This window comes from Scyliorhinus canicula, chromosome 4 (genome assembly GCF_902713615.1).
Source record: "Scyliorhinus canicula chromosome 4, sScyCan1.1, whole genome shotgun sequence".
Lineage (NCBI taxonomy): Eukaryota > Metazoa > Chordata > Chondrichthyes > Carcharhiniformes > Scyliorhinidae > Scyliorhinus > Scyliorhinus canicula.
In genome coordinates this window covers 196663750-196807928 of record NC_052149.1, presented here as the reverse complement: position 1 = coordinate 196807928, position 144179 = coordinate 196663750, and positions in this window count along the sequence as shown.

Below are 144179 nucleotides of genomic sequence, written 5' to 3'. Positions count from 1 at the left end.
GGACATTCTGAATTCTACCTCTATGTACCCAAACAGCCGCCAGAGTGTGGCGACTAGCGGCTTTTCACAGTAACTTCATTGGAGTGTTAATGTACGCCTACTTGTGACAATAAAGATTTTTATTAAAAGTCTATTGTCACAGATCAAGCCCCGAGAAACAACAAATGTTTCTGTTCTGGTGTTGCCGGTTGAGAGATAATTAAATGTTAGCTGAATATTGTGTCCGCATGCAAGGCATAAATAAACTAGTCATTTACTGAATAAGAAACTATTGACATATTGTACACAGGCCCCAGCCGGGACTTCTCTGCTCACCTCCCATTCAGGCCGAGCTTTCACACTGAGTGTGCATGGCTCAGCGGATGGGGCCCCTCAGTGGGAAGCTTGTACTCAATGAGACTCACAGGGAATCTAATTGGTCTGACCCCGTAGGTCTCGTGCGAGATGTAACAACAAATATTTCCTTGCTCTTCTTCCTATAATGCAACGGGGATCGTTATGCCCACTCGAAGAAGAAGACAGTGCCTCAGGCCAAAATGCAATTGGTGTGGTAACTTTCATGAACTCCTCCGCTCATCTCAGACATGTTTGGAACCCAGCATGAAATGTTCTGTACTTTGTGCATTGTCTGAATGTGCAGGATGAGATTCTTTTTTGCAGATGTGAATATATGCAATACCGAAAGGGGGAAGTTATTAGTCAGCTGCCTATTTCTCACCTAGAACATAGACCATCAGCGTTAAAATTTGCGGTTTAGAAGGGGGCGTATCTCACCTACCCATTGAGGCCCAAGGCTTGATGAAGCCTACAAAAGGGTAACTAGCCTGAAACTGATGGGGGTCTGCATCAGTGTGCAAGTTCAGCCCAATGCCAGTTGTCGGGATCTAATGGTAACTTTAACATTCAAAGTGGTGGCAAGGGAGTGAGTACTCTCTCTTCACTTACCTCCAGGCTGTCGAGTGTCGATGGGGTTTGGATTGGGCTGGAGGTGGTCAGGTTGGAGATCTTTCTGAGTGTGAAGGATGGTAGCACAGTGGTTAGCACAGTTGCTTCACAGCTCCGGGGTACCAGGTTCGATTCCCGGCTTGGGTCACTGTCTGTGCGGAGTCTGCACGTTCTCCCCGTATCTGCGTGGGTTTCCTCCAGGTGCTCCAGTTTCCTCCCACAGTCCAATGATGTGCAGGTTAGGTGGATTGGCCATGCTAGATTGCCCTTAGTGTCCAAAAAGGCTAAATGGAATTTCTGTTCAACATTACATCCAATGTACAAAAGAGCACCGCCTCAGCCTAGGTTCTGGGTTTAGGTAAGGCTGGAGTTCATAGTGAGAGAAATTCAAAGCTTGGCCACCCGCCCAACATATGGACAAGCAGTCGTTGAAAATCAAGGCAAAACCTCAGCCATCCCAGACATCCAAGTCCTGCCTGATACGATAGTGAGGTAGAAGACAGCATTGATCTAGCATTTGGTTCATTCTGATTTAATAATTTCAAAGGTATACTACAGCTGAATCATCATGTGAATGCAAATATGGATATGCGTGACCATATATCTATCTATTTATCTATTTATATATATATATACACGTACATACATGAATATGAAAGTGCAGAATACCTACAAAGATATCCCATTCAAAGTTTGCAATGTTAATGTGACAGTACCGCTAAGTTCAGTCTTAGAGCAACACAAAATCTGAGGTGATGCTAAGCATTGGCCATTGAGACATAGCAAAGAATACCACTCCATCATTGAAGATTGATAGTGTGTTGTCCAGAACATCATGTTCATAGATTAGTCCAGATCCCACAATGTGACTGAAGATGTATTGAACACAAACACAAACTAAGGCAGCCAAAAGGTACCAGCATTGGGTCATTAACTAATTTTCGCATTAACACAATTCAGCAGGAATGCAATTAATTTATTTCACCAGTCTCTTAGGAGGTCTATTTTGAAGATGGTCTTGGTGAAAAGAGGCTAAATGAGGCTCTTAGATTAATCTCACACTAAAGTAAAGTATATTAACAGTGTAAAGGTTCTCGGAGGTGATTTACAGCAGCTTGCCTCAGGAAATCCACAACAATTTCAACTGCTGGTTCTGAGAGCTGACACAAAATCCATGAATATAAATCACTTTGGAGGGCGAGTTTTTTTTTTAATTAAAGGATCTAAGAGTTTCATTTTTTTCAAATGATATACCTGCAGTGTCGGCTGGCCTCTTTTTGCGATGAATGTGATTTTCACCTCAAATTTTCATGTGCCATGAAACAGTCCCAGAATTACATGTAAAAATGAGTGAAGTCTAAAGGTTATGACAATTCATCTCCAGTGACACTTTAAAGAGAATTTTCCCTTTAATTCTCAGGCTAACCCCATCAAGCCGATGGCCTTGACATCGATCGTAATGAAGTGCTTCGCGAGGTTAGTCATGAGGCACATCAACTCCATACTTCCAGGATGCCTAGATTCACTGCAATTTGCATACCGCCACAACTGATCCACAACAGACGACATCTCCCTAGCCCTACACTCATCCCTGGAGCATTTCGGAGATAGAGAATCTAGTGGAGTGGCGGAACGACAACAATCTCTCCCTCAATGTCAGCAAAACTAAAGAGCTGGTCATTGACTTCAGGGAGCAAAGTATCGTACACATCCCCTGTCTGCATCAATGGTGGTGAGGTGGAGATGGTTGACAGCTTCAAATTCTTATGAGTACACATCACCAACAATCTATCCTGGTCCACCCACTTCAACGCTGCGACGAAGAAAGCACAAAAGCGCCTATACCTCTTCAGAAAACTAAGGAAATTCGGCATGTCCACATTGACACTTACCATCTTTTACAGATGCACCACAGAAAGCATCCTAATTGGCTGCATCACAGGTTGGTATGGCAACTGCTCGGCCCAAGACCGTAAGAAAGTAGAGAGTCGTCAGCACAGCCCCGTCCATCACACAAACCCATCCCCCATGCATTGATTCTATCTACACCTTCCGCTGCCTTGGGAAAGCTGGCAGCATAATCAAAGACCCTTCCCACCCAGCTTATTCACTCTTCCAACTTCGTCCATTGGGCAGGCGATACAGAAGTCTGAGAACACGCACGAACAGATTGAAAAACAGCTTCTTCCCCGCTGTTACCAGGCTCCTGACTGACTCTCTTATGGACTGATCTGGGGTGGGATTCTGCTGTAATCGGCAGGGCGGGCAACTCCGGCGGGAAGGAGTAGTGGAGGATCCTCTGCACCTTCAGGGGCTAGGCCGGCCCCGGAGTGATTTGCGCCCTGCCGGCCGGCGGGGAAGGAGCTTCGTCTCTGCACCGGCCATGGCAGACCACTATAGCTGCCGGTGCGGAAGAATAGAATGCCCCCACGGCACAGACTCGCCCGCAGATGGGTGGGCCCCGATTGCGGGCCAGGCCACCGTGGGGGCAACTTTCGGGGCAGATCCCCCCGCGCCCCGCCGAGGACCCCGGAGGCCGCCCGCGCCGCCAGGTCCCACCGGTAAGGACCTACTCTAATTTACGCCGGCGGGACCGGCAGAAAAACAGGTGGCCATTCGGCCCATCACGAGCCGGAGAATCGCCAGGGGGACCGCTGCCGGCGCCAGAGAATTCGGCAGCCGGCGGGGGCGGGATTCACGCCACCCCCCCCGGCAATTCTCCGACCCGGCGGGGAGTCAGAGAATCCCGCCCCAATCTCTCCACACACCTTCTCTACCGAGTAGTAAAGGGTGGAATGGAGAGAATTCAAGATTCCTCCTTGCTATACTATTTGCAATACTACCACTGGATGATAGCCGCAGCCGAAAGAGTGAGGGTATGCGTAAGGGAGCCGATCAAGGAATGGGTGAAGGTGCAGGAATCCCCCTGTACAGGAACGACCCTCCGAGCCCTAGCCACGACAGCGCTCCCAACCCTCCTGTCAACGTCCAGCCCAATGGTCGTAGCTACAGTAAAAACCTGGAACCAGATGAGACAGCACTTCGGCTTAACTGAGGTGTCCACCATGGCCTCCATCTGCGGTAACCACAAATTCCCACCAGCCGTGCTAGACACCACTTTTAAGAAGTGGAGCCAAGATGGGGGGACGCCAGTGATCAGGGACTTCTACACGGGGGATAGACTCGCAACCCTCGACGAGCTGATGGGGAGACTGGTGCTACCGAACAGATAGGAGCTCCAACATTTACAAATCAAAAACTTTCTCCGCAAGGAGATGACAAGGTATAGTTGGGCCCCGGGAGACACATTGCTGGAGGAACTGCTGGACACGGACAGTCTGGAGAAGGGAACTGTCCGGAAATGTACGGATGATTTTTAGAAAGGGCGAAAACACCACTAGACAGAGCAAGACGGAAATGGGAAGACAAATTAGGGATGGAAGTAGGGTGGGGACTTTGGAGCGAAGCACTATGTTGGGCCAACTCCACCTCCTCCTGTACAAGGCCTCATGCTGTTTAAAGTGGTGCACAGAGCACACCTGACCAGAACCCAAATGAATAGGTTCTTCCCGGAGGTGAAGGACAAGTATAAACGATGCCAGAGAGGCCAACCACACCCACATGGCACCCCAGACTTGGCAGGTTCTGGACAGCCTTCTTCGAGGCAATGTCCAAGGTTGTGGGGGTGAGGGTGGAGCCGTGCCCGAGAGTGGCAGTCTTTGGGGTATCAGATCAGCCAGAACTACATATTGGGAAGAGGGCCGATGCCCTGGCTTTTACTTCCTTATTCGCACGCCGGAGAATCCTGCTCGGCTGGTGATTAGCAGCATGATTAGCAGCATCCCCCATGGACTGGCTGGCAGACCGGACGTAATTTCTCCATCTGGAGAAGATCAAATATACCATCCTAGGGTCAGCCGAGAGCTTCCACAAAACGTGGGAGCTATTCATTAGCATGTTCCAAGATAGGCTGATGAAAGAAAAACATGTAAATTGTCTATAATAACTGTCTCAATCACCTGCTGTACAGTGTACAGATGTAAAATTCAATAAAAATGTTTTAGAAAAAAAAATACAAATTAAAACCCGACATGGATTATGTGTAACTGAAGGGTTGTCCTCAGTCACAGTGAGGACCTGAAAAACCCTAACTATCCACCCATCAACCACTCGAAATCCACTCAGCCTTCTTATAAAAAAGATAAGGGGTGATAAAAACCAAACCACAATCAGAAGGATTATAAGACATTATAACAAAAAAGGAGTAAAACTCTGCACAGATCACATTTCACAGAATCAAGTCAATATGATTTTGCTGGAACAGGATAATCGACAACACCTGCCCACATGCTCACATTTTGCACTCCCTTGCAGGGGAAAGGACAAGATCATTAAATAGTCAACAACATAATCACAAGGGAGTAAGGTCCAGGTTTGTAGAAGAATTACAGGGTAAATTACAAGACAAAGCCAACATCTAGATTGCACGAGAAGGTAAAGGGAAAGCACGTTCTCCCTGTGCCTGCGTGGGTTTCCTCCGGGTGCTCCGGTTTCCTCCCACAAGTCCCGAAGACGTATGACAATTGGGGGATTTTCACAGTAACTTCATTGCAGTGTTAATGTAAGCCTACTTGTGACGCTAATAAAGATTATTACTATTATTAAAAGCCAGGGAATGGGACTATTTGGATGGATCTATCAAAGACACAGAACAAGCATAATGGGATGCAGTGTCAGTATTCGGCCTTTAGTGTGTATTATTCAATGATGCTAATCCTGCAAATCTTCTGACATGCATAAGCAGTCAGGTTGCCTCCCTGTTACTTGGCTTTCAATATTTGTTGATGCGAATCTCATGTAACAATGCATATTTATATAGCAGCTTTATTGTAGCACCTTCCATATTTCTTCCATATTTTCCTTGTGGTGGACAGTATTTTCAATTACAGTGGGCGTGATTTAGTGATCCCGTTGTGCCCAGCACAAATTTAGGAGCAATGGGTGAATCACGCACCGGGTGGTCACCCGAATCACTCCACCCAGTGTGATCTGCATCTCGCCCTTGCTGGGTAACATCCAGATCTGAATATTTAAATGAACCCTACAGGTCATTCAAATACCCCGAGACCGGATTCATCCCGTGCCCAGGACTCACAGGCTGCGCATGAGAAACCTCACCAGGGCGCCATTTAGTTCTGTGCATGCAAACATAGACCTGTCATATTGGCGCCTGGTGGGTCTCCCAGAGCACTGGAGACCCCAGGTGGTCAGGGACAGAGCAGAGTGGTGCCCTGTCACTCCACAGGCATCTGGGCACCTTGGCACTACCAGCCTGGGACCCTGGCAGTACCACCTGGGCACCCTGGCAGTGTCACCCTGGTATGTGGGTGAGATTGCCAGGGTTCCGGGACACTGACATGGATTCAGGATGGCAGTGACAGGGTGCCTAGGTGCCAGGTTGGCACTGCCAAGGGTCAGGCCTGTGGGAGCCTGCCAAGTAGAGCGGGGTTGAAGGGAGGTCCCTGGGGGCCTGCTCAAAGTTGTGAGGCAAGGGTTGTGGTCAAAAGAGTGGGAAGGGGCTGAAAGTTGCGGGGGCGGGGGCGGGGAAGAATGGTGCTGTTGGACAGAATGACGCCCCAATCTGCAAGGAGCCTTTCCTGCTGAAGCTCGCCAGTAGGAAGTCCCTCTAAGCGTGGCCTCGGTGGAGAGAATCTCTTCGAGGCCAAAGAAAACGGCAAAGTGCCGTTGTATAGCGAGATATTTCTTGCCGCTGAAGCAGCTGAGAAACACCCTGCTAAACGCACCAATCAGCGGTCTTCAACTTCAGTTCGCTGAATCGTTCCCAGTATTTCTTTTGTGTCTTTGTCTGGTATTGGCAATTTTTATTTGAAGTAGACAATCCAAGAAACGCTCTGCGCTACGTTTTTTCATTTTACGTAACTTAGTAGTTGCAAAAGGTCTATTTTCCTCAGGCCACACAAAAACATTTCCATAAAATCTAAACTAATTCAGCAAACCTGTTAGCAGTTCAACGTGGATGAAAATCATTACTGCAGCTATTCCTGTTCAGAGGCTCAGGGCTGGGTCGATTCACTGGGCTTGCAACCACCGTCTGAAAGCTTGTGTTAAGTGACCACGAGACATTGAAAACAGTTGCAAATGTCCTTTCTTGAAGAATGGTATCTGTCACTGAAAACTGTGGCCACTGTGGGATAGTCCTGACTGTGTGCTTTCACTGCTACATTTGAAGTAAACAAGATTTTCTTTGAATTACAAAATCACAAAAGGGGCAAGTTTTCCCTGGCTATTTGAGAATGTGGTATTTATGTGGGAATTGCTAACTTGTTCTCAAGGTCTTAAACATGTCCCTTGATGTGGACTGTAAGTGAACTGATGGAAATAGCTATTTTTGTGCATTACGGAGTAATTGAAGTGCTCCTCCCAATTTCTTTTCAGCAGAAACCTCCTTCTGTGATTGCTGGTCAGGATTTGCATGAAAACAGATGAAAGAAGGGACATAAACTGAGTTGAAACAGATTAAGCCGGAGCATGAAAATGGTGAAACTGAAATAAACGGACATCAACATGGCTGCAGAAGAGTCCTTGAGAAAATGCTCAACATGTTGCAAAGATTCACTGAGAACGTCTGGAGTTTGTCATTATTGATGTCAAACCACCCTCAACCGTTGGCATATCAAACTGACAATTCCCCTCCAAAGCTTCTTCTCCATTGTCCAGTTCGGTAAGTCTGCCCTTGCTTGTTTCTTCTCTTGCCTTTCCAACTATAGCCAATTTATCTTGATCATTTGCTTAATTTTACCATCCCAAAGCAGGAGTCCTCCAAGGATCCACCCTTGACAGACATCTCTCTCTTAGCAACTTGCTGCTCCTTGAAAACATCATGCTCAGGAATGAAGGTCAGCTGCCACATGTGCACTAATTGCATTTAGTTCCATTACTTCTTTCAACCCCTACTCTGCCTTAGTACCCTTACAGTGAGAAGGCCAAAAGCATTCCCTCTCCCCCAGGAAGGGCCGCAGATATCTGGCATCTGTCATGAACCGAGCCTGGGATGAGATGTCAGGGGCAGTGAGTGCAAGCAACATAACCAGGAGGACAGGCATACAGTGCAGGAAGAAGATGAATTACCTCCTTCAAGCTGCTCGGTGAGAAACCATCTGTGCCCCTTTGGCATCACTCCAGTCACTAACACCTGGGAATACCTCCAATAAGTCTTATATCTCCACAGCCTTGTCCTTCCCAAGACCTGACCCCCAAGTCCTTTCTATTGCAGCATCCCCACCAGATGAGGTCAGACCATCTGAGCTCCATTACCCCTTCGGTCCAACCCCTCAGAACACCAGTCCCATTGGCTAGATCCCTTGCCCACATATTCCACAAGCTATAAATGCCCCCAAACCTGGCCTACTGGTGCCTCCTTTCTGTGTCCCCAAAGATAAATCAGGCCACAACTGGAGGGAGCATCATAACTCATCGGAGAGGCAAAGGAGCGAGCAGTCGCTGACAAAGGGAGTTTGGCATGAACCGAAGAAGTAAGTCAGAAGCAGTTTAATCCTGATCTGTTATCGCCCACAGCCTTATCCTTCCCAAGCGCTGACCCCCATGTCCTTAATATTGCAGGATCTCCATCAGATGAGGCCGGACTGTCTGGGCTCCATGTCCCCTATCTAACTCCTCAGAACACCCTGGATTATATACCTCCGGAGGACACCAAATTCACGCCTCTTTGTTCACCTGGACCACCCAACAGAGTAGAGGCAATCACCTTGGTGGGACATGTTAGCGAACAGGCCCCTGGGTCAGTCTCTGATCACCACACATCTGCTGCAGCACATCAGGTGGAGGCAGGAACTCCCGAAGGAGTAGCCGGTCAGGAGGATCCAGGGAACAGCTGCCTCCAAGACAGACTTTGGAAAAGGTGATCCTAACACTGGTGCAGATGCAAATTCATACTGATTGATTGATTTGATTTATTGTCACACGTACCGAAGTACAGTGAAAAGTATTTTTCTGCGGCCAAGGGAACGTACACAGTACATATATAGTAGGCTAAAAAGAATAATCAACAGAGTTACATTGACAAATGGTACATCGACAAACAGTGATTGGTTACAGTGCAGAACAAGGGTCAAACAAAGCAAACACATGAGCAAGAGCAGCATAGGGCATCGTGAATCGTTCTTACAGGGAACAGATCAGTCCGAGGGAGAGTCGCTGAGGAGTCTTATCGCTGCAGGGAAGAAGCTGTTCCTATGTCTGGATGTGCGAGTATTCAGACTTCTGTACCTTCTACCTGATGGAAGTCTCTGGAAGAAGGCAATGCCTGGGTGGGAGGGGTCTCTGATAATGCTGTCTGCCTTCCTGAGGCAGTGTGAGGTGTAGACAGAATCAATGTGGGGATGGCAAGCTTGTGTGATGCGTTGGGCTGAGTTCACCACACTCTGCAGTTTCTTGCGATCTTGGGCTGAGCAGTTGCCATACCAGGCTGTGATGCAACCGGATAGGATGCTCTCTATCGCACATCTGTAGACGTTTGTGAGAGTCGATGCAGACATGCTAAATTTCTTTAGCTTCTGTAGGAAGTAGAGACGTAGTTGGGCTTTCTTGACTGTTGCATCAATGTGAGTGGACCTGGATAGATTAATGGTGATGGTGACCCCCAGGAACTTAAAGCTATCGGCCATCTCCACTTCAGAACCATTGATGCAGACGGGAGGTAGGTGGGGGGGGGGGGGGGGGGGGGGTCGTGCTACGTTTCCTGAAGTTGATGATCAGTTCCTTGGTCTTTCCGACAAAGCCAGAATTTACAGCAACATTACAGCTCCTGCAAGTGCAACTGGAGGAGTCCAATCACCTGGGGGAGGCATGGTGGCCCTGTGATTATAGCACTGCTGCCTCACACTCCAGAGACCTGGGTTCAATTGTGGCCCTGGGTGACTATCTGTGGAGTTTGCACTTTCTCCCTGTGTCTGCATGGGTTTCCTCCCACAATCCAAAGATGTGCAGGTTAGGTGGATTGGCCATGCTAAAAGGTGTAATAATAATCACTTATTGTCACAAGTAGGCTTCAATGAAGTTACTGTGAAAAGCTCCTATTTGCCACATTCCGGCACCTATTCGGGGAGGCCGGTACGGGAATTGAACTCGCGCTGCTGGCATTGTTCTGCACTACAATCCAGCTGTTTAGCCCACTGTGCTAAACCAGCCCCTTAGTATCCAACGAGGTTCTATGCAGTTACTGGGTTATGGGGACAGGGTGGAGGTTGGGCTTTAGTAGGTTCGGTGCAGACTCGATGGGCCGAATGGCTTCCTTCTGCACTGTAAATTCTATGATTCTATGATTCAGGCACTGGAGATGTTGCCCACAATGCGTGGCACCCAGGCCAAAACTGCAAGTGTGGGGTCCATGATGGAAAGCCTGGGTCAAGGAGTCAGAGCCATGTGTGAGGATGTCAAAGGTTTGGGTCACACTGTGATGTCCATGGCTAAGGGGCAGGACAGGAGGGCCTAGCCACAGGCAGACATTACCCAGGCGCAGGTGGACATTGCTGGTGCACTCCACTGCTTGGCACAGTTACAAAAGGCCGTGGCTGGGGACATTGTAAGCATGGTTTGACACTGAGGCACAATATCCAGAAACAAATGGACATGCCTGGCCTGATAATAATAATCTTTATTATTGTCACAAGTAGGCATCCATTACCACTGCAATTAAGTTACTGTGACAATCCCCTCGTCGCCACACTCCGGCACCTGTTCGGGTACACTGAGGGAGAATTTAGAATGTCCAATTCACCTAACAAACATGTCTTTCGGGACTTGTGGGAGGAAATCTGAGCAGCCGGAGGAAATCCAAGCAGACACAAGGAGAACATGCAGTCCCTGGTGCTCTGAAGCAACAGTGCTAACCACTGTGCCACCATGTCACCCATTAAGTCAGAGGGCCAGGTAAGAAAGGAGGTCCGTGGCCCTGAGGTACATGGCCCAGTCACTGAGGGACATGTCTCACTCACACAGCACCATAGTTGAGGGTATTGGCACCATGGTTCAGGTGATGGCAGGCCTTCAGGACTGGCAGGGCCAGATGACGTTGATACCTCTGGAGCTCACTCCAGCTGCCCCTCCATCCCATGGAATAGTCCAGGTGTGAGCGAATATGCCTAGGGAGGTAGAAGGGTTGGGGCCTCCCACCAGGGAGACGCTGGAAGTCTCCAAACCTTTTGAATCCCCCCCCTCCTGACACTGGTGCATCTCCTGGTAAGCGGGCCAAACAGACTGCCACGTCATCACCTGTGACACCTTAAAGTAGGCCGGTCTCCTCCAGGACCAGGTCCTCCAAAGGATGCCCTCCAAGGGTATCACAGGCCAGAGGTCGCAGAAATCAGCTCACCATCTCCAGTCCAGGACCCAAAAACCTGTTCCATCTACCACCGGTCCCTCCTCGCAGCTCCCACAAAGGAATGTTGCCCATAAGGAGGAGCCACCATCGCACAACTTTGGATCGTCCGGGCAGTCAGTGGTATGTTATCAATAAGACTTGAGTCAGACTTTTTCAGATCAGGAGCACCAGAGCTCAGCTCACAGTGAGACATCATCATCCTCCATCCCGCTGAGGAGACCCTTGGGAAGCGGGGGGAGAGCACTGGTCATGGAAGGGAGGGGGGAAAGTTTTAAGGGCAGGGGATTGGGGGGGGAGGGAGAGAGATTAGATGGAACTGGCGGGGTTATATGGTGATATGAAGGGGTAGGGGAAAGGGTAAGGGATGAGGGGGAAAGCCATGGGACAGAAAGGCTTGGGGACAATGGGAGTGATGGTGATGTAGCTGTTGGACTGTTGGCCACCTCGGCATTCAATCGTGACCGGATGAGATTATCCCCGGTTCAACAGTCCTGTATGGTCCTGGCCACGGCCTGTCAAGCCAGAGGTGCTTCATGTGCTCCTCCTGGATACCCTCAAGGCCCTCCTCATCCTACTCCTTATCTTCCTTGTTCCTCCTTATCTTCCCCCAGCATGTCATCCCACTGCATCCCTCTGGGGACTGTATTGCTGTGCCCCACCAGAGCAGTCCAGGCAGCCAAAGTGCATCTTCAACAGGTTGCTGAGTGGGTGTAGGAGCTGCTGCACAGATGTCATCAGCCATGGCCTAAGCAGGTAGGCTTGTCACCCACTAGTGAACCTCTCAGCCAAGGAAGCGCCTTGAAGGTGCTGGGAACTTCAGAGAACTTCAGATATATGCATCTTGCATGCTGTCTGGATAGCCTGCACACATGTGCATGATGTTTAGCTGGTGATTACACACCAACTGCTCGGTTTTAGGAAGTGGAACCTCTTGAGTTTGACCAAAGGTGCTCAGACGGTGACATGGGTGCCATTGATCACCTCCAGGACCTGAGGCATGCCAGTGATGTAAGCGAATTCTACAGCGTGGGCATCCTTGTGATTCTGGTCCAGGTTAAAGTTCATCTGGTCTGAGGCCCGGGCACAGAGGGCATATTTGACATTGTGGAAGCACCTGTGTGAGGATGATTGGGAAATCCCGCACAGGTCCATGCTCAAACCCTGAAACCCTGGAAGGAACCAGGGGCATACAAGTTGAGGGCAGCCGTTAACTTAATGGCCACCGGGAGCAGGTGGCCTCCTCCCACCACTCATCGTGCCAAGTTCTCCACCACCTGGCACAGGTCCCACATGGTCTCCTTGTTCAGGCCAAGTCATCATTGGTACATGTTGTCTGACAGTTTCTCGAAGGCCCACCACCGACGATAGACACAAACACTATAGATGCACCCTCCTCGCCCTTATGAACGACCGGCACTTGAGCCTCAATGATTGACCCTTGCTGCTCTGGGCCAGGGTCCTGTCATGCAGGGCCTCACCTGGCCCGGCCCTAGTGTTCTTGCAATCATGCATCTGCGGCAGAGCAGCCAGTAATCAAGCTGGCTGTGATCCGAATTCCATATCCATGAGGGGGGTGCTGTCGGGTGGGGGGGGGGGGGGGGGGGGGGGCTAGGACCAGAGAGACAGACACTCAGCAAGGTCATGGTTAACAAAACATACAATTTTACTGAACAAAAACTAAAGAACATGCAAGCCATGTTATCTTAAAAAGTCTATTACATTAAAGATGTTGGGCTGGATTCTCCGCCACGTCACGTTTCTGCCTCAGCCCACCGGTGGTATTCTCCATTACGCCGGCTTGTCAATCAGGTTTCCCATTGTAGGGCAGCCTCACGATGTTGGGAAACCCCCGGGCTGCCGGCAAATGGAGAATCTCGCCGGACGAGAATTTTGACCATTAAATGCACATTGAGCAGTTACTTATGTAACAGTGTCGAACAGCTTCGACACTGGCTGCCGTATTCTCCGGCGCTGGTTTTCAAACGGGGGCGGGGATCACACCACGCCGTTCAGGGGCCTTTAGCAGCGGCCTCCCGGGCAATTCTCCGGGCCCTGATGGGCCAAGCGGGCGTCGGTTTCTGCGCGTGCGCTACCTTGCGCTGGCCCTTCGGCGCCGGTTGGTGCGGCGCCAACCCCTCCGCCACCTAGCCCCCGGAAGTGCGGAGGATTCGCACTGATGGGCCCGCGATCGAGGCCCACCAATCGGCGGGCCGGCCTCTACCACCCCCCCCCCCGGTTGCTGCTGAGATTGACCACCCTCTAACCCTCCGCCAGAAAATCGAGAAAGGGCTGCCACAGCCGAAAGAACCCTTGTACCGACCCCCTCAGGGCAAACTTAACCTTCTCCAGCCTGATGAACCCGGCCATGTTGTTAATCCAGGCCTCCGGGCTCGGGGGCTTCGCGTCCCCCCACTGTAAGAGAATCCTACGCCGGGCTACTAGAGATGCAAAGGCCAGGATACCGGCCTCTCTCGCCTCCTGCACTCCCGGCTCCGATGCTTCCCCAAAGATCACGAGCCCCCAGCCCGGCTCCACTCTGGACCCGACCACCTTGGAAAAAGTCCCCGCCACCCCCTTCCAAAACTCCTCCAACGCCGGACATGCCCAGAACATGTTGGTGTGGTTCGCCGGGCCTCCCGAACACCTCCCACACCTGTCCTCTCCCCCAAAGAACCGGCACATCCTGGCCCCCGTCATGTGCGCCCTATGCAGCACCTTCAGCTGAATTAAGCTGAGCCGTGCAAGAAGAGGACGGGTTCACCTTCCCCAGGGCATCCGGCCACGTCCCAATCTTCGATCTCTTCCCCTAGCTCCTCCTCCCACTTCGCTTTCAGCTCTTCCACCGAGGCCTCCTCCTCTTCCTGCATCATCTGATAGATTGCCGAGATCCTACCCTCACCGACCCACGTCCCCGAGAGTACCCTATCCTGCACCCCCCCTAGGCGGCAGCAGCGGGAACTCTGCCACCTGCCGCTTAACAAACGCTCTTATCTGCATATATCTGAAAGCATTCCCAGGGGGGAGGCCCCACTTCCCCTCCAACTCCTCTAAAGTCGCAAACTTCCCATCGAGGAAAAGGTCCCCCATCTGCCTGATGCCTGCCCTATGCCAACTCAAAAACCCACCATCTATTCTCCCTGGTGCAAACTGGTGATTGCTCCATATCGGGGCCCACACTGAGGCCTTCATTTCCCCCCTATGCCACCTCCACTGCCCCCAAATTTTGAGGGACACCACCACTACGTGGAATACCTTGCCGGGGGGAGTGGGAGCGGGGCTGTCACCAGTGCCTCCAAACTCGTACCCACACAGGACGCCACCTCCAACCTCTTCCATGCGGCACCCTCCCCCTCCATCACCCACCTGCGAATCATTGCCACATTCACAGCCCAGTAATACCCACACAGGTTGGGCAATGCCAAGCCGCCTACCTCCCTTCTTCCTTCAGGAATACCCTCCTCACTCTCGGGGTCTTCCGTGCCCACACGAACCCCAGAGTACTCTTGTTAAACCCTCTTAAAAAAAGCCTTCGGAATCAATATGGGGAGGCACTGGAAAAGAAACAAAAACCTCGGGAGCACCGTCATCTTAACTGACTGGGCCCTCCCGCCAAAGAGAGTGGCAGTGCGACCCACCTCCTGAACTCCTCCTCCATCTGTTCCACCAGCTTCGAAAAGTTTAGCCTATGCAGGGCCCCCCAGCTCCTAGCTATCTGGACCCCAAGATACCTAAAGCTCCTCTCTGCCCTCTTCAACGGGAGCTCTCCTATCTCCCTCTCCTGGTCTCCCAGGTGCAGCACAAACAGCTCACTCTTCCCCACTTTGAGCTTATAGGCCGAAAAATCCCCAAACTCCCCAAATATCGTCAACACCTCTGGCATCCCCCCCCCCCCCGGATCCGCGATGTACAACAGTAAATCATCTGCGTACAGCGACAACCAGTGCTCCTCACACCATCCCCCGCACAATCCCCCTCCAGTTCTTCGAATCCCTCAGCGCCATGGCCAAGGGCTCAATTGCTAACGCGAAGAGCAGGGGAGACAAGGGAAAGCCCCCCGGGAAAGCAGAAAGTCCTCTGACCTCCTCCCATTCATCGCTACCGGGGAGCTGTACAGCAACCGCACCCAGCTGATGAATCCCTCACCAAACCCAAACCATCTCAGCACTTCCCACAGGTAGCTCCACTCCACCCTGTCAAAAGCTTTCTCCGCATCCATGATGCTACTATTTTCGCCTCCCCAGCCGCCGACGCCATCATCATAACATTGAGAAGCCGCCGTACATTGACATTCAGCTGCCTCCCCTTCACAAACCCCGTTTAGTCCTCATGGATAACCATCGGAACCACATCTTCCACCCTTCTGGACAGTACCTTAACCAACAACTTTGCATCCACGTTGAGGAGCGAAATTGGCCTGTAAGACCCACACTGGAGGGGGTCCTTATCCTGCTTCAGGATCAGTGAGATTATTGCTCTCGACATCGTCGGGGGCAAAGCCCCCCCTTCCCTCACCTCATTCAGGGTCCCTACAAGCAGCGGGCCCAGCAGATCTGAAAACTTCTTATAAAACTCCACCGGGAACCTGTCAGGTCCCGGTGCTTTCCCTGTCTGCATGCTTCCCAGCGCCTCCATCAGCTCCTCCAACTCGATTGGGGCCCCCAGACCCTCCTCCCGCTCATCCTCTACTGTTGGGAACTCCAGCCTTTCCAGAAAGCAGTCCATCCCGCCCACTTCCCGAGGGGGCACCACCCCCCCCCTCCCCCCTCACTTCCGGTGGCGGCAATGCGGAGCTAAGCCGCACATTCGGCAGCTCCCGCTAAAAACGGACTTTGGGGCTCTTTTCAGGGCCCCCAACGGAGCTCTGTCGGCAAATCCCGAAGTGGGAAGAGGTCAGGAGTCGACCCCAACGGTCCTATGGTCCGGACCAGGAGTGGGATAAGGAGAAAAATGGAGAAAGCACCTCTGAAAAAGCGGGGGAAGGAAGACAAAATGGCAGCCGGCGGAGGCCTTGAGGAGCTGAGGCAGTGGGCTCAGGAGCAGCAGGCAACTCTGCTGCGCTGCTTCCAGGAGCTGAAGTTGGAGCTGCTGGAGTTGCTGAAGGTAACCAACAGGGAGCTGATGGAGACCCAGATAGCCCAGGGTGCTGCGATCCGGGAGCTGCAGCAGCAGGCCTCCGAAAGCGAGGATGAGGCCGTGTCCGTCGCGGGGAAGGTGGAGATGCACGAGGCGCTCCATAAAAGAGGGCAGGAGCGGTTTGAGGAGCTGGACAACCGGTCGAGGAGGAAGAATTTGCGGATCCTGGGCCTCACGGAGGGGCTGGAGGGGTCGCACCTGGCTGCCTATGTGGCGGTTATGTTAAACTCGCTGATGGGGGCTGGGTCCTTCCAGGGGCCCCTAGAGTTAGAGGGGGCCCACAGAATTCTGGCTAGGAGGCCCAAGCCGAACGAGCGGTGTTGGTGCGGTTTCATCGGTTAGTGGATCGTGAGTGTGTGCTCCGGTGGGCCAAGAAGGAGCGGAGCAGCAAGTGGGAGAACACGGAGGTGCGGATCTTCCAGGACTGGAGTGCGGAGGTGGCGAGGCGGAGGGCCGGGTTTAACCGGACGAAGGCAGTGCTCCATAGACGGAGTGTGAAGTTTGGCATGTTGTAGCCGGCGCGTCTGTGGGTCACCTATAAGGATCGGCACCATTATTTTGAGTCCCCGGAGGAGGCGTGGGTCTTTGTGCAGGCCGAGAAATTGGACTCAAACTGAGAGTCTAAGATGGGGGATGCTGTATAATACTGTATTTGTATTTGCTTGGTTTAATGCAAGATGTGGGTTGGCCTTAGGGTGGGTGGGGTGATGTCGATTTGTCTTTTCTATATGGGTTTTTCTGCAGGGGTCTGGTGGACGGGTTCGGGCAGGGGGGTAAACGGGGAGTTCGGGGAGCTGGTGGGGGGAACTGACAATGGGTGTAGCCCTGGAGGAGGCGGGGCCAGGCAGGGCGAAAGCGCGGGCTTTCTGCAGGTTTCCCGCGCTGGGAGATGGTGGGGGCGGGGTCGGGGCTGAGAAGCGCGGGCCGTTGCTGGCTGTTTTCTTTTCCCGCGCAAGAGCGGGGGGGGGGAGGAGGAGGACCCATTGACGGGCACGATGGAGGAGGGGTAGTCCCACGTGGGGAGGAGTCGGAGGTAGGGTGGGAGTCGCCGGGGTCAGCAGAAGTTAGCTGGCTCATGGGAGTGCCACGGAGGGAGGGGCGCGGCTAGGAGGGGTCCTAGCCTGGTGGGGGGGGGTACCGGGTTGCTGCTGTAATGGTCAGGAAGGAGCTGGAGGACTCAGGGGGTGCTGGAGGGGGGGGAGTTGCCGCCGTGGGAAACTGGCAGAGCGGGGGACGCTGGCCGGGGGTGGGCAAGAGATGGGGTATGGCTAATCGGCAGGGGAAGGGGGGCAGGGAGCCCTCGGATCCGGCTGATAACCTGGAATGTGAGGGGGCTGAATGGGCCGGTCAAACGGGCCCGGGTATTTGCGCACCTGAAGGGGCTGAAGGCGGATGTGGCCATGCTCCAGGAGACACACCTGAGAGTGGTGGACCAGGTTCGGCTGAGGAAGGGATGGGTGGGCCAAGTATTTCACTCAGGGCTGGATGAGAAGAGTAAGGGGGTGGCGATCCTGGTGGGGAAGAAGGTGTCATTTGAGGCGTTAAATGTGATGGCACAGTGGCGGGAGATATGTGATGGTGAGTGGTAAGCTGCAGGGGAGCGGGTGGTTTTGGTGAATGTTTACGCCCCAAATTGGGACGATGCGGGGTTTATGCGGCGTATGTTGGGCCGCATTCCGGACCTGGACACTCACAGGTTGGGGGCCTGATCATGGGGGGGGACTTCAACACAGTACTGGATCCCCATTGGATCGATCCAAGTCCCGGACGGGTAGGAGGCCGGCGGCGGCTAAGGTGCTGAGGGGATTTATGGACCAGATGGGGGGGGTGGATCACTGGAGGTTTGTGAGGCCAAGGGCCAGGGAATACTCGTTTTTCTCCCACGTACATAAGGCCTACTCGAGGATTGATTTTTTTTGTCCTGAGCAGGGGGTTGGTTTCGAGGTTGGAGATTGTGGAATACTCCGCCATTGCCGTTTCAGATCATGCCCCGCACTGGGTGGACCTCGGGCTGGGGGAAGAGAGGGACTAACGTCCGCTCTGGCGCTTGGAGGTGGGGCTGCTGGCAGATGAGGAGGTGGCCGAGAGGGTTCAGGGGTGTATCGAGAGGTACGTTGAGGCCAATGACAATGGGGAGGTCCGAGTGGGGACGGTCTGGGAGGCATTGAAGGCGGTGATGAGGGGGGAATTGATCTCCATCCGAACCCATAGGGAGAGGGGGGAGCAGAGGGAGAGGGAGAGACTGATAGGGGAGATGGTGCGGGTGGATAGGAGATATGCGGAGGCTCCAGAGGAGGGATTGCTGGGGGAGAGGCGTAGCCTTCAGGCCAGATTCGACTATTGACTACCAGAAAAGCGGAAGCTCAGTGGAGGAAAGCACAGGGGGCGGTGTATGAGTATGGGGAGAAGGCGAGCAGGATGCTGGGACACCAGCTCCAAAAGCGGGACGCGGCCAGGGAGATTGGGGGAGTGACGGATAAAGCTGGGAAGGTGGTGCGGAGGGGGGTAGATGTTAATGGGGTCTTCAGAGACTCCTATGGGGAACTGTCCCGGTCAGAACCCCTGGTGGAGGGGGGTGGAATGGGGCGCTTCTTGGACAAGCTGCAATTCCCGAGGGTGGAGGACGAGCAGGTGGAGGGACTGGGGGCGCCGATCGAGCTGGAGGAGGTGGTCAAAGGGATAGGGAGCATGCAGTCGGGGAAGGTGCCGGGGCCGGACGGGTTTCCGGCGGAATTTTATAAAAGGTATTTGGACCTGTTGGGCCCCCTGTTGGCCCGGACCTTTAACGAGGCAAGGGAGGGGGGGGGGGGGGGGGCTTTGCCCCCAACTATGTCACGGGCGCTGATTTCCTTGATCCTGAAGCGGGACAAGGACCCTCTGCAGTGCGGGTCATATTGGCCAATTTCGCTGCTAAACGCCGATGCTAAGCTGCTGGCAAAGATCCTGGCCACTAGAATAGAGGATTGTGTGCCCGAGGTCATTCATGAGGACCAGACGGGGTTTGTGAAGGGAAGGCAGTTGAATGCGAACGTGCGAAGGCTCCTCAATGTCATTATGATGCCGGCCATGGAAGGGGAGGCGGAGATAGTGGTGGCATTGGATGCGGAGAAGGCCTTTGATAGGGTTGAGTGGGAGTATTTGTGGGAGGTGCTGGAGAGGTTTGGGTTTGGGGAGGGGTTTATCCGGTGGGGCTGCTCTACGAGGCCTCGATGGCGAGTGTAGCCACAAATAGGAGGTCGGAGTACTTTCAGCTGTACCGGGGGACGAGACAGGGGTGCCTCCTGTCCCCCTTGCTCTTCGCGTTGGCGATTGAGCCCATGGCCATGGCATTGAGGGAGTCAGGAAACTGGATGGGCCTGGTGCGGGGTGGGGAGGAGCATCGAGTGTCGCTGTATGCGGACGACCTGTTGCTGTATGTGGCGGACCCGGTGGGGGGGGGATGCCGGAGGTGATGAGGATTCTTAGTGAATTCGGGGGTTTCTCTGGGTATAAGTTGAACCTGGGCAAGAGTGAGTTGTTTGTGGTGCATCCGGGGGATCAAGAGGAGGGGATTGGTAGGCTCCCACTGAAGCAGGCAGGGAAGAGCTTCAGGTACCTAGGGGTCCAGGTGGCTGGGAGTTGGGGGGCCCTGCACAAGCTCAACCTCACAAGGTTGGTGGAGCAGATGGAGGAGGAGTTTAAGAGGTGGGATATGTTACCGCTGTCACTGGCGGGGAGGGTGCAGTCCGTTAAGATGACGGTGCTCCAGAGGTTTTTGTTCCTGTTCCAGTGCCTCCCCATCCTTATCCCGAAGGCCTTTTTTAGGAGGGTCAACAGGAGTATTACTGGATTTGTGTGGGCGCATGGGACTCCGAGGGTGAGAAGGGTATTCCTGGAATGGGGCAGGGATAGTGGGGGCCTGGCGTTGCCCAACCTCTGTGGGTACTATTGGGCGGCCAACGCAGCGATGGTACGTAAGTGGGTAATGGACGAGGAAGGGGCAGCATGGAAGAGGATGGAGGTGGCGTCCTGTGTGGGCACGAGCCTGGAGGCGCTGGTAACGGCGCCGTTGCCGCTCCCTCCAACGAGGTATACCACGAGCCCGGTGGTGGCGGCTACCCTCAAAATTTGGGGGCAATAGAGACGACATATGGGGAGAAATGGGGGGCTCGATAGAGGCCCCGATACGGGGGAACCATCGGTTTGTCCCAGGGAGCATTGATGGTGGATTTCTGGGCTGGCACAGGGCAGGGGTTAGGAGGTTGAGGGACCTGTTTGTGGAGGGGAGGTTCCCGAGCTTGGGGGAGTTAGAGGGGAAGTTTGGGCTCCCCCCGGGAACATGTTTAGGTACATGCAGGTGAGGGCGTTTGCCAGGCAGCAGGTGGAGGGTTTCCCCTTGCTGCCCCCACGAGGGGTGCGGGATCGGTTGCTCTTGGGGGTGTGGGTTGGAGGAGGGAGGATTTTGGACATATACCTGGTAATGCAGGAGGTAGACGAGGCCTCGGTGGAGGAACTGAAGGGTAAATGGGAAGAGGAGCTGGGTGAGGAGATTGAGGAGGGGACCTGGGAGGATGCCCTGGAGAGAGTGAATTCCTCCTCTTCCTTTGCGAGGCTTAGCCTCATACAGTTCAAGGTGCTGCATAGGGCCCACATGACTGGGACGAGGATGAGTAGGTTTTTCGGGGGTGAGGACAGGTGTGCTAGGTACTCGGGGAGCCCAGCGAACCACGCCCATATGTTTTGGAAGGGGGTAGCAAGGACGGTGTCGAGGGTGGTGGGATCCAGGGTCAAGCCAGGCTGGGGACTCGCAATGTTTGGGGTTGCAGTGGAGCCGGGAGTGCAGGCGGCGAAAGAGGCCGATGTTCTGGCCTTTGCGTTGTTAGTAGCCCGGCGGAGGATCTTGCTCCAATGGAAGGATGCGAGGTCCCCAAGCGTGGAGGCCTGGATCAATGATATGGCGGGGTTCATTAAATTGGAGAAGGTGAAATTTGCCCTGGGGGATCAGTACAAGGGGTGGCAGCCTTTCCTGGACTTCCTGGCGGAACGGTAGAGAAATAGGCCGGCAGCAGCAGCAACACGGGGGGGAGGGGGTGGGGGAGGGAGGGAGGGAGGGAGAACTGTGTACATGGGTTTGTGGGATGTGGCGGGTGTTATCTCTTTCCCTTTTGTTGTTTGGGTGTTCTTTTGTTTTGTTTTTTTCTTATGTTTGTAGTTGCTTTTGAAGTTGGGTGGGTACTGTTCTTGGTATGCTGCCGCGGTTGTTTTGTTAATAGAGTTGAGATGTTTATATTTTGTAAAAATTTCAATAAAAATTATTTTTTTTAAAAAGAGGGGGCACCGCCCGGTACAGCCCCTCGTAAAAGGATCTGAACACCCCATTAATGTCCCTGCCATCCAGCACCAAGTTCCCTCCTGCATCTGTGACTCCCCCTATCTCTCTCTCTGCCTCCCACTTCCGGAGCTGGTGGGCCAGCATCGACTTGCCTTCTCCCCATACTCATATACCGCCCCCTGCGCCCTCCTCCACTGTGCCTCCGCCTTCCGGGTGGTCAGTATATCAAACTCCGCTTGGAGACTGCGACGCTTCCTCAAAAGCCCCTCCTCCGGGACATCCGGATACCTCCTGTCCACCCTTACCATTTCTTCCACCAACCTCTCCCTCTCAACCCTCTCCCCTCTCTCCCTGTGCGCCCGAATGGATATCAGCTCCCCTCTAACCACTGCCTTCAGCGCTTCTCAAACCACCCCAACTTGCACCTCCCCATTATCGTTGGCTTCCAGGTACCCCTGCGGACCCGCCCACATACTTCCTCCTCTGCCAGAAGCCCAACATCTAACCTCCAGAGCGGGTGCTGATCCTTCCCCTCCCCCAGCTCCAGGTCCAACGAATGCAGAACATGGTCAGATATGGCTATCGCTGAATACTCTACCCCCACCACTCTTGGGATTAGCGCCCTGCTGAGAACAAAAAAGTCGATCCGGGAATAAGCCTTGTGGACATGGGAGAAAAAGGAGAACTCCCTACCCCTTGGCTTCAAAAACCTCCAAGGGTCTACCCCTCCCATCTGATCCATGAACCCCCTCAGCATCGAGGCCGCCGCCGGCCTCTCACCTGTCCTAGACTTCGAACGGTCCAGAGCCGGGTCCAACACAGTGTTAAAGTCCCCTCCCAAAATCAAACCCCCCGTCTCCAGGTCCGGTATCCGGCTCAACATTCGCCGCATGAAACCCGCATCGTCCCAGTTGGGGGCGTACCCATTGACCAGAACCACCCGCTCCCCCTGAAGTCTACCACTCACCATTACGAATATACCTGCACTGTCTGCTACCACATTCGATGCAACAAATGACAAGCTCTTGCCAACTAAGATCGCCACCCCTCGATTCTTCGCATCAAGCCCCGAGTGAAACACCTGCCCCACCCAGCCTCTTCTCAACCTCACCTGATCCGCCACCTTAAGGTGCGTCTCCTGGAGCATAGCCACGTCTGCACCCAGCCCCTTCAGGTGTGCCAAAACCCGGGACCGCTTCACTGGTCCATTCAGCCCCCTCAGGTTCCATGTGACCAGCCGAATTGGGGGGGTCTTCCCCCTCCCTCTGCGCCGGTCAGCCATAGCTCTCCCTCGGCTCAACACGTGCCCGGAGAATCGCCCAGGCCTGTTCCCCACGGTGGCAGACCTCCCCCCCAGCCTCCCCCTTCACCAGCCGTTCCCCTAGGGCCCCTGCAGCAGCAACCCGGTACCCGCCCCCTACTCCCCCTACCATTGTACTTCCGTAAGTCAGCCGACTCCTGCTGACCCCGGCTGCTCCCGCCACCCCGACGATCCCCCCCCGCCCCGACGCAACATAACCACCATTCCCCCCTCCCAGTAGCAGCCCCGCCCCCTGCTCCTCCAGCGCGGGAAGAAAGCCCGCGCTTCCATCCCAAACCCCGCCCTATGTATATCATTCCCCAGTCCTCAGTTCGAGTCCAGCTTCTCTGCCTGGACAAATCCCAGGCCTCCTCCGGAGAATCAAAGTAGAGCTGGTAGCCCTTGTAAGCGACCCGAAGGCGAGCTGGCTGCAGCAGGCCAAACTTCAACCCCTTCCTGTGAAGCACTCCCTTCGCCCGATTGAAACCAGCCCTTCTCTTCGTCACCTCCGCGCTCCAGTCCTAATAGTTCCTGATCTCTGCATTCTCCCACTTGCTGCTCCTTTCCTTCTTCGCCCATCTCAGCGCACACTCATGGTCAACGAAGCGGTGAAAACGGACCAGCACCGCCCTAGGCGGCTCGTTCGGCCTGGGCTTCCTCAACTGCACTTGATGGGCCCCCTCCAGCTCCAAGGGTCCTTGGAACGACCCCGCGCCCATTAACGAGTTCAGCATCACAACCACGTAGTGCCCCAAATCCGAACCTTCCAGCCCCTCCGGGAGGCCCAGAATCCGCAGGTTCGTCCGACGGGAATGGTTCTCCATCTCCTCCATCCTTGCCAGCCATTTCATGTGAAGCGCCTCGTGCGACTCCACCTTCACTGCCAGGCCCAGGAGTTCGTCCTCGCTCTCCGAGGCCTTTTGCTGTACCTCTCGGATCTCCGCACCCTGAGCCGTCTGAGTCGCCATGAGCTTGTCCAGCGAGGCCTTAAACGGTTCCAGGATCTCAGCCTTCAGCTCTCTGAAGCAGCGATAGAGCAGCTCCTGCTGCTCCTGCACCACTGTTGCCACGCTGCCGGTTCCCCGCCCTCCGCCATCTTGTTTGTCCTGCCTCCCACCTTTCTCTGCTCCAAAGCCGATTTTTTGACCGCTCCGCTCCTGGTCCAGTCCATTCACTGGCAGATAAGCACAGTGGATGTGTTCCCACCCGGGGGAAAGTTCAACCAGCACCGCTGCGGGCCCTTAAAAGAGCCCGAAAGACCAAAAATAGCGGGAGCTACCGAACGTGCGGCTTAGCTCCGCATCACCACAACCGGAAGTCCTCTTAATTGCATCCTTAAGGTTCCCTCAATGTCATCAATGCAAAAAATATTTATAGATCAAACTGAAAATGCCCCATTTTTAGCAGGGCATACCTAAAAAGCTTAAGTAAAGACAAAATGGAATGCCCTCCTGTCCCTATGGTGTCCACAAGTCAGGAAGGTCAGCAATATACTGGAAGATACTGGTGCTCCTTCTCCAGAGCCATAGTCGATCTAATGCCTGAAGTTACTATATGAATCTGTGTTCTCTGTGATCAATTAGCTTCCCTTACAATAAAGCCAGAAGCTATCCCTGATGACATTCTGAAATCTGTGAATGTTTAAACATAAGCTGAAGGTCGGATATCAAAGCTTATTCATTAGAAACGGATGGAAACCATAATCTAGCTCTGCTTACTGAGAAAAAAGGGGGGCATGGCAGCACAGTGGTTGGCACTGTTGCTTCACAGCACCAAGGGCCTTTGTGCGATTCCCGGCTTGGGTCACTGTGCGGAGTCTGCACGTTATCCCCGTATCTGCATCAGTTTCTTTCCGGTACTCTAGTTTCCTCCCACAAAGTCTCGAAAGACGTGCTTGTTAGGTGAATTTGACATTCTAAATTCTCCCTCTCTGTACCTGAACAGGCATCGGAATGTGGCGACTAGGGGATCATCACAGTAACTTCACGGCAGTGTTAATGTAAGCCTACTTTTGACACTCAAAAAAGATTAGCATTAAAAAAAACTGAAGCTCAAAATCATGTTGGGTGTCAAACCCACCTAAGCTATGGTTGAAACACTTTGGGTGGTTCGAAATTTGAAGCAAAGCCACATCTGCCTGCAGCTTTTATTGCTTTAATTCCCCCTGTGACATTTAATTTTTCTTTCCAAGCCTGGAGAATGGTTCGGCTAGAAAAAGAAAGTATTTTTTTAGGAAAGCAGATAATACTAAGATTCAGCTCGTAAACACACCAATTTATTGCCTGGGTGATTACACTATGAATATAACTACATGAATAAGTTTAGCATTTTGTTCACTCATTTATATAAAATGTGATAAATTGTCTTCTATGAAAAATTATTTGCCAGAGATAATTGTGGTCAGAATTAAAACGACACGGTGAATTTGACAACATTAGAATGTTGTAGATGATTTCAATTAAAGGCAACATGTGCTCTTGAATTTCCTGGATGTAGAACATAGACCATACAGTGCAGAAGGAGGCCATTCGTCCCATTGAGTCTGCACCGACCCACTTAAGCCCTCACTTCCACCCTATCCCCGTAACCCAATAACCCCTCCTAACATTTTTGGTCACTAAGAGCAATTTATCATGGCCAATCCACCTAACCTTCACGTCTTTGGACTGTGGGAGGAAACCGGAGCACTCGGAGGAAACCCACGCAGACACGGGGAGAGCGTGCAGACTCCGCACAGACAGTGACCCAGCGGGGAATCGAACCTGGGACACTGGCGCAATGAAGTCACAGTGCTATCCATTTGTGCTACCGTGCTGCCCATGACTGAATAGTTTCCATATATATATATATTCTGTGTGGCCTACTGTGCTGTACGTGTGTGCATATTTGCTTTAACGCTGGAAGTTCTCATCCTACGTTAAAAAGGGATAATTTCAGTTCAGGCTGGCAGAGTAGCAGATACAGCCTCGGATTCTGTTTCTGACAGTGAAACTATAAGCAGTTGCCATTAATACGCCACTGAAACTGACAGAAAGTCCACCACAGTTCAGCACAGAAATTCAGAATTGCTGTTTGTGATTCAACTTGAATCGATACCTATTGCAGTACCAACCTACCTCCCTGGCCCCTGAATTGAATAACTTATTTTGTTACCTTCAAATTCACATCAAAAGAGATGACAATCAGTGCTATAAAGTTCCTGAATTAGTGTCTGTTGGAATACTTGCCTTCAGCACTGCTGATGGACACGAGGAGACCTCCTTGACTTTAACACTGCTCTTAGGAAAGGGGAAGTCCACGCTACTAAATATTTATAGGCAGCTTTCTTTGAGGCCAGCAGCAAGCACTGTTGCATTCGACGCTGACCACAAACACAGTCAATTGTGAGAGGAAGTTTTAAAGTTCCACTTACCATTGGTCACTTTGAAGTTGTTCTGCTTGTAATTTTAAGTAAGAAGTCTTACAACACCAGGTTAAGTAACCAGATGAGTAACCTAGTGTTGCAAGATATTTTACTGCGCCCACCCCAGTCCAACGCTGGCATCTCCACATTATAATTTTAAGGAACTCTGGCACCAAATACCGTCACCCTGACTGAGTTCCCTTGAACTCTCATTATAGAAGGGAAAGAAAAATCTTTTACCTCTGTGCGTTGTCCGCTCTTAGATAATCCACTATCACTCATGAGAGGACTTGGTCGGAAATACAGCTGAATTCTGTCAGGTGACTGCCCACAGCACAAAACAAGGATGTGGAGATGCCGGCGTTGGACTAGGGTGAGCACAGTAAGAAGTCTTACAACACCAGGTTAAAGTCCAACAGGTTTGTTTTAAACACTAGCTTTCGGACCACTGCTCCTTGGAAGGAGTAGTGCTCCGAAAGCTAGTGTTTGAAACAAACCTGTTGGACTTTAACCTGGTGTTGTATAAATAAAGGATTGTCAAGATGCGAACTAGTCTCTGACTTGCCACTCAGAAATATTCCATTTCATAATTAGGGGCTACCTATGTTTGTGGTCATTTATGTAAAACCATGCTAAGAAAATGTTACGAAGGCAATTTGAAATCCCACAGATGGCATCCTACAAAAAACCTGCAGTTTCAATCCTTTGAAGAGTTTACTGCAGTGAATGAAAGACATCAAATTACAGTGTGACTGTGCATAAGGTCGATATTGTGCTTTATCTCTAATGACATTCATTGCTCAGGAGAGAATAGGTACCCTTAATAACCAGATGTGTCTGCCATTTCAATTCTGAACGGTCCATGAAGAAAGAGATGAGGAGAGAAGCATAATTCAGACAAGCATCTTTCTAAAATATTCCTGAGCCATTACCATTTCACTGAATATGCTGCGAGGAATAGAAGTGAAAATATTTTAGCTCGTTGGAGGAATTGAATGCAGCTAACAAATTAATGCAGCACTTTTTTCTGAATAGACCTCAAACATCTGTTATTGATTTGAACTTGTTCATCTCTTTGTTTTGATGAATATTTCTTCTGCAGCTTGCAACATATATTTGATATTTTGAAAGCTATTTGTGGGCTATATTTTCTCTGATGTGCTGAAATGCTATCCCTTAGGAGAACTAACTTATTACTTTCAAAAACATACTGGGACACTCTCGCTTTTTTCGGTATGTATTATATCAAATTAAGTGTCTCTCAATGTTTAGTGCTGGAGCTATCTAGCGTAAAGTATTTTTTTTTAAATGACTTGAACAGTGACTAAGAACGGATCAGACTGGAGGTGGCTGATTGACGAGGATGATTTTCTCTCTGTGTAGGATAATTTTTACCAACTTGACAGAGTCCGGATCAAGCGTGAAATGGGCAAGCTGCAAATATACTAGGTGAACGCCGTCACGTTTCACGACGGCGCGAACAGGGCCCAGGCACAACCTATCCTGGCCTACACAGGGAGCCAGCATGGCGCTGGAGCAGTTCACACCGCTCCAGTGTCCTTACGCGACGCCAAATGGGCACCGCACCAACCCGGGCATGCGCAGATGGGGCAGCTCAATCATGCGCAGGTGCGTTGGGCCGTGCCATTTTGTGCGTGCCCGAGGAACTTCTTACGCGCGCCAGCCCCTCACCAACACGGCGCCGGTGTTCTGGGGCCGGCTGCGGAAGGAGGTAGGCCCGGGGGGGGGAGAGGCCGGCCCGCCCATTGGTGGGCCCCGATCACGGGCCAGACCCCATTGGAGCCCCCCCCCCCCCCCCCCCCGGTGATGGGGGGTGCTAGGAGAATCGCATGCGGGTGTTGGGGAGGCGTGGCACGATTCGCGCGGCACCCCAGCGATTCTCCCATCCGGCGTGGAGGGGGAGAATCCCGCCCATTGAACCTCACAGCTATGTTTGCGGCTGTGTGGCCTTGGAGAGGGTGAACACGGAGTCCACATTTCAGGCCTCCGTGACTTCTGGGCTCCACTCACCTTTCTTCAATTTATTAGTTTTTGGTTTATGTTAAAAGGATAGAACGAACCTCAGCTGCTTTGGGTAGGGGGGTCAATTCACATTGCACAACCAGTGGCTGGAAAGTTATACTCAATTAGGGAGGGGGGCTAACGGGTGCTAATGGAGGGTGGATGGGAAACAATTGAAACATGTAACATTGAGTGGGGTGGTAGAAGTTACCATGCCCATTGTCTATCTACCTCCGTGAGAATTATACAGCTGCAGGGAAGGTGGTAGGTGTCCTGGCCATCCTTGGACCAATTAAGGCCCTTCGGTGACCAATTAATAGCTGATTAAGATTTAGATTTATTGTCACGTGTCACAGTGAAAAGTATTATTCTGCATATAGACCAGGCAGATCGCTCCATACATGAAAAACATAGGACATACGATAGCTACACAATGTAAATACATAGGCACAGACATCGGGTGAAGCATGCAGAATGTAGTGCCACTCTCCACAGAGCGGAGAATCGGCGCCATTGTGGTTGGCACGGCACCAGTCGGGGGCCACTCTACGGCCCACCCCACATTCTCCCCCCCCCCCCCCGCTGCCGCTGCCGCTGCCGCCGCCGCCGCCACCGATTCTCGGCCTGGGATCGTCGTGAAAAACCCGAGTCCCACCAGCGCCGTTCACACCTGCTCTCAGTTGGCGGGCCCCCGGGTGGAAGGGTCTGGAGGCTGCCTATCGGGGGATAAGGGGGTCTGACCTGGGGGGGGGGCCATGATCAGGGCCCACCGATCGGCGGGCCGGCCTCTCTAGCTGGGGGCCTCCTTTCTTCCACACCGGCCACTGTAGTCCTGCTCCATGTTGCGTCGGGACCAGCACGTTGAAGGGAGCCACTGAGCATGCTTGCGTTGGCACCGGTGCCACTGCACATGTGCGCGTTGGCGTGGGTACGACTGCGAATGCGCGGATCCCACGGCGCTCAGTTCATGACAGGATCAGCAGCTGGAGCGGCGTGACCCGCTACACTGTCGTTCTGGCCCCCTGTCGGGGCCAGAATTGCTGATCCTGAGGCCGTGTTGACGCTGTCGAGAAATGTGACGGCGTTTCCGACGCCGTCAAGACTTAGCCTCAGGATCACAGAATCCTGTCCCTGATAACAGCAGGGAAGAAGGTATTTTTATATAAATTTAGAGTACCCAATTATTTTCTTTTTCCAATTTAGGGGCAATTTAGCGTGGCCAATCCACCTAACCTGCACATCTTTGGGTTGTGGGGGTGAAACCCACTCAGACATGGGGAGAATGTGCAAACTCCACATGGACAGTGACCCAGGGCCGGGATTCGAACCCAGGTCCTCAGCGCCGCAGTCCCAGTGCTAACCACTGCGCCACATGCCACCCAGGAAGAAGCCGTTTTTGTATCTGTTAGTGCGTGTTCTCAGATTTTTCTATCTTGTGTCTAATGGAAGAGATAGAGATAGATAGAGAAATACAGCACAGAACAGGCCCTTCGGCCCACGATGTTGCGCCGAACTTTTGTCCTAGGTTAATCATAGAATTTTGGACAATTTTTCATGGCCAATCCACCCAACCTGCACATCTTTGGACTGTGGGAGGAAACCGGAGTACCCGGAGGAAACCCACGCAGTCACGGGGAGGATGTGCAGACTCCACACAGACAGTGACCCAAGTCACCCAAGAGGTTGGATGAGAGAATAAACCGGGTGGGAGATGTCTTTTATTATGCTGCCTGCTTTCCCGAGGCAGCGGGAGGTGAAAACAGTCAATGGATGGGAAGCTGGTTTGCATGATGGACTGGGTTGTGTTCATGACTCACTGTAGTTTCTTACAGTTTTGGGCTGAGCAGTTACCATACCAAGCTGTGATGCAACCAGATAGGATGCTTTCTATGGATCATCTGTAAAAAATTTTAAGGGTCAAAGTGGACATGCCAAATTTCCTTAGTTTCCTGAGGAAGTGTAGGAGCAGTTGTGCTTTCTTGGTCGTAGCGTCAACATGGGTACACCAGGCAGAATGTTGGTGATGTGCACACCTAGGAATTTGAAGCTGTCATCCCCCTCCACCTCGGCACCATTGATGCATTCAGGGGTGTGTAAGGGGCCCTTCCCACCAATGCTGCTATTTTGCCAGGGATAGAGGATGCACTCTCCACTTGCATGCTTCTGGTCTACCCTCCCCCACCCATCCACACGCCTCTGGCTGAAGAGCTGCTGACCCTCTGATTAGCCAGCTTCGCTATAGCTGAAGCCATACCCTCAGACAAATTGTTGCCTGACGACCATAAAATCTGGTCATGGCTTCCAGATCTAGTGGAGGTGGGCTCACCCCCAATTTTCCATTGGTGGGTGGGGGGACCACCATCTCCATATTAAATACCAGTCAATGAGTTTACCACAATTAGTATCTAAGCCAATTTATGTGCTAAACGTCCAAGTCTTGGTACAGTGAAAACACTTGAAGTAGTTTACTTCTCTCGTCCCCTTAGGCCCACTGCAGCTCTCTTACATTTTGCCATTCCTAGCCTGCTGGCCACATTGTTTTCTCCCTACAGCTATTTGGATGCCATTGCTCACTTTACTGCTGCAGACTTGCTCTTCATGAATCCATCTGAAATCAATCTTTTCTAACCTCCCAGAATGAGGAAATTTGAACCACTCAGCTGAACCTTTCCCGTGCACAAGTGCTCGAAGGCACCAAAAGAAACCATGGAGTTTTGTTGAAGGAACTTGCTGCTGCTCCCATCCCCAACCCCGCCCTCTTACCTTTTAGCAGGGGGCTGGTGGGGGAGGTATGGTGGAAGTTGAGGACCATGATGTACCATAAAATCCTCATGTGACAGCATGAAGCATTGGCTGCACATTTTACATCTATCTTGTCTTTATTTCCATCAAAATTATTGAGGGAACTACTGTTAAAGAACAAGCATGGACACAACGGGACAAATAGGCCTTCTTCTGTTCTATAAACTGCTGTAGTTCTACTGTTAACTATGAAAATTCGCTTTTCTGGAGTATGTTAAGCCTGGCGCAGAATTAATAGGTGCTGTTATCTGGTTTGTAAGACTCCATTCAGATCATGTCATCTCTTGTGGTTAAAAAATGCCTGATCCAGTTGAATTCCTTGAGCGAACTAGAATTCCAGTTTAAATTCAGTTTCAAAATGAGAGTGCAGCAGATAATGGATAAATGATTAATGTTGCTGAAGCGTGAGATTTTCATGCTTAGGACAGCTATTGTAGGTCAGTGCTTTTTTCAAACATTCTTCCGGTGACCCATGTTTACAAAATGGCCGACTCTGGTGAACCACACCACGTTCACAAGAAATTCACCATGGTTATAAAAATTTCACATCCGTTGTTGGTTCTTCTGTATTATTAAATGTAAAAATTGAAAATAAAAATATATTTTTTAATTTTTGTTGTTGATTGGAGATCTAAATAACTTGAATGAAAATCTCTGAACATAAACATTTTCCCCTGGATGGGGTGGATGGAGTTCCCAAACCCACACCTGTCTCCCCCCAGAGCCGAGTTCAGGAGGGGCAAATAGGAATCAGCTTTGTAACAATGGACCAATTGAAACGTGGGGAGTTCCCCACAGGATACACAGGAATTACCTGCGAAATACTGAGCAGAATTCTCACAGCCCGCGGCCGGGCCCGGGAATTCCCGTGCCCAGTGCAAATGGCGGCATGCCACCCCGACGCCAGCACGCGTGGAGAATCGGTGCCATTGGCGCCGGCGTGGTTGGCGTGGCGCTGGTCGGGGCCGTTCTACGCAGCCGTCCCCCTGATTCGCAGCCCAGGATGGGCCGAGCGGCCGTCGTAAAAACGCCGAGTCCCGCCGGCGCCGTCCACACCTGCTCTCAGCCGGCGGGACCTCGGCGTTGAAGGATCCGGGGGCGCCCTGTGGGGGGAAGGATGGGGGTCCGATCCCGGGGCAGGCCTCTCATGTGGCCTGGCCTGCGATCGGGGCCCACCGATTGGCGGGCTGGCCTCTCTAGCTGGGGGCCTCGTTTCTTCCATTCCAGCCCCTGTAGTACTGCGCCATGGAGCGTTGTGGCTGGCGCGTTGACGGAAGCCACTGCTCGTGCGCGCATTAGCGCCGGTGCCACTGCGCATGTGCGGATACTGCGGCACCCATTTGACGCTCGGATCAGCAGCTGGAGCAGCGTGAACCGCTCCAGTGCTTGCTGGCCCCCTAGAGGGGCCAGAGCTGCTGATCCCGAGGCTGTGCTGACGCCGTCGAGAAAGCGATGGCGTTTACGACGGCGTCAACACTTAGCCTCAGGATCATAGAATCCCACCCCCTGTATATGGGAGTCCTCCAGCTACAAGTTACTGACTGGGGTACTTGTGGAAACATAGTCCAGAAAGCAGTGATTTGGTTTTGGGTGGGAGATGCAGGCCTGGGAGGGGAAAAATGCGCAAAACACTACTGGAAACTAACTGTGCAGAAGGCAAATCTTCAGGGAAAGAAACTTATAGAGAATTGATTTTTCTTTTAAACGCTTCAGTTTACGTTGCAGGTGCTGACTACCTGGCCGGTCAGCTGCCTCAGAAACTGGACTCGCTGCTGGAGGCTGTGTCAGTGACGCTGATTGCAACAGTGAACCAGGGAAGCAAGAAAGTCCATGGCACCAACTTTTACATAAGCCTCATGTGGTCATGCACTGTACTGCAGCAAGAACTTACTTTGGGGATCATTTTCAGCCATTCATTGTACACCATCCTGTGACCCCCCACTTTGAAAAATGCTGATGTAGGACGCTGTCAGGAAAAAGGAGGCTTGATTTTCTTCACATTCTATGTTTTTTTTCATGACTCTGCTAGCTGTGAATCCTGATGTCTCAATGAAACAATTGAGAACACAGCAGTAAAAAATTAACAATACTGAACATTCTGAAGTTATAAATTCTATATGAGAGTGGAATTTCCAGTCCACTGAGGGAGAGTGGAACTTCCTGCTCCGAGTCTGTAATAGCCCACCCTCAGCATGTCATTGCTGTGGGATCGGCCTTTTAAAAATCAGTCCACTCATTCATTCACTCGGGACCGATTTTCCATCCTGAGGGGTGGGGTAAGGGGGGAGATGGACGAGCAGCCTGCCCCTCTCCCTACGCTCCTCAACTCCCACGTAAAATCCAGCAATAGGTTTTCCTCAGTGTAGACAGTTCTCCTAATTACTTCACTAATAAAACTTGACTGGAATAGGCTCAAAGTTACTCAATGGCATTTAATTTAATAGGCAACAGGCCATTCTTCATTAACTGTTTTAATTATTTGCTCCCTGCACTTTAGAGTTTCCAGACAGCAGGATAAAATTGTAAACATGCTCTATTGGAAATCCTCATCACGCACAATACAAAGAACAAAGAAAAGTACAGCACAGGAACAGGCCCTTCGGCCCTCCAAGCCCGTGCCGACTATGCTGCCCGACTAAACTACAATCTTCTACACTTCCTGGGTCTGTATCCCTCTATTCCCATCCTATTCATATATTTGTCAAGATGCCCCTTAAATGTCACTATCGTCCCTGCTTCCACCACCTCCTCCGGCAGCCAGTTCCAGGCACCCACTAACCTCTGTGTAAAAAACTTGCCTCGTACATCTACTCTAAACCTTGCCCCTCGCACCTTAAACCTATGCCCCCTAGTAATTGACCCCTCTACCCTGGGGAAAAGCTCTGACTATCCACTCTGTCTATGCCCTCATAATTTTGTAGACCTCTATCAGGTCGCCCCTCAACCTCCGTTGTTCCAGTGAGAACAAACCGAGTTTATTCAACCGCTCCTCACAGCTCATACCCTCCATACCAGGCAACATCCTGGTAAATCTTTTCTGCACCCTGTCTAAAGCCTCCACATCCTTCTGGTAGTGTGGCGACCAGAATTGAACACTATACTCCAAGCGTGGCCTAACTAAGGTTCTATACAGCTGCAACATGACTTGCCAATTCTTATACTCAATGCCCCGGCCAATGAAGGCAAGCATGCCGTATGCTTTCTTAACTAACTTCTCCACCTGTGTTGCCCCTTTCAGTGACCTGTGGACCTGTACACCTAGATCTCTCTGACTTTCAATACACTTGAGTGTTCTACCATTCACTGTATATTCCCTACCTGCATTAGACCTTCCAAAATGCATTACCTCACATTTGTCCGGAATAAACTCCATCTGCCATCTCTCCGCCCAAATCTCCAAATGATCTAAATCCTGCTATATTCTCTGACAGTCCTCATCACTATCTGCAATTCCACCAACCTTTGTGTCGTCTGCAAACTTACTAATCAGACCAGTTACATTTTCCTCCAAATCATTTATATATACTACAAACAGCAAAGGTCCCAGCACTGATCCCTGCGGAACACCACTAGTCATAGCCCTCCAATTAGAAAAGCACCTTTCCATTGCTACTCTCTACCTTTTATGACCTAGCCAGTTCTGTATCCACCTTGCCAGCTCACCCTTGATCCCGTGTGACTTCACCTTTTGTACCAGTCTACCATGAGGGACCTTGTCAAAGGCCTTACTGAAGTCCATATATACAACATTCACTGCCCTACCTGCATCAATCATCTTTGTGACCTTTTCGAAAAACTTTATCAAGTTAGTGAGACACGACCTCCCCTTCACAAAACCGTGCTGCCTCTCACTAATACATCCTTTTGCTTCCAAATGGGAGTAGATCCTCTCTCGAAGAATTCTCTCCAGTAATTTCCCTACCACTGACGTAAGGCTCACCGGCCTGTAGTTCCCTGGTTATCCTTGCTACCCTTCTTAAACAAGGAACAACATTGGCTATTCTCCAGTCCTCCGAGACATCACCTGAAGACAGTGAGGATCCAAAGATTTTTGTTCAGGCCTCAGCAATTTCCTCTCTAGCCTCCTTCAGTATTCTGGGGTAGATCCCATCAGGCCCTGGGGACTTATCTACCTTAATTTTTTCAAGATGCCCAATACCTCGTCTTTTTGGATCGGAATGTGACCCAAGCTATCTACATACCCTTCTCCAGACTCAACATCCACCAATTCCTTCTCTTTGGTGAATACTGATGCAAAGTATTCATTTAGTACCTCGCCCATTTCCTCTGGCTCCACACATAGATTCCCTTGCCTATCCTTCAGTGGGCCAACCCTTTCCCTGGCTACCCTCTTACTTTTTATGTACGTGTAAAAAGCCTTGAGATTTTCCTTAACCCTATTTGCCAATTACTTTTTGTGACCCCTTTTAGCCCTCCTGACTCCTTGCTTAAGTTTCTTCCTACTTTCCTTATATTCTACACAGGCTTCGTCTATTCCCAGCCTTCTAGCCCTAACAAATGTCTCCTTTTTCTTTTTGACGAGGCCTACAATATCTCTCGTTATCCAATACTTTGATGAGTATGGGAATAAGAGTCTTCCATGTTGGAGTGAAGTACAAGCCATACCATTTAATGAATTCAAAATATAAATGAGCAAGCTGATTACAGGAGCGGACAGCCAGATACCTGCCATGCCTGAGGCTTAGCTCTTGCCATGTAAGAGAATAGGGCTATATTTTATCATTAAAGTAGTTTATCGGTCTTTTTTTTGAGTAGCTAAAAGTTGGATGATGAGTGTTCCTGCCCACACTCTCTTCAAATTAAATTAATTTCCTCCAGGCAGTGACAGATAATTATTGGTTAAACGATCATGTTTTGGAAAATGGTGTACCAGGCGGATCCAGATAAACTGATATCTGAAATTATATTTAAATTCAAATTCCTAGGGGTGCACATCACCAAAAATCTGTCCTGGTCCACTCACGTCGACGCTATCACCAAGAAAGCACAACAGCACCTATACTTCCTCAGGAAACTAAGGAAATTCGGCATGTCCACATTAACCCTTACCAACTTTTACAGATGCACTATAAAAAGCATCCTATTGGGCTGCATCACAGCCTGGTATGGCAACTGCTCGGCCCAGGACCGCAAGGAACTTCAGAGAGTCGTGAATACCGCCTAGTCCATCACACGAACCTGCCTCCCATCCATGGACTCCATCTACACCTCCCGCTGCCGGGGGAAAGCGGGCAGCATAATCAAGGATCCCTCCCACCCGGCTTACTCACTTTTCCAACTTCTTCCATCGGGCAGGAGATATAGAAGTCTGAGAACACGCACGAACAGACTCAAAAACAGCTTCTTCCCCACTGTCACCAGACTCCTAAATGACCCTCTTATTGACTGACCTCATTAACACTACACCCTGTATGCTTCAATCAATGCCAATGCTTATGTAGTTACATTGTATATCTTGTGTTGCCCTATTATGTATTCTCATGTATTTTCTTGAATTTTGTTTAATTCCCTTTTCTTCCATGTACTGAATGATCTGTTGAGCTGCTTGCAGAAAAATACTTTTCACTGTACCTCGGTACACGTGACAATAAACAAATCTAATCCAATCCAATCCAATCAGACTCTTGGGCAAATTGAATTTCTGTTATTCTAACACTTTAGAAATTACTGTATTGTTGCTGTTTATGAATGATAACTGTCTTCAGCGGGAGCTCCATTGATGAATTAATGAGCTCTACAAATGGAGTGATGCATCATTATTGCAACTTATCCCCATAAATCTTGATTGTGTATGCCCCCTCTCACCCCCGCAAACACTTGTGGAATATCTTTCGTGTGAAGAAATGTACATAGATATTTGGAGTAATAAAACAATATTTAGTGACAACAGTGAAAAACAATGAAAAATAAGGGGCTGGATTCTCCCGTACCCGGCGGGGCGTGGGGGGGCCCGGCGGGACAGAGTGGCGTGAACCACTCCAGCGTCGGGCCGCCCCAAAGGTGCGGAATCCTCCAGCCGGCGCGAGTCGGCGCATTCGCGGGAGCGCCAGCGCGTGCTGGCATCATCCCCGCGCAGGCACACAGAGATTCACTTCTGCACCAGGAATAGTGGATGACCACAGTCTCCGGTGCGGAAGGAATTGAGTGTCCCCATGGCACAGGCCTGCCCGCGGATCAGTGGGCCCTGACCGTGGGGGCACCTCCAGGGGCCAGATCCTCCCACGTCCCCCCAAGAACCCCGGAGCACGCCCGCGCCGCCAGGTCCCGCCAGTAAGGGACCAACTCTAATTTACGCCGGCAGGACCGCCATAGAACGGGCGGGACTTTGGCCCATCGTGGGCCGGAGAATCCAGACAGCCCTGGGGCCCACTGATTTGCGTCGGTCCCCGCCATTCTCCGAGGCGGGCGGTGCCACTCATGCCGGGCCAGTTTTTGGGGGGCGGGAGAATTGGGAGGACGGCGGGGGCGGCATTCATGCCGACACCTGGCGATTCGCCCACCCGGCGGGGGGTTGGAGAATCCTGCCCATGACTGATCTTTGAAGGCCATGCTTCGGCCCATCTGTAACTTTTAAAGCACAGTTGCTTTTTTATTCTTCAATGGTGCCGAGGAGACCAGCCCCAATATTCGGGGTCGCTGACCTGGGAGGCTCCTAAACACGGCGGAGGCCAGCAAGGATGTCCTGTTCCCTCGAGGGTCCAGGAGGGTGAGCCATAGGGAAGCCAGTGCTGCCTGGGAACAGGTGGTGGTAGCAGTGAGCTCAGGGTTTGTGGCCAGTGCCATGGCCTCCAGTGCCAATAAAAGGTCAATGACCTACACTGGGCAGCACGAGTGAGTAGACACCAACGCCCCCAACCCCCTCCAAGGGATAATTTAGCCTCCCATCTCTCCATGTGAACCCAACCCTCCCTCCACCGCCTCCCCCTTCAACTCCCCAAACCCTCCCTTCACCCCCCTTCCCCTTCAACACTCCCAACCCTCCCGCCACACACCCCTCCCAACACTGTGAACCATGCTTGTGCCGAACGATACCCTCTCTGTGTCTACATAGGAAACGCTCCCCCACAATCGTTGCCTGAGCAAGAGCTGTTTATGTGGGAGGGGGCCCAGACTGGCGGTGGGGAGCCGGACATCAGAATCCTTACCTCCTTCGAGGAGCGTGCCCTGGAGGTGACTGGTGTGGCCGAGGACAGGACAGTCACCAATGTGGGAGCTGGCGGATACCCCAGAGGTGAGGAACCACCGGGCTCCACCCGGGGGACTGTCCAACGTTAGTTGTTATTGCCTTACTGACTGACCCATCCCTCCCACTGACCACATGTACATTCACCCACAGGTCCACCTGCCAACGTAGCCAGCCCATCTCAGGTGGCAACCTCTCCAGTCTCCCACTAGACCACCTTGGAGGAGAGCTCCAAGGGTGCAACCGCAATAGTGGTGGTACAGCTGTCATCACCACCTTCCACCAGTGCAGAAACACACCTCAGTGGAATATGTTAGTGGTCAGGCTTCGGGGGCACAATCTGGTGCTGGGGGGGAGAGCCAGGATATCACCCTGCCCTGTACCTGACCACCCAGGGTCCTCCATCAGCCTGGGAGATCCCCCCAGGTGCTGTTCTGCCTGGTCCTCATTTGTGTGGACCAGTACTAATTGTGGGTCACAAGACCTTTTGCTGGCTAGCTCATTGAAGATATTGGATTGGGCAACCATCTTGTTAATGAGATGAAGGTTGGCCTTGACTGGTGATTATTCTTTTCTCCCTGCAATGAGGTGAGTTCCCGAATCTGCCAATGGAAGCGAGTCGGTTCAATCGCAAACCATAGGGCGCCTGGCAAGGTTCTGATTAGGCCGCTCCCGCTTGCACGGATTCTGGTCAGGCATGACAAGGCCATTAAATCACGTCCAGTATTCAGGTATAGCATGTAATAAAAAAGGCAAATGGAATTTTAGCATTTATTGCAAAAGGACTGGAGTATACAAATAGAGAAATGTTGTTGCAATTGTATATAGTATTGGTGAGACCACATCTGCAGTATTGTGTCCAGTTTTGGTCTCCTTATTTGAGGAAGTATGCAGAGGCATTGGAGGCAGTTCAGATCAGGTTCACCAGATTGAGTCCAGGGATAAAAGAGTTGACATATGACTCGAGGAGAGATTAATCAGTTTGGTCTTATACTCACCGGAGTTTAGAAGAATGAGCGGGGATATATAAAATACTAAAAGGGGATTGGTAAAGTAAACATAGACCAAATGTTCCCCCTTGTGGGGCAATCTAGAATGAGAGGTCACAGATACAGGTTGAGAGGCGGTAGATTGAAAACTGAAACGAGGGTGGTGAATTTGTGGAACTCGCAGTACATAGTGCAGTGGAGTTTTAATCATCAAATGGTTTCAAGAAAGAGATAGACATATTTCTGATTTTTATAAATGGGTTAAAAGGATATGGGGAACAGTCAGAGAGGTGGATTTGAGACCAGGAAGAGTACAGGTATGATCTCATTGAATGGCGGAGCAGGCTCGAAGGGCTGAATTGCCTGCTTCTGCTCCCAATTCTGATATTCCTATGTTTCTCATTGTCTGCTAACCTCCCCCCTCCCAGCCCCACCACACATAAGAACATAATAAGAACTAGGAGCAGGAGTAGGCCATCTCGCCCCTCGAGCCTGCTCCGCCATTCAATGAGATCATGGCTGATCTTTTGTGGACTCAGCTCCACTTTCCGGCCCGAACACCATAACCCTTAATCCCTTTATTCTTCAAAAAACTATCTATCTTTACCTTAAAACATTTAATGAAGGAGCCTCAACTGCTTCACTAGGCAAGGAATTCCATAGATTCATAACCCTTTGGGTGAAGAAGTTCCTCCTAAACTCAGCCCTAAATCTGCTTCCCCTTATTTTGAGGCTATGCCCCCTAGTTCTGCTTTCACCCGCCAGTGGAAACAACCTGCCCGCATCTATCTTATCTATTCACTTCATAATTTTAAATGTTTCTATAAGATCCCCCCTCATCCTTCTAAATTCCAACGAGTACAGTCCCAGTCTACTCAACCTCTCCTCATAATCCAACCCCTTCAGCTCTGGGATTAACCTAGTGAATCTCCTCTGCACACCCTCCAGTGCCAGTATGTCCTTTCTCAAGTAAGGAGACCAAAACTGAACACAATACTCCAGGTGTGGCCTCACTAACACCTTATACAATTGCAACATAACCTCCCTAGTCTTAAACTCCATCCCTCTAGCAATGAAGGACAAAATTCCATTTGCCTTCTTAATCACCTGTTGCACCTGTAAACCAACTTTTTGTGACTCATGCACTAGCACACCCAGGTCTCTCTGCACAGCGGCATGCTTTAATATTTTATCGTTTAAATAATAATCCTATTTGCAGTTATTCCTACCAAAATGGATAACCTCACATTTGTCAACATTGTATTCCATTTGCCAGACCCTAGCCCATTCACTTAACCTATCCAAATCCCTCTGCAGACTTCCAGTATCCTCTGCACTTTTTTTCCATTTACCACTCACCTTAGTGTCATCTGCAAACTTGGACACATTGCCCTTGGTCCCCAACTCCTAATCATCTATGTAAATTGTGAAAAATTGTGGGCCCAACACGGATCCCTGAGGGTCACCACTAGCTACTGATTGCCAACCAGAGAAACACCCATTAATCCCCACTCTTTGCTTTCTATTAATTAACCAATCCTCTATCTATGCTACTACTTTACCCTTAATGCCATGCATCTTTATCTTATGCAGCAACTTTTTGTGTGGCACCTTGTCAAAGGCTTTCTGGAAATCCAGATATAAAAAGATGGGTTTTTACGGCAATCATTTAAACTTTTAATCAAGTTTTTTTTAACGGAATTCAAATTTCACCATCTGCCATGATGGGATTTGAACCCAGATCCCCCTGAGATTTGCCCTGGGCTTCTGGGTTACTAGCCCAGTGACAATACCATTACACCACCACAATAAGTACATCCCTGTGTTGGGTCTCCCACTAGGGCCCTCCCTTGTCACTGCCCCTGTCCCTCTACTACCCACCTCCTCACCAGGAGTTATACTTACATCTGTGCCTCTGGAGGAATCCCCTTGACTGTTCCTCATCTGGCCAAACCTGTTGAAAACCTTGCCAACGTGACATCACATTGGCAAGTATGAATATTTAGTCAGGGGGGAATCATGCGCCGGCTAATAACATTGAAATTGATGCAAATCTATTAAAATGAGATTCACGCCCTTTGTGGGCATGAACCTCATGATGTTGCCGATGAGAGCTGGGGAAAATCGAGAAACACGATTTCTTCGTCGAAAGATGCTTTTTCAATTCTTACGGGATTTTTTGCCCGCATCGCTGATCTTGCACGATTAGTGGGGGGCTCACAATCACCCCCTCCCCCGATTAGCTTCCTAGATTAACCCACAGGCTTAAGTAATTAATTACAATGAAAATAGATCAGTGAACACAATTAAACACAGGTCAATAGAAGCATTGAACACAACAGAGTGTAGGAGGAGACTGCAAAGAATAATCGGAGGAGACTGTAATAAGTTTGGGAGTCGTCTGCAATGATTTTGATTTGAACACAGAGAATTGAGGGATGAGGAAGATCATGCGGGTTATCATAGTTAGAAGTAAGAAGGACAAAGGGAAACGTTCAGAGTAACTCTGATCATAAATACTGTTGATGAAACAAAGAAACAATAGGCAGGATATAACAGGGAGAAAGAAGTTGGAGGTTAGAAATAAGAGAAAAAAATTGCTTTAGTATATCGTGCCCAGAACTGTGAGAGTTGACTGAAGAGCGTCTGCTGAAATAGGAGTAGTATTCCATTCCTAGTCACGTGTTATTTAAGAGAATAAAGAGTTACTCGGGATAATATTCAACAGTAATAAGATTGTTGTAAGCCCTTGTAAGCCCATGGCTGTGCAATCAGAGAGACTGTGTAATATCACACCAAGCTAGAGATTAGATTGAGGTATTAACATCACCAACAGTCATTAATTACATAATAAATTGGGCCAGATGCTGCGCTGTCATCCCTGTACAGTTACACTAAATTGGAATATTTTCACACTGCACATTTGCAAGGCTCAACTCATTTCACAGCAAACTCTTCCAATGGATAGTTAAGCTACACAGAAAAGAAACAGGCAGTTGTAAGGTTGTTATCGATGGCCTTGATGAAGGAGGGGAGAATTGTCCGGTCTTCCCACTCCTGGGCCAGGGTTCTGAAGTCCCCCAGCCATCTTTCTCAGCGGCGCACCATTCGCTGCGACGGGGCTCTTTTCACACCGCTTGTCAATGGTATTTCCCATTGAAGCTACCCCATGCCACCAGGAAACCAGCAGGCAGGGGTGCCCCACCAGTGGGAAAAAAAGAATCCCAACAGCTGGAGAATTCCAGCTATTATTGTCATCTAAGATAATCATAAAAATAAAACCTGGCGGATTGGACACAACGAAGGCATATATATATATAAGTCAAACCTTCATAGGCCTTGTCGCTAATGTAAAGGGACTTGTGCTAAAGTTAGGAGAGCTGCGTCTCCTAGGCTAGTGAAGCAACAGCCGAACATAGTCATAGTCACAGAATTATTCCTTTCCATCACCACCCCTTGGTGTATTCTGCCAACCAGCAGGGTGACCTGAGGATCTGAAGCACAATGGTATACATTGGAGAATGAGCGGCCTTGGGATTCTTCGACATTGACTCCAGTCCCCAGGAAGTCTCCTGATGTCAATTCAAACCTCTGGAAGGAAACCGGAGCACCCGGAGGAAACACAGGCAGACATGGGGGGAATGTGCAAACTCCACACAAGCAGTCACCCAAGGTCGGAATTGAACTTGGGTCCCTGGCGCTGTGAGGCAGCAGTGTTAACCACCGTGCCACTCCACTTCGCTCCTAATTTTAAATATGTATGCTTGTGGTTTTCTTCTCTTTTAAAGCAAGTGATCCTTGCTTCCCTTTATCATAGAATTATTGAATGATTCAGCACAAAAGAGGTCCATTTGGCCAATCATGGTTCTTTGCGAGAGTTATCCAATTAATCCCATTCCTTGCTGTTTTCCCATACCCCTGTAAAGTTTTCCCTTTCAAGAATTGATTCAATTCCCTTTTGTGCTGAACGATATTTATTTGCCTGAGTTTGCTGCCATTTTCCAAAGCTCTAGAGTGGTACAAGCTCATGGTGAGATGTTTCACTGTGTAACTATAAGAACCACTGACTTCCAGCCCAATAATACAGCCACTAATGATCATTGCCAGATAGGTGTGCCAGTGCCTGGAGGTATAGATGGAGTTTCCACAAAGGTGCCGTTAATTAAGTTCTGCAAGCTGTTGATCTCCCTGACAAGTCTGCTTTCATTTCAGTGTTTCTAAAGAACCATTGTAGCCACCGAAGTTGGCCATTTCACTGAATACAAAATGGAGGAACACAAAGCATATAGGATAAAATGGACAATGTTTGCAGCGCCACCAGGCTGCACCAAGCAGGTGTGGATTCTGTCTGCTAAGAAAGCAGACAGCACCGAAACGAACATTCCGCATACTAATGAGGAAATCTCCGGGATAGGTAGCATATTAATGGAACGATTCCAGCTACAATGGACACAAATGGGGAAGCAACTGCAACATTGTAAAGGATACCAGACACTCAGGCACCAACAGGGTTCAAAAACAAAGAGCCTGAGAGCCCGCCCAGTAGCTAAGGAACAGCCTCAGTATTGGGGGGATTCAAACATATCGATTGGGAAGAGACCCAAGCGATTCCAAGCAGGTAAGGGAGTCCGCCCAAAGGGGCGCGGATCCCTGGGACCTATAAAAGACAGGTCCCACACATGGTTCAGTCTTCTCGTCCAGCCCTCCTCTCTCTTTGACCAGCACTCCTCCGTGGACCAGCACCTCGACCAGCTTTTGCCAAGAAGACCCTGAAGGAGAGAGAGAGAGTGTTCGGACAGCAGCCGCCAACAAGTAAGTGTCTCACAACGATTGCTATGAGAGATAGACACTCCTGACCCCTTTTAACTTATACCAACCTGAAGTCTGCAGACCAGAGCAGAGCAAGAGGCCTTGTTCCCTGACCCGGCAGTTCCTTCGAGATAATTATTAGTTTATTTAGCGGTAGGAATAGCTTAATCCTTTTAGCGTGTGCATGGGTAGTTATTATAATTGTATTATAATAAACTCAGTTGTTTGAACTTACTAATTGGTGTATGGTTTTATTGCTTTGAACTTCACCTTGAACTTGTGGCAGTATCTTAACGATACCTGGCCACTCCAGAGCTAAGTAAAGAAACAGAGCCAAATTGAGTGTTAAGCACACTCACCCAGAACGACCAACACCATCAAGCATCACGTTTAATCTGACCTGTACATTTCTGTCGGGAGCCTCCTTGTGAGTAGGCGCCTCCACATGCGCTAATTACCTGACAAAACAACGCACACATATATATATCTATATATATATATATGCACATCTGTCCACAGATGTGTGTGTGAGAGCGGCAGAATGACTTCGCTGAAGCCTGACCTGCCTGATAACCTTTTGTTCTTTTACTCCTATTGTTAATAAAAGCACAAGGGGATTTCTATGGGGATCTCATTTTGTCACTCTTGTTCCTGATAGAAAAAATAACTGTGCCACAGGAATCGCCAGTGAATTCTTAACACCTGAGTACAAACAGCAGACTAAGAAAAGAAAAAGAAAAGAACTGAGAGCTTGAAAACACTCTTAGAAATCTTCAAGCAGAGTCCTTAAAATCCAATCTGACAAAATGTACCATTTTCTTTACACCACTTTTGCGTTAAAACCACATTCACTGAAAGGAAGGGATATAATTATGTTAGTTTATCCGCCATCAGAAGCACACACTTGGGATGGTGACAATAGCTTTTTTTAGAAATCAGGAACATACTTCTCCAAAACACTGTTGTTGCTGAGTCAATTGAGATGTCCAGAACTGAGATCGATAGTTTTTTCTAGTTCGAGGTATCAAGGGATATGGAAAACTGCTAGCTTAATGGAATGGAAGTACAAATCAGTCACGGTCTGATCGAATTGAGAAACAACCTTGAGGGGTTGAATAGTTTAGTCCTCGTTCAGAATAAGTAGGCTCAGATTTTGTGATTATCAGTAGAGCAAGGGTGCCCGCTGCTGACCATGAAGAAAGCAATCTCCAAAGGTTTAGCAATCATCTATGGAAAAGCTGACCCCTTTCGCTACAGCAAGTTAACTCTGGTGCCAAATCAAGGGAATGGCTTGATGCGAATCAGCAGTGAGGTCAGCAAGTGGATAAGCCACCAATCAAGTATTCATAGTGTTCACGTACAGCCAACCTGGAATCTGAAAACATCTTAAACCCTTCACTTTTAATTTACATATTTAGAGAGCAAAATAAATGAGTGTGTGAGTGTTGAGAAAGAAGCTGAAGTAAAGATAAACGGATATTTTAAATTTTTTATGGATTTAAAATATATGGAGCAGGATTCTCCGTTTCTGAGACGAAGGGCGGAATTCTCCGTTTGCCGCGCCGAAATCGCGTTCGGCGATTGGCTAGAGAATCCCTTTTAACACCGAAATCGGGGGCGGTGCTGTTTTTTGGATGCTCCGGTACCTCTAAAATGGCATACTCGTGGAGTACGCCCCACAGCATTGGGACGGCCTCAGGACATCGCCTGAGGCCCTCCCATGATGCTTCGCCCCCGATGGACTGACTTCCCGATGGAGTCGGACACATGTCCTCTCAACTTTTGTAAATCTGGCGTGGCGGCTGCAGACTGTGTCCAGCACCGCCACAGTCAAGGTGGGAGCCATTCCGCTGGCAGGGGAGCTTCAGCGGGGCCTGGGTGAACTGGAGGGGAGTGGTCCGGGGGTGGCGAGTGTGGTTACAGAGGGGCAGTTTTTGGCAGGCCAGATCCGTGCGCGGCCGGCGCCACGTAGTATTGCGCAGGCGCCGTCGGGCGCATGCGCAGACACATACCCGGACATTCTGCGTCTATATTGGCAGGTAAAGCTGGGTCTTTACGTGGCGCGGCTGCTAGCCCCCACGGTGAAGCTTCGCTGCGGGAGCGGCTCCCACTTTTTGTCATATGACCAGATGCATCCACCGGACATAGCTGCAGAATCGGAGAATCCAGCCTTAAATGTTGATGCCAATGCAGATTCCCCGGCACCAATGATCCCCGACAACCCGGAGGGTGTCTGAAAACTCACCCTGAACCACATGCTGGCACCCATACTGGCCGCCATGGTCAGGTGCCCTGGCCACTGAGGCCAGCAGCTACCCACCATCTGAGCTGCATGCGTCGGACTGTCTAACACTGTTGTTTTCTTTTGCTAACCACCTTCCCAGGAGAAGACCGCCCACAACGGCCAGGAGTAGGAGAAGACTGGAGGGGGACCGCTGGACTTTCCACCTCTCACCATGGCACAGCAGAGGGCCGTGGATGTGGTCGCAGGGGTGGAGTTCCTCCACGGGCGAGTAAGTGAAACCCTGTTGAGTTACGGTTCCCCGTGCCACAAGTGTCAACCCCCACCCCCCCCCCCCCTCACACACACCACTCTCACCCCCACACCACCCTCATCCCCACCACCCTGACCCTCACCCTCATCCTGACCGTCACTCCAACCTCACCCACACTGCCACATCTGCTGCCTCACGGGCAATCATGTGCCAGAGCCACCTTGAAATCACAGCGACACTCCAGAGCATGGCCCAGTCACAGCAGGCCATGACTGCTAAGAACGTTGGTGGCATTGCTCAGGTGCTGGCCAACATGGCGCAAACACAGAGGTAGGTGACACAGTCAATGGGTGATGTGGCGCAGTCCCAGACGGAGATGGTCCACTCCCTGTGCTCCATTTCCGCGAGCATGCGGATCATAATCGTGACCAGAGCCGGCCTCCAGGACTTGCAGCGCCAGGTGATGGGGGAGCCTCAGGGGTTAGCTCTGCTCACATCCCCGTCCTATGGAGTAGCCCGGAGGCCTTTGGGCACCCCGAGGGAGGAGGAGGTGATGGGGTCTGTACCGGTGACTCCTGTAGGGGTTGTGCCATAACACCGAGGCATCTCAGACTCAGCCGGCTCCTGTCCCTGGTGTCTCTAATGGGCTCGGGCAGAACAGGGCAGCGCCACACCACCTGGGAGGCCAGAGCAGTAGCAGAGGCCATCCAGGCCTAGGTCGCAGGGCAGGAATCACAGCAGGCTGCCTCTACTCCTGCCGTAACGTCTGGGGAATCACCTAGATGTAGCATTAGAGCCCATAAGGCCAGAAAGTTAGACACTAGTTAAGTTGGTATTGAAGCTGGGTTTAGTTATAAGGGATAGGGCATAAATCTGTATATATGGTGTCACATTAAACACCTGTTCAGACTGTTACAGCCGGTCTCAGTGCTCTGTCAGAAGTGTGTGGGGATCGGCTGGTCAGGTCTTGGCAGAGAGTGGGGGGAGGGGGGGGGGGGAAATGTGCAGATATTGTGGTTGGCCTGGGCTCCTCACCACCGTCACCCCAGGGATTCGATGGGACCGTTTGATGGAATGACCCGCTCGCATGCAGGGATCACCCAGGTGGAGGGTGGAAAGTGCTACCATGGGCATGTCAAAATAGTCGAGTATGCCAGGATGAAGGAATCGTGCACATTTCCCTGGTATAGAGCGCAGACATGTATGATGCGCATCTGATGGTCACATACCAGCTGCACGTTCATTGCGTGAAACCCCTTTCGATTTCTATAGAATGACCTGTCATCTGCAGGTGTTTATAGATCATAGATCATCGATCATAGAATTTACAGTGCAGAAGAGGCCATTCGGCCCATCGAGTCTGCACCGGCTCTTGGAAAGAGCGCCCTACCCAAGTTCAACACCTCCACCCTATCCCAATAACCCCACCCAACACTAAGGGAAATTTTGGACACTAAGGGCAATTTATCATGGCTAATCCACCTAACCTGCACATCTTTGGACTGTGGGAGGAAACCGGAGCACCCGGAGGAAACCCACGCACACACGGGGAGGATGTGCAGACTCCGCACAGACAGTGACCCAAGCCGGAATCGAACCTGGGACCCTGGAGCTGTGAAGCCATTGTGCTATCCACAATGCTACCGTGCTGCCCTATAGGGGGACATGCATCCCGTCGAGCACCCCCTGGACCTGGGGCATCCTGTTGATGGCGGTGAACCCTGCTGCCTGGGCATCCTGGTAGCCTTCGTCCACATTGAAATGGATGTATTGAGCCACCTGGGCATAGAGGGCCTCCGTGACTGCGCGGATGCATCTGAGCACCGAGGACTGTGAGATAACGGACAAGCCCCCACTCGGCGCCTGGAAGGATGCCATGGTATAAAATTTCAGGGCGACCGTTACCTTGATAGCCACTGGGAGTGGGTGTGCTCCACCATATCCCACAGTGCCATGATCTGGCAGATATGTTGCACTGTCTCCTTGCTCAGCTGGTCATTGGTGGCATGCCCGGTCCGGCAGGTCCTCGAATGACAGATGCTGCCAATAGGCATGAGGCATTATGCAGTGCCTCCTTTGCATCTTCTCCTACTCTGCCCATTGGGCGGCTGATTCTCCATCCTGGGCGGCTGCCATCTGTTCCTCTGCGGCACGCATTGTCGCCGCTGTGAAGGCGATGGACAATTGTGATTTGGCATCAAATCGGCGCCTGTCGTGCTTTTGGCTTTGCAACCTATTCTCCGCCCAATCGCATTTCCAGATTTCATAGAACATAGAACGATACAGCGCAGTACAGGCCCTTCGGCCCACGATGTTGCACCGACATGGAAAAAAAACTAAAGGCCATCTAACCTACACTATGCCCTTATCATCCATATGCTTATCCAATAAACTTTTAAATGCCCTCAATGTTGGCGAGTTAAACATCAGTCAATGGAGAATCCCACCCATGGAATCTTTAGTTATAGTGAAGAAACTTGACGTTACACAGGTATAAAATCAGTTTTTCAGGGCCAGTAAGGATGTTTAATGGTAATTATGAATTTAAAATGCTGTTAAAATCCAGCTGCATGTCAGGCTAGATTTCCCCTCCTGATGCTGAGCAAACCTGCCTCGGTTAGGGCCAAATGGGAGGCACACAAATTTAAAACTAGTAGGTCAATCCCACCGTCCATCAATCTCTCCGTGAAATGTGGCAGGTCATGACCTGACATTCACTTAAAGTGATTTTGGGCGTCACTATTTAAATGCCTGCCCCAAATACCATTTTCCCTTAGATTGCAGTTTTAATCCAGACTGGTGCATCCGGCGAATAAAATTCTCTTTTGCATTTGACAAGTCTGTAGAATTAGGTATTGATGTAAGGGGGGACAATGTGGTTTGATTTTTGTTGATTTAATGTTCTGACATCTGCTGGACCTGTGAAGCACTATTCTAGTATCCACTAGGTGCAGAACCAATGATCCATATAATAAGACTGACAAGTCTTTGAAATATTCATGAATTTTTTTTTAAAACTCAGCCAATTAAAATCCCCTTAAAAAGAGCAACCCCTCTTACAAATTCATAAAACCATCAATCAAACACAGCCATTCATATTTGCATTGAAAGCAGCTTTAATCCACTTAACATCTCCAATCGTGTGCAAATAAACAAACGGAAATTTAAAAATCACTTCAAAGAAAGATAAGCATATTACGAGCTCATAAAACTGTCAGCCAAACAGAGATAGCAGTCCATTTCAGCTGTGTAAATATTCCACACAGAACTGCAACTCATTGGAGCTGTTTATAATGAGATTCTATCTCACAACTCTATCAACAAAGCAAGCTGAACAGATGGCCAGACATTTGCTTGCGAGATGGCCTCATTATGAATGCTTAGCTGAGCTCCAACACTCATTCCTTTGGGCAGATGGCTCAAAGATTGAAAGCAGGTCTTCAAACCTGCCCACCTCTGTAGTTGCCCATGGCCTGCTTCAGCAGGCAGTGGACTCAACTTCAGACCATCCATGCCTCCTCAGGGTAAAACTTGCATAAGGGCTGATTTTCTGATGTCAGGAATGTGATGACAGGGCAGCACGGTAGCATTGTGGATAGCACAATCGCTTCACAGCTCCAGGGTCCCAGATTCGATTCCCGGCTTGGGTCACTGTCTGCGCGGAGTCTGCAAGTTCTCCCCGTGTGTGCGTGGGTTTACTCCGGGTGCTCCGGTTTCCTCCCACAGTCCAAAGATGTGCAGGTTAGGTGGATTGGCCATGATAAATTGCCCTCAGTGTCCAAAATTGCCCTTAGTGTTGGGTGGGGTTACTGGGTTATGGGGATAGGGTGGAGGTGTTGACCTTGGGTAGGGTGCTCTTTCCAAGAGCCAGTGCAGACTCGATGGGCCGAATGGCCTCCTTCTGCACTGTAAATTCTATGACAGGAATTGCCCCAACTCAAAAGGTCCCATTATTGAGGATAAAATTCTACCCCTCATGCAATAAGGTTTAATCTTTCCTTGGTATTTTAAGCAAGAATGATGATGGTAAAACATGCAAGTTCTGATCAATTCATGACAGCAGTGGAGATTGTAATATACAGCAAATGTAGGCTCAGTGATAGAAACTTTCAGGTTTCTGCTTTATTCGATGCATGTCTGAAATCTTGCAAGTTGCCATCAGTAGAGTAAGAATGGTGAACATGGATTGATTCACTGTCAAAATCAGAACCAATAAGATAAAAGGAAATCTAGGTCAGGTGATAAATGGATTTAATTATGTGATTTATTAGACAAACATCCTCAAAGTGTTCGTTTGGCTGGCAGCTTTATTTGATTTTGAACAATACAATTTAAATTTCCTTTATTCTCGTCAAGATTCGAATGGCACCATGGTATAGTTCAGAACTGTGTTTTCAGTTTCCATTTGTGCTGAAGCGTTAAGTGGAAGGAAGCTAATTCCTCTGAGTTTATGCAAAGCACCCCACAAAGGGTGGAAATTAATGTTCTCCAAGGGTGGGAGTTGGAGGAGGCTGTAGAACTAGGAGGAAACAGGATATGGAGAGCTTGTTGCTTGCCTGACCCCCTCTGATTAAGTCAGGAGTAGAGAAGGTTGGGGGTGTCCTTCCCATTGGAGGCCAATTGATGAAATGTAAATTGCTTATTGTCACGAGTAGGCTTCAATGAAGTTACTGTGAAAAGCCCCTAGTCGCCACATTCCGGCGCCTGTCCGGGGAGGCTGGTACGGGAATCGAACCGTGCTGCTGGCCTGCTTTAAAAGCCAGTGATTTAGCTGAGTGAGCTAAACCAGCCCCTAGTGAGCTAGTGAGATTAAGTAGTCAATTAATCCCCACTTAAAGGGTCTTGTACATCACAAGGGAGGCTGTCTCAAAAGAGCTGGTATGACCCTTTGGCCGGAGACACCTGGTGGCCCATTAAGTTGTTTTTTAAAATTCATTAACAGAATCCCTAAATGCCCTCCCTTTATAATAATAATCTTTATTAGTGTCACAAGTAGGCACACAGAGGGCATTTGAGAGTCAACCACATTGCTGTGGGTCTGGAGTCACATGTAGGCCAGACCAGGTAAGGATGGCAGACTTCCTTCCCAAAGGGACATTAATTAACCTGATGGGTTTTAATGACAATGGTCATTCCTAGACTTTAATTCCAGATTTTTACTGAGTTAAAAATGTCACAATTTGACATGGTGGGATTTGAGCCCGTGTTCCCAGATCCTGCCCTGGATCACTGAATTGCTAGTCCAGAGACAATACTACTATCTCACTGCCTCCCCTTGTTGCGACCTTGAGTCCAGCAATTCTTGCAAAGATCACGACTGTGTTATTTATTGTATTTCAGGTGGAAAAAATGTTCTGTACCACACTGAACTCTGCTGTATTACCTTTGTTCCTGACTACTGCTTTCTACAGTCCAGGAGTTAACTCGATGGCTCATAACGTAACCATTATAGGAGTTGTCTTTAATGTTGGGAGTGTGCAGGCGTTGGAAGGGGTGTGGGTGATGGTGTTGGGGAGGGGCATTATCCAGTAAGATTATTTTTAATGATAACTTGTACAAGAACATAACTTTCTCGATACAGCTTCCTCTGTAACTCACTGTCACCCTGGTCCAAAAATTCGAGGCAGAATTAAATTTTGGGGAAACTCCAGGGCATCTGGCTAAGACTACAATGGCAGCGTTCTGGGTAGCATTTCTTGGCCAATCGCAAGCTCAAAGCTCATGCATATGCATAGCGTCTGCATGTCAGGACTTCCCTTGCAGTCCGAACGTGCAACAGTAGAAAACATCTCTGCTGCTTTCAATGGATGACCAATTCCATTATGATTCTTTGTTTCGATCGGGTTTGCCTGGTTTACTTACAGGATATTGACTTCATCTTATTTGATTATGAACTTAAATACAGTAAAGTTTTAAGTATATTAATATGACTTCATTCTTTGCTACTTTTATTAATGTCCCTCCATTTTATGAGACCATGGGCCATAAGGCAAAGGAGCAGAATTAAGCCATTTGGTCCATTGAGTCTGTTCCACCATTCGAACATGGTTGATGTTCTCCTGCCTTCTCCCCAGAATCTCTGATCTCCATTTTAATCAAGAAATCCCCTTATTAATCAAGAACACCAGAATTGTGCTTGAGGTGCTGTTACCGACAGGGGTACAGACCAAGAGCTGGATGGTGAAATCAGACAGAAGAATTCTCTCTTAGAATATTGGGGGAGCAGTGGCATAGTGGTATTGTCACTGGGCTAGTAATCCAGAGACCCAGGGTAATGCTCTGGGGACCTAGGTTCGAATCTCACCAGGGCAGATGGTGGAATTTGAATTCAATTAAAAGTCTAATGATGACCATTGTTGGGAAAATCCCATCTGGTTCACAAATGTCCTGTAGGGAAGGAAATCTGCCGTCCTTACCTGGTCTGACGTACATGTGACTCCAGATCAACAGTGATGGGCCAGCAATGCCCATATGACGAATAAAACAAAAACAAAAACAGAACGAGAAGCAGGCAATATAGTGTCTCGAGCCTGTTCCATCGTTCAGGACGATCATGGCCTCTGTCCTGTCCGGTCTCCATAACCCTTCAACCCTGAACTAATTAAAAACCTGTTTAACTGCTCCTTAAATTTACTCACTATCCCAGCATCCACCGCACTCTGGCACAGCGAATTCCACAGATTCACAACCCTTTGGGGGAAGCAGTACCTCCTCATCTCTGTTTCAAATTTACTTGGTAAATTATCTAGGTAAAAAGATTGTTACCACTTGTTTTCATTTCATTGGCTCTGCTATTGCCTCTGCACCTGATGCAGCAGATAAGCTCTGATGTGCGAAATATCCTTGGCGGGATTCACCATTTATGTCGGTGAATTGGTTTTTCTGAATTCCCCCTCTGTATACCTGAGCAGACGGCAGACTGTGGCAACGAGGGGCTTTTCACCGTAACTTCATTGCAGTGTTAATGTAGGCCTATTTGTGACAATAAAGATTATTAATAAAGTGTTGATGCAGAATTTGTGCAGTTTCACGGCAGCAAAACTGGAGCCGCACCTGGACCTATTCCGTGACGGTTGAGGGGCTAGCTCCGGCGCCACGTGGAACACGATGATTCTAATTAGAAACGGTGCCAGATTCGCGATTCATACTCAGGAGGCTGACAAGCTGCAACTGCATATGCACACTTCACTCCTCACACAGACCATCACAGCCAACAAGATGGTAGCGAGGAGAACGGCCCCATCGGCCTCGATGCCGAGCTGGAGACCCTCTTGGACACTGTGGAGAAGAGGAGGAAGACCCTGTACCCCGGGAAGGAGGCTACCAGCCTCCACCATTTGCCGTGTCTGGGCGCAGGTGGCAGAGGCAGTCAGCGGAGTGGCAACAACGCCCGCACCTGCCAGCAGTGCCACAAAAAACTGCAGGCCTTCCTCAGGGCGGCCTGGATGAGTAGGCAACACTGTGCCCCTGGCACCAACCTGCTCCCACACTCCCATGACTCTATCCCCCCCCCCCCCACCCCCAACCACAGGGCACATGAACCCCTACCTTGCACCACATATCAACACCCATACCGGCTGCCATGACCTGGTGCCCTGCCACAGAGGCCACCAGCTATCCACCCTCTGGGCTGCATGCGATGGGCTGTGTAAACTGTGCGTTTTCTGTCCCCCCCCCCCCACCCCACCCACCAAGGAGAAGGCCACACACAACTGCCGGGTGCGGTAGAAGACAGGAGGGGACTGCCGGACCTGCGACCCCTCACTGTGGCAGAGCAGAAGGTCCTGGACGAGGTCAATGGCCCAGAGGAAAGGGAGGTTGCCGAAGTGGAATTCTCCGCTGCTGAGGAAGTGAGATCCCGCTTAGTTGCGGTTCCCCGTGACAACGTATCAACCCTCACCAACACCACCCACACCCCCACACCACCCTCACCCCCACACCACCCTAACCCCCACATCACCCTCAACCCCACACCACCCTCATCCCCACACCACCCCATCACCACCCCCATAACACACTCACCCTACACCACCACCACCGTCACCACCCCCTTGGTCTGGGCTGGGCAGAGTGGGGGGTGGGGAGGGAATGGGCGGACGTTGTTTGTGGTCTGGAATCACCCTTTCCCCCACCCACAATAGTCCCCACCTCCATCACCCCAGCGATTCGACAGGACCGGTGAAGTTACGGTGATGGCCTGGCCAGTTTGCATGCAGGGATCTGTCCACCAAGGTCTCTGAGATCGTGGTCAGATCCCCACTTGGCATCTGGAAGGAGCCCATCGCATAAAGGTTCAGGGTGACCATCACCTTGATGGCCACCGGCAGCGGGTGTCCTCCCCCATTCCCTCACGGTGCCAGGTGTACCATCATCGGGCAGATATGTCATATTGTCTCTCTGCTCAACCAGAATCTTTGACGGCATCCGTGGTCCGGCAGGTCATCGAATGACGGGCAGTGCTGATACACACAAGGCCTCACGCAGTACCTCCTTGGCACCTCCTCCCCCTTGACCTGTTGGCCTGCTCGCTCTCCATCCTGGGCGGCTTACACCTGTTCTTCTGTGGCATGCTCCGCTGCTGCAGCTTCCTCCTCCTCGAGTAGGGCCAGCTCATACAGCCGCAGGGTATCCCCCCAGGAATGCGGCGAGCAGCAGCAAGGCAACCATTGCTGGTTGAATTCCATTGTCTGCAGGGACTGAATGACTGACAGGTTAGCATGGTGCATGCCCCCTGGTTCCCAAACAGATCTAATGGGCTACATGGTGGCCCCAGTTGGCACTGTGGACTCTGCTCCCATTGATGCCCGGCACCGTGGGGGCCTCTGATCCTGGCGCCTGATGCCAGGGGTACTGTTGGCTGGCACTTCTGTTGACCCTCCATGGCCACCACCCCGTGCCCCTGTAGGGGGTACTGTAGGTGTTGCCTGGGTGGGCCGCCGGCGGGTGGCAGCCCCCTTCCCCCGGCCCTGACAGGCCCCTCCCCCCTCCCCCACTCCAGCCAGCCGGCCAGTGTCCAGCCCAACAGCCACAGTCGTTCCACTCTGTGTCCTATCTCCTCCCTCTCTCCCTCATCAGCCACGACGCTGGTTTGACAATTTTTAAAAGTACAAGCGAACCGCGCCATCAGGAACTCAGCCCATCGGAGGAGGAGAATCGCCGAGGCCCCGGAGAAAACCGGGTTTGGCCCGCTAATGATATGCAAATGGTGTTTACTGTACGTGCATTCCAGTACGCATTGACGCCGCTGTTGAGGTGACGGAGAATTGCGATGTCACATCAAATTGGTGCCCGCTGTGAATTTAGCGTCAGAACCTATTCTCCGCCCAGTCACATTTCCCGATTTCAGCGTCAGCCAACGGATAATCCCGCCCCCATGTACTAATGGATTCTTTTAACTAAATTTCCAAAGATTACCTGTCATCTTAGTTTAGTTCCTAGCCTGGGAGAAAACATATCATTAAGGTGCACTTCTCCGTATCGTCATAACGGATATTTAATACAAAAAAAAATGACTCAGTATTAAAGCATTAGTATTGATATAATTTATTTCCAAGTGGTTAATCATTTGAAAGTTAGCCTCCTCAAATTCATTAAGTGAATCTTTGAGATTGCACTGTTGTCCTTTTGTGTAATCAGTACAATTTCACATTTATGTAATCTTGTTTTTAAAATAATGATTAGGATTCAGATACAATTTAATACCATCAAAGAATGATGAGATGGAAACTGAATGAATGTGGGTTGAAATGCAAAATAAAAATGTGGTTGAGGGCTTAAGTAGAATATTAAGATTTGCAACTCATTAGAAACTTTGACTTTAGCAATTAGAATAATCTCTTCTTAGCTGCGCTCTGAAGAAATAATTCCACAGCCTGACTTTCACTAAACTCAGGCAACTCTGTACTCGAGCTTGTCCCGTGATGTCCACTAGGGCTGTACCTATTAGGAGAAGGAGGAAGCAAGAATACGAGAAGTAAGGTTCCACAAAGTGAGAAGATTAACTACAAGGTAGTATTCCACCAGAGTTCACAGGCCAGGCAGCTTCCTTGAGAATGTTTTAAAAGCAATCTGCTTAACGAGTCAGCCGTTCATTTACAACGAATCGAAGGATCTGGAGATCTAATTTCAAATTGGCCATTAAATATCTTCTCCAATCTGGGTGGCACGGTGGCGCCGTGATTAGCACTGCTGCCTCACAGCACCGAGGACCCGGCTTCGATCCCGGACCCAGGTCACTGTCCGTGTGGAGTTTGCACATTCTCCCCATGTCTGCATGGGTCTCACCCCCACAGGGTAGGTGGATTGGCCATACTAAATTGCCCTTAATAGGAAAAAAAGAATTGGTACTCCAAATTTAAAAAAAAATCTTCTCCAACACAGATTATTGCCAGCTTTTCAGCTTTTGTTTTTCACATTTCAGGCAAGTGCAGTATTTTGCTTTCTGATGAAGGGGATTGCTGTACAAGGCTCCTCGCTTTGCAGTGCATGGTATATTCGCAATAAGATAGGCAAATCAACAGCGTAAATAGATGGAAATGCGTAGGATGTGATTGCAATGAAGGAGACAAGGCTGCAGGTGACCAAGGCTGGGAACTTAATATCTAGGATACTCAATATTTAGGCAAGGCCGAAAAAAAGGGAAGGGGGTGGGATGGCATTGCAAGTTAAGGATTAAATCAGTGCTAATAACGTTTTACAACACCCTCGGCTCGGGCACGGTCAATTCTTGACCCAGAGTCGCAACACAATTGAATTAACAAATAATACCTGAAGTCTTTGGCCTTTGGCTGTCCAATAATTACAGTCACCAGGTTTGTAAAGTTAAACAAAATTACTTTTTATTAATAACAAGAACTATAATGAATATGCAGCAAATACAACTGGTTAAATATTATCTGTTTCCTAATCCCCAACTTTAACTTGTCACCACCCCACACACACATGAAAAACAAATGCAGAAGGGTGAGAAATAATAAGTAAAAGGATAAAGAGTCTTTTAGATGGTTTGTCTTTAAGCACACCTTCCTTCAAATTAGGCTGTAATGGTTTTCACTGTAGATTCATTCATTCAGGTTATCTGTAGGTGCAGAAATACAGCAGCTCAAAGTATTTCTGCAGAGAGGGAGAGAGAAGAGATGGAGAGCAGGCACTCATGACTCTTTCATCCTTAAGCATCCAGGTCCCAATTCAGCTTTCCTTAGGTCTCTGGAAATCATCTCACTCAGGTAGGACCCAATCACCACCTGTTACCGAGCAGAATACGGGGCGGAATTCTCTGCTCCCCACGTGGCGTGGGAGAATCGTGGGAGGGTCTCCTGACATTTTTTACGCCACCCCTGGTGCCCCCACGATTCTCCCCCCCCCCTCGGAAAAATTGCCGCTCGCCATTTTTCATGGAGAATGGTGATTCTCCGAGCCCGATGGGCCGAGCGGCCGGCCCTTCACGCCCGTTTCAGCACGGCAACAACCACACCTGGTCGCTGCATTCGTGAAACAGGCACCCGATGCCCGTTTGGGGCATCCAGGGGCCGAATTTGGATGGGAGCACCGCGACTGCTCCGGAGGGGACAGGCCCGCGATCGGTGCCCACCGATCGTCGGGCCTGCATCCAAAACGGACGCACTCTTTCCCCTCCGCCGCCCGGCAAGATCAAGCCGCCACGTCTTGCCGGGCGGCGGTGGAGAAAGACGGCACCGCGCATGTGTGGGGTCGCGTCGTCTGCGCGCTGATGTCATCCACGCATGCGTGGGTTCCTGCGCATGCGCAGATGACATCCGCAAAGTGCCATTCGGGCATCATTTTTGGCGGCCGAGGTCGTGGCCGGGAACGACGGGGGCCCGCTCCTAGCCCCCCGGGTGGGGGTGAATTAGGTGCGGGGAGCGGGCCCCGAGGCCGTCGTGCACCTCAGCCGAGTTCACGACGACCTCCACGACTTTTGGAGCCGGCGGAGAATTCCGCCCACGACCTTTTGGTCAATTCAGTGGCTACCAGCCAACCAATTGAACCGATTCCCAACCCATCTCTCGGGTGCCACAAAGTCTGAGTTCTGCTGCTCGAAAAACTAGCACCAAATACTATGTTGCAACTTTTTGGATTCCTCATTCTCTTTGCTGCTTGACTTAAAGACACATGTCCATCATGTATCCATGGGTGAAAATGATAACGGCAAAAAATAAGGGAATCATCAGGAAGGACCCTCACAAATGAAAGAGAATATTAGCTCAGAAAATATAGATGTAGAATCATCCTGGGTGGAGCTGAGAAGCAACAAGGGTGCAAAACATGAGAGGGAGATATATATAGGGATCCAAACAGTGGTAATGGAGGGGATGGCATTAAATAGGAAGTTAAAGATGCAGATAACAAGGGTGCTACAGTAATTGTGGGTGACTTTAATCTGCATATTCATTGGGCAAACCAAATTAGCAATAATACTGTGGTGAACACATTCTTGTAGTGTTCACAAGATGGTTTAATTGACCAGTATTTCAGTAGCCAATGAGGGAACAGGCTATCCTAGATTTAGGCATCAGAACTGACTGAGAAGCGCATAAAATCGCGAGAGAAGACAGTCAGGCAGATGCCCCAATGTCATTGTGCCTTTATGCGATATTTTGGTCAGCGGCATTCGTATGAGTTGGAAGCGCAGCTGCCGTAATCAAAAAGGCAATTTAAATTAATTAAACAGCAATTGACCAAGATTTCATGTTGCCTGTCCATGTTTTAGTGTTGGCAGATGGGCTAAATTGCCAGGGGACCTTTACATTTTAGCTGCAACTTCGATCCAGGATAAGATGAAGTTCAGGCTCAAATAAAATTACTAAATGTGTCTGAGGACTGAGGGCTGTGCATGATTGTGCTGCATAGGCACTCATGGCACAGGTTTTCCAGTGGTATTTATTCTGCACAGGTGGGCAGCTCCCGCAGACCCTCTGCAGCTGCTGTCCTCCTGAGGGAGCAGATTTGACCTCAAATCTCTTTCTACCTTTTTGCTGGACCATAAACTCTGGCTGTTTACCCTTCCCCATATGGATGTCCTGTTGCCATTCAGTGACATCCTTACCACTGGCATCAAGGAGGCAACTTACCATTCCAGAGTCACAGCTATGCAGAAACACCTGTCTATTCCCCTAACTATTGAAACCCCTTTCACGATTGCATTTCCACTCTTCTTCCTTCCCTCATTTTCAGCTGAGTCACCCTTAGTGCCATGGACTTGTCTCAGGCTGCTCACCTTTGAGAAACTATCACCCTCAACAGTATCCAAAATAGAAAACCAGTTAGTGTGAGATGGACTCATCCGACTCCTGCACTACTTTTATGATCCTCACGATTTGGTGATCATACATTCCCTTTCTGCCAGTAACCTCTTAACCTGTTATGTGATCACCTCTCTAAAAGTGTCCATATAGTTCTCAGCCTCACAGATGTGCTAAGTGTCTCAAGCCAGTGCTTGAGATCTGAAACCCAGAGCTCAAGTTTCTAGAGTTGGCGACACTTCCTGCACATCAATTCCAATTTATGCCCCACCTAGATCTCGCTCCTTTCCACTGCTTGCCAAGTTTATTTAAGTAGGAAAGACTCATAATCATCTACCTGCTTCCCTGCGATGTAAAAACCATCACAAATGTGTAATTATGATATTACAAATTTTAAGGACAAATCTTTCATAGGCACATTTCTGTTTTCAAATTTGGACATTCTGCCTTTTTTAAAGTGGAATTATGAACAGACAACCTCAGTTGTTTATTCCAAACTTATCCGACTCGTATCACTAGAGGTGACTAAGGAGAGTAATTCAAAATACATAAACCCCCAAGAGATGTCGATTCAATTCTAAAATGTGTGAAACACTCTTTCACTTCTGAGGGAACAGGTGACAGAAAGGGACTTCAAACCTCTTACATTACAAACCTCTTTGCCCAGTGGGACAATGCCTCACTGAAATTGACAAAGCAGCTATTTTTGTTTTGGTTGTGAAAATTACATGCTGAAAACAGCCATTTTGTGTTCAGAACCCTAGGAAGAACTCAGAGAAATATCAACAGAGGGGCTCTTGGCCAGGAAAGGACACAAAGGCAGGTATTAAGAAATCAACTGCAATTCTGTCAGAAACGTCCATGTAATCCACAAGTGCTATAACCACAGAATTAATGAGGAATAGGAGACCTTCTCTTTCTGCCAAAAAACTTGATGACCTGTTAAGTCCATCTGAAAATAGTAGACACCACCTGCCTGATTGTAGAAGCCATTGTGGAGGCTAAAGAGAACCTCAAGTTTTAACTACTTTTCTTTGGAAAGAAGGAACGAAAGAAATGGGCTTGCAATGACATTTCAGGCTCACCAGAAGGACAGGAACTCATTGCAGAAGAGGGAGCTCCTTAGGGTAGCTCAGGTGAGTCACTATCTCTGTGTCTCTGGAATCACTCACTCACTCCTCACATCACCCCCATCCCCCACTCCCCTAGAGGCAAACCAAAGCCCACCTGCCTGCATCTCCCTTATATCCCACCATCCACCAAACCCCAACACCTGTATTGTCCTCTTTGGCCAGGTGCCTTTCACACACATGCCACCAACTGCAGATTCCCCCACCATAGAACTTGCCTCCATGCGTCTCACCATGTCCTTTATGTGTCCACCAGGATAAGATGGACCATAATAGGTGCGGGCGGCAGAAAATTGGATCCATGAGCTTTGAGTCCAGACCCCCACAGAGAAGAGGGTAAAGAAGCTGGCAAACAAAGCTGAGGAGAGGGCAGTGTCGGAAATGGAGGTCGACATGTGGCTGTAAAGTGAGAGCCCAATGGAAACCTGATGTCCCTTTAGCAAGTGAGTCACGCCTCTCCCACAGAACACTCCTCCAAGGTCTCACCAAGCCTCGTGTCTTTTATCCTGCAGGACCACCAACAAATGAGGCCAGGCCATCCTGGATCGTTGCCTCGCAGTCACATCGCCAACACTGAACGGGTGGCATCCGCATTGGAAGGTTTGGGAAAGAAGTCAGAGCCACGGATTAACACATGCATGGTTTGGGGCACACTGTGCGGTTGAGGCTCAGGACAAGGCAGCCCAGTCACAGGCAGACATGTACCAGACACACATGGGCACTGCGGTGGTGCTCTCGAGCTTAGACCAGTGACAAAAGGTCATGGCTGAGAGCATCGTGAACATTAGCCAGGTCTGATTGACCTTGGCAAGTCACAGAGGGACATATCAGAGGTGCAGGTGGACATGGAAAAGCCTCAGAGGGACATCGCACAGTGTCAGAGGGATATGACCGGGGCAATGAGGAACGTGCCTCACTCATTAAGGGATGTGTCCCAGTATCCCTATAGACAGTTATATGGGAAAGCTGGGTATAGAGAGTTATGGGCCAAAATATGGGCAATTGGGATTAGTTTAGTTGTAAACATTGGTTGGCATGGACTAGTTGGGCCGAACGGCCTGTTTTCATGCTGTAAACTTCCAAGATGCTATCAGTGCTTCATGCTTGAGGGCATCAAGTCTGTGGCTCAGATGAGAACGGGTGTCCTGGCCTGGCAGCGCCAGGTGACGGTGAAGTGTCCTGAGCTCATCCTGTCTCATCCGTCCCATGTAGTAGACCGGGGCCATCAAACACCTTGAGGGAGGAAGTACGGGAGGGATTCATGCCGGTGCCTCCTGCAGAGGAGGTGTTGGAACACCTCGGCGCTTCCGAACCCCCACCCCCCCAAACACACACACACGTGACACTGGTGCACCTAATGAGCAGCTGGAAGAACAGATAGGCAGTATATTACATGTGACAACTGAAGGTTGCCGGGCCCATCCAGGTCGACCACCAAAGGCATCACAAGTCAGAGGGTGAGACATGCAGCAGTCATCTCCACTTCTGATATGCTGTCTGGGGTAACACCTGGAAGGAGCGGTAGGCTCCGTAAAAGTAGTAACTTAAAGAACACTTAAGTTGGCAAAGATGTAGCACATAGGTGAGAGTTAGGGGTCAGGGCTCAACAATGTACATAGTCACCAGTCAACACTTTTGCATCAACATACCGACCAGCCTCTGCCCACTTCCTGAAGGGTGTTAGGGATGGGGTGAGCCTGGTTGTTGAGGGTGGGCTGGATGGGGAGTATGGGAGGTGGGCAGTTGGAGGATCCGGGGGGGGCAGGGTCCCCACGACAATTGAACGTCCCACCTGGTGTCACCCTCAGCGAGAGGTGGCAGGGAAAGGGGCCAGAAATATTAGTCACTTTGTATGACAGCTCACCCAGTGAATAAGCCCTAACCGCTCACCATCCCCAGAAACCGCCCCCCCCCCCCCCCCCCCCCCCACCCCCCCTCCCCAAAGGATACATGGGCCTGTGAGATGAATTTGCCAGCACACATGCAGGGATCACCTGGGCGGACAGTGATCCTAAAGGCAGGAGTCAGACTCTGTCAAACGATGAGAAGCAGCAGAACTAACTTCATAGCGTCATTCTCTGTCCCGTGGACAAGACCCGGAGATACTGCCAGCCCACGGCAACACTTAGCAGTGATGGTGATAGGACCCTTGGAGAGGGGGAGGGGGAGCTGGGGTAGTGGGGAGGAGTGAAGGGCTGAGGGATGAAGTAAGGTGGAATGAAGGGAGGAGGAACAGGGAAGATGGGAGTGAAATATGGAGGGACTGGTAAAATGGAGTGAAGGAGGAGGGACAGGGAAGATAGAGATAGCGGCAAGGTGGATAGCACCGTGGCTTCACAGTTCCATGGTCCCAGGTTCGATTCCCGGCTTTGGTCACTGCCTGTGCGGAGGCTGCACGTTCTCCCCGTTCTGCGTGGGTTTCCTCCGGGTGCTCCGGTTTCCTCCCACAGTCCAAAGATGTGCAGACTGGGTGGATTGGTCATGCTAAACTTCCCTTAGTGTCCATAAAAGGTTAGGAGGGGTTACTGGGTCACGGGGATAGGGTGGAAGTGTTGGCTTAAGTGGGATGGTCTTAGCAAAGGTCAGTGCAGACTCGATGGGAAGATTGGCCTCCTCTGCACCGTAAATTCTATATTCTAGGAAGGGCTGTGGGACAGGGATGGTGAAGTGACGGGAGGAGGACAGGGAAGCTGACAGCAGCTTTGGGGAATGAAGTTCGATTTGGCAAAGTGAGGGGGGTATGGAGAGGTGGAACAGGGTGATGGAGCTGAGGGGGGTATGGAGAGGTGGGACAGGGTGATGGAGCTGAGGGGGGTATGGAGAGATGGGACAGGGTGATGGTGCTGAGGGGGGTATTGAGAGGTGGGACAGGGTGATGGAGCTGAGGGGGGTATGGAGAGGTGGGACAGGGTGATGGAGCTGAGGGGGTTATGGAGAGGTGGGACAGGGTGATGGAGCTGAGGGAGGTATGGAAAGGTGGGACAGGGTGATGGAGCTGAGGGGGGAATGGAGAGGTGGGACAGGGTGATGGAGCTGAGGGGGGTATAGAGAGGTGGGACAGGGTGATGGAGCTGAGGGGGGTATGTAGAGGTAGGACAGGGTGACGGAGCTGAGGGGGGTATGGAGAGGTGGGACAGGGTGATGGAGCTGAGTGGGGTATGGAGAGGTGGGACAGGGTGATGGAGCTGAGCAGGGTATGTAGAGGTGGGACAGGGTGATGGAGCTGAGGGGGCTATGGAGGGGTGGGATAGGGTGATGGAGCTGCGGGGGGTATGGAGTGGGACAGGGTGATGGAGCTGAGGGGGGTATGGAGAGGTGGGACAGGGTGAAGGAGCTGAGGGGGGTATGGAGAGGTGGGACAGGGTGATGGAGCTGAGGGGGGTATGGAGTGGGACAGGGTGATGGAGCTGAGGGGGGTATGGAGTGGGACAGGGTGATGGAGCTGAGGGGGGTATGGAGAGGTGGGACAGGGTGACGGAGCTGAGGGGGGTATGGAGAGGTGGGACACGGTGATGGAGCTGAGGGGGGTATGGAGAGGTGGGACAGGGTGATGGAGCTGAGGGGGGTATGGAGAGGTGGGACAGGGTGATGGAGCTGAGGGGGGTATGGAGAGGTGGGACAGGGTGACGGAGCTGAGGGGGGGGTATGGAGAGGTGGGACAGGGTGATGGAGCTGAGGGGGGTATGGAGAGGTGGGACAGGGTGATGGAGCTGAGGGGGGTATGGAGAGGTGGGACAGGGTGATGGAGCTGAGGGGGGTATGGAGAGGTGGGACAGGGTGATGGAGCTGAGGGGGGTATGGAGAGGTGGGACAGGGTGATGGAGCTGAGGGGGTATGGAGAGGTGGGACAGGGTGATGGAGCTGAGGGGGGTATGGAGAGGTGGGACAGGGTGATGGAGCTGAGGGGGGTATGGAGTGGGACAGGGTGATGGAGCTGAGGGGGGTATGGAGAGGTGGGACAGGGTGATGGAGCTGAGGGGGGTATGGAATGGGACAGGGTGATGGAGCTGAGGGGGGTATGGAGAGGTGGGACAGGGTGATGGAGCTGAGGGGGTATGGAGAGGTGGGACAGGGTGATGGAGCTGAGGGGGGTATGGAGAGGTGGGACAGGGTGATGGAGCTGAGGGGGGTATGGAGAGGTGGGACAGGGTGATGGAGCTGAGGGGGGTATGGAGAGGTGGGACAGGGTGATGGAGCTGAGGGGGGTATGGAGAGGTGGGACAGGGTGATGGAGCTGAGGGGGGTATGGAGTGGGACAGGGTGATGGAGCTGAGGGGGGTATGGAGAGGTGGGACAGGGTGATGGAGCTGAGGGGGGTATGGAGTGGGACAGGGTGATGGAGCTGAGGGGGGTATGGAGTGGGACAGGGTGATGGAGCTGAGGGGGGTATGGAGAGGTGGGACAGGGTGATGGAGCTGAGGGGGTATGGAGAGGTGGGACAGGGTGATGGAGCTGAGGGGGGTATGGAGAGGTGGGACAGGGTGATGGAGCTGAGGGAGGTATGGAGAGGTGGGACAGGGTGATGGAGCTGAGGGGGGTATGGAGAGGTGGGACAGGGTGATGGAGCTGAGGGGGGTATGGAGAGGTGGGACAGGGTGATGGAGCTGAGGGGGGTATGGAGAGGTGGGACAGGGTGATGGAGCTGAGGGGGGTATGGAGAGGTGGGGCAGGGTGATGGAGCTGAGGGGGGTATGGAGAGGTGGGGCAGGGTGATGGAGCTGAGGGGGGAATGGAGAGGTGGGACAGGGTGATGGAGCTGAGGGGGGTATGGAGTGGGACAGGGTGATGGAGCTGAGGGGGGTATGGAGAGGTGGGACAGGGTGATGGAGCTGAGGGGGGTTTGGAGAGGTGGGACAGGGTGATGGAGCTGAGGGGGGTATGGAGTGGGACAGGGTGATGGAGCTGAGGGGGGTATGGAGTGGGACAGGGTGATGGAGCTGAGGGGGGTATGGAGAGGTGGGACAGGGTGATGGAGGTGAGGGGGGTATGGAGAGGTGGGACAGGGTGATGGAGCTGAGGGGGGTATGGAGAGGTGGGTCAGGGTGATGGAGCTGAGGGGGGTATGGAGAGGTGGGACAGGGTGATGGAGCTGAGGGGGGTATGGAGAGGTGGGTCAGGGTGATGGAGCTGAGGGGGGTATGGAGAGGTGGGACAGGGTGATGGAGCTGAGGGGGTATGGAGAGGTGGGACAGGGTGATGGAGCTGAGGGGGGTATGGAGTGGGACAGGGTGATGGAGCTGAGGGTGGTATGGAGAGGTGGGACAGGGTGATGGAGCTGAGGGGGGTATGGAGTGGGACAGGGTGATGGAGCTGAGGGGGGTATGGAGAGGTGGGACAGGGTGATGGAGCTGAGGGTGGTATGGAGAGGTGGGACAGGGTGATGGAGCTGAGGGGGGTATGGAGTGGGACAGGGTGATGGAGCTGAGGGGGGTATGGAGAGGTGGGACAGGGTGATGGAGCTGAGGGGGGTATGGAGTGGGACAGGGTGATGGAGCTGAGGGGGGTATGGAGAGGTGGGACAGGGTGATGGAGCTGAGGGGGGTATGGAGAGGTGCGACAGGGTGATGGAGCTGAGGGGGGTATGGAGTGGGACAGGGTGATGGAGCTGAGGGGGTTATGGAGAGGTGGGACAGGGTGACGGAGCTGAGGGGGGTATGGAGTGGGACAGGGTGATGGAGCTGAGGGGGGTATGGAGAGGTGGGACAGGGTGATGGAGCTGAGGGGGGTATGGAGTGGGACAGGGTGACGGAGCTGATGGGGGTATGGAGAGGTGGGACAGGGTGATGGAGCTGAGGGGGTTATGGAGAAGTGGGACAGGGTGATGGAGCTGAGGGTGGTATGGAGAGGTGGGACAGGGTGATGGAGCTGAGGGGGGTATGGAGTGGGACAGGGTGATGGAGCTGAGGGGGGTATGGAGAGGTGGGACAGGGTGATGGAGCTGAGGGGGGTATGGAGTGGGACAGGGAGATGGAGCTGAGGGGGGTATGGAGTGGGACAGGGTGATGGAGCTGAGGGGGTTTGGAGAGGTGGGACAGGGTTATGGAGCTGAGGGGGGTATGGAGTGGGACAGGGTGATGGAGCTGAGGGGGGTATGGAGAGGTGGGACAGGGTGATGGAGCTGAGGGAGGTATGGAGAGGTGGGTTAGGGTGATGGAGCTGAGGGGGGTATGGAGAGGTGGGACAGGGTGATGGAGCTGAGGGGGGTATGGAGAGGTGGGACAGGGTGATGGAGCTGAGGGTGGTATGGAGAGGTGGGACAGGGTGATGGAGCTGAGGGGGGTATGGAGTGGGACAGGGTGATGGAGCTGAGGGGGTATGGAGAGATGGGTCAGGGTGATGGAGCTGAGGGGGGTATGGAGAGGTGGGACAGGGTGATGGAGCTGAGGGGGGTATGGATACGTGGGACAGGGTGATGGAGCTGAGGGGGGTATGGAGAGGTGGGACAGGGTTATGGAGCTGAGGGGGGTATGGAGTGGGACAGGGTGATGGAGCTGAGGGGGGTATGGAGAGGTGGGACAGGGTGATGGAGCTGAGGGGGGTATGGAGTGGGACAGGGTGATGGAGCTGATGGGGGTATGGAGAGGTGGGTTAGGGTGATGGAGCTGAGGGGGGTATGGAGTGGGACAGGGTGATGGAGCTGATGGGGGTATAGAGAGGTGGGACAGGGTTATGGAGATGTATATTATGACAGGGTCATGCATGCCATTGATCACCCGCTGAACCTGGGATATGCCAGCGATGGCTGCAAATCCTGCTGTCGGCCTGCTGGTATGTCGGGTCCAGGTTGGATGTGATATATTCTGCTGCCCTGGTGCAATGGACATCCGTCACAGTGCAGATGCATCTGTGTGATCCCAGAGATTAAGAGATCCCAGATAGGTCCCCACTCGTACCTTGGAAAGACACAGAGGCATAAAGGTTCAGGACAACGGTGACCTGGATCACCACCAAGAGCGGGTGTTCTCCTACAAACTCCCACAGTGTCAGGTGCACCACCACATGGAACAGGTAGCGCACGGTATCTGTGGTTAATCAAAGTCTTTGTCAGCACAGGTGGTGCAGCAGTTTGAAGGACAGGTTTCGACCGTATGTACATAACCTGATGCGGTGCCTCTTTTGCACCACCTACTCAGCCTATTGAACGGCCAGCACTCAAGCCTCACTGGCTAGCCCCTTCTCTTCCGGGGCACACTCCGCTTGTGCAGGATCCTCCCTGTGCAGGCCCTGTGCCTCAGCCTCTGCGCATCTGTGACGGCAGCGGCAGTCAGGTAGATACAGTAGCATGTATTCCTGGCTGTACTCCAAAATACATTCTCTGCAGCGGGGGAAAAGAGAGGTCATTTTAGGAAGATGAGTATTTCCTCGACCAAACAATGGCAACATGTTGCATAGTCATCCTGAGTCGTAATTCAGTGCCACCCTCACACGTACTCCTCAATACGTTGCCACCACACTGCATCCCTATTCCCATCAGTGAGTGGAAGCGTGCCAGTGATGTGGGGAGCCTCTATCCTCCCCACCCATCCCCGTCAACCAGGGTACCAGTGGCTGCCGCAGCCCATTTCAGTGATAGGCTCTCCGGCCCCTGCCCTATTTCCTTCAGTGGGGTCGACTGTCTGTTTCCTCACTGGGTGGGCCATGTCTTATCCTACCAGCAGGGTGCCACCTGGTTGTGGGCGGGTCACCATGTGCCACCAATCGCCTTCACCTTAGAGGCTTATGTGTGGGAAGGCCCTATAGATGGGGGTGAGCAAAAGAAGTGTGTATCTACTGAGAGCTTAGCTACAGTGTGATGTGGGTCCTGTGTGTGACACAGAGGTTGTGACAACCTGACCGTGGGCAGGATGGATGGGAGCAGTTGCGTGATGCATAGGCAGGGCTTGGAGACAGCTGGTGGTCCTGAGAGGTTGGCGAGTTGATAGTGTAATTGGTAAGACCTCTGCCCTGAGAGGGGCAGTGTGCCAGTGAGGGTGCCAAAGGCCACAATGTATACGTATCATTGATTTGGAGTGAACTCTGCTATTCCCCTGCTTCCCCTGCAGTGGGGCTGTGCTTCTGGTGAGTGCACTGAGGGGTGGCAGCACCTGGTGTGCCACTGATTGAGCTTGGCCGCACCCATCCTGTTGATAATACTACTGGGGTCTGAAGATTTTCAGAGGGGCAGCCTGGGTGACCTCACAGATGACCAGAAGCTAACATATACAGGCACATTGAGAAGTGATCAGAGTGAACAGCCAGGGGCCTGTAACTAGTGGCAAAAGGTTGTGTTTAAAACACATACTGCAGCAACGCCGGTGTGAGCCAGACCACTCCGATCAAGTGAGGGACACCCTGGGCGCGATTCTCCGCAAATGCGGCGAGTCGTAAAGGCTGCCGTGAAACTGGCCGTGTTTCACGGCAGCCTCCGCGCCCCCTCCTAGGACCCGATTCTTCCCCCCTGGCGGGGCTAGCAGCGGGGCCCGTGAAGCACGGCATCGCGGGCTTAGCGACCGCCGCTAAGTCTGCGCGCCAAGCGTCATGCCGGCTGACACGCACGATGACGTCAGCCGCGCAAGCGCGGGTTGGACGGCTCCAACCCGCGCATGCGCGGTGACGTCATCACGCAGACGCGTCAAACCCGCGCATGCGCGGGCCGTCATGCCCCTCAGCCGCCCCGCGGACTGATCCTGCGGGGCGGCGGAAGAACAGACAATGCGCGGGCATCAGACCCGCTGCCCGCGATCGGTGCCCACCAATCGCATGCCCATACCACCCTTGGCACGGCCGTGGTGCGGCTGTGCCAATCGGTGCCATGGTTGTCCGGGACGGCACTTTGCGGCCGTTTTTACGAACGGTGAGAGCAGCTGTGATCGCGTTCGAGAAAACAGCCGTAAAGGCCTGGGAACTCGGCCCATCGGCCTGGGGAGAATCGCTGTTCGCCGTAAAAAACGGCGAGCAGCAATTCGTGTCGTGGGGCGGCCGTGTGGGGGTGGGGGGGAGTGGGGGGGGGGAGAATAGCGGGAGGGCGTGAAAATTGTCGGGAAGGCCCTCCCGCTATTCTCCAACCCATCGTGGGCAGCGGAGAATCGCGCCCAGAGTCCATGGACTTGGCACTAAGTCATTCCCTGCTACTCCCCCTGGCCCATGTAGCCACCCCCAGCAAGCCCGACAATTTTGGAGAGTTTTTAGTAGTTTTCTAGCGCCCAAGCCTCACTTGTAAATATTTGCACCAATTTGCGCCCTTGTGACTTTTGCCCAAGAGGGGTGGCGCATCGTGGAGGGCTGGAGCATACTGTGTCCAACTTGCTAATGATATTGAAATCCATGCAAATGACCGTTTTGCATGGACTCGCCAGCACAAACTTCGATTTTGCCATGTGCGAGTGACTGGAGCATGGCATTGAAATCGGCGCCAGGCGCAAACCATGATTTTTGGATTACCCACGATTCTTTGCCCGATAGCGATTCGCAGCTCTGGCATCGTGAAGCTGAGAATCCAGCCCTGTACAATCTATGATTAATTACAGCCTTACATCCACTGTGAAGTTTCAATCAAGAACTTCTGCATTCAAGCAGTAAAGCTTGCTGAAACCACGTCATCTCACTATTTATATCTTTAGTTTACATAAATAACTGAATTCAAACAAACGTTGTCATAAAATATTGAACTGTTCCAGATCGTCTCTGACTTCCTTGAAATCTTTGCACTTATTTCCTGAATTTTTAATTCGTTAAATTTGCCCACAGCTCACTGGCTTGAGCTTCTAACAAACCAAGCATAATTTTTGTGCTCCATAAGTCATTAATAGTTGCTGTGTTGCTAAGTATAAGAATTCTTGGGTCAACAGTAATGTAAAAGCTAACAGGAAGCCAGCCCTGAAAGAAAGTGGGCTAGATTCTCCGCTGGCGGGATTCTCCGTTGTGCCGGCAGCGACCCCACGCCCCAGAATTTCCCGTCGGCGTGGTGGTGCTGCCCACAGTGGGGAACCCCATTGGCCGGCTGGCATGACACCGAATCCCGCTGCTGGCGGGGGTGCGCAGCACCAGAAAACTGGTGTGGTGGGATGGAGAATCCCACCCAGTTTCTTCCATACACTAGAGTTATGGGTGGGATTCTCCGGCCTCCCAGCCACATGTTTCTCGGCTGCGGGAGGTGGCGCACCATTCGCTAGCAGTGAGATTCTCTAGTCCCACCACTGTCAATGGGATTTCCCATTGAAGCCACCCCAGACCATCAGGAAACCCACGGGTGAGAGTGCCCTGCCGGAGGGAGCAGATACTCCCACCGGTGTGAACGGCTGGACAATTCCGGCCTATTTGGTTCAAAGAAGGTTTTTCTTTGATTCATGCGTTGTGTGAGATGCAGATATTATTTTGTATTTCACGCCATCTCTGTCAAGTCTCTTATTTTTGATCATTCATCCAGGGGATGTGGATGTCACTGGCAAGGCCGGCGTTTATTGCCCATCCTTATTTTCCCTTGGAATTGCAGTGGTGAGCTACCTGCTTGAAAAGAACTGAGTAACTTGCCGGGCCATTTTAAAGGGCACTTAACAGATCAACCACATAGTTGTGGGTCTGCGGTCATCTCTAGGCTGGATTGGCAAGGATGGCAGATTTCCTTCCCTCGAGGCCATTGGTGAACCAGGTGGGCTTTTATGACAATGAGATAGTTTGATGATCAGCACTACTTACGAGCTTTTTGTTCCAGACTGGTCCAATTAATTGAATTTAAATTACCCAGCTCCCATCGTGGGATTTGAATTCAGATCATTAGTCCAGGCATTTGGATTACTAATTCAATAACAAAACCACTGCGCCACCAAACCTCTATATTAATATCAGTTATGAAATTTCATATGTCATATATGCATAATACTCTTATAGACTGCCAAGTACAACAGTGCATAGTCCTCATGCTAATGGTTAATTAAGTTAATAAAGAATTAACAAAAAAAATCACTCTTGATTGAACAAATCATTATTTTCTGACACGTGCAGTATTCAGACCTGTTCCAATTTAAAATGTTGAATAGATCCAAATGCCAAATAGATCCAACGTCTTTCCACTCCACTGGGATCAAAAGACCTTCATTTTAAAAAAATATCACTCACCATGGAATGCAGCTTATAAGTTGACCACATAGGTTTTTTGGCCCAATCGTTCACGGACTAGATTTTCTCAGAAATCAGCAAAGGCCATTGGAGGGTATAAAAACTGACTCTGAGCGCGCTGACAGCAATGGCAGCTCCTTTCGCCATATAGTGCAGCACTTAGTCCCAAAGACTTTCGGCCATGGGTTCCATGCTGTGTCACTAGTGGGGCGGCTTCTGAAACGCCCGTCCCCCCATCACCTCAGCATTTTAATGATCATGGCGCCAAATTTAACAGCCGCCCTTGCACACAGCTGACATACTTGTCACTGGTAAGTCATGGCCTTGAAAGCTAAGAAGCATATTGCCCCAAAATTCACTGACGACTCCCTGGTGCGCCTGTTGGATGCTGTGGCGGCCCACCGCGTTGTGATACACCAACGCTCTGGGTGAAGATCTGCCAGCAGGATCACCAATCCAGCATGGGAGGCAATGGTCAGCACTAATGCTGTGCAGAAGAGGGCAGCTATCCAGTGCCACAGGGGGTAAATGATCTCCTCCGTTTTGTCAGGGTAAGTCACTCTTCTCATCACTTTCAATTCACAGGCTCACACACTGCCAGCTCAAGAGACACCACCACTCACTCTCCCACATACATCTTCCCTGTGGGTATTATCCTCATCACCATGCTGCTCCCATTCACCATCCACACACGTATTCTTATAATTTGCCCAGACATGCGTCCTGCTTATATTCTCTCTATCTAACTTCATGGCTCACAACAAGAGGGATAGATCACAGATGGACAGAGTGATGTCAGAGCTGAAGTTCCACATGGACTATAAGGAGAGAGCCATCCAGTTGGCCAGGAAGGACGTCGACCGCACCTGATACCCCGCGCTGGCAAAACCACAATTTGCATGCATTTAAATATGATTAACGAGCTGGAAGCCCGATTCTCCACATTCAGCCCCTTGAGTCTGCACTTGAAGAGCAGTTTACCTCGGCCTACACCCCCGCCCTATTCTCATTACCGCACACTTTGATCTTGGCCAATCCACCTAACCTGCACATCTTTGGACTGTGGGAGGAAACAGGAGCACCCGGAGGAAACCCATGCAGACACGGGGAGAACATGCAAACCCAAGCAGAGAATCCAATCCCTGGCCCTGTGAGTCAGCAGTGCTAGCCACTGTGCCACTGTGATGCGCACCTTGTTACAACGTGGTACAGAGCTGGATGCCCATCCTTCCTAGCATAGAAGTGGTGGCCAATTCCATGACAGTAATTGAAGACCCAGCCATAATGCAACATTGAGTGGTCGATGTTGCAGCTTCCATTGCAACACAAGCAAAGGCCACCCAACATCTCAATGCTGCAGTGCTAACTGAGATTGAGGTCATGAGATCCAGGCTCAGGGAAAGTGTCATTGTGGATATTAGAGTTATAGGCTCTTGCAGACTGTCACAGCAGTCCAGTAATCTATACTCCAGCATATTACTCGGATTGCTGAGGCACCACCCAAGGGCCTGGAGTGAAACCAAGGAGCAGAAACCTGCTGTTTTCTCTTGTGCTCCAATCCCTGCCACTCCACCAGTATCCTTGCTGTTGCATGTTAGCTAGCCAGCCCAGACAGCTAACCACCATGCTGAGGTGGTGGAAACTGAAGCTCGGCCCTTATGGACCCAGAGCATCTCAAGATCATCCTGAAAGAACCATTAAGTTAGCAGCCTTCCACCAATACTGCAGCCAATACAATGTGGGAGCACTAGCCAGACAAAGGCACACACTGGACAATCGCTAAAGGAATGCATGAGGATGAACTCGGTTTGATCTCACTGGAACAACGGAGGTTGAGGGCCGACCTGATAGAGGTCTACAAAATTATGAGGGGCATTGACAGAGTGGATAGTCAGAGACTTTTTCCCAGGGTAGAGGGGTCAATTACTAGGGGGCATAGGTTTAAGGTGCGAGGGGCAAGGTTTAGAGGAGATGTACGAGGCACGTTTTTTACACAGAGGGTAGTGGGTGCCTGAAACTCGCTGCCGGAGGAAGTGGTGGAAGCAGGGATGATAGTGATGTTTAAGGGGCATCTTGACAAATACATGAATAGGATGGGAATAGAGGGATAGGGACCCCGGAAGTGTAGAAGATTTTAGTTTAGACGGGCAGCATGGTCGGCGCAGGCTTGGAGGGCCGAAGGGGCTGTTCCTGTGCTGTACTTTTCTTTGTTCTTTGTTCTTTGAATAGGTCAGTTCTATATATGTCATTGGAAATGTTGTTGGGCAAAATTGTTCATGGGATTTTTTGGTGGTGCTTTTTCGTCCAGGATTTTGACCAAGAATATGCTTTGCTGAATGTATAGCAGAGGGATTGTGAGATGGAGAATTGTAGAATAATGATGATAATGGGGTGAGACTTTAGGGGAAGCAGAGCCTGAGTAGCCATTCATGGACAGCCCATCTGGAGTGCGGAAATCCTGGATGTAGAAATACTAAGTTCCAATAACTGGCGACCAGGGACTAAGAACAATAGAGCTTTATTGATAATACTGAGCAGCTCTTACCTGCTGTGCGTCTGTCCGCACCCAGGGGAGAACGCCCACACTCCTGACACGTGAGCCCCTCTGTAGCTGCGTCATCCTAGCGTCCACATGACCACTAGGTCTACATCTTTCCTGTTTAAATTGGGACAACCAGTTATACTGAGGTTTAACAGGAAGAGAACAGTCACAAGGTGCAAACTATTTCCAACCTACAAAGTTGAACAAGCCAAACAACACATAGCATTGTGCAAAACAGTGATTGGGCTGCTGCAGCTGGTGAATAGCCTATTGTGTCTCCTCCTCCCCTCCTTTTTAAAAAAACAAAGTTAATTTTCAGATTCATTCATCTATGAAGTCTCCTCTCTTGGCATATGGGATGTCTGTCACCTGCTTGATGCAGCACTGCACACCAAACTGAAATGTTGGCAATTTCACCTGTTTCTGGCTGGAAGGTTCTGTTGCTCCAGAAACTGAGGATCATGTTAATGCCAATGAAAGTGTCATCCTTACCTTCTATGCAGCAATAGGTCCTGTTGTGGGAGGTGGCACAGTTCAGTTCTGGACCTGACCACCTCAAATGTTGCTCCTGGCTGAGCGGAAGATTGCAGAAGTGCTCCCTGAGGACCCCTGTTGAAAATAGTCATTTATTGACAGCCCTCCTTCTCCAAATCTGTCAATCAGGCTGGTTCCCAGGTGGGGAAATCACATCACACACATGTTAATGAATTAACCCTCAGACCACAACCACCTACCACCCACCACCTCCCACTCCCACTGGTCAGTGAGCAAAAATCCAAACCCAAGCATCCCAGCATGACAAAGATTGGACTTTGCCTTTCAAAAGCTCAGCTTTTATTCAGTTAAGGTGGGACGGTGTCATAGTGCTAATATCACTGGACGGGTAATCCAGATACCCAAGTGAATGCTCTGGGGGCATAAGTCCAAGTCCCACCATGGCAACTGGTAGAACTTAAAACTCATCTCAGTAACAGTGACCATCAAACTTATCACTGATTGTCATAAAAACCCATCTGGTTCACTGATGCTCTTTAAGGAAGGAAATCTGCCACCCTTACCTGACCTGTCCTACATATAACTCCAGACCCACAGCAATGTGGTTGACTCTTAATTGCCCTCCGAAATGGCCTAACGAGCCACTCAGTTCAAGGGTAATTAGGAATAAGCAACAAATGCCGGCCTTGCTAACGCCACCCAGATCCTATGGAGGAATAAAAAATTGTAATTTAAACGGAGTGTTAGGGCAGCACAGTGGTGCAGTGGTAGCTCTGCAGTCTCACGGCGCCAAGGTCCCAGGTTCGATCCCGACTCTGGGTCACTGTCCGTGTGGAGTTTGCACATTCTCCCCGTGTTTGCATGGGTTTCGCCCCCACAACCCAAAGATGTGCAAGGTAGGTGGATTAAACACACTAAAATTGCCCCTTAATTGGAAAAATTAATTGGGTAGTCTAAATTTATTTTAAAAATAATTAAACGGAGTGTTTGAGGGATAGTGATTGCAGTGACATGGCAGTTAACTCAAAAAATAATTGCAAGCACTTCTGCCTTAAAGCAACCAGGAATTGGAACTGGAATTCAAACTAAGTTGATGAGAGTTGCTGTTTCAAATGCCACAGAGCAGGGAAATTTACCTCAGGTTCAGCGATAATCAGTTTTTACTTCCAATTAAAATGGAGGAATCCAGGTTGGGTGGTCCTGTCAATAAAATCCTTCTGGTGATATAAAATAGAACATCAACAAGTTCTGTCATTCCATCAATACTGTTTTATTTAAATTTAGGATAACTTTAAAGTGATAAAATGGGCACAAACCCAGTGAGCAGGTTATTCTGGGGAATGAGAGTCCAAGAATAGGTTAAATAACATAAACTAAAAAGCCCATTGATAACTTAAATGAAGTTGGAAACTTTAATCCATGTTGTGGTGGTTATTAATAATATTACGCTGAATAATAAAGTTCCTCCAGCACTAAGGAATGAGATGAAAAGGCAATTATTTGACTGTAAAATTGGATGAGATGTGATTCAGGATGTAATTTATATAAAAAAAGATTGCATCACCAAAGGGGAATTTTTCTAAAATCATTTTTTTAGTGATAATTGGAACTCATCCGGAAGGCTTAGGGAAGGAAGCGTGAGCAGCCACATGTAACATAAATCATCCGGGTACAACACACCAAAAGATACCAATATCGCATCAATGTAAATTGATGGAGTTGGGAAATGGTAATAAAGAATAGTTAATTGACAGTTTTCTCTTGGAAATATTTGTCCCCTTGTCTTTTCTCAACAATATGAAAACTGTACATGATATGATGATCATTATCAGAGACCATGCAGGAGAACAAAGGGAAAGAACATAGAACTTAGGCGGGGTTGTCCCGTAACCAGCGGGGCGGGGGATCCCGGCGGGACGGAGTGGCGTCAACCACTCCAGCGTCGGGCCACCCCAAAGGCACGGAATCCTCTGCATATTTAGGGGCTTGGCCGGCCCCGGAGTGATTGGTGCCCAGCCGGCCGGCTTGGAAGGCCTTTGGCGCCGCGCCTGCTTGGGCCGAAGGGACTCCGCCGGCCGGCGTGGGTCCACGCATGCGGGGGAGCGTCAGCGGCTGCTGATGTCATCCCCGCACATGCGCAGGGGGGTGGGTTCACCTACGCGTCGGCCATGGCGGAGGCTGACATGGCCGGCGCGTAGAGAAGGAGTGCCCCCACGGCACAGGCCCTCTCGCGGATCGATGGGCCCCGATCGCAGGCCAAGCCACCGTGGGAGCACCCCTCGGGGCCAGATCGCAGGACCCCGGAGCCTGCTCGTGTCGCCAGGTCCCGTCGGTAAGGGACCAACTCCAATTTACGCTGGCGGGACTGGCACAGAACCAGCGGGACTTCGGCCCATCGCAGGCCGGAGAATCGCTGGGGGGGGGGGCGCTGCGTACGGCCGCCGACCGGCGCGATTCCCGCCACCGCCAATTCTCCGCCGCTGGAGAATTCGGGAGCCGGCGGGGGTGGGATTCATGCCGCCCCTTATCTTCAAACGAACCTGAAAGCCATGTGGTTTGTCCCTGATATCACGTGTGTCATGATATTGGGTTTTTACAAATAGGATAATGGTGGAGTCTGGGGAGAGGTATGTCATGGTGAGTGGGAAACTGGAGTGGATGCCGGTGGTACTGCTGAATATTTATGCTCCAAACTGGGATGGTGTAGAGTTTATGAACCGGGTATTGGGGAAGATCCCCAATCTGGATTTGTACCAGCTGGTTATGGGGGGGGGGGGGGTTTATTACGGTTCTGGTTCCAAGCTGGATCGGTCGAGCTTGAGGTCAGGGAGGGCGTCGGCGGCAGCGAAGGAGCTAAGGGGGTTTATGGAGTGCATGAGGGGCGGGTGCATCCGTGGAAGTTTGGGAGGTTGAGAGCGAAGGAATTTTTTTTCTTTTCCCATGTGCACAAGGTCTGCTCCCGAATTGACTTTTTGATTTTAGACAGGATGTTGCCGGCATGGTTGGTGGAGGTTGGTTACTCGGCGATAGTGTTGTCAGATTATGCCCCGCTTGGGCGGACTTGAGGATGAGTAAGGGGGTGGGGCCAGCCCCCGCAATAGAGTTTAGATGTGGGGCTGTTGGCGGAGGAAGAGGTATGTGAGCGGGTCAGGGAGGCCATTCGGGGGTATGTAGAGATAAATGATATGGGGGAGGTCTCGGTAGTTACGGTATGGGAGGTATTGAAGGCAGTGGTGAGAGGGGAGTTCATATCGATACAGGCACACTGGGAAAAGGCGGAGCGGATAGAGATGGAAAGGCTAATGGAGGAGATCCTGCAGGTTGACAGGAGATACACAGAAGCTCCGGCGGCGGGGCTGTTGAAGGAGCAGCAGAAGCTGCAGTTGAGGTTTGGGTTGTTGTCTACGAGGAAGACGTGGGCCAGTTGAGAGGGTCGAGAGGGGCGGTGTATGAATATGGTGAGAAGGTGAGCAGGATGCTGGCGCACCAGTTGAGGAAGCAGGGGGCACCAAGGGAGATCAGGCAAGTGAAGGACAGAGGGGGGAACGCAGTTTTGGATCCAATGGGGGTGAATTAGGTGTTTAGGGATTTTTGCATTGGGCTGTATGAGTCAGAACCCCCCAGCTGGGGTGGAGTGGCTGAGGCGGCTTTTGGGAGGGTTGGAGCTCCTGAGGGTGGAAAAATAACTGGGGGCCCCAATTGGGCTGGTAGAAGTGGTGGAGGGGCTGCAGGCAATGTAGTTGGGCAAGGCCCCGGGTCCGGATGGGTACCCAGTGGAGTTTTATAAAAAGTTCTTGGGGTACTGGGGCCCTTGTTGGTAAGGGTGTTTAATATCATAGAATTTGCAGTGCAGAAGGAGGCCATTCGGCCCATCGAGTCTGCACCAGCTCTTGGAAAGAGCACCCTACCCAAGGTCAACACCTCCACCTTGTCCCCATAACCCAGTAACCCTACCCAACACTAAGGGCAATTTTGGACACTAAGGGCAATTTATCATGGCCAATCCACCTAACCTGCACATCTTTGGACTGTGGTAGGAAACCGGAGCACCCGGAGGAAACCCACGCACACACGGGGAGGATGTGCAGACTCCACACAGACAGTGACCCAAGCTGGAATCGAACCTGGGACCCTGGAGCTGTGAAGCAATTGTGCTAGCCACAAGGCTACCGTGCTGCCCCTAATGAGGCAAGGGAGCGGGGCGTGCTCCCCCAACGATGTTGCAGGCCTCGATCTCTCTGATTCTGAAGTGGGATAAGGATCTGGTGCAATGTGGGTCGTTCAGACCCATCTTCCTGTTAAATGTCGATGTCAAGTTACTGGCCAAGATCGTGGCCTCAAGAATAGAGCATTGTATGCCATGAGTGTTGGGGAGGACCAAACAGGGTTCATTAAGGGGAGGCATCTGGTAGCGAATATCAGGAGATTGCTAAACGTCATAATGATGCCCTCCGAGGGCCGAGAAGTGGGGGTGGTGGTTGCCATGGATGCGGAGAAGGAAGAAGGTCTTTGACAAGTTGGAGTGGGGCTATTTGTGGGAGGTCCTGGGGTGGTTTGGGTTTGGGCAGGGTTTTGTGGACTGGGTCCGGTTGCTGTATCGGGCACCGGTAGCAAATGTGCATACGAACCGGGTGAGCTTGGACTATTTTAGGCTGCACCAGGGGACAGGGCAGGGATGTCCACTCTCCCCACTGTTGTTTGCCTTGGCTATAGAGCAGTTGGCGATGGCGCTGAGGGACTGGCAGGGGATAGTACGGGGGTGGTGGAGCAGAGGGTCTCGCTTTACGCGGACGACCTGTCACTGTATATTTCGGACCCACTGCGGGAGGGGGGGGGGGGGGGGGGGGGGGGGGGGGGGAAGGGGGGGGGGATTGGAGGGATTATGGGAATCCGAGAAAAGTTCGGCCAGTTTTCAGGGTGCAAATTGAACATGGGTAAAAGTGAGGTTTTTCCGATCCAGGCGAGAGGGCAGCAGAAGAGATTGGGGAAGATGCCATTTAAGGTGGATGGGGGGGGGTGGGGGGGTGGGGGGAAGTATTTGGGCGTCCAGGTGATGCGGGAGTGGGAGCAGCTGCATAAACTTAATCTAGCTCGGTTGGTAGAGCAGATGAAGGGGGTCTTTCGGAGGTGGGATGATGTCATTGGTGGAAAGGGTCCAGACGGTGAACATGATGGTATTCCCGAGGTTCTTGTTTGTTTTCCAGAGCCTTCCAATTTTTATTCCCAAGGTGTTTTTTAACAAAGTGAATGTGGTGATTTCTGGGTTTGTGTGGGTGGGTAAAAGAATGTGTTGCTGGAGCGGGGTCGAGGAGACGGAGGGCTGGCCCTTCCAAACGTTATAAATTATTACTGGGCGGCAAATATTGCCATGGTCAGGAAGTGGGTAGTGGGGGAGGGGTCCATGTGGGAGCGGGTGGAGGCAGCCTCATGTAGAGACACTCTACATGTATTTTATTGGCATGGAGGGACTCGGAGACCCCGAAGTTGGGGTTTGGGTCAGTGACATGGCTAGGTTTCTCCGGCTCGAGAAGATGAAGTTTGCCCTGAGGGGATCGATGTTAGGGTTTGCCCAGGGATTGGGGGCACTGTTAACGGCGCATCTACCGTTCTCGCCAGCCAGGTACTCCACAAGCCCGGCAGTAGTGGCAGCCCTGAGGGTGTGGGGACAGTGGCAGCAGCACATGGGGCTGGTGGAGGCATTGGTGTGGGTACCAATCTGTGGTAATCACCGGTTTGTTCCCGGGAGGCAGGCTGAATGGGGGGGGGGGGGGGGGGGGGGGTCAGGGGATGGCAGCGGGCACGGATCGAGAGATTTGGGGGTTTGTTTATGGATGGGGACTTTCCATGTCTGGAAGAGTTGGAGGAGGAGTTTGAACAGTCCGGAGGGAATGGGTTCTGTTACTTGTAGCTAAGGGACTTTGTGCAGAGGCAGGCATCGACATTTCCATACCTGCCGCCCCAGGGGCTACAGGATAAGGCAGTGTCGAAAATGGGAGTGGGGGAGGGGAAGATATTGGACATTTATAAGGAGCTGATGGAATGGGAGGGAGCCCCGATAGTGGATGTGAAGCAGAAGTGGGAGGAACAGCTGGGTGGGGAACTGGAGGCTGGGTTGTGGGAGGATGCTCTGAGGTGAGTCAATCCATCCTCGTCATGTGCCAGGCTTAGCCTGATACAATTTAAGGTGGCCCACAGGGCACAAATGACTGTGGCCTGGATGAGCAGATTCTTTGAAGGGATGGATGATAGGTGTGGGAGGTGTATGGGTAGGCTTGCGAATCATGTCCATATGTTTTGGGCATGTCCGAGGCTTAGGGGATTCTGGCAGGGGTTTGCCGCATCATGACGGAGATACTGAAGGTAAGGTTGGTTCCGAGTCAAGCGGTGGTGATCTTTGATGTGTCAGAAGGCCCGGGAGTCCAGGGGGTGAGAGAGGCCGATGTCTTGGCCTTTGCCTCCCTGGTAGCCTGGAGACGGATTTTATTGGCGTGGAGGGACTCGGAGCTCTCGAAGTCGGGGTTTGGGTCAGTGACCGGCTCGAAAAGGTTAAGTTCGCCCTGAGTAGATTGATGCTAGGGTTTGCCCGGAGGTGGCAGCCGTTTATCGACTTCTTTGGGAAAAATTAAGCTGTCAGCAGTGAGGGGGGGGGGTTAGAGAAAGGGGAGGCTTGGGGATTGGGTAAGGTGGGGAAGGTTAGTGGGAAATTGGGATTGGCGAATTGTTTATGCTAGCCATGTTGGCTGGGTTTTGTTGTTGGGTGGGTGGTCTTGTTTTTATTATCATCTTGTTAAAATTGAGCAAGCTGACCACTGCACCGTGGTTCGGGAGGCCATTCAAGCAGCAAGGGTTGCAATAAGACAAGTGGTAGTTGTGGGGGATTCTATAATTAAGGGAACTGATAGCATCCTTTGTAAGCAGGACCGGGAGTCCACATGGTATGCTGCTACCCGGTGCCAGGATGAGGGACATCTCCAACCAGCTTGAAAGGATATTGGAGTGGGAGGGCCAGGATCCAGTTGTCGTGATCCACGTTGGGACAGAAAACGAAGGCAAGACTAGTAAAGAGCACCTGTTCAGGAAATGTCAGGAAATAGTACCACTATCTGAACTGCATAATAGTGCTTCTTCACCAGAGATCTCGTGTTGCTCACACTTTTCAGGGTGAGTTACATTTCCGGGAAAGGTAGCAAATCTTAGTTACCTGATAGCAAAAATGGAGAAGTGATATGTTAAGGTGGAAAGCAAGGAGCCCACGGCAACACCATCTACAGTTTGCACATCATGCGAGATAACAGGAGAAGAGTGAAGTGACACTTGTGAAATGGCATAAGGCACGAGCATACCACCCAACTGAAGTTGAAGGTTAGATGGAACATCTGAATGTTGGGTATGAGTGCTGATTGATTGTGGTGTTTAGCGCATTGAGCACCATGAGAGGCTGGTGATATGGTACGTGATGCACGATCAATTGCACAAAGACAAGAGTTGGATACAACTGAGGCTTTATTGCTCTAAGATGTGTGGCCTCCCACAGCAGCTGGCGAAATGGCTGTAGCGTGGAGGACACACACATTTATACTCTGCCTACTGGGCGGAGCCAGAAGACAGGGTCTACCGACGTACCTGTAGTACAAGTTCTACCATACATCACCTAATATAGGTGCAACAGTGGTTTACCACATTCACCCCCTGTCAAAATTGAGTCCGGCGGGGGTGGTGGAGAACTATATACAACAAATGAGTTATACATTTACAATATTGAAGTCCAGTGGACCAGTAGAGGTTTAACAGGTCTGGGGCCTTGATGTGCCGCGGGAAGCGACACAGTGGTGGCGGCGATGCCGATGCTGGTCTGGTCTTCGGTGACTCCGGGAGTGTGCCGAAATCCTCTTCATCCTCGGGCGTGGGCAGGGGGAGGACGGATGGTCCTGGGGGTGTTGCTGTTGGGAGCGCCGAGGGAGGGGAGGGTGGCGCCGGGTCGGAGGGGTGTGTGTGTGGGAACCTGCTGGTGCCAGGTCCCTGAGGGAGACAGTATCCTGGCAGCCGTCAGGGTACGCCACGTAGGCATACTGGGGGTTCGCATGGAGCAACTGCACCCTCTCCACCAACGGGTCTGCCTTGTGGAGTCAGACGTGCCTACGGAGTAGGACAGGTCCTGGAGCTGCGAGCCAAGTCGGGAGCGACACCCCGGATGTGGACTTCCTGGGGAAGGAAAAAAGACGTTCATGGGGTGTTTTGTTAGGGCGGTGCACAGTAGTGACCAAATGGAGTGTAGTGCATCAGGGAGGACATCCTGCCAGTGGGAGGCTGGGCGGTTCCTGGACCGTAGAGCCAGTTGGACGGCCCTCCATACTTTCCCGTTCTCCCTCTCTACCTGTCCGTTTCCCCAGGGGTTATAGCTTGTCGTCCTGCTGGAGGTGATACACCTGCTGAGCAGGAACTGACATAGTTCATCACTCATGAATGAGGATCCCCTGTCACTGTGGATGTCGGCGGGGAAGCCGACAGAGTGAAGATTGTGTTGAGAGCTTTGATGACGGTGGCAAACGTCATGTCGGGGCATGGGATGGCGAAGGGGAATCTGGAGTACTCATCGACCACACTGAGAAAATACGTGTTACGGTCGATGGAGGGGAGGGGCCCTTTGAAATCGACGCTAAGGCGCTCAAAGGGGCGAGAGGCCTTCACCAGGCACGCACGGTCCAGCCAGTAAAAGTGCGGCTTGCACTCCGCACAGACCTGGCAGTCTCAGGTGATTGCCCGTACTTCCTCGATGGAGTAGGGCAGATTGCGGGCCTTTATAAAATGGTACAACCGTGTGACTCCCGGGTGACAAAGGCTGTCGTGCAGGGCCCGGAGTCGGTCTACTTGTGCACTGGCAAATGTACCTCAGGATAGGGCATCTGGGGGCTCGTTGAACTTGCCGGGGCAATACAAAATCTCGTAATTGTAGGTGAAGAGCTCAATCCTCCACCTCAAGATCTTATCATTCTTGATCTTGCCCCGCTGTGTGTTATTGAACATGAAGGCTACCGACCGTTGGTCAGTGAGGAGAGTGAATCTCCTGCCGGCCAGGTAATGCCTCCAATGCTGCACAGCTTCAACGATAGCTTGGGCCTCATTTCCGACGGATGAGTGCCGAATTTCTGAGGCATGAAGGGTGCGGGAAAAGAATGCCAGGGGTCTGCCTGCCTGATTGAGGGCGACGTCTGATGCGTCGCTCTCTACTTGAAAGGGCAGTGTCTCATCTACTGCGTGCATCCCGGTCTTGGCGATATCAGCTCTGATACGGGTGAAGGCCTATTGTGCCTCGGCCATCAGGGGAAATTGGGTGGACTGTATGAGTGGGCAGGCCTTGTCCGCATAGTTTGGGACCCACTGGGCGTAGTATGAAAAGAACCCCAGGCAGCGTTTGAGTGCCTTGGGGCAGTGGGGGAGGGGGAGCTCCATGAGGGGGCGCATGCGGTCGGGGTCATGCCCCAGAACTCCGTTCTGGACCACTTAGCCGAGGATGGCTAAGCGTGTCGTGCTAAACACGCACTTCTTGTTGAGGTGAGGGTCAGGAGAGTGGCGGTGTGGAGAAATTTGGCAAGGTTGGCATCATGGTCCTGCTGATCATGGCCGCAGATGGTGACGTTGTCTAGGTACAGAAAAGGCCCGCAAACCGTACCGGTTGACCATTCGGTCCATCTCCCTTTGGAAGACCGAGACCCCGTTGGTGACGCCGAAAGGAACCCTGAGGAAGTGATAGAGACGACCGTCTGCCTCGAAGGCAGTGTATGGACCATCCGATTTACGAATGGGGAGCTGGTGGTAGGCGGATTTGAGGTCTACCATTGAGAAGACCTGGTAATGTGCAATCTGATTGACCATATCAGATATGCGTGGGAGGGGGTACGTGTCGAGCTGCGTCTACCGATTGATGGTCTGGCTGTAGTCCACGACCATTCTGTGTTTCTCCCCAGTTTTAACTACTCCCACTTGGGCTCTCCAGGGGTTGTTGCTGGCCTCGATGATGCCTTCCCGGAGCAGCCGCTGGACCTCGGACCTGATGAAGGTCCTGTCCTGGGCGCTGTACCGTCTGCTCCTGGTGGCGATGGGTTTGCAAACTGGGGTTAGATTTGCGAAGAGGGAAGGCGGATCGGCCTTTTGGGTCGCGAGGCCGCACACAGTAAGGGGTGGTAGGGGCCCGCCGAATTTCAGAGTTAGGCTCTGGAGATAACACTGGAAGTCCAGGCCAAGTACTAGGGCAGCGCAGAGATTAGGGAGGACGTAGAGGCGGAAGCCGTTGAATTCTACGCCCTGGGCCGTGAGTGTGACCGGACAGTATCCCTGGATCGCTACGGAATGGGATCCGGAGGCCGGGGACATTCTTTGGTTGGCGGGGTGTACCGCGAGGGAGCAGTGCCTTACCGTATCCAGGTGGATGAAGCTTTCGGTGCTCCCGGAAACCAGCAGACAAGAGGTCACGTGTCCGTTGATTTTCACGCTGGTCTATGCGGTGGCCAGGTTGTGCGAACGAGACTGGTCGATGGTCACTGAGGCAAGTCGTGGTCGGTCATCGCTGGTGTCGGATGATGGGGAGCCCGGGGGTGCACAGGTCCTGGAACGCTGGCGGTGCCCATGTGCCGTGGGGGAGACAAGATGGCGGCGTCTGAAGATCTTGAGGAGAACAAAATGGCGGCGCCCATGGGACGCACGTGGCGGGGGTTGAACAAGATGTCGGCGCCCATGGGCCGCATGTGTTGAGCGGAGGGGAAGATGTCGGCGCCCACTGGCCGTGCTTGGTCTGAGGGGGAGAAGATGTCGGCGCCCACTGACCGCGCGTGGGCGCAAGCCTTACAAAGGGCAGCGTGGGCCGGGCAGCATTGGCGGGGGTGTTTCTGCTGGCTAAAAAAGTAACATTGGGGACCCCGAGGGTTCGCTGGCTGGCGTGTGGTGCAGGCGTATAAGGCCCCCGCTGGAGCGGCCTTCTGTGGGGTCCACGATGCGTAGGAGGGGTGGGCCACGCGGCTGGGGTGTAGGCCTGAATGTTGCGCGAGGCGACCGTCATAGCGAGCTTTAGCTTCTTTGTCTCTGCGAGATCGAGCGTGGCCCCTTCTGACAGTCGCTGGTGTATGAGGTCCGACCCAATCCCCGTAACAAAAGCGTCCCGCATAAGGAGGTTTGAATGTTCCCTGGCCGTAACAGCCTGGCAGTCACAGTCCCGGACGAGTGCGATTAGGGCCCACCAGAAGTCTTCTATGGACTCGCCAGGGAGTTGAGAGCGAGTGGTGAGTACGTGCCTGGTGAAGAGTGTGTTCGTCTTCTGAGCGTAATTTTCTTTGAGAAGCATCATGGCTTTGGTGTAGTTTGGCACGTCCTAGATCAGCGGAAAGACGTTGGAGCTCAACCTTGAGTACAGTATCTATTTTCTGAACCTCCGAGACAGGCTTGGCGCCGAGTTGATGTATGCCTAGCCAGTGCTGAAAGTCCCTTTTGGCGTCGCTTGACTGTGGATCCAGCTGCAGGCGATCCGGCTTGATACGGAGGTCTATCTTTTGAAAATCTTAGAGCAATAAATTGATGCACGAGCAACTGCACAAAGACAAGAATTGGTTACAACTGAGGCTTTATTGCTCTAAGATGTGTGGCCTCCCACAGCAGCTGGTGAAATGGCTGCAGCATGGAGGACACACCCATTTATACTCCGCCTACTGGGCGGAGCCAGCATGCAGGGACTACCGACGTACCTGTAGTACAGGTCCTACCATATATCACCTAATATAGGTGCCAAAGTGGTTTACCACATTATGGAGGGATTGTTATTCGAAGATGCACTCACTAAACTTTTTGTGACACAGCAGTCAGGACTTTGGGACCAACCTCAGGGAATTGATCTTGCTGACCCCCTGTTCCAATTCTGTTTACATGTGTGCCTTGAGGACCTCCAAGCCCCCTGTGGAATCATGACCATCTCTCCTCCATTTGACCTCCATCACTGAGAGCTCCAGTTGTGCTGCGTATAACACCCTGGGAGCGCTCTCTCTACTCTGCTGCTCCAATACCAGCCTTTTGTAGCCACTGTGCACCTCACCTTTTAGAAGCACAGCCTGCCTTTAGGAAGTGTAGTCCCAGCTGTACATCAGGCTACCTAAAACTACTGCTGCCCCCCTGCTGAGCATGTGGCCAGTCAACAGTATATTTTGCACTATGCTGCAATCATGTTGATTGGCAGGCAGTATGAAAACATAAAAATTGTGCGCCACCTTCCTCAATGGTATGGAGCATGGAGTAATTGCACATCAGAATATTCATAGAAGCATAGAATATTACAGCACAGAAGAGGCCCTTCGGCCCATCAAGCCTCCACTGACAAAAATAAACAACCCTGATCTACACTAATCGCACTTCCCAGCACTTGGCCCTTAGCCTTGAGTGTTATGACATTTCAAGTGCTCATCTAAGTGCCCAGTAGCACAATGGTTAGTACTATTGCTTCACAGTGCCAGTGACCCGGGTTCGATTCCTGGCTTGGGTCACTGTCAGTACAGAGTCAGTACGGTCTCCCCGTATCTGCGTGGGTTTTATCCAGGTCCATTGGCTTCCTCCCACAAGTCCTGAAAGACAGGCTTGTTCAGTGAATTGGACATTCTGAATTCTCGCGCAGCGTACCCGAACAGGCTCCAGAATGTGGCGACTGGGGGATTTTCACAGTGACTTCATTGCAGTGTTAGTGTAAGCCTACGTGTGACACTTGCAAAGATTATAATTATTATTATGCTTTATGAAGATTGTGAGGTTGCCTCCTCAACTACCCTCCTCAAATCCCCTCTAAACCTCTTGCCTTTCATCTTAAAATTATGCCCCCTTGTTATTGACCCTTCAACTCAGAAACTCTTTTCTCTCCACCCTGTCCATGCCTCTCATTATCTTAAGCAACTCAAACAGGTCTCCTATCAACCTTCTCTGCTCCAAAGAAAATAAGCCAAGCTTCTCCAGCCTCTCTTCATAGCTAAAATGCTCCATCCCAGGCACGATCCTGGTAAATCTCCTCTGTACCCTCTCAGTGCATTCATGTCCTTCCTATAGTGCAGTGATCAGAATTGAACACAATACTCCAGTTGCAGCCTAACCAAATTCCTGTACAGCTCCAGCATAAACTCCCTGCTCTTATAATCTATGCCACAACTGATAAAGGCAAGTGTCCCGTATGCCTTCGTAACTAACCTACTAACCTCCCCTGCAGCCTTCAGGGATCTGTGGACAAACACCCCAAGATCTCCCTGTTCGTCTCAGCTTCCTAATGTCTTGCTGCTCATTGAGTTTTCCCTTGTTGTGTTACTCCTTCCAAAGTGCATCACCTCACACTTTTCAGGGTTAAATTCCATCTGCCACTGATCTGCCCATTTGACCAATCCGTCTATGTCCTCTTGTAACCTAAGACCTTCTTCTTCACTGTCAAGCACCCGGCCAATCTTCGAGTCATCTGCAAACGTACTTATCCTCACCCCTACATTTCCATCTGTATTGTTCATTTATATCACAGACAATAAAGGACCCATCGGTGATCCCTGTGGTATACCGTTGGACACTGTCCTCCAATGACACATACGGCCTTCTGCAACCACTCTCTGTCTCCTATCATTATGCCAATTTTGGATCCAACTTGCCACGTTACCATGGATCCCATATGCTTTTACCTTCTTTATCCGTCTCCCATGTCGGACCTTGTCAAAAGCTTTGCTGAAATCCATATGGATATAACCAAATTTTTCCAACATATGCTTTTGAACAAGGCTCTCTCTGGTCTCTCAGTGTCTTTGACTGAGTCTAATATGAATCACTTAGAGTAGAGAATTCTATTTTAAAACCTGGGATGAGAAATGACCAAAACCATTAAGCTCATCAGGCTTGTTCTTTCACAGACAATTTACAATCTGCTCTGATGTGGACTGTATCCAACCCATTTAATTTTCTAAAGTAAGGTTCATGTTAGGCGCATAAAACTTGTGTTTATCAAGGAGCGTAGTGAAAGATTATAGTTTGACATAACTTTAACAGTCTGTACTGAGGTCCAAGCCACAGTTTCCCATCATCCGTTGCACTTTGCAATGTCAAAAGGTTCCTGTACAGATTAGCAACCTGGATATTCATGTTAGTATAACCTCAAGCCATTTAAATGAAATATTCTAACACTTGCCTTGAAAGGAATGTCATGCAGCCAATCGCAAATGTTCCTAGATATTCATGTTAATATAACCTCAAGCCATTTAAATGAAATATTCCTACACTTGCCTTCAAAGGAATGTCATGCAGCCAATTGCAAATGTTACGTGGTGTGATTTGAGATCCGCTTGCAGGATGAGCAATGTGTAAGGTCCAATGAGATTTCACCTGTAATTCAAGATCTTGCATTAAAGGTCCTCAAAGAATCCCAGAAACCAAAACTACACACACCAAAAAGTAGCTCTTGCCTTTGAAATGTTCTCCCAGCCGGTGGCCAGGGTCCACTCCTGCACTTCTGTGTGAGATCATTGGAGAGAATGAGGGAAAATTTGGGAAATGAGGCTGAATGCAGACAGAAATATGCCTGCAGCAACAACAGTAAAAGTCTGAACTCCCCAATGTTGCAGGAGGGAACCTTGTACTGACTTCCCCTCTTTCCATCCCAGCCTCAGAACGTATGTCAAAACATAGAAAATAGGTTCAGGAATAGGCCATTTGGCCCTTCGAGCCTGCACAACCATTCAATATGATCATGGCTAATCGTGCAAATTCAGTATCCCACTCCCGCTTTCTCTCCATACCCCTTGATTCCTTTAGCCACAAGGGCCAAGTCCAGCTCCCTCTTGAATATATCCAACAAACTGGTCCCAACAGCTTTCTGTGGTAGAAATTCCACAACTTCACAACTCTGATACAAGATCTTCTTCCTCATCTCAGTCCTGAATGGCTTACCCATTATTTTTAGGCTGTGACTCCTAGTTCTGGATGTCCCCAAATACAGGAACATTCTTCCTTCATCTAGCCTGACCAGTCCCATCAGGATTTTATATGTTTCTAAGAGATCCCCTCTCATTCTTCTAAACACCAGTGAGTACAAGCCCAATCAATCCAGTCTTTCTACATATGTCAGTCTTGCCACTCCAGGAATTAGTCTGGTGAACCTTTGCTGGATACCCTCAATAGCAAGAATGTCTTTCCCCAAAGTAGGAGACTAAAACTGCACACAACACTCAAGGTGTGACCTCAATAAGGAACTGTACAACTGCAGCAAGACATCCCTACTCCTATGCTCAAATCCTCTCGCTATAAAGGCCAGCATACCATTAGCTTTCCTCACCGCCTGCTGACCTGCATGCCAAACTTCAGCGACTGTTCCACCAATGCACTCAGATCTCATTGCACTTCCCCTTTTCCTAAACCCAATGATGGGTTCAGTCTATGCCATGCTTGTTGTGATTCTGCCCCAGCTTCAGCACCACTGGGAGTTTATACCCTGATACTGGGTGGGCTTATTCTCAGTGGAGGTAATTCTGATCAGAGCACCACCCTCCCAAACCACCTCTCTCGCGAATCACCACATGGTTGTTACTCTTCCCACACCTGTAACACAAGGTAGATATCTGATTTCAGAGTGAGTTTTTTATCCTGGAACAGACCGCTAACCTGTCGCCAAAGGTTTATATCTTGAGGGGCGCCACTCCACACCAAGCATGGCTGAAAAGGCGTCTTCCACTCTTACCACCTGTCATTTGTGTGTTGGAAGGATTTTACAGGTTGAGATTCAACCTGTTGGCCACGTTATGAGTGCACCTTCCTTGGCCATCAACTCTTGGGGTGGGACGTGAACCCGGCGCTTCTGGATCAGAGGTGCCATTGTGCCACCACAAGACTTCTCCATGCACATGGGATAAGCCCGATCCCAGGAAAAAATAGAGGTGGACTTATGAAGGATTTAATGGGGCAGCTGGAAATCTCTGCTGAATAAAATAATCTCTTTAATGTCTGCACCTGTAATGTTGGTCCATTTATGAATAAGTTTATGTTTTCTGTAACACATTCTTCAATCAGTATTCATGTTGCTCTCAAGCATGGAGTTTAATTAACAGGTTAAAAATGCTGCCAAAATTTTAATGAGTGAATATCAGAATAGGGCTTTGTAGGCTGTCAGCTCAACTTTCATAAACTGATGAACATCTGACAAGCTTCAGCGTGTCCTTCATTTATTCATTCTAGCCTCAGGTTAGCAAGACGGTCCACACATACATATTATTATTCCTTCATTTTAAACGCTCCTGCCCACAGTCCACTTGCTCATAATTGTTTCATGTAGCAATATCACAATAGCAGAGCATAATAAAACAAACTCCAGGACAGTTTCCTTAGTAACATGGTCTGTTGCCAAATATTTGAGTTTAATCAACAGATGCTGAATGGCATTAGAAAAACAAAAGCCGAAAATAAAAATGTAATTATCATATGTTGTAAAATGTCAATGTTACTAGAGGTGGGAGAGGTGACTGTGAGTTTCATTGTGCTTTCTGATTGTTACAGACAGTTGTGATTAAACAAGGAGGCAGGGAAATGACAAATGGGTAAAATAATGAGCTGGCTTGGAATATGAATATGGTAACATAAAGTCATTGAGGACTGCTGGAGATTTTCCGCACTGCATCAAAATGATAATAGAAAAAAGAGGTATCTTTCAGGCACACATTAACTCCAGTCTTAATGGCATTGATATACTATATGGACACGATACAAACATGGAGGCAGATGCTTTATCCATAACCGTGTTGTACAAGTCGGCATACCAAATAGTTCTTCTCTTTTTTTGGCAGCCCCTTGGGATTGAGGATGACTTGTTTCCATTCCGGTTCGATGGGTTCTGGGAAGGTTGATAATCCCAATGTGCGATCTGGAGATGCTGCCACATGCAGAGCAGGGTCAATGGGGTTCAAGGCAAATTGCTGCGGATGCTGGAATCTGAAACAAAAACAGATAATACTGGACAATCTCAGCGGGTCTGACAACATCTGTGAAGAGAAAAGGGAGCTAACGTTTCAAGTCTGGATGACTCTTTGTCAAAGCTCTTTGCTGAGATTGTCCACTATTATCTGTTTTTGTTGCAGGATTGATGGGGTGTTGGGAGGCCTGTTTGCCCTCCCTAATGCCTCATCTTTGTCTTTGTATGTTCCTGGCAAAAATGTCTCCATGTCTTCCCGAATTCATCTCCGTCACTTTGGTCGGCCACGGGTCAGAGACTCTCATGAGTTGACGGAGATGTTTGCCGTTTTCAGGGAAGCTTTAAAGACATCCGTGACGTGTTCCTGCTGATTTCCTGGGAGGCTTCTACCACAACCAATTTCCAAATAAAGCATTTGCTTCAGGAGCCTAGTATTAGGCATATAAATGACGACCTGTAGAATGGAACTGGTTTTGAATGATTAGCACCTCAATGCAGGACATGTTGGCTTGGGAGAGGACAGCTCCATAGCAAGTAACCTTAAACTTGCTGAGAAAATAGAAATGCAACATGTTTTTAGTGATGGAAATTGTAGCTCATCTACATTAACTAATTAACAGTGAGCTGAAGAGAAAGATTTACCTCTTAAAGTCATGCAGGAAGGAAACAAAATGGTTCATTCTGCTCTTTGAATAAAAGAAAATGCATAAATATACTGAAAGAGGAATCAAGGCGGTAAAAGGAAATCTCAAAAGAGTCTAAAGGGGACAACTATGAGAAAGATGGCGGTCAACGCAGGACTGAGGATGTTGTACCTAAATGCGCGCTGTAGTACGAAACAAGGTAAATGAGGTTGTTCCGCACATTGAAATTGGCAGGTACGGTGTTGTGGGCATCACAGAAACATGGCTGCAAGGAGATCAGGGCTGGGATCTAAATATCCAAGGATATGTATCCTATCGAAAAGACAGAAAGAAGGGGCGGGGTTGCCTTGTTCATAAGGAATTAAGTTAAATCGATAGCACGAAGCAATATAAGGGAGTATGGCATGGAATCTGTATGGGTAGAGTTGAGGAATCGCAAAGGAAAAAAGACCCGAATGGGAGTTATGTACAGGTCCCCTGGCAGTAGTCAGGACGTGGGACAGAAAATAAGTCAGGAGATAGAAAAAGCAAATAAGAAAGGCAATATTCAATAATCATGGGGACTTCAATATGCAGAGGAAGTGGGAAAATCAGATTGGTAGCATTAATGAGAAGCCTTTAAAAGCAAGCAGAAGAAAACTAAAAAAGCAAAAATGGTGATGAAAATTAAATTTGAGTGTAAGCTAGCTAGTAATATAAAGGAAGATTGCAAGAATTTCTTTGATATCTATAAAAAAGAAAGAGAGAGGCAAGAATAGACCTTGGACCACTGGAAAATGAGATTGGACAAGTAGTAATGGGGAATAAAAAAATAGCTGAGGAATTGAATAGATACTTTGCACCAATCTTCACAGTGGAAGATATCAGTGGCATACCACAACTTCAAGAGAGTCAGGGGACAGAGGTGAGTGTGTTGACGATCACTGAGGAGAAGGTACAGGAAACTGAAAGTTCTGAAGGTGGATAAAGCACCCTGACCAGAACCCAGAGTTCTGAAGGAGATAGCTGAGGAGATTGTGGAGGCATTGGTGGTGATCTTTCAGGAGTCATTGGAGACAGTGAGGGTCCCAGAGGTTTGGAAAATGACTAATGTAACACCTCTTTTTGAGAAGGGAGGGAGGCTGAAGATGGGAAATTATAGGACAGTTAGCCTGACTTCGGTTGTTGGTAAGATTTTAGAGTCCATTCTTAAGGATGGGATTGCAGAATGCTTGGACGTGCATGGTAAAATAAGATTGAGTCACCGCGGTTTCGTCAAGGGAAGGTCATGTCTGAAAAATCTGTTAGAATTCTTTGAGGAGGTAACAAGGAATTTAGACAAAGGGGAGTCAGTGGACGTGATCTATTTGGATTTTCAGAAGGTCATTCAAGAGGCTGCTAAATAAAATAAAAGCCCATGATGTTAGAGACATGGCATTAATAGAGAATTGGCTGACAGGCAGAAATCAGAGCATGGGGATAAAGTGGTATTTTTCAGAATGGCAGCCGGTGACTAGTGGCATGTCTCAGGAGTCAGGAATGTTGGGACTAGTGGCATTTCTCAGGACTCAGGAGTGTTGGGACCACAGCCATTCACAATATACATTAACGATCTAGAAGAAGGAATTGAGGGAATTGTTGCTAGGTTTGCATAGGATACAAAGATATGTAGAGGGACAAGTATTGTTGAGGAAGCAGGAAGGCTACAGAAGGACTTGGACAGGCTAGAAGAGTGGACAAAGAAGTGGCCAATGGAATACAATGTGGAAAAGTGTGAACATAAGAACATAAGAACATAAGAACTAGGAGCAGAAGTAGGCCATCTGGCCCCTCGAGCCTGCTCCACCATTCAATGAGATCATGGCTGATCTTTTGTGGATTCAGCTCCACTTTCCGGCCCGAACACCATAACCCTTAATCCCTTTATTCTTCAAAAAACTATCTATCTTTATCTTAAAAACATTTATTGAAGGAGCCTCTACTGCTTCACTGGGCAAGGAATTCCATAGATTCACAACCTTTTGGGTGAAGAAGTTCCTCCTAAACTCAGTCCTAAATCTACTTCCCCTTATTTTGAGGTTATGCCCCCTAGTTCTGCTTTCACCCGCCAGTGGAAACAACCTGCCCGCATCTATCCTATCTATTCCCTTCATAATTTTATATGTTTCTATAAGATCCCCCCCTCATCCTTCTCAATTCCAAGGAGCACAGTCCCAGTCTACTCAACCTCTCCTCGTAATCTAACCCCTTCAGCTCCGGGATTAACCTAGTGAATCTCCTCTGCACACCCTCCAGTGCCAGTACATCCTTTCTCAAGTAAGGATACCAAAACTGAACACAATACTCCAGGTGTGGCCTCACTAACACCTTATACAATTGCAGCATAACCTCCCTAGTCTTAAACTCCACCCCGCTAGCAATAAAGGACAAAATTCCATTTGCCTTCTTAATCACCTGTTGCACCTGTAAACCAACTTTTTGTGACTCATGCACTAGTACACCCAGGTCTCTCTGCACAGCAGGATGCTTTAATATTTTTCCTTTGAAATAATAATCCCGTTTGCTGTTTTTCCTACCAAAATGGATAACCTCACATTTGTCAACATTGTATTCCATCTGCCAAACCCTACCCATTCACTTAACCTATCCAAATCCCTCTGCAGACTTCCAGTATCCTCTGCACGTTTTACTTTACCACTCATCTTAGTGTCATCTGCAAACTTGGACACATTGCCCTTGGTCCCCAACTCCAAATCATCTATGTAAATTGCAAACAATTGTGGGTCTAACACTGATCCCTGAGGGACACCACTAGCTACAGATTGCCAACCAGAGAAACACCCATTAATCCCCACTCTTCTTTCTATTAATTAACCAATCCTCTATGCATGCTACTACTTTACCCTTAATGCCATATATCTTTATCTGATGAGGCAACCTTTTGTGTGGCACCTTGTCAAAGGCTTTCTGGAAATCCAGATATACCACACCCATTGGCTCCCCGTTATCTACTGCACTGGTAATGTCCTCAAAAAATTCCACTAATTTTGTTAGGCACGACCTGCCCTTTATGAACCCATGCTGCGTCTGCCCAATGGGACAATTTCTATCCAGATGCCTCGCTATTTCTTTCTTGATGATAGATTCCAGCATCTTCCCTACTACCGAAGTTAAGCTCACTGGCCTATAATTACCCGCTCTCTGCCTACCTCCTTTTTAAAACAGTGGTGTCACGTTTGCTAATTTCCAATCCACCAGGACCACCCCAGAGTCTAGTGAATTTTGGTAAATTATCACTAGTGTGTTTGCAATTTCCCTGGCCATCTCTTTTAGCACTCTGGGATGCATTCCATCAGGGCCAGGAGACTTGTCTACCTTTAGCCTCATTAGCTTGCCCATCACTACCTCCTTAGTGATAACAATCCTCTCAAGGTCCTCACCTGTCATAGCCTCATTTCTATCAGTCACTGGCATGTTATTTGTGTCTTCCACTGTGAAGACCGACCCAAAAAACCTGTTCAGTTCCTCAGCCATTTCCTCATCTCCCATATGCACTTTGGTAGGAAGAATATAAACATAGACTATTTTCTAAATGGAGAAAGGCTTTATAAATCTGAAGCACAAAAGGACTTAGGAGTCCTAGTTCAGGATTCTCTAAGATTACCATACAGGTTCTGTTGGTAGTTAGGAAGGTAAATGTAATGTTAACATTCATGTCGAGAGGGCTAGAATACGAGAGCAGGAATGTACTGCTGAGGCTGTATAAGGCTCTGGTGAGACCCCGTATGAGCAGTTTGGGGCCCCTTATGTAAGGAAAGATGTGTTGGCCTTGGAGGTGGTCCAGAGGAGGTTCACAAGAATGATCCCAGGAATTAAGAACATATCATATGAGGAGAGGTTGAGGACTCTGGATCTGTACTCGATGGAGTTTAGAAGGATGAGGGGGGATCTGATTGAAACTTGCAGAATACTGAGAGGCCTGGGTAGGGTGGAAGTGAAGAAGATGTTTCCACTTGTAGGAAAAACTAAAACCCAAGGGCACAGCCTCAGGCTGAAGGAACGATCCTTTAAAACTTAGGTGAGGAGGAATTTCGTCAGCCAGAGCATGGTGAATCTGTGGAACGCATTACCGCAGAAGGTGGTGGAGGCCAAGTCATTGAGTGTCTTTAAGACAAAGGATAGAGAGGTTCTTGATTAATGAGGTGATCAGGGGTTATGGGGAGAAGGTAGGAGAATGGGGATAAGAAACATATCAGCTATAATCAAATGGTGGAGCAAACTCGATGCGCTCAATGGCCTAATTCCGCTCCTATATCTTACTGTCTATGGCCTTATAATAGCAGAAGATAACTTAGCAGTGAAATTTATTTTCAGTACTGCAATAAAAGGGAAATAAATGGGAGCAACTTGAAAAGGTGCAAATAATTTCAATACAGAGGATGTACACAAAATGTACGCAAGTAAACTGAATGATTACTTCCACTGAGCTATCACATGAGAAACATACCAAATCCAAACCAGCATAACAACAAATTCATTGGACTACAATTTCTACAATGCTTTCAGCATTGGCCCAGATCTTCCAATTGAATTAGCGAAAACTTTGAGATATTTACCGCTGTTCCGCTTCGGGATCCAGAGAAAGCCCCGACATTTGCACATGGAGAGTACTTGTGTGTGAGCTACAAACTTCCAAAGGCTGATAAACTATGTTCAGAACCCTGCATAAATGCCTTCTCTAAAGGATGTTAATGAACCAGATGGGTTTTTATGACCATGAACAGTAGTTTCATGAACTTTTAATTGCAGATTTAACTGACTTTATGGATTGTCATAGGTGTGAGATCCAGGGTGTCGGCTGTACTTAGACGGCAGACCTATGGATCCTGCACATGGAAGTATTGAATCATTGTACACTGAAATGTACACAGTAGTAGGTTTTGCCATGACCATCCATACCTGTGGATATATGGATTTTAGAATTCGTAGGGGCAATAAGTTGCCACTTGCCCCTGTGTCAATCTTGGCCAAAAACAAATAGTTCTTTTTTATAAATTTAGAGTACCCAATTCATTTTTTCCAATTAAGGGGCAATTTAACGTGACCAATCCACCTAGCCTACATATTTTTGGGTTGTGGGGGCGAAACCCACGCAAACATGGGGAGAATGTGTGTAAATAATTCAGCCAGATGCACAGAGCTGCTGCTGTCGAGCTGGTGCACAGTACCCCACCAGTTAGTCTATTTCATATTTTATTGTATTCTATGTTGGGGTGTGCCCTTCTCTTCTAAATATGTGTATATATATAGATATATGTTTCTTATTCTGTGTACATAATGGTAATTATACCTTGTTCAAAAACCCAATAAAAACATTTATTAAAAAAAACATGGGGAGAATGTGCAAACTCCACACGGACAGTGACCCAGAACCGGATCGAACCTGGGATCTTGGCGCCGTGAGGGCGCAGGGCTAACCCACTGCGCCACCATGCTTCCCTCAAAAACGAATAGTCACCAACTTTCTTGGGGAAGGCAATTTGAAAGATGGCAAACACTTTGGATGGTGTGAAGGCACCGAAGTTTTCTGGGAGAGTGACAGTGTAAACATGTATCCACCGCTTGTCATGCTCATCATTGATATTTTTTGGTTTGTCAACCACCTGGTGTATGTGTTTCTGACAGGGTACTGGGTGGTCTTTCCTCTTGCCTGAAGGTCTGGGATTCTATAGGCAGTTGACGAAATGACATCAACTCTAGTTAATGAAGATTAGATTTTACGCTGGTTCTGAACCAGTCTCCCAAAGTAGTCCATTATCTTTTGGGGATCCTTTAGCACTTCTGCTGTTGATCCTGGTGCATTGCTGTGGACCTTCATTTCCATTTGCTAGCTGAATATTTATGTCTTGCTTTTGTGGTTCAGGCATACCTGAATCAAGAAACAATGGGCACGATTTAACGGCCTCAACATGCCGACTTGTTGGCCTCCTTGGCGCCGTGCCAACTCGCACCTTGGTGAATCGCGAACCAGTGTTGGGGCATTGTGGCAGTTGCGGCAATTCTCCAGCCTGGCATGGGGCTCGGAGAATCGCCCCCCCTCGTGAGAGTCAATCGAGACTTACAAAATTTCATGATCTGGATCTCTGACTCACTGGGCGGGATCCAGATATGCACATTTAAATCAGCCACTAAGCTCATTCACACTTGCGTTCTCCAGATTCCCCCAGCGCCCAGGACCTAATGGCCTCACCTGGAAGACTTTGCCAGGGCGCCATTTAGTATTTCCACACAAACGTGAACCAGGCATAATGGCACCTGGGGGTCACCCAGGCTATCGGAGACCCTGGGTGGTCAGGAACAGGATGGGCTGGCACCCTGGCATCCCCCTGGAACCTAGGCACTTGGCAATGCCGGCATTGACACCTTGGAACTGCCATGACCCTGCATGGCACTGGGAGGCTGACGGGGGCACTGTCAGGGTGGCACTGCCAGGGTGCCCAGTGCCAGGGTAGCCCTGCTAAGGGTCAGGGTCTGAACAGGGCCATGCCCAAGAATGGGAGAATGAGGGGGGTTTCAAGGATGGGTGGGGGGGGGGGTATGAAGGGGCCTCATAAATGTTGCGGTGGTGAAAGGGGGGCTCCTGAAAAGGGGTGGGGAGGCCCAAAAAGGGGGGGGGGGGGGCTCAGCAATCCCATAGTTGGTGTCTTCACCTGGGGAGTGGTATTGCCCATGTTTGACGGGGCTGACATTCTCCATGGGTGGGGATTGTGGGGACCCCTCAAGCTCACTTACAGATCGGGGCGCCCTTTCAAAACGACACCCAATCTCTGAGGAGCTGATCTCACCAATGTGTTTAGCTCCCTCTGCTGAAAAAAGATTGAAGTGTGCGTTAGACTGGGGAGGAACTCCCAAAGGCCCTAACAAATGTCTACATGTGGGTGAATCCAGGTTTGGGTCTCACCCAAAAAACCAGCAGTAAACATGATGCCAAACCCGCACAAAAATGACGGTTAGAAATGTTTCGGTTGAATTCCACCCAATAGCTCTTTTACATTATTCAAACACGAATTATAGGTCAGCTGCACCCCAATTCAAACTGGGAAATTTTGCAGACATTTTGACAATATGCCTTTGGCCTTCCTTCTCCTATATCACCAGGGATAAGTGTTGCTGTAGCCACATCCACATACTTTTACAAAACTCTGCCCATTATAATCGCAGCCTTCTCTGGCCCAATTTTATGAGTGTTTTGTGTGCTTTTGATTGTATATTGCTCCCTTGCTCGTTATCGATCAGGCCCATGCCCTGGCCACTTGCCTTTCCTGACTGAGCTAACCTGGTGCTGGTCCTTTTGAGTCAACCTCCCACTCACTAAACTGACAGATCATGCATTGCAATCTCACCCTGAGCAATCCATCTGCTTATCTCGGCACTGTGTCTTCAAAGCTTTTCTGTGCAGTCACTGCACTGTGATTTCAAGACTCCCCAGTGCTGTAAATATGCTGCTGCCTGACCAAAACATCAAGGGTGATCTCATGCCATGCAGCATAATGTAAAGTTATCCACCATGTTGTACCTGCATTTAATCTTGCTGCCATGCTGTTTGACTGCTGCTAGGCACCATGTTGTGTCTTTATAATGACATAAAAGCACCATTCACTCATAAGGGACAAGGGAAAACATGTTGTGTGTTCATTTATTTAAACTAGACTCACGAGAACATATATGCAGGAGGAGTAAGCTTATAAACATTAACAGCAGAGCTTTGTGTGCGTGTTCTACTCACAGGCCAAATATAAGGACACGGAGAGTTCGCACCGAGTAGAAATAACAAACTTGGGTTTATTTCCAATTACGATACAATTCCCGGTCGATCCCTATTGGGTTGCTCCTTGGTCAGTGCCTTGCTGGTTCCTCGCCGCGATGAGATCAATGAAAAACCGTTCTTCGGTATTAATCTCATCTACTGCATGCACCGCTCGTGCATGGTCCATGTTAGAATGCGCAAAACATTGTTTTACAAAGTGACCAACATGTCTGCACCTGGAACAAATTTTTCCAAAGGCCGGATATTGCCATGGGGCATGTCAAGTGCCACAATTTTGCACAAGATGGCGGCTCCTGTCGGCCGCTTACAATGGCTGCCCGCACTGAGACCACATTTCTTCATGATGTGCGTCACAGCACTAATGGCGCTGGCTTCTACCATGCTGGCGCCAACATTTTTTCAGCAGGGTGCGCCTATTCTTTGTGCAGCTATCTCACTCGACTGGTAAACCTTCACTGCCTTTTCCAGCACCAAATCTTCCTCCCACAATAATATCACATAAAGTTTATCATCAGTTAAACCAATGACAATTTCATCATGGATTAACAAAGATTTCAGGTCACTGAAGCTGCATGACTGCGCCTAGTTCAGCCTCAAGTCCATGACAAAACTGTCAAATGATTCGCCAGGCTTTGGGTACGCATACGGTACATATAGTGCTCAAACATTTAATTCTTCTTAGGGAAATAATACTTATTAAAGTGCTTCATCACTTCATCAAATTCCTTGTGATCCTCCTTATTATCAAACACAAACAAGTTGAACAGCTCGAGCGCTTGTGGACCTGCCACTGTTAGCAGCAACGCGATTTGCCTCTCAGCAGGCTGGGCCTGTAGGCACAGGGCCGAAACATAAATTTTGAACTGCTGCATGAACAGCCGTCAATTTGCACCTATGTTACCGGACATCTGAAGCTGGTGGGGGGCCCTCAGTCCGTCCAATTCAAGCTTCAGCATTTTCATACGTGTTGGGTCACCTCAGGCTGCCGTTCACTAGATCCGTCTTCCAGCCTATTGTTGTCACTGCCATCGTTATCTTCAAATCTTCTGCATTCTTGGTACCATGATGCGCTTGGTCTTCTATGCCTTGCTAAGGAATCCACCAAACACGTAGATTTGTACAAACCAGGATCTTTTATTGAGTCTCGTGTGGTAAGATCGCAAACTGTTACAAAGCACGTTATCATGGTGTCTGCTAATTACTCCTCTGGAATTTGCACCGAGCACTGACCATTCACTTGTATGTCTTATTACCCTCTCAAGCTTCTTCTGAAGGTGGCCAGATGTGTCTCCCCTTATATGGGAGTCACATGTCACATGATCTTGGTCCAGAGACCGCATGGTGTGTCTGTACTGCCACCTGCTGGTGGGAGGTCACACACCATCCATCTATGATATAGCGCATAGGTATATCACAACACATTCTCCCCCAAAGTCCGAAGGCACTCACAATGGCAAATGAGGTAGAGATGGAGGAGCAGATGGAGGACATTGGACCCTCTGCAGCTCCAGTGGAATTTTATGTCGATACCCCGAAGCGCCTGATCAGGCTGCAAGTACCTCAAAGGGGAACGTATTCTGCGGCAAGAACACCATGTGAACAATCGGCAGGGGGCAACTGAACCATTAAACCTGCATCTGAGACCTGACACGTCTGCGTCTTTATGTTTGAATTCAAAGAGACAAGGTTGGGCATGTCAGCATTGACACAGACTGGATCAGCAATGGAGCTGGAGGATCCAAGAGTGGATTCTTCCGAGGAACCTCACAAAGGGCAGCATGGTGGTTAGCATAAATGTTTCACAGCTCCAGGGTCCCAGGTTCGATTTCCGGCTGGGTCACTGTCTGTGCGGAGTCTGCACGTCCTCCCCGTGTGTGCGTGGGTTTCCTCCGGGTGCTGTGGTTTCCTCCCACAGTCCAAAGATGTGCGGGTTAGGTGGATTGGCCATGCTAAATTGCCCGTAGTGTCCTAAAAAGTAAGGTTAAGGGGGCGGTTGTTGGATTACGGGTATAGGGTGGATACGTGGGTTTGAGTAGGGTGATCATTGCTCGGCACAACATTGAGGGCCGAAGGGCCTGTTCTGTGCTGTACTGTTCTATGTTCTATGTTAAAGGACGAACCTCTGCAAGTGATTATGATCCATATGCTGTTGCCCTCGGACCCGAACTTGGTAAGAGACTGGTCCCGTTTGACAAACGACAATCTCAAGGAGCTAGTGAGCACTATTGGTGAAGTTACAAATGAACAATGTGCCATCAGGTGTGAAGCATCGGAGAAGTTCTTCTTGAATTGGGCCCTTGCGACTCCTGGTTAAGACGCACCTTCACACCTATGTCTGAAAGGAGCAAACTAAGTCGGGTACGAAGCTGACAACCCATGAGTATCTTAGTGGGGGCCACCCCTGTTACTGTGCAGAGTGGTCCTGAACGAGAACAAAAAATGTGCCAGGCTGGTGTCCATTGAGACTGAAATCTGCATCTTTAGCCCCCGCTTAACCATCTGCACGGCCCTCTCTTCCAAACCTTTGATGTTGGATGGTATGGGGCAGTGCAGACAGGGCGAATCCCGGTGCCCTTCAATGCGGCAAGTCTTTAATTTGTGAAAGAGGCCCCATTATCTGTTGCAAGTACCTCCGGGATTCCATGGGTCGAAACAAATATTCAATCGCTCAATGATTGCCCATGAGGTGTTCTTCGCCATCTTGTGGACCTCCAGCCAATTGGAGTGGGCATCCACCAGGATGAGAAACATCACACCCAGGAACTGACCGGCAAAATCAGCGTGAATGTGAAACCAATGGCGCCCCGGCCACTCCCAAAGGTGTAGGGGTGCCGCCATGGGGAGCTTCTGGTGCTCTTGACAGATGGAGCATTGTCGAGCCAATGTCTCGATATCCGTGTCCCAACACGACCACCAGACATAACGTCTCGCCAGTAACTTCATTTTGGACACTCCAGGGTGCCCATTTTGAAAGTCCTTTAACATGGTTGCCTGACACTTCGCCGGAACAATAACCCTCATGCCTCACAGGAGGATATCGTCTTCGACGGTCAGCTCTGAGAACTTCAAGGAGAAAGCCTTCAACTCACCTGGTAGCTGCCGATGCTGGTCAACATACAACACCAGATATAACAACATCTTGGCAAGGATGGGGTCAGATTGTGTCCAGTCACGAATACATTATGCAGTGACCGCTAAGGAGTCCATAAAATTCAGGACAGCGACAACCTCGTCCGATGTAAGGGGGTTTGTGGATTTGGTCTGCAGAGGAAGATGGCTCAACGCATCAGCATTTGTAACCTGGGTGCCTGGGCGGTGCTCAAAAGAGTATTCGTAAGCCGCCAATAACAAGGCCCAGCACTGAATCCTTGAAGAAATCGGTGGGATCACCTCGTCTTTGCAGAAAAGGCCCAGAAATGGCTTGTGATCCGTGTTGATATAGAAATGATGACCATAGACAGACTGATGAAATCTCTTCACCTTAGAACATAGAACAGTACAGCACAGAACAGGCCCTTCGGCCCTCGATGTTGTGCCAAGCAATGATCACCCTACTCAAACCCACATATCCACCCTATATCCGTAACCCAACAACCCCCCCCCCCCCACTAAACCTTACTTTTTAGGACACTACGGGCAATTCAGCATGGCCAATCCACCTAACCCGCACATCTTTGGACTGTGGGAGGAAACCGGAGCACCCGGAGGAAACCCACGCACACACGGGGAGGATGTGCAGACTCCGCACAGACAGTGACCCAGTCGGGAACTGAACCTGGGACCCTGGAGCTGTGAAGCATTTATGCTAACCACCTTGCTACCGTGCTGCCCCTAAACTTTCTTTTTCTATTTGAGCGTACTTACGTTCAGCCATAGCCAGCGTCCGGGAGGCAAAGGCTATCGGATATTCACGCCCATTGCTCATCCGATGAGACAGGACTGCCCCAATCCCATACAGCGATGCATCACATGTGACGAATAATGGCTTCGAAGAATCGAAATGCGGCAACACCCCCGAAGAGGACAACTGCCATTTCACTTTTTTAAACGCCTCATCCTGAGCCTTGCTCCAAACCCAAGGCTGGTGCTTCTCGAAGAGCAAATGAAGGGGGGGCCAGGACGGTCACCAAATTTGGAATGAATCTGCCGTAATAAATGACCAATATAAGAAAAGAAAGAAGCTCCATTGCGTCTGGCGGGGCGAGGGCCAGTTGGATGGCTCTCACCTTCTCGGTGACCGGGTGTAGGCCGTCTCTACCTACTCCACATACCAAGTAGACAACTTCTTTTGCGCAGTGCAGGCGAACCCCATACTGAGAAAAGTGCTGCAGCACCACTTCGAGGTTCCGTAAGTGTTCCTGGTCCAAGGTTCCTGTGACTAGCACATCATCGAAGTAGACCGCAACGTGCGGAAATCCACGCAGGGTGTTCGCCATTACGCGTTGAAAGCCTACACATGCCAGGGATACTCAGAATGGTTGTTGGGTATACTCAGTATTGATCATGACATACTTCCGCAAGGACTCATGGAGCTCCAGCTGTAGATAAGCGCTGCAATGGGAAGCACAGTGGCGCAGTGGTTAGCTGCCCCACGACGCCGAGGACCCGGATTCGATCCCGACCCCGGGTCACTGTCCTTGTGGAATTTGCACCTTCTGCCCATGTCTGAGTGAGCCTCACCCCCACAACACAAGAGATGTGCAGGGTAGGTGGATTGGCCACCCTAAATTGCCCCCAATTAGAAACATTTTTTAAATTTAAAAAAAAGATTAACGTTGCTCATGTCTAATTTCAGAAATGTGCAACCATCGGCCAATGCAACATAATGGTCCTCAATGCGGAGTAATGAATAATGGTCTAACCTCAAAGCCATGTTCACTGTCAATTTATATTCCCCGCAAAGGCAGACTGTCTTATCTGGCTTCAGGACAGGGATCATCAGCACTGCCCAATTGTCGGAGTGCACAGGCCTAATGATAGCCAAACACTCCAAACGACAAAGGTCGATCACAATTTTCTCCACTAAAGCGCAGGGAACCGGGCGGGCACAAAAATATTGGAGCTGTGCTTCCGGGTCCACCTGGATATTGGCTGTGGTCCCTTTAATTTTGCCCAAGTCCGGCTGGAAAACCTCGGGGACTTGCTCAGAACCTCACACAGACCGTCAGATCCCACTTGAAGGATATGCTGCCAATTCAACGGCAGCTGGTGTAACCAATTGCAGCCCAACAGGTTGGTGGCGTTTCCTTGCATGACAATGAGGGGAAGGCGATCCGATTGGTGTCCATAAACTACCGGAGTAAGTGTCATCCCCACAATATTCAGTTGCTCTCCAGTATACGTGGCCACATGAGCCGCCGTGTCAGCCAAAGTCAAAGTGTGCACACCCTGTTTAATGTGATCAAAGGTTCTCTGTTCCACTCCAGAAATAGCAGTTCCTGTATCCAATTCCATTTCATAGAATTTACAGTGCAGAAGGAGGCCATTTGGCCCATCGAGTCTGCACCGGCTCCTGGAAAGAGCACCCTACCCAAGGTTAACACCTCCACCCTATCCCCATAACCCAGTAACCCCACCCAACACTAAGGGCAATTTGGACACTAAGGGCAATTTATCATGGCCAATCCACCTAACCTGCACATCTTTGGACTGTGGGAGGAAACCCACGCACACACGGGGAGGATGTGCAGACTCCGCACAGACAGTGACCCAAGCCGGAATCGAACCTGGGACCCTGGAGCTGTGAAGCGATTGTGCTATCCACAATGCTACCATGCTGCCCTTGGAGGATATGGCCATTTTCCTGTATCGGACCTCGAATAGGGGCCACACGGAGCACTGACAAACAGTTTAACTGCATTTCAGTCTCATCTTCTGCCCCTTCTGGGTTATCCAGAAACAAGGCCCGGCCCCAGGGCTGATGCCTACCTTGACTGGGGCTCTTGGAACTCTGGCCCTCCTGTTGTCTGCGGTTACGCCTAGTCGGGTGACCACACGTCACAAATGGGCCGAAATCTCCTTCAGCCAAGTCTGGGAGGTCCCATGTTTTAACGGCCAGCCCTTCGTCCAGAGGACAAAGTCTCTGCGCCGGTCGGTCCGAGCGTGGGGATACCCCAAAACATCTACCCCCATTCCTTGTATTTCTTGTACGTATTGTTCCATACTCTTTCTCGAGACAAGAAGATCTGTAGCGCCTGATGAAATGTCAGGAAGGTTTCACGCAACCCTTTTTGTGTTTCTCCATATTATCTATACCGCAGACCAAACAATCGCAGATCATGTCAAATAAATCAGTTCCATACTCAAAAACTCGGCTATCTTCCCTAACCATGATATAAACTTGGTGACAGGCTCACCAGGGGACCTTCCTGCTGTATTAAAGCAATACCTTTGAACGATCACTGACGGGGTCAGGTTAAAATGTTGAGCCACAAGTTGGTTGTATAGTGTGTATCTTGCTCCGCCTGGTATGTAAGACTCCTGATCACTCTGAAAATGTGCTCCCAACAGGCCGTCAACAGTATGACCATCTGGCGCTCGTTCTCAGTGATGTTGTTGGCCCGGAAGAAGTAACGCATCCTTTCTGCGTACTGGTTCCAGTCCTCAACACCAGCGTCAAATGCATCCAGTTGCCCACACAGAGGCATGGAAAAATACGTGGTTCTAGCCTGGCTCCAGCAAATTGGAGAGGTGGCGCAGCAGAGTAGGTTGTAATGTCAACGGCAAACGAGTTCACTCCTCAACGCTACTTTATAAAGGGCACGGGGAGTCCACACCGAGTAAGAATAGCAAACTTTGGATTATTTACAATATCATTATATACGACTCCTAGTCGACCCCTTCACAGTTACTGGCATACCTTTTATACATAGCCAAATGGAGTTCCTCCACCGCTCAGCTTTTGCGCCATTTTGTCTGCCAGCCCATGGGCTCGATTCACCTGAAAAATTTCAATGTCCGGTTTCTGCCGCGTTGGCGGCATGTTTCTCAGCGGCTGCAGTGCCAAGATTGACCCCGCTATCAGTGGCACTTTGCTGTCTTTTGGGCCTCCCATCGAGGGCACAATTAGATAGTTTTCCTAGACTGGGGAGCTGAGCTCACCAGCAGGACTGGCTCACAGGTTGGTGCAGCATTTTGAATGGCCTTGATCTCTCCAACCCCCACACTTTCTGCACCCCCCACCCCCGTTTTCAGGAACCCCTCCCTTCACCCCCAAACCTTTTTGTCCCATCAAACCCCCCCCCCCCCCTCATCTGTCATTTCATGGCCATGGACTTGCGACCCTGACCCCTGACCCTAACCCTAACCCTGGCAGTGCCAAGCTGGCACCCAGGGACCTTGGCACTGCCAGCCTGGCTCATTTAAATATCATTATCTGGATCACGCCCAGTGAGGGCATGGTCCAGGTCACGCTGGGCACGGCGAGTTGGGTGTAAATATAACATTCCTTGTGGGCATTAAGGCAGAGGTAGATAGATTCTCGATGAACAAGGGAGTCAAGGGTTACGGGGGCAGGCAGAAAAATGGAGTTGAGGCTACAGTGAGGTCAGCCAAGATCTATTTGAATGACGAAGCAGGTCTGAGGGCTGAATGGTCAACTCCTGCTCCTAATTCGTATGTAAAGTGATTAGCACTGTTGCTTCACAGCTTCAGGGTCCCAGGTTCGATGCCCAGCTTGGGTCACTGTGTGGAGTCTGCACGTTCTCCCCATGTCTGCGTGGGTTTCCTCCGGGTGCTCCAGTTTCCTCCCACAAGTCCTGAAAGAAGTGCTGCTGTTAGGTAATTTAAACATTCTGAATTCTCCCTCTGTGTACCCGAACAGGCACCGGTTTGTGGCGACTAGGGGATTTTCACAGTAACTTCATTGCAGTGTTAATATAAGCCTACTTGTGACAATAATAAAGATTCTTATTATTATTCGTACATATGTTCATATGATCTAGTATTCCATTATCATGAAGGGGGAGGAGCAACAGCAAAAGAGGAAAAAAGTCAAGCAGTTTTTAAGAAGATTAAAGCTCATCAAACATTTTTCCACCTCAACAAAATATGCAGAAAATGAGGCAATATAAAGAGGTGTTTATAGATATAGCGTGCTTCATGAAAGAGCCAATAGGGAACTTCTGCCATCTAGTATGTACAGACCAAAGGCCCTGAGTCATCTGTATGCACTATTCTCTTTTTAGCAACAAATTTGACAAAGGCGATCAATTTTTTTTAATGTACAGCTCATTCTGGTGGTTGGTTAGCTCAGTTGGCTGGATGACTGGCATGTGATGCAGATTTTTGTCAATGGTATCGGTTCAATCCCTCTACCAGCTGTGGTGGTTCATGGAAGGTTGCATCCCTGTCTTGCCCCATGCTTGATGTGGAGTAGTGGCCCTCAGGCTATATAACCATTGTCTCTCTCTAACAGAGAGAGTTGCAGAAGCTCCCTGCTGCTTATTTCCACACAGGCAACCAAAAGGCCCACCTGCAGAATAGGCTTGCAATCCTCAAGTGGCTGACAGGATGTTTCTGGCACATTTTCCCCAGAATATAAAATAAACAAGTACATCTGAATAGAAAAGATCAATTGTAAAACCTGACAAAGAAAGCCATGAGAGAGAGAAAGGCAGTTCCCCAAATCCTCCGGAATCAGTCAGTGGCAATTTGATATTCCGAGCAGAGGAACTGTGGAGTAAACATTTGTTTTTATCACCTGGCATTCTCTTGGAGGAGCACTGAGAGGCAAAGGCAGCCAGAGGGATTAGCCGTCGGTACAGTGCCTGCCTAATTCTCCTCATTAATTTAGTCGCGGGAAAATCAGCCAGGTGCTGCAGCGCGTCCAATTTTCTATTCTTCACTCCATCCTGTGCCCAGCAAGACAGAAATACTCCGCAGTGTTCGCATTTAAATTCCGTTGTGGATGATTGGTTTAGATTTAAGGTGTGTTTCTTTCCTCATGGAATGCGCATAATCTGGATGGTTGGTGGGGGGAATTTGGGTTGAAGTCCATCCCGGCCAATTTCTACTCCTTTCTGTTCTCATGTTTAAATATAGATCAGTAAGAAGTCTTACAACACCAGGTTAAAGTCCAACAGGTTTGTTTCAAACACGAGCTTTCGGAGCACGGCTCCTTCTTCAGGTGAATGGAAAGGCTTGTTCCAGAAATGTTTATATAGACACAGTCAGAGATGCCCCGGAATGCGAGCACCTGCAGGCAATCAAATCATCAAAGATGCAGAGAGAGAGGTAACTCCAGGTTAAAGAGGTGTGAATTGTCCCAAGCCTAATGTCCTAATGCGACATGTCGCATTACATTCGGCCCCCACCAACAAGCCTGGACTTGCAGAGGCCTACCGACTGAACTGGCTTGGGACAATTCACACCTCTTTAACCTGGAGTTACCTCTCTCTCTGCATCTTTGATGATTTGATTGCCTGCAGGTGCTCGCATTCCGGGGCATCTCTGACTGTGTCTATATAAACATTTCTGGAACAAGCCTTTCCATTCACCTGAAGAAGGAGCCGTGCTCCGAAAGCTCGTGTTTGAAACAAATCTGTTGGACTTTAACCTGGTGTTGTAAGACTTCTTACTGTGCTCACCCAGTCCAACGCCGGCATTCCACATCATAATATAGATGGCGGTGGGTGAGGGGAACCATGGTGGTGAGTGGGTGGGGTAGATGGTTACGGCGGTGGTGGGTGGATGGATGAACACTCCCTGATTAACATTTATCCTGGTAAATAAATTGCAATTTTGTCTGGTAACCAAAAATAATCCATTTATTTAAAGTGCGCCTTAGCCTGAAAAGCAAGCGATCCTTTACTGTGGTGAACAAACAGAATAATCTACACAGTTGTCGTAATACATGTTTGGCCCGTTCATCTTCAAGTTAATTGACTTGGCAGCATTTTTTCTCATGTTTGAGAACAGCAGCTGTGTTTTATATAAATTAAATGCGTGAAAGAGAAAAGTTATAGCTTTGATTCATATATAAACATGGTGAAATTAAGAAATATTTAGAGCTCCCATAAATTTCCCAATTCTAACATGGGGCATTATCAAGCATGTACATTCGTCTCAAAAATTAATTTTTCAGTCAGAATGTTTTATAATTTCCTGGTCCTTTTTATTTCTTGTCCCAACATAGCTCCCTCCCTGGGCTTGAAAAGGGGAATATGGGTTACAAACACATCTGCGAGTGATCATTCACTTTATGGAGATGAAAATGCCATGTTATCAGGCTTTCAGTATGAGGGAGGGTTGGGACAATGTTCTGCGTGTGTGATGGTACCCATCCGTGCAGCGGAAGCCGGTCCCCTATCATCACAGCTCTCCCTGCCGTTGGATAAATGATCTTGCTGCGTCTGAACCTTGTGGCAGCGCCAGCTGGTGTACACCAGCCTCCCCATATTAAGAGCAGGCATCTTCTGAGACGAATTTCAGGACCTGGGGCATCAGGGGCTGGATTCTCCGTTTGGGAGACAATGGGCAGGATTCTCTGGTCCACCAGCCTCGTTCTCCTGGGTGGCACACCGTAGCCGGCGGCGGGGTTGTCCATTCCCACCATCTGCCAATGCGGTTTCCCATTGTGGCCACCCCAAACCACAGGGAAACCCGCTGGCTTGGGTGTGCTGCCGGCGCAATGGAGAATCCCACCAGCAGAGGATCCTGCTGTATGGTCTCCCGCTGGAGGTGAATTGCAATCGGTTTACGATCCCCCGGGAGAGCAAGCACGTAAGCCATTCCGTGCTCCACACCATACAAATTTACGCATGGCATGGAATACGATTTCGGACCACCATTTTGAGCGGGCGGCCTGATAGCGAGGTCTTGAGGTCTGCCACCTCCCCACACACCTCAAATCAGCCTTGAATCCACCCCCTGCACAGCAGCCCCCCACTCCTGGGTTGCCTGGGTTCCACCTCTGACCCCTCGTATGGATATGATCCAGCCCTCCCCCCACAGGAACCCTGTAATAGGGAGATCCCCGCACAGGGCCTCCTGTAAAAGGGAGACCCCCTTTGGATCCTCATAATAGGGGAATCCCCCAAGGACCCCCAAGGGACCCCACACAGACCCCACCCGTCCCCGTCCCCAGAAAAGAGACCCCTGCCTGGACGCTAGAGAGCAGTCCAGACAGGGACAGGAGAAGAATTACAGCTGTAACCCATACCTTGACGCTCCAAGTGTCCTTTTTAAAAATAAATTTAGAGTAATCAATTATTTTTTTCCAATTATGGGGCAATTTAGCCTGGCCAATCCATCTAACCTGCACATCTTTGGGTTGTGGGGGTGAAACCCACGCAGACTCGGGGAGAATATGCAAACTCCACACAGACAGTGACCTCGGGCTGGGATTCAAACACGGGTCCTCAGCGCTGCAGTCCCAGCGCTAACCACTGTGCCACATGGCACCCCCAAGTGTCCATCTTGGAAGGAGAGTAGCCGTGTCCTGTATCTCGTTCCCACAGATCTAATAGCTGCAATCAATTCGTAACTTTCTAGTAGTGGTTTGTGATTGCCAGCTTCGACAAACCACCTGCAGCTTTGATTCATTCATCTTCTTTTATGGTGACCTAGGTGGTGAAACCCCAATTGACCGCATGAAAAAGAAATAAGTGCATTCCAAGCATTAAATGCATTCCGATTGCTCAAGCATGTAATTGCACTGCACTTATCTCTCCTTGACATGGTGAATGCTGTAAACATTGCTGTTTCACCATTTAGAGTCACTGAACCATGTCCCTTTAGGCAGGGGGTCCCTGTGGCGGAGCCCAGCATTACTGGGGTCCCTGTGAGGAGTTGTCTTTGGTCAGAGGGTCCCTTATTACAGAGTCCCTGTGGGTGGTCTTCCTATTACAGGGGCCACTGGGGTATCTCCCTATTACAGGTGTTCCTGAGGGGTCTCTATATTAAAGGGTTCCTGGGGGGGTCCTCCCTATTACAGGGGTCCTTGGGGGGTCTCTCTATTACAGGGGTCCTTGGGGGGTCTCCCTATTACAGGGTTCCTGAGGGGGGTCCTCCCTATTACAGGGGTCCTTGGGGGTCTCCCTATTACAGGGGTCCCTGGGGGGCTCTATATTACAGGGGACCATTGGGAGGATTGGTAGAGGAGGGTGGCAGACAGTATATTGTGGGGGAGGGGACAGTGATCTTCAGTTGGGCTTGGATGGTCTCTATCAGTGTGGCCCTTGTGCGATGGACCTCGTGGTGGGCCAAGGTGGTAAATCCTTGGGAGAGCTAGCCCCTTGGCCCACCGCGAGGTCCATCACACCAGGACCACAAGTGATCCCTGCCAAAGTGATTCCTGACCTCGGGGACCAGAAAATCACAGAGGGCCAGAGCATAGGTCGCCGGGCCCGGTAAATGGATGCAAATGGTCATTGAGACTCATTTGTATTTATTTACATGGTCCCATTGGCGTGTGGTCGTGGACTTCATTCTCACCACCAGCGGGAAGTCAGAGCATCGCGATCGGGAGGGCGCCCAGGGTCAATCCTGATTTCGCCCCGATGCGATCCGTACATCCAGGGACGGAGAATCCAGCCCCAGGACTCTCATGGACAACCCCAACTGTGACAAACCAGTATGTTGCACTGCTATTGTAGCCTGGGAACAATGGCACTATGACATCGCTATTGCTGCCCTGAGTGAGACACTGCAGGCAGGAGAGGGTCAGTTCATGAAACAGTGTGGTGAGCACACCTTTTTCTTCAAAGGTAAACCAGAAGAACACCAACTCCATGGGGTTGGCTTCACTGCAAAAAATGAATTAGTTAAATCTTTTGCTGGAGACCACCCAAACTAGAGAAGAGGCATCTGTGAATGTGCCAACCTTTTCAAGCTTCTCCTACAGGCCCAGGTGGGGTCCAAGTGCAAACAGTATCCCAAAGTCCAAGCATCCCACCCATCCGCCTCATCCAACACTATCTGCCCCACCTGCGGCAGAGTGTGCGGATCCAGCATTGGACATGTTAGTTACTTCAGGATCTATAACCCCCGACTAGAAGAAAGTTATCTTCTGTCCTGAGGGACTGCCTAAGAAGAAGAAGTAGACATTTTGACCATGTAATATCCGGGGCAGGATTTCGTTTTTTGGATCTGGACCCTGACACCAGAGTCAAATGTGGGTCCTAACCCAGTACTATGCCAGGAGCAGTCGGTCAACATCGATTTTCCACAAATTGGTCAATTCATGGCCAGAAGGCAAGCTCGCCATCCAAGTAAGGATGGCAGCAGGGCTCGCGAAGGCTTTGTGTGATCAATGGCCTTAATTGGCCTCTTAATGAACATAACAAGTGATCGCCTGCTCTGTTCCCACCTCTATGCTGGGGTGAACATCCTGCTCAAATATCTTCCAATGCCAGTAGCCAGTGCACAAGAACGATTTGAGTTCAATTATAGTTCAGTGTTCGCTCCATAGCTGTTTGTATCTATTGAGCAGTGGAGGAGAGGACATATTGGTGACAACACGACCATAGTGGGTCGGATCACGAATAACGATGAGTCAGAATACAGGAGGGAGATAGAGAACCTAGTAGAGTGGTGCAACAACAACAATCTATACTTCAATGCCAGCAAAACTAAAGAGCTGGTCATTGACTTCAGGAAGGAAAGTACTGTACACACCCCTGTCAGCATCAATGGAACCAAGGTGGAGATGGCTAACAGCTTAAAATTCCGAGGGGTGCATATCACCAAAAATCTGTCCTGGTCCACCCACGTCAACGCTATGACCAAGAAAGCACAACAGCGCCTCAGGAAACTAAGGAAATTCATCATGTCCACACTGACTCTTATCAACCTTTACAGATGCACCACAAAAAGCATCCTATCTGGCTGCATCACAGCCTGATATGGCAGCTGCTCAGCCCAAGACCGCAAGAAACTTCAGAGAGTCGTGAACACAGCCCAGTCCACCACACGAACCTGCCTCCCATCCATTGTCTCTATCTACACCTACCGCTGCCTGGGGAAAGCGGGCAGCATAATCAAAGACCCCCCCCCCCCCCCCCCCCCCCACCTGACTTACTCACTCTTCCAACTTCTTCCATCAGGCAAGAGATACAAAAGTCTGAGAACACGCACAAAAAGATTCAAAATCAGCTTCTTCCCTGCTGTTACCAGACTCCTAAATGACCCTCTTATGGACTGACCTGATTAATACTACATTTCTGTATGTTTCACCCGATGCCAGTGTCTATGTATTTACATTGTGTACCTTGTATTGCCCTATTATGTGTGTTTTCTTTTTGTTTTCTTTTATTTTCATGTACTAAATTATCTTTTTAAGCTGCTCGCAGAAAAATACTTTTCACTGTACCTCGGTACACGTGACAATAAACAAATCCAAATGTATACATGTAGTATTGTTGTGTTGAATACCACTTTAAAGATAATCATATAGCTTTGCTGAAGTAATGTGTTTCAGAATGAATGAAAGAAGAGGTAGTTTAGAAAGAATACCAGACAGTATGTGTAATGACTTCGGCCAGGCCTTTGAGATTGGCTAATTAGAATATGAGTTCCCTGATTAGTGGCCAAACCAGGGAACCCCTTTCTCTGTATATAACAGGGAATGTCAGATTTTGTAAATAAAAGGAATTCTGATGAAGGGACTTATGTCTCTGAACGTATTGCAGTATGATACAAGGACCTAAAGGTTCTGTCTCAAATGGTAGAAAAAAAGGCACACAAACAGGGGGGTGATGTCGGACTGGAGGAGTTGCAGAGATGGGATGGAGTGAGACCATTGAGGAATTTGAAGGCAATGCAATGCTCAACATTAAAAAACACTTATTTATCTGGGAATACATTCCTGCAGGTTCTGCGTCACATGATGTGTCATGACATCAGCAGAGTGTTTGCACACGCTTTGAGGAGATCGGCACCTTGATTGTTTAAAGTAATAGCCTTAATAAACCTCTCACAATGATTTACAAGAATCCAGAGTGTGGGCACCTTCATACCTTTTCTCTTTGCACAACAAAGGAATATAACAGGAGAGAACACTGGCAATGAGGATTGAGGCAGAAATATCACTGGAAAGAAGATTTTTGTCTACTAACAATGGGACATCAGTGGGAGAAACGGAAGATTCTTGGGATCAGACTCGCACATGCACACAGGCATCAGACGAAGCAATGCCGCTGATGTGAAGGTTTAACAAAGTTTTTGACAGCAACTGTGAGCAAGAGGACCGATAATTGGAACTTGCTTGTGTTGAAGTGAGTGGAGTGTGGGCTGTGGGGACTGCACATGTTGCAATGCTACACGGGTTGCGAGGAACAGGGATTTCAAAGTCTGCCTACTCTGCACCGGCCACTATTCAGTAGAAAAGTTGAAATACTCAGGCATGGAAGAGAACAATTTCCTAGTTGCTTGTTCAAGGGATGTTTGCGCCATACTTTCCAACAAAGTCAGAGCGAGTACGTGCAGACCCTAGGAGCTGGGATCCAAAAATGACGGGAAAAACAAGCGCCATGGATGTGTTTGGTGAGGATTATGAAACATGGGATTCATATGAAGAAAGAGTCCAATTGTTTTTAATAGCTGATCGGAGACTGGAGGACCTAAAGGTCACAACATTTCACAGCTCAGTTGGCCATAAAACATTTATGCTGCTCCAGAATCTTGTTCACCCAGCAAAACCAGAGGACAAATTCTTCAGTGAATTAATACAAATCTTAGAGGGGCGCCACTCTCCTCAACCATTATTGATTGCGGAAAGGTTCCCATTCCACCACCGTGGTCAGGAAAAAGGTGAATTCATTTTACTGCTTGTAGTTTCATTACTAAGGTTAGCCGTAAATTGTGAATTTGGAACAACACTTGATGATACTTAGAGACAGCCTGGTTTGTGGGTTACGCAGTGAAGCAATTCAGAGGAAGCTGCTTACTGTAAGTGATTTAACTCTGCAGGCTGCTGTGGAAGTTGCCACATCTGTGCAGTTTGCTACAAGAAAAGCTTTGAAGATAGAGGTTGGAAAATGGATAACTCAAGGAACAAGGTCACAAAAACTGTTGTGCACAGGTTGGACATTCGACAGGGAAATGCTGGAATAAATCGAATACATGCAAGAACTGTGGTAAAAAAAGGCCACGTTGCCAGTGTGTTTGGGCTCAGAAAACATCTACACCAAGAAAATATAAGAAGAACAAGTCAAGAAATTTAGTCATGTCTACACATTAGTGGCTGAAGCTCAAGATCACTTAAAAGACAGTGAAGCCGATCTACTGCAAGTGCAAAAGCTAGGTGTATTGTCGGTGCAGGGAGATCAAAAACATTTTTGGGTGTATCCAAATCTTGAAGGCCATGAAACTAAAATGGAAGTGGATGCGGGTGCAGTGGTATCGCTGATACCCGAGACAATTTATCATAAAAAGTTGAGACATCAGCTTTTAAAACCCTCAAATATGATATTTAGGACGTACACCGAAGAGGTTGCACCAATAAAAAATGCGTTATGGCGAAAGTAAAAGCAAATGGGCAGATGGAGAAGTTGCCTCTTCGCTTTCTCCGCAGTGAACTTTTCTTGCTCTATTTGGCAGGGCATCGTAGGCTAAGATGAGTCTTAACTTGGAAACAGTCAATCAATTAGTGGCTTCAAAGAGCAAGTTGCAACAAGTTCTGAAGAAGTATGAGAAATTGTTCGAAGATTCACTCGGCTCTATGACTAGAGTGGAGTTGCACCAAAAAATCAAGCCAGGCAGCACATACCAATTTCTCAAAGCTAGAGTCGTATCATAGCCATCAAGCCTAAAGATAAAGAAGAATTAGATAGATTGTACGAGTAGGAATCTTAGAATCAAGCAGCACAGAAGAGGCCCTTCAGCCCATCAAGCCTGCAGGGACAAAAAAAAACTACTCTAATCTGCACTAATCCCACTTCTCAGCACTTGACCCCGAGCCTTGAATGTTATGACATTTCAAGTACTCATCCAAGTACTTTTTAAAGATTGTGAAGTTTCCTGCCTCAACTATTCTTCCAGAAAGTGCTTTCCAGGTTCCCACCACTCTCTGGGTGAAAAGTATTTTCCTCGAAACCCCTCGAAACCTTTTGCCCTGCACCTTAAAATTATGCCCCCAGTGACTGACCCTTCAACTAAGGGGAACAGCTGCTTTCTATCCAGCCCGTCCATGCCAGTCGTAATCCTACACACCTGAATCAGGTCCTCCCTCAGCCTTCTCTGCTCCAAAGAAAACACTGTGGGCTTCTCCAGCTTTTCTTCATAGCTAATATTCTCCAACCCCGGAATCTCCACTACACCCTCTCTGGTGAAATCACATCCTTCCAATAGTGGAAAGACCAGAACTGAACACAGTTCTCCAGCTGTGGCCCAACCAAATTCCTGTACAGCTCCAACATAGCCTCACTGGTCTTATAGTCTATGACACAACTGATAAAGGCAAGTGTCCCATCTGCCTTTACTACCCTATTAACTTGTACTGCCGCCTTCAGGAATCTGTGGGCAAGCACCCCAAAATCTCTCCGTCCTCTGAGCTTCCTAATGTCCTGCCTTTCATTGAGTACTCTCTTGTCATGTAACCCTTTCCAAAATGCATCAACTCACACTTTTCAGGGTTAAATTCCATTTTCCACTGATCTGCCCATCTGACCAATCCATCTATATCCTCCTGTAATCTAAGACGATCAACTTCGCTGTCAACCATCCGACCAATCTTCAGGCTATCTGCAAACTTACTTAGCATCCTCCCCACATTTTCTTCGGTATCGTTTTTATATATCATAAACAATAAGGGCACAGCACTGATCCCTGTGGTGCTCCACCGGACACCATTCTCCAGTCACACAATCAGCCTTCTACCACCAACCTCTCCTCCTATCGCGAAGCCAATTCTGGATCCAACCTGCCATTACTCTGGATGTGCTTTATCTTCTTTATCAATCTCCCATATGGGACCTTGTCAAAGGCTTGGAGGAAATCCATATGAATTACATCGACTGTACAGCCCTCGGGCGGGATTCTCCCCTAACCGGCGGGGCGGACGGTACCGGCGCCGAGGAGTGGCGTGAACCACTCCGGCGTCGGGCAGCCTGGAAGATGCTTAATCGTCAGCACCTTCAGGGGTTAGGCCGGCTTTGGCGGGGCAGAAGGGCTTGGCACCAGGCCAACTGGCGCCGAAGGGCCTCTGCCGGATGGCGCAAATTGCCACATGCGCTGGAGCACCACCGTGTGCTGGCATCATCACAGGGCAAGCCCAGGGGGGTTCTTCTCCGCGCCAGCCATGGCGGAGGTTGACAGCAGCTGGCGTGGAGGGAAAGAGTGCCCCCATGGCACAGGCCCGCCTGCAGATCGGTGGGCCCTGATCGCAGGACAGGCCACGGCGGGAGCACCCCCCGAGGCCAGGTGCCCCTGCGCGCTCCCCCCCCTCCCCCTACCCGAGGACTCTTTAGGCCACCCACTGACCAGGTCCCGCCGGTATGAACTTGGTTTGATTTACGCTGGCGGGACCGCCGAAAACAGGAGGCCACTCGGCCCATTGCGGCGAGGAGAATTGTTGGTGGTGGGGGGGGGGGGGGGGCTGTTGCCAACGGCCCCCGACTGGCGCGACGCGATAACCACCCCCACAAAAAACCGGCGCCGGAGAATCCGGCAGCGGCAGCGGGGCGGGATTCATGCTGCCCCCTGGCGATTCTCCAGACCGGCAGGGGGGAGTTGGAGAAACCCGCCCCTCATCTACACACCTTAGGCGGGATTCTCCAACCCCCCGCCGGGTCGGAGAATCCCCGGGGGGCAGCGCAGAACCCGCCCCGCCGCAGGCTGGCGTATTCTCCACCGCCGTTTTTTGGGCAGGGGCGGGGTTCACACCACCCCGGTCGGGGGCCGTTGGCAGCAGCCCACCGGCAGTTCTCCGGGTCCTGATGGGCTGAGTGGCCGTCCGTTTTTGGCCAGTCCCACTGACATGAATCACTCAGCTCACGTACCGGCAGGACATGGCAAGTAAGTCGGCTGAGGCAATACTCGGGGGGGGGGGATCCGACCTAGGAGGGAGCCCCCACAGTGGCCTGGCCCGCAATCAGGGCCCACCAATCTGCGAGCGGGCCTATGCCGTGGGGGCACTCCTTCCTTCTGCACCGGCCCCTTTAGGGCTCCACCATGGCCGATGCGGAGAAGAGAACCCCCCATGCATGCACCAAAATACGCCGGCCGGTCCGTGCATGTGCGAGATCACGTCGGCGTGTTGGCACATGTGCGAACTCCCACCATCCTTTCGGCGCCGGCTGGAGCGATGCCAACCCCTCCGGCATCCACCATTGAAGCCGGAGTCGTTGGCGCCAGTTTTTTCGCTGTCATGGGGACTTAGTTCCCGGAAGGGAGAATCCCAGCTCTGGTCGCCTCCTCAAATCATTCAATCAAATTTTTTAGGCATGGCCTCCCTCTGACTAAGCCATGCTGACTGTCCCTGATCAAACCTTGTCTCTCCAACTGGAGACTGATACTGGCCTTCAGAATTTTCTCCAAAAAATTTCCCTACCACTGATGTGACACACGCTAATCTGTAATTCCCTGGTTTATCTCTACCACTCTTTTTGAAATATGGAACCACATTAGCCATCCACATTAGCTGTCCTCTAGTCGTCTGGTACCTCTCCTGTGTCCAGAAAGGAATTAAAAATGTGAGTCATAGCCCCTGTAATTTCCTCCCTTTCCTCCCACAGTAGCCTGGGAACAACTCATCTGGACCTGGGGGTTTGTTCACTTTTAAGCCCGTAAAATCGGCAATCACTGAACCTACTGCTACGAGTAATTGGGCAACACCAATGGTTCCTGTATTAAAGCGGGCATGGCTCAGTGAGAATTTGTGGTGACTTAAAACTACTATTGACCCAGTTTTCTGCAGAATCATTATCCAATGCCGTTGATTGAAGATTTGTTTGCTGGACTTTCTGGATGGCAGAAATATAATAAAATTGATGCGCAAAGGTCTGTTTCATCACAGAAGACTTCCTTTTGGAATAACATCTCGGCCTGCTATTTTTCAAAGATCCATGGATCAAATTCTAAGTGGGTGAATAGAGTGCAATGTTATTTAGATGACATTCTCATCATCAGTTCAAGTGAACAGGAACAGTTGACGAATTTGGAATCTACCTTGAATCAGGTTACAGTCAGAACTGATAGTTAAGAAGCAAAACTGTGACTTTTACAAGTCATGTATAAATTACCTGGATAACATCATTGACGAAGATGGTTTACTCATAGAACCAAGAAGATGTCAGCAATCTTAGAAGCACTATGTCCTCAGATGTAACCAATTTAAGGTTGATTTTTGGATTGATCACTTATTATGGTAAATTAATGCCGAATTTATCAATACGATTGAAGCCTTTACACATGACTCTGAGAGAATGCATACAATGAAGTGAAAGAAGCTTTACTGAAGTCAGAGATATATCTCACGAAGGCTTGAGTTGACAGTATAATTTGGAGCTCTTTTGTGGGGAATCCATGTGATTATTCCTCTGTTTTTTTTCGCAATAGAGTCCTTGACGAACTGCAAGAGGGACATCCTGGTTTGGTAAGAATGAAAAAAATTGGCACGCAGTTATTTTTGCTGGCCAAGATTATATGCTTAAATGAAGAGAAAATTTAACAATGCCAAACTTGTGCAAAACAATGGAACACTCCACCATTACAACCATTACAACCGTGGGAATGGCCAACACAGCCATGGCAGAGAATGCACATCGATTATGTTGGTCCGTTGGAGGAGTCACATGTTCTTGCTGATTGTGGATGTTCACCCAAAATGACCAGAAGTTGCAATAATGAATTCAACGAAGACTGAGCAGACCATTGAGAAACTAGACGAAGTATTCACAAGATTCGGAACATCGGAGCAGATTGTCAGTGATAATGGTAACTATACCTCAAAGGAGTTTGAGGACTACTTGAAAGGGAACAGTATACACCATATCAAGTCAGCTCCATTTCATCCAGCAATGAATGGATTGGCTGAAAGTTTTATGCAATCATTAAAGTATTCTATCAAAGCATTGAAGGTCTGGGGACAATATCAAGAAGGGCAAACAAATTTCTAATATCTTATCGGATACTGTCCATGCTACCATGCAAAGTTTACCGGCAATGCTGTTGTTCAAGAGAAAACTACGTGCACGGTTTGATTTGTTAACTCCATCTGATATTTCAGAGATTGTCAAGTGACAACAACAACCACAAATTGCTAGAAAATCTCTACAAGACATGTATTTAACCCGGGAGAGTGTTCGCTAGGAATTACACTACTAACAGGAAATGGGTATCAGCTATGATCCGAGCAAAGACAGGTTCAATATAACACATTGTACAGACGGATGATGAAACAATTTGGCAATGTCATGCTGATCAGTTACATGCTGCACAAAGTGAGTTTGCAGAAAGTTCTCAAGAGATTCTACCTTTTGAAGAACTGGAGAGCTGTACTTTGAAACAGAGACCAGAGACTGTGACGAGTTCAAATTCTGTTTCTAAGGACTTTTCTATGCCTATTGGGACAGATACCGAAATAACTACTCAAGAAATACCATCTACAGAGGGCAGCACGGTGGTGCAGTGGATAGCACTGGGACTACGGCGCAGGGGAGCCGGGTTCGAATCCTGGCGCTGAGTCACTGTCTGTGTGGAGTTTGCACATTCTCCCCATGTCTGCGTGGGTTTCACCCCCACAACCCAAATATGTGCAAGTTAGGTGGATTGGCCATGCTAAATTGCCCCTTAATTGGAAAAAAAATACTTGGGTACTCTAAATTTATATTTAAAAAAAAGAAATACCATCTCCAGAAGGGAATGAGGTCACTTCTGAGGACGCAAGGAGCTGAGTTCAAGAACGTCGAATTCTATCAAAAAGGAAAAGCCATCCACAGAGACTGTCTTAGTGAACTGTACAGGTGTATGAAAAAAATTTTATCAGGGAATCTGTTATAAAAATGTGAATTGTTGTCATTGCACTGATAAAGTAAAGTTGGAGCGGTGTTATGAATCTGGGAATACCTTCCTGCTGGCTATGTGTCACGCAAGGTGTAGTGACACCAGCAGAGCGTTTGTGCAGGCTTTGGACAAATCACCACTTTGATTGTATCGAACAAAACCCTTAATAAACCTCTCATCGTGCTTTACAAGAATTTGGTGTGTGGGCGCCTCCAGATCTTTTCTCTTTGGGGCAACAAAGAAATACAACAGACATCAAATACAATCAACTCAGCTTTTCAAACAAATCCTCTACTTCCTGTTGCAATATATACCATTTAGCATCATTGTCATATCTAGAAGCTTATTATTACATCCGGAGTTTATTATTAAAACACTAATGATAATCATTAGCTTGGTGATTATACACTAAGTGCTGGAATGAATTGGTTGTTAATGAGCTGATGAGATGCATGTTTAAATTTTTTGGCCCTGAAATTGGAACTGTCAAGTGGGCCGTTAGCCCTTGGCTCACAGTGTTGAACAGCTTTTGCAGCATTTAAATTACATGAGCCTGAATTTTCCTGTGGGTTCCCATTGCTGTCGGAAGTGCAGCGGTGGGGATATCGGCTGCTAGTCATGTACTTCCCATGGTTCCAGCCACATCTTAATTCACGGGTCTTTGACACATGCCCGGCAGGCACTGGGAATTTTATGATTCTGCTGGAGGGCCCAACCTGATGAGCGGAGGCAAATTTTCATGGAAACTTATTTACTTATTTCAATATCCGTGTACTAGTGATAACCGGTGAAGATAAAACAATTTTTTGGAAAACATTAAGTTCCCAACTTTGATTAAATCATTCAGCCTCTCTGTGATATTGGCAATTTAGGTAAAGTAGCTGTTTAAATTTTAAACATCCCCCTCTCCTAGATCCCTTGCAACCCAGGTATTAGATACCCAACATTACTTCTTATGATAAATCCTCTTAAGTGTCTCACTGAACAAATGTTCTCCCACATCCACCTTGTCTATGCTGATGCCTCAGAGAGGAAATTCAATGCTGAATTCTCTATCAATCACCTCACCTCTGCAGTGGATGCTACACATTTCATTACTCAAGGATTCAGAATCATATTCAGCTGATGACTCGAGCAGGGATTTTAGAACAAATCAGATGAAAGCGGGTTTGAGTAAAAGTTGATTTTTTTTCCCCCATTGAACAAGTGCTTTGGAAGATTTTCAATTGTTGTGAGGGACTGGATTGATGGGAGACCAAATGCAGTGAGAAGGATTTACGAGGAAAACAATACCTGCTTCAGAAGGTAAAGAGGAGACATAAGTCTTGCAGAAGGCAAATAAATAAAGGAAGAAAACGCCTGCTATATTCTGGCACTTTTCCGACTAGATCTTTGTAAAAATAGAGATGATTCTCTTGGGATCATTTTCTATCTAGCGTTGGATGCTGAACAGTTACTTTTATTGGTGCTGATAGGGTGGAATTTCATCAACCACTTGGAGGCAGCTTTAGAGGCAAGAGGGTGGACAATTTCAGAAAACCTACTGTTTAGTTATCTATGTTATCTTGCCGGAGGTGGGGTCTTATCAGGACCGGCTATCCACACACCGGCGGTGAATAGGCAATTGGTGGCAATTAATTTGGGGGCAGATTATTCACTCTGTTGGCAGGTGGTGTCCTGCTGGGCCAAAGCCAGCGGGTGCCTGGAGGCAGAGTCCCAGCAGCAGTCCATGGGGCCAGTGAAACCTCCTTTAATTACCCTCCCCCCACCCCCCAGGGTCTGCTACAGGGTCACAGCATTGGCTGCAGGTCATTCTGTAGATGTGTTCTCCCGGCGACCACCTTTTCTTTATCCTTTTGTGGGAAGTCCTTTGAGCACACTTTCCTCTTGCGATATCCTCGAGGTCCCTCACACACAATGACTGTGCCCACCTCTCCTGATGAAGCTGCTGGACCGCTCAGAGCATCGGACACTCCTATGGTCTCTCCTTCATTGGGCGAGGTTCCTGGAGGTTGCCTGTTCATTGGTCACCTCCAGTAAATTCGCACAGGAGGAAAGATCTCATAAACCGTCACGTTCAGGACCTGGAAATGGTCTGTCCCTCATTTAAGGACAAAGGCTATAAGATTACGCCCTTAATATCAGGAACACTTCAAAGAAACTTGCTTCAGGTGAACAGCCAACACCATGATAATAATAATAATCGCTTATTGTAGCCAAGCTTGTGTAGGTACTTTAGTCATGTTTCAAAATAGGAGCACATGTAATGCTGAGATTAAATGAGGAAGAAATTACTCCTATAAGGGATTTATTTACATTAAGGGATATGAGACTGTTGTGAAGGATTGTAATGAGGGAGGACCGACTGCTATGGGAAAAAATCTACTGAGGAAACTCTTGCACTGAGGGTAACCAAATAAGAGGGCAACAAAAGTTCACAAAGGTAGAAGCTGAATTTCTCTGGAGATTTGTTCACTTGTCTTTCATAACTTCCACTTGTTTACATCGCTTGGGGGGTGGTTCCCCTTTGCTCTCCATAAAGATACAGTGCCATATGTTCCTTCCTCCTTCTGTTGCTACATTTAGCTCTCTTCTGGAATTGCTATAAGGGCCCCCATGAAGAAAAATATGTCTGATATCAAAATCGATTTCAGAACTCAGACTGTTCCAGAACAGGTGTGAGCACATTCTGTGGAGAAAAAAATATTGTAATATTTCCCAAAATCTTCTATGGTCCCCCTTGGAGCACAAGGGCAGAATATGAATGGGAACACCATTAGTTGCACACCATCCTGACTGATGCACGATCAATTGCACAAAGACGGGAGTTGAATACAACTGAGGCTTTATTACACTAAGGTGAGTGGCCTCCTACAGCAGCTGGTGAAATGGCTGCTGTATGGGGAGCACATATATTTGTACTCCACCTACTGGGCGGAGCCAGCAGGCAGGGACTACCCCCGTACCTGTAGTACAGGGTCTTACCACACACCTCCTAATATATACAAGAGTGGTGATTACCACATTCACCCCCTGTTAAAATTGAGTCCGACGGGGATGGCGGAGAGCTATATACAGAACAAGTTTAATATACAGAGGCACGGTGGTGCAGTGGTTAGCATTGCTGCCTCATGGCACCGAGGTTCCAGGTTCGATCCCGGCTCTGTGTCCGTGTGGTGTTTGCACATTCGCCCCGTGCTTGCGTGGGTTTCACCCCCAAAACCCAAAGACGTGCAGGGTAGGTGGATTGGCCACGCTAAATTGCCCATAATTGGAAAAAATTAATTGCGTACTCTAAATTTATTTAAAAAAAATATAGAGGCAAAAACATTTTTTCAAGTCCAGTACAAGGTGCTTTAACAGTCCGGAACCAATTACAGGTTTAGCCGGTCCGGGGCCTTGATGAGACGTTGGGAGTGACGCAGTGGTGGCGGTGATTCCGGTGTCGGTCTGGTCCTCGGTGACTCCGGGAGCGTGCTGAAATCCTCTTCATTCTCGGGCGGGGGCAGGGGAAGGACGGATGGTCCTGGGTTGAGTGCTGCTGGTGCACGGGGGGGAGGGGAGGGTGGCCCCGGGCCGAAGGGGTGTATGTGTGTGGAACCTGCTGGTGCCAGGTCCCTGAGGGAGACAGTATCCTGGTGGCCGTCGTGGTACGCTACATAGGCATACTGGGGCTTAGCGTGGAGTAACTGCACCCTTTCCACCAACGGGTCCGCCTTGTGGAGTCGTACGTGCTTACGGAGGACTACGGGTCCTGGAGCTGCGAGCCAAGTCGGGAGCGACACCCCGGATGTGGACATCCTGGGAAAGGCAAAGAGATGTTCATGGGGTGTGTTGTTACTCGCAGTGCATAGGAACGATCGAATGGAGTGCAGTGCATCGGGGAGGACCTCCCAGCAGGAGGCCGGGAGATGTTTGAACTGTAGGGCCAGCTGGACTGCCCTCCAGACTGTCCCATTCTCCCTCTCCACCTGGCCGTTTCCCCGGGGGTTATAGCTGGTCGTCCTGTTGGAGGCGATACCCCTGCTGAGCAGGAATTGACGCAGCTCATCGCTCATGAATGAGGATCCCCTGTCACTGTGCATGTAGGCGGGGAAGCCGATCAGAGCGAAGATGGTGTTGAGGGAATTGATGACGGTGGCCGATGTCATGTCGGGGCATGGGGTGACGAAGGGGAATGTGGAGTACTCATCGACCACACTGAGGAAATACGTGGTCCGGTCGGTGGAGGGGAGGGGCCCTTTGAAGTCCACGCTCAGGCATTCAAACGGGCGGGAGGCCTTCACCAGGCACGCGCGGTCCGGCTGGTAGAAGTGCGGTTTGCACTCCGCACAGTCCTGGCAGTCCCTGGTGATTGTCCTGACTTCCTCGATGGAGTAGGGCAGATTGCGGGCCTTGATGAAGTGGTACAACCGTGTGACTCCCGGGTGACAAAGGTTGTCATGCAGGGTCTGGAGTCGGAGTCGGCCTACTTGTGCGCTGGCACACGTACCTCGGTATAGGGCATCTGGGGGCTCGTTGAGCTTACCGGGGCGATACAAAATCTCGTAGTTGTAGGTAGAGAGCTCGATCCTCCACCTCAAGATTTTATCGTTCTTGATCTTGCCCCGTTGTGTGTTGTTAAACATAAAGGCTACCCACCGTTCGTCAGTGAGGAGAGTGAATCTCCTGCTGGCCAGGTAATGCCTCCCATGTCGCACAGCTTCAACAATGGTTTGGGCCTCTTTTTCGATGGAGGAGTGCCAAATTGCAAAGGCATGAAGGGTGACCCCAGGAGGGAGTTTCTCTTCGACGTGGCAGCAAGCAGTGACGGCCTGAGTGCAGTGCTCCTCCAGGAACGGCATGGTAAGCTCAGGCTGGTTGTTTATTCCTCCCGGGTCCTCACGGAAGTAGAAAGATCATATTCCAACTGTGAGCGACACCTGCTAGTTACATACTAGGCAGTAAAGAGAGAGCAAATTTTCATTAGAATGTACCCCATCACTCTCCTGACCCACCATACACTGACCCACATGCTGCTGGATGGCCGGATTAAGGACGGCACAGTGAGCAGCGCTAGAATCACCCGATGGACCCTTCTCCTTTCCCAAATGGCTTTACGGGTTACGGGGCTATGTGAGCCCAAGCTTCCAGCTAATTTGATGTACCCAGGGGAGCCGCACCATTGCTCAGTGGAAGGGGTATGGGAGGTCGATTTTGGCTTCCGAGCAGTGCTGCATCCAACGGGAAGGGAGATATATGTGGACTGGTCCAGTACGTATCGGAGGGCAGCAGGTTCATGGGTTGCGGGATCTGGGACCCGGGGGCAGGAATAGCCCGAGCCCTTAAACTCCCACATACTCTCAGCGCCCAGCAGGCAGAGCTGGCCGCAGTGATGTATGTGGTGACCCACCCTGAACGTTTCCCCACTCCATATACCATATGTTCAGACAGCATGTTTACATGCAACTCATGCACAGAATACATGGCCATCTGGTCCCGCCGGGGGTACACGTCTTCGGACAGGAAACCCCTCACCACAAAACCTCTGCTTGAGAGGATCTTGGCTGCCGTAGGGAAGGGCGGGGATAGGTATATCCACGAGGTCAAAGCCCACTCCAAAACAGAGCCACGGGGTGAGGGGAACCAAAGGGCAGACCTCCTGGCTAAAGAGGGAGCCGGGAGTGGGGTAACGTGGGACCCCTACGGGGAAGGACAAGTTGCCGCAGCCAGAGGGCAGCCTCAAAGAGGGAGTACAGGGGTGGCTTTGGCCCCAGACCTGGCCATGGTACAGGCACAGGACCCCATTCTCAAGGCTGCCTTAACAGCCATGCGCAGGCAGGAGAGAGTAGAAGGGCCATATGGGGAGAAAGACATGTCAGTAAAAGAAGGCATGCTCTTTAAAGGAGACCAATGGGTGGTGCCTTCCCAGCACAGAAGGGAATTTATGGCAGTAGCACATGAGGGTCCCGGAGCAGGACACCCCGGAGCAGAAACCACCTGGCAGCGGGTAGAGAGAGTAGGATGGTGGCCTGGCCTCCAGGAAGACGTTTGCGACTTCTGTGCGAACTGTTTGGTTTGTGCAACCAACAACCCCGATCCCCAGAAAAGGAAGGTTTCACTGGAACACATCCGAAGGGTGGAAGGGCCATGGCAGTCAGTACAAATCGACTATATCGGACCCCTTCCCACCGCCTCAGGGGGATACAAGTACTGTCTGGTACTGGTGGATGTGTTCTCCAAGAGGGTGAAAGCCTTCCCGTGTCAAACAGCCACCGCTGTAGGCACGGCCAAGATCCTGGTTAGGGAGGTATTCTCTCGATGGGGACTCCCGGAGTTCGTGGAGTCCAACCAAGGGAGTCACTTCAGGGGCAAGTGATGCAGGCGACCCTTAAGGTCCTGGGCATAAATACCAAATGGCATGTGGCGTATAACTCCCAGTCCTCAGGGCAGCACGGTGGCGCAGTGGTAGCACTGCAGTCTCACGGCGCTGAGGTCCCAGGTTCGATCCCGGCTCTGGGTCACTGTCTGTGTGGAGTTTGCACATTCTCCCCGTGTCTGCGTGAGTTTCGCCCCCACAACCCAAAAGATGTGCAAGGGTAGGTGGATTGAACACGCTAAATTGGCCCTTAATTGGAAAAAATTGGGTACTCTAAATTTATAAAAATTAAAAAAAAAAAAAAACTCCCAGTCCTCAGGTCCAGTAGAACAGTTAAACCGGACCATTAAAGAAAGGTTGCGAAAAGAGACCGGTGACTCTCCCAGCCGGTGGGTGGAAGTTCTGCCCTTGGTACTCATGGGGATCTGAGCTAGCCAGTCTAGGAGTACGGGGTACTCTCCACATGAGCTCATGACCGGTCGGGTCATGAGGACCCCGATACATGTCATGGAGCGTGGCCTGACAGAGGGACAGCTCACGGAGGTGGACAGGGATTGAATTCATGCACTTTTAAGTCAGGGTGTGTTTCAGGAAGGGTAGGTAGTTCTGTAGAGGCAAGGATGTGTTTTGTCTGTTTTACAGATGGGGCACCCGACGACGTGGATCTTGATGGCGATGGGCATACAGGTGGTTGCCGGGCGACGAGGGGACACAGGTCCCTGGTCTAAGGGTGCTCTGGGGGCAGGGCGCCCCTCGTAACAACCGGACAAGGGAACCCAGTTGCGGATAGCCAGGCCAAATACTCCCATAAAGGGAGATCGCCTGGATGGCTGGGGTCAACCTCGACCAGGTTCTCCAGTCAGAGGAGCTTCACCTACGGGGAAGCATCCGGGCCCTGTGCAGAAATACAGGTGGCAACCAACCGGGTTAGGGTGACTGAGGGTAGGCGGGTGTGTTTGACCTGTAAGGGGAACGTTCCTTTTGGGAGATGGTGGTGGCTCAGGGAGCTGAGCTCAGACATGAGGGATCGATCCTCGGACTGGGAAAGACTGGACAATGACACCTACCAGACCATCACAGGGTAACTAGGAGGGATCACTGTATGTTGGGAGAAATGGTGGGCTTATGACCAAGGCCTGCATCTGTGCTTGTAGGGGTCTGCCGAGGTGTGTCCCGAAGGGGCAGCAATTACCTTTGTGAGGTGGTGGCAGGATCCCGGGAACGGGATAAATTGGGACCGCAGGGGACAGGCGTGTGTAGCTCCCAGGGCAGGGATGACAGTGAAAGCCACCGAACTGTTGGTTCAGGTGAAGAAGCCCCTACCCACAGCCCAACCGACCTACCCTCACAACTGTCCAACCACCACCAAGGGGCCCGGGAATGGGTTAGTACTTGTTCCCACAAAGAAAGTGCTGTATCAGGGGGTACATTATGCTGTGGCCTCAGTCGTTCTGAACCTAACAGAGGTACGGTTACCTGCACGGTGTCCTAGGAAGACAGAACTACTGTACCAAGCCCTTCTGAAAGTTCCACAATTTGGATTTTGGGGATATCAATATTGAAGAAATGTATCATGGGGGAGGGGAGTTTACTGTGGGTTCCGGCAGACAACGACGCGGTGTAGTTAATGATGGGTTCACTGTTTTCAACACAGGTACATCAATTATAAATAGCATGGATAACGTAGAATTGGCTTTACAAATGAACAATTTAAAGAGCCTCAGAAAAGTTCTGGGGGATGAAAATGCAGTGGTGGGGTCTGGGTTACACGAAGAGGTGGCAATGACTCTACACCTAAAGGAGATTATAGCGCAATTGGAGACACATGCCAAAACTATAAGTGCTTTAATTCGAGAGGACCGAAATGCATCCGACCAGGCTGCACAAAATGAGGTGTGTGGACTGTATGGAGCTTGATTGCTGGGGGAGGGGAGGAGCAATCTGGAGGATTTGAGGCAAGGTCAGGTCCCCTCCTGGATAAGCAACCAGCACCTAGCAGCACTACACCCTTATAACAGCACCTTGAGTCCCTGTCAACTTCGTGTAGCCTCCGAAGCCTACCCAGTACCTGTGGACTGTGGGAAGTCTAACCATACAATAATGGGGGTGGTCGTGCGAATCCCAGTGATGGGAACCTCGGCACAACCAGCCCCTCTGTACCGAGTGGAGAACGTGGGAGTCATTCGTGGGGGGTACATATTCGCGACGGGAAGGTCCCACCCTATGTCATAGTACGGGAGCAGACTGTGACAGGCATTGACCTTTGGGGTTGCCGGAGCCTAGGAGAACAGGTAATCCTGTGTCCCCAGCACATGGACACCGAGGCTAGGCCTCAGTGTGGGTTCAGAACTGTTGGGGCAGTGCCTATAAATTGCACCATGGAAGCGATGGCCGCAGACCATCCCTTCACAGGTGGCATATATAGGAAGTGGGACGTACTGTGTCTCCACTAGTGCCCAGCGGTATCAGCACGGGCCACAGCAGTGGTGCCCGATACTGCACAGCAGCTTCTGTTTTAAACCCAGGGCAGAAGTCCATGTGGCACAACAGCGAATATTGCCCATCCCGGAACCTTCCTCGGTTCACCTCTCGATATGTGAAAACGTAACCAATTTACACCAATATGTGGCCCATTATGGGTATGATATTCCCCCCGTAAAAGAAAAATTAAAGGAGTTGCTGGCGGCAGTGGAGCTGTCACACAAACATTTCTTCTCCCTGGAGCAAAAGACACTGGATATCGCCAAGGAAATTCAGGACATTAAATCACCAAATTGGTGGGATCTGAAATCATGGATTGCAATTCCAGGCTGGGTCCACATCATTTCTCACTTGCTTATTGTCTGCCAGATGATAATTGTTGTGTACCTGTTGTTCACAAACTGTAAATTTAAAAGACAAAGAAAGACGACCAAGCTACAACAACTGATGAATTGAGCTGCCAGGCGCAGCCAGAACGAAGCCCCATTATTATAACACAAGTGTATCGTACACAAGTTATGTTCCCCATGTTTTAAGGAACTGTCGTTAAAATTAATGCTTGATTTCTGAATTCCTATGTGATGTTTTGTCTGTAATTAATGTGTTTTAAGAGTTAGTTTAGTGATCAAAGGGACTTTCGGGGTACATAACTTCACAAGTTGGGAAAGGGATGGTTACAGTCCGGGAGGCTGGAGGAGTTGCCCATCAACCTTTATTAAAACGATACAGTCCGAGCGAGTCTGGATGTATCGAAGGGGCATCTGTAAGTTTCAGGGCAATCCTCCATATTTTTAAAAGGACTCAGGAGAAACCTGACATTTTAAAGTGGCCAACTCTGGCTGCTAGCTGATAAAACCTCCCAGAAGGCTCGGCAGGACTAACCTAACCTGCCTGTGGATTGGGCTCAGGAAAGGTGCGAGCCACAGGAATCCAGGGGCAGCAAAGACACAGAAACACCGGTGATCTAATCAATAGAAGAACAAAGGGAGATGGAGATCAGCAGACGAGAAGAAAACAGCCCAACAGGGAGACAATGGCCACATAAATCGGCTCCATAACAGAAAACAAAAGACCCAACCTGTTGATGGGATATCGTTCAGGAATCTCTGGACAAACATTAACAGTTCGTTAAAACTGGCTGACAAGCATTAAACAGGACATTGAAATCGACAAGCAACAGGGTAAGGTAGTTTCAGCCAAAACCAAAACTGCCAGTGTCCAGAAATCCATTGTCCTTCAAAATTGCTTAGGGGGCGGAGTCAGCCTTTTGAAATTGACTTTTAAAAGAGACATGCTGGGGGGGGGGGGGGGGGGATAAGAACGTTTTTAGGTTTGTAGAATCGTGACACGAGGGAAGATCAGCCGGCACTGTTTTTTTCTACAACCGAAGGAAGGAAGCACCCAGAGACGACAGATTGTAAGTATCCTCAGCCAACTTGTTGAAGTTCCCGAACTAAGATAGGAGTAGAGGCAAGGGAGGGAGGTAGCGTTTTAAACTCCGGTAATCTTTTGCTCATCTGTAAAAAAAATTGTGTAAAGGAAGATTTTCGCTGTGTCCGTTAGTATTTTTCTCCCATTATAATAAGATAAAGCATAAGTTTTATTCATATGTGATGGGATATTGGAGAGATTGATTTTGGTGTTGTTAAGTAAATTATAAGTTTGAAACTCGTTTGGAGTCTGTCTTGTTCCTTTCTTTCCCTCTCACTGACACGCTCTGGCAAAGTCACAACTTTTATCCTCGACCATAATTCCGGAGTCGAGAACCGAGGGTGATCTGGGCGCCTCGAAATGCTCACTCAAAGGAAACTACTGGTTAGGCATAAACAGCATGATCTCTCCTTTTCTCTCTTTTGGGAAACTATTCGAGTGGAGTAAGTAAAGGGTGGCAGTTTGTCCCACCGACAAGAGAGAGAATCACCCAGGCCTTGGTGGTGGTTCTGGGATAGCTGTGTGATATAAGTATCAGGGTACCGGTTAGATATAAACGGTGAGCCTGGTTCAGCTCTCTCTCTCTCTCCTGCGGAGTTGCCCCAGTGCGGCATTCCCCGCCCTTCGAAAATCCGAGGCGTATAGGAGAGAGACACACAGCTATTGGCAGACCCACAAACACCAGCCTGTAAGTGGAGTAAAGAGAAAGAAACCCCTACAATAGGTGAGGTTTAGGAGAGAGGTGGTGCGGAGAAATTTGGCAAGGTTGGCATCGTGGTCCTGCTGATCGTGGCCACAGATGGTGACATTATCTAGATACGGGAAAGTGGCCCGCAACCCGTACTGGTCGACCATTCGATCCATCTCCCTTTGGAAGACCAAGACCCCATTGGTGAAGCCGAAGGGAACCCTGAGAAAGTGATAGATGCGGCCATCTGCCTCGAAGGCAGTGTAAGGGTGGTCCGCCTTACGGATAGGTAGCTGGTGGTAGGCGGATTTCAGGTCCACAGTTGAGAACACCCGGTACTGTGCAATCTGATTGACAACATCACATATGCGTGGGAGGGGGTACGCGTTGAGCTCAGTGTACCGATTGATGGTCTGGCTGTAGTCCACGATCATCCTGTGTTTTTCCCCAGATTTCACCACTACCACTTGGGCTCTCCAGGGTCTGTTGCTGGCCTCGATAATGCCTTCCCGAAGCAGTCGCTGGACCTCGGACCTGATGAAGGTCCTGTCAAGGGCGCTGTACCGTCTGCTCCTGGTGGCAACGGGTTTTCAATCCGGAGTTAAGTTTGCAAATAGGGAAGGTGGGTCGACCTTTAGGGTCGCGAGGCCGCACACAGTAAGGGGTGGTAGGGGCCCGCCGTATTTCAGTGTTAGGCTCTGGAGGTTACACTGGAAGTCCAGGCCGAGTAGCAGGGCAGCGCAGAGTTTGGGCAGGATGTAGAGGTGGAAGCTGCTGAATTCTACACCCTGGACCATCAGCGTGGCTATAAAGTACCCCCGGATCGCCACGGAGTGGGACCCGGAGGCCAGGGAGATTCTCTAATTGGCGGGGTGTACCACGAGGGAGCAGCGCCTTACCGTATCTGGATGGATGAAGCTTTTGATGCTCCCGGAGTCCAGCAGATCGGAGATCTCATGCCCATCGATCTTCACGCTTGTCGAGGCAGTGGCTAGATTATGCGGACGAGACTGGTCAATCGTGACCGAGGCGAGTCGCGGCTGGTCGTTGCTGGTGTCGAACGATGGGGTGCCCGGGGAGTCACGGTTCCTGGAACGATGGTGGCGCCCATGTGCCGTGGGTGAGACAAGATGGGGCCACCTGATGATTTTGGGGTGGACAAGGTGGCGGCGCCGACGGGGCGCATGTGTCGGGGGTTGACAAAGATTGTGGCGCCCATGGGCCACACGTGGTCCGAGGAGGGAAAGATGGTGGCGCCCACTGGCCACACGTGGTCCGAGGAAGGGAAGATGGCATCACCCACTGTCTGGACGCGAGGGGGTTCGGGGAGATAGCGCCGACTGCGCGGAACTGGCATACCGCAGCGAAGTGCCCCTTTTTGCCGCAGGCCTTGCAAAGGGCATTGTGGGGCGGGCAGCGCTGGCGGGGGTGTTTCTGTTGCCCGCGAAAGTAACATCAGGGGCCCCCGGGGTTGGCTGGCTGGCGTGTGGCACAGGCGTAGGATTGGCTGGGTGAGGCCCCCGTTGGGGCGGCCATCTGTGAAGTCCACGATGCATAGGAGGGGTGGGCCTGAATATTGCGCAAGGCGACCGTCATCCTCATCTATTTTAAATTTGCTACCCCTTATCCTAAGACTATGATGTCTCATTCTAGAATGCTCCACGTCCACTTTATCCATACCTTCTATCATTTTATATACTTCAATTTATCTTGGTGTTACCCCCTAACTGAATATTGATACACAAAATACATTTGAGCACAACTCCAGCAAAAATCAAAATGCAAAACAACCTCCTTCGCAAACTTCATAGCTCTTCATGGGCTGCAGAGGCTCAAAGCTTAAGAACCTTGCTCTTGCCATTGTCTACTCTACTGCAGAGTACTGGGCACCTCATCCCACAACAATCTTGTCGACATCCAGCTTAACACAACAATGCACGTCACCTCTGATATCCTCCGATCAAGGCAAATCCCCTAGCTCCCAGTCCTGAGCAACATCCCACGCCCTCACACAAGAAAGGAGATTACAACAAGAAAACTCCTGGAGAAGGTTTATCTCAACCCAAGCCTGCCACTATACAAAGTCCTTATCAATCCATCTGCCGCTGACCACCCATTATGCCAGCCTGTATGGCTATGCCATCCATACCAAGCAATAACAACAGAGGTCTTATGACAGCAGCAATGGAACTGACCCACCACCAGTAAATACCACAGCCCACTTGATTTCATAGAATTTACAGTGCAGAAGGATGCCACCCTTGCAGTGTTGGCCTGGGTGCCACGCATTGCCGCTAGCATCTCCTGCGACATGCGGACACGGGGGGAATTTGCAAACTCCACACGGACAGTGATCTGGGGCCGGGATTGAACACAGGTCCCCGGCGCCGTGAGGCAGCAGTGCTAATCATTGTGCCACAGTGCCGCCCTTACCCCTTCTTAAAATGTGGAGTTAAACATGCAATTTTCCATCCAGACGACTATTCCTGAATCTAGGGAATTCTGAAAGATTTTAGTCATGGCATCTACAATGTGCTCCCTGCTTCTTTCACACCCTCAATGGAAACCATCACGTCCTGGAGGTTTGTCATTCTTTGGCTCCATTAATTTCCTAGTTACTGATGCTGTACTTAAGTTAATTGTATTAAGTCCCTGTCCTCTATTGACTCTATTATCTTATTATCAGTCCTCCATACCTGAATCATTCCCCCTCTCCATCAGAAAATTCTTGCATGTCAGCTTGAGGGCGGTAAGGTAAAAATCACGACTGGTCTCCGAAGGCATGCGTCAGGTGAACAGACCTCCCAGAAGAACTCAAGTAAATGCACCACTCAGGAGGGAGAGTGTCATACCTGGGCACTGCCCGAGCATTCCCCTTGCACCGCACCCAGTGCTGCCCTGGCACTGCAATGAACAGGTGAACTAGCGCCAGGCGAACTCCTTTGCGCTGGAGCAGCATGGGCGAGCAGGGACCCAGAGTGATTCACTCAGCTTTAGCTGCGGATAAGGGCCCCCGTACATCTGGTTTTGAGTCCGCGCATGTGCACGGTGGTGGCCTCCAGCGTCCGCGCCGAGCACCCTGGCGGACCCAGACCGCAGAAACAGATGATGAATGGAGGCCCCCCAACCGGCCGAAGATTTGACTGCCCCAATCTGTCCCCGGCCACCTATAAGGCCCCCCCTGTGTCCGGTCCCCCAGCCCCGACCAGGGCGGCCGCAGACTTGGTGCGCAGCCGCCACCCGAGCTTCCCGAACGGCGATAGATGGTTAGAACCACGTCGCTGGGAACTCAGCGGGTCGGGAGTGGAGGATCACTGGGCGGGTCTGGCAATGGCCGCCCAGCCGCATGGAGTACTCCGCGAACACGCCGATTCTCGGGTCTAGGAGAATCACCGGACCAGCGCCAGGCCCGATTGCGGCGTGAAATTGGATTCTCCCCCCACCCCCCGCGCCAAACACCATTTCGGCGCGGGGCTGGGGATAATCTAGCACCTGAACTAGCCTCAGTAATGGGGACCACAGAACTGTTATTGATTGTTTTAAAAAAACATCTGGTTGACTGGTGTATTGTCAGGAAGGGAATCTGCCATTCTTACTGTGGTAGTCACCACTGATGTATTATATTGTACATATGGTGTACCTGTAGTACAGGGGTAGATCCCTGCCTGCTGGCTCCGCCCAGTAGGCGGAGTATAAATATGTGTGCTCTCCGTACAGCAGCCATTTTGTCAGCTGCTGTAGGAGGCCACACATCTCTGTGTAATAAAGCCTCGATTACATTCTACTCTCGTCTCGTCGAAATTGATAGTGCATCACTTACCTTATCTGTCTTTTGTGAGGGACACGAAGAATATATATATATTATATATATAGCAGCTGGGATTCCTTTGCTGCTCATTCTCCTATAGCCAGTTCCAAACTGGCCAGTTTTATTTATGCAGGGAATCTGCTAATGATTTATCCGCCCCCCTCATTGGGGAAGCCCATACTCCCACAGGATTATGGGATTGCCATTAGTCCGCAGCCAGTGGTAAGCGGGCAGGTTATAACACTGAGTTATATGTGGCTCAAGATTCACAACGGCACAGTGACACAGTGGTTAGCACTGCAGGTTCGATTCCGGTCTTGGGTGACTTCCTGTGTGCAGTTTGCAGGTTCTCCCCATTTCCTCCGGGTGATCATAGAAAAATCATAGAATTTACGGTGCAGAAGGAGGCCATTCAGTCCATCGAGCCTGCACTGGCCCTTGGAAAGAGCATCCCAGTTAAGCCCATACTTCCAACTATCCCCGTTACCCAGTAACCGTTTTTTAAGGGCAATTTAACATGGCCAATCCACCCAACCTGCACATCTTTGGACTGTGGGAGGAAACCGGAGCACCTGGAGGAAACCCATACAGACATGGGGAAAACATGCAGACTCCACACAGACAGTGACCCAAACCAGGAATCGAATTTGGGACCCTGGAGCTGTGAAGGAACTGTGCTAACCACTGTGCGACCGTGCTGCCCGATAATCCTAATTTTTAAATAGTAGGAGAGATTTATTTTACAATACAGATTGGCATGGCTTGAGCCAGTTAAGTTGCTTCTTAACTAAAGTGTTACCTTTCAAAGGGTAAAAGTAAATTACTGCAGATGATGGAATTTGAAACAGAAGCAGAAAATGCTGGACAATTTCAGCAGGTCTGACAGCATCTGTGGAGAGAGAACGGAGCTCATGTTTCGCGCCCGGGTGACTTTCCGCCAAATCACTCATTTAATGGGTTATTGCCTCCTCAGATTGTTGAAGAGAAGAACGTTTCTCCTTCAACATGATTGTCTTTGAGGGTGCAAAGATGTGCGGATTAGTTGGATTAGCCATATCTTTTTATGAAAACAGTAAAAAATATATACAAGGCCAAACGGTACAAACACTAATTTTGTGTTGGAGAAACAGGGTACTCTACCCTCAGTACCAATGTATGGGGAGGGGGAGTAGGATACTCTGATTATTAAAACAGTTCACAACATATTTCTGCAAACAACAAATGGTACAAGCACTGAACTTTGCCCTGGGGAGACCAGATATCCTCGCCTCTGTACCAACAGAAGGGAAAGGAGGGTGTTAGGGAGAGAGGGGAAAGGAGGGTGGCGGGGAGGGAGGGAGTCGGGTTGGTGGAGGGAGGCCCAATAGGACTCAGCCTGAGCTATCTACGGAGGCAGAGAAACAAAAGAGCCTTCAATGCTAAATTGCCCCTTAGTGTCCAAAGATGTCCAGGTTAGGTGGATTGTCCATTAATAATGCGTGGAGTTAAGGGACAGGGCGGGGGAGTGGATCTCAGTAGAGTGCTCTTTCAAAGGGTCAGTGCAGGCTCGCCAGGCCGAATGGCCTCCTTCTGCATTGTAGGGATTTATGGATTGTATGATAATGTGGTTGACTATTAACTGCCTTCTGAAATGGCCTAGCAAGCCAAGTACGGTCAAGGTTAATTAGGGCGATAAATGTTGACATCACCCACATCCCATGAAAGAATTTAAAACAGGTCTTACAATTAATCACTGCAACTAACGACCAGAGATCAGTTGTTTTTATTTCTAATTGCTTCCAGTTCTAGATATTTCTCTGAAGTGTGGACTGCTGCAGTGGGAAATACATTGGCAGCATTAATCTTGATTCAGAAGTACGCTCCAATGAGAGTGCAATCAGGACTACAGAAACGGCTCCCTGTGTGAAGGTATTAATTTTTCATTGAATGTTTGAAATGCCTCCAATGTAGAAAATTACATTTCCTACAGTGTCTGGGGGGAGTCTTACGTTTGAGTACAGCATAACTGCACAGAAGACCCACCTGCAACTCAAGCTCAGTACCAAATACCATCTATGTACGTTTCTGCACTTCTGTGATTTGCAGCCTCCAGGCAGGTTTTATTTTGAATTGTGAAAGTGACAATTTTTTATTATTGCACTAATTAGACTTCCACATCTTCTAGGGTCCCCACAGAGGTCGATTTCTTGTGCCTTAAACCTTGCCCTGCTTTCATTGGAGATGTGGATACAAGTCACATTGATAGCAAGCCCCAAAGAGTTCTCAATCAAGTTGTCAAATTTTAAAGTAAATTTGCATGGGAACAAATATACAAAATGACGTATTCTTTTAAAAAGGGCATATTCTCAAATCATTTTGGATGATATTTTGTTCAGCCGCAATGCAGTATTTATTGTAGCTTTGCTGCTGGTTGTCTGGGAACAGAGGGTAGGTAGCTACCATTTTCCTGGCTTATTAACATTTGGCCCAAGGCCAAATATCAATCCAAACTCTGGCCCATGCAGATGTCATTCACTGCAGCCAGGTTAGCATGGGCGGCTATTTCAAACAATTTCTACCTCCAGCTCAGTTAATCCTTTAAAATGAAAACTATACAGTGAGCACTGAATGTCTGGGATCCAATGCAGGCAAATGGAAAAGATGGCCCACACTGACCATGTTCTGTTAAGTGCTCCTCTGTATTATTGTGCTGACTGGTGGTTTACAACTATCATTTGCCCACAGGGGCATCTTCAGTCAAAATTGAAGCCAAGAAGGTTTCAAATATTTCATTGAACATTGTTGGAATTTTTATACTGCCTCCAGCTCTTTCCTTTCACAGGCCCTTGTCAATGCCATTATTGCTTGGTACAGATGACAATGTATTTTCTTCTTGGGCAGCATCTGGACTTTTTAAGAAATGCCAACACAGAAGTAATAATGCCATAGTACTCTTCCTAATTTATCTCTACTTGCATTCCCTATGTCCGAACATGTGCTTAAACCATTTATTCACAAATTAACTCAACTAGTCCAGTTCAATCTCATAAATCCTGAACCCTGTTCATCTCTCAGTACTTGTGCCAATCGTGACAAGCCCTAGTTTTAAGGCCGATTAAATTGGACATCCTAAATTAAAGAATTGGGCATTTTAAAATCATACTGCAGTCAAACCTCAGGCAGACTGTTGGAATTCAGACTTGACCAAAGTCAAATACACAACCAACAGACAAACTGCCAAGGCGGCACGGTGGCGCTGAGGACCTGGGTTCGATCCCGGCCCTGGGTCACTGTCCATGTGGAGTTTGCACATTCTCTCCGTGCCTGCGTGGGTGTCTGGGTGTCACCCCCACAAAGCCAAAAGGATGTGCAGCATAGGTAGATGAGCCACACTAAATTGCCCCTTCATTGGTAAAAAAAAATAATTGGGTATTCTAAATTTATTTAAAAAGAAAAAAAACAGACAAGCTGCCAGACCATTTCCAGACCTGCCCCGTGAATCACCCATCAAGGAGATCATCACACGCTATTGATATTGTCAGGTCTATTGTCAGTAGCCCAGATCGGGCCAGACTTTCTGCTGGTACCTTATATGGGAACAGGTTATGTGCAGCCCACATCACCAGAGATGGGACAGCTGAGGTGAGGTCAGGTGTCCTGTCAACCGGTCATCAACCAGATCATTGGGTGCTGAGATCCCCTCCCAAGGCATCATTGACAGAAAGCCAGAGGAAATAGCAAAAGGGCACTGTTTTGTTATACTCTTGACGTGGCAAAAGCTGCTTCCTTGATGTGCACTCTGACGAAGGATGGTTCAGACTTGGAGATAGCTTGAACACGTTTATTAAACTGTTAACAATTCTCCTACTTGGATTCAACTCTCCTGTTAATTCTGCTATAGCTACTCAGACTGATGAACCAGTCTGTTATAATCCAGGCGGTGGGTGTGATGTGTTTCAAATCAACCCTGTGTACTCACTGAGAGTCTCCACTGGAAAGAGGGAGATCATTTGTGCTGTGTCCTTTTATATGGGTTGCTGTAATGCCGCCCTGTGGTAGTGTCACATGTGTGTGTCGTGACTGCTCATTGGTCATGTCCTATCTTACTGACCTATTGGTTGAATGTCTGTGTCATGATGTCTCTGGTGCTCCCTTTAGTGTCTATCTAGTCTAGGTGTATTTACAGTGATGCATATCACCACATCCCCCTTTTTGTCGTGTTACATATTTTCTGTACAGTGTTAAAGAAAATTTGAACAAACTAGGTAGATAAGTGATGATATGTACAAATCATGATGGCAGTGATTATGAAACAATAAGTCCAAATCATATGTATGAGTCCAAAATTCATTAATTAGCATGGTCGAGTGTCTTTCTTGTTTGGTTGGTGAGGTGGTGATGTTGATGGTGGCATTGCTTTGTAAACGCCGTCAGTGTCCCTGTGCGTAAGGAAACAAGAAGTGGTCAAATCACTTTGTTGTATGATTTGGAGTCTTTTTTTCTTCCGATGCTTGTGGCAGCCATGTATGCAATCTGGCCTGAAAGCCATGTTGCCTGTTGGTAGTGCATCAAACGTGAATTGGTAAGATGCATCGTCCTGACATGGTATGTCATTGTACTGAGCTGAGCAGTAACAGTGTCCCTCATGGGTACCATGTCGTACCAGTTGTAGTTCCAGTGGTGTTGTGGTTGTCGTGCTTGTTGTCGATGCTGTTTCCTTTGGTACGCTTCTTGTTATTGTCTTTGATGTTGTTGTTGTGTTGGTTAGTTTTGTTGCTGTGTTTGCTGCGCTCAAGGACCACACTCTGTGGGTAATACGAGTCAGTCACACAGTTACTCGTGCCGGCATGCTTGGTGGCATCTGCTGTTTCCTTGAGCGTGCCATCACTGAGTTCACGGCGCTCCCCGTCTGGAGTCATGTCCGGCTTACTTGAATCAGCTTGGGCTTGTCGATGCTCCCCGTCAGGAGTCTAGTCTGTTTCACCTGCATCTTTTGAGGTTTCAGGATGCTCCACGTCCGGAGTCATTTCAGGTTCACTTGAATCTTCTGAGGTTTCTTGATACTCCATGTCCAGAGTCAAAACGTCCAGGAATGCATTTGCTTGTGGAGAGGCTCGAGCGAATGAGGTTTGAAGTAGCGTGGTGTCACCGGAGTCACCAGTAGTCGCACTGCGATTGTCGAGTGCCTCTGTACACACTAGCTGAGGTCTGTCACATTGCACATCTTGTATGGGAAGTAGGTCTTGTATGTCGTCGTCACTTGTCACACATACAGTGGGTAGAGCCTCAGTGTCTTCTTGCTGTACACCTGAGCATAACAGACTGTCATAGTCATCTTGCTATTCACTGGAGCGTGGTAGACTGTCATAGTCTTTCTGTTGTTCACTTGAGAGCGGCAGACTTGCATTGTCTGCTGCTGGTTGCCCAGAGGAGGTTGCTAGATCCTCATGGTCTTGTTCATGCAAGGACTGCGCGCTGGAGTCTTGCGTTCCTTCTATCGTGGAGGCTGTCCACGAGCTCGCTGTGGAGGCTTGTGACACTGGAGTCACTTTCTGTGTGGAGACGTGCAGTTGTCTTGCTGTGGAGTCTTTCACGCTTTCTGTGTGGAGGCTGGGACCCTTCGTGGTGCATGGACCACTCTCTGTGTGGCAACAGGCCGCTCTCTGTGGGCTTGTACCGCTCTTTGTCTCTTGGCATCAGGCCGCAGCATAATCCTGCACTCACGAGTCGGGATGTCATATATGCTGGGCTGAAGATGCCCCAACCCGAAGAACTCATCTTCGGAATCTTCAATGTACGACACCTCTAATTGCGGTTCAGATTTGGTACTGGGATAGCCACCTCCCAAGGTGAAATCTTCGTCTGAGTCGTTGTCTTCCAAGACCATATCATCATGTTTTGTGTCGGAGCTGGCATTGGGCTCGCGATGTCAAAAAAAGAATTCAAGGTCTGAGTCATAGTCTTCAAGGACTGTATCATCTCTTTGGGCGGTGCTAACTGCTTGTTGCAGGGTTCTGCGGAGGTTACTTTCAGCTACTGGTCGAATTTCAGGCATTGTGCTGTCGTTCCAGGTGAAAGAATCGGGGGCGAGATTCTCCCAAAACGGGAGAAATCGTAAAGCTGGCGTAAAACCCGGGCGGGTTTTACGGCAGCGCGCCCCTTCCCGACCGGGGACCGATTCTGGTCCCCGGTCGGGGCTAGCAGCCCGACGCCGTAGGCTCCGGCAAGACGGACTTAATGAGAATCGTTAAGCCCGCTTGCCGGAGTTAGCGCCGGCTGACGCGTCATATGACGTCAGCCGCGCATGCGCAGTTTGGAAGACTCCAACCCACGCATGCGCGGGTGACGTCATCGTGTTTTTGCGCGAAACCCGCGCATGCGTGGGCCGGGTTGCCCCTCAGCCGCCCCGCGAATGGATACTGCGGGGCGGCGGAAGGACAAGTAGTGCGCGGGCATCAGGCCCGCTGCCCGCGATCGGTGCCCACCGATCGCGGGCCCTTGGCACGGCCGTGGTACTGCCGTGCCAATCGGTGCCATGGTTATAAAAAGCGAGTTTGTGACGCCGTTTTTACGAACGGCAAGACCTGGTGTGTTTGCCGTTCGTAAAAACGGTGGAAAGGGCTGGGACTTCGGCCCATCTAACAGCTGAGAATCGCTGCCGGCCGTAAAAAAACGGCGGCAGCGATTCGGGTCGGGACTTCGGCGGGGGGGGGGGGGGGGGAATAGCGGGAGGGCGG